Here is a 130,093-nt window from a genome sequence, read left to right on the forward strand (position 1 = left end):
TTGCAGGATACCAATACACCCACCAACTCACACAAACATGGAAACGAGGGACACATAAACAAGCCCAAGGCAAAACCACCAAATAAAAACCAGTACCCAAACACACGTAGGGCATCATCTTTCACTCGTGTGTTTTTTATTGAATTCTCGCATATACTCCACAACATAACAGGAAATTTCCTTTCAGAATCAGAATCGTGTTTATTGGCCAAGTATATGTGCAGACACATACAAGGAATTTGGTACCGGTAGATAGTGGCTCTCAAGCACAGCAATGTAAATCTCACACACACACACACGTGTCTATATATACACATTACACATACGTACACATACATACATACACAAAGCTGTGTAAACCAACTATAAATAACTAATCTAAACTTATATACATAAAATACAGAAATGAAATGAGGTGGAATGAATACTACAGAATGTACATAAGGTGCAGCTGCAGTCTGGCAGTGGGAGCAGTGTGACAGGTCAACTGTTTAGAAGGGAGATGGCGAGGGGAAAGAAACTGTTCCTGTGTCAGGGGGTCCTGGTCTGCAGGCTTCTGTACCGTCTGCCAGAGGGCAGCAGATCAAAAAGTCTGTGTCCAGGGTGTGAGGGGTCTGTGATGATTTTCCCTGCCCGTTTCCTGGTTCTTGAGAGGTACAGGTCCTGGATGGAGGGCAGGGGGGCGCCGATGATCCTTTCTGCTGCCCGTACAGTCCACTGCAGTCTGCGCGTCCTGTTTAGTGGCTGCACCATACCAGACTGTGATGGAGGAGCACAGGACAGACTCAATGACTGCAGTGTAGAACTGGATCAGCAGCTCCTGTGGAAGACTGTACTTCCCCAGTTGTCTCAGGAAGTACATCCTCTGCTGGGTCTTTGTGAGGATGGAGTTGATGTTGGTCTCCCACTTCAGGTCCTGGGAGATGGTGGTACCCAGGAACTTGAAGATCTTCACAGTCGACACAGGGCTGTCTGATATGGTGAGGGGGAGCAGAGTTGAGGGATGTCTCCTGAAGTCCACTGTCATCTCTACAGTTTTAAGAGTGTTCAGCTCCAGATTGTGCTGACTGCACCAGAGTACCAGCCGCTCAACTTCCTGCCGGTATGCAGACTCATCACCATCCTGAATGAGGCCAATGACAGTGGTGTCATCTGCAAACTTTAGGAGTTTAACAGCCGAGTTCTTGGAGGTGCAGTCGTTAGTGTAGAGGGAGAACAGTAGTGGTGAGAGGACACATCCTTGAGGGGCACCAATACTGAGGGACCGAGTTTCAAAGGTGATCTCCCTCAGCCTCACTTGTTCAATTCAATTCAATTCAATTTTATTTATATAGCGCCAAATCACAACAAAAGTCGCCTCAAGGCGCTTCATAGATACAGAGAAAAACCCAACAATCATATGACCCCCTATGAGCAGCACTTTGGCGACAGTGGGAAGTAAAAACTCCCTTTTAACAGGAAGAAACCTCCAGCAGAACCAGGCTCAGGGAGGGGCGGGGCCATCTGCTGCGACTGGTTGGGGTGAGAGAAGGACGACAGGATAAAGACATGCTGTGGAAGAGAGACAGAGGTTAATAACAGATATGATTCAATGCAGAGAAGTCTATTAATAGATATTGAGTGAGAAAGGTGACTGGAAAGGAAAAACTCAATGCATCATGGGAATCCCCCGGCAGCCTACGTCTATTGCAGCATAACTAAGGGAGGATTCAGGATCACCTGGTCCAGCCCTAACTATATGCTTTAGCAAAAAGGAAAGTTTGAAGCCTAATCTTGAAAGTAGAGATAGTGTCTGTCTCCTGAATCCAAACTGGAAGCTGGTTCCACAGAAGAGGGGCCTGAAAACTGAAGGCTCTGCCTCCCATTCTACGTTTAAATACTCTAAGAACAACAAGTAGGCCTGCAGAGCGAGAGCAAAGAGCTCTAATAGGGTGATATGGTACTACAAGGTCATTAAGATAAGATGGGGCCTGATTATTTAAGACCTTGTATGTGAGGAGCAGGATTTTGAATTCTGGATTTAACAGGAAGCCAATACAGGAGAAATCTGCTCTCTCTTTCTAGTCCCTGTCAGGACTCTTGCTGCAGCATTTTGGATCAGCTGAAGGCTTTTCAGGGAGTTTTTAGGACTTCCTGATAATAATGAATTACAGTCGTCCAGCCTGGAAGTAATAAATGCATGAACTAGCTTTTCAGCGTCACTCTGAGACAGGATATTTCTAACTTTAGAGATGTTGCACAAATGGAAGAAAGGAGTCTTACATATTTGTTTAATATGTGCATTGAAGGACATGTCCTGGTCAAAAATGACTCCAAGGTTCCTCACAGTGTTACTGGAGGCCAAGGTAATGCCATCCAGAGTAAGAATCTGCTTAGATACCATATTTCTAAGATTTTCAGGGCCGAGTACAATAACCTCAGTTTTATCTGAATTAAGAAGCAGAAAGTTAGCGGCCATCCAGGTCTTTATGTCTTTAAGACATTCCTGCAGTTTAACTCATTGGTGTGTGTTATCTGGCTTCATGGACAGATAGAGCTGGGTGTCATCAGCATAGCAGTGTAAATGTATGCTATGTCTTCTAATGATGCTGCCTAAGGGAAGCATGTATAATGTAAACAGAATTGGTCCTAGCACTGAACCCTGTGGAACTCCATAATTAACCTCAGTGTGTGAAGAGGACTCTCCATTTCCATGAACAAACTGGAGTCTGTTAGATAGATATGATAGAAACCACTGCAGTGCAGTACCTGTAATACCTACAGCATGTTCTAATTGCTCTAATAGGATATTATGGTCAACAGTATCGAATGCTGCACTGAGGTCTAGCAGGACAAGCACAGAGATGAGTCCACTGTCAGAGGCCATAAGAAGATCATTTGTAACTGTCAGGGACCAAGCAGTAAAGCATAAAGGACACAGGTGGTTTTAATTCAAAAAAGGAGTTTTATTGACCCAAAAATATATTTAACAAAGCCAAAACTTAAACAGGCAGACCAATAAAAGAGGTCAACTCAATAGACTAAACTCAAGATAATAATTAACAAAACCTCAAACAAACATATAACAAACTGACCTGCTGAAATGACACACGGGGGAAACTTAAATACTGGTTTAGCTAAACCAAATGACACACACGGGGGAAAACAAGATGGCTGCCATATAACCAACTAATACAAAACAATGAAACAAACATGAAACACCCCCCAGGCAATGAAGCATGTGGTGCAATCCAATTAGGCTGTCAGTGGTACTTCAGGTCTCGCAGCCCTTTGCCACACCTTTTGCCAGACAGGAGAAGCCAACCCCCAGGTAACTCAAACAAAGATAGATGTATTAATATAACATAAAACAGAACTTTGACCTTGCAAGGTTAATATGTGTGCACGCCATATAAACATTGGAAGGTGTGATGGAAAAATAAATACATTTAATAAAGAAACGATATTGAACAATAAATAGAATATTTTAAAGTAGTGACTGTAAATTAAACTAAGGTGAATCAACTGGTGGTGAGGTGTGGAGCTTACCATGTGTGGCATGCCATCACACACCTCCCCTCTTCAGAGCTCTCGCTGGAACAGCGAGAGAGATAGTCAGCAGTAAGGTTCTCCTTGCCTGATACGTGGTGGACAGTGAATCGGAATGGCTGTAAGGCCAGGTACCAGCGGGTAATTCGCCCATTTGTGTCCTTCATCTGCTCAAGCCACTGGAGTGCTTTGTGATCAGTTTCCAAGGTGAAGTCTCTTCCCAGTAGATAGTAGCGGAAGGAGTCCAGGGCCCACTTGATCGCTAAGGTCTCCTTCTCTACTGTGGAATACCGAACTTCCCGTGGAAACAGTTTCCGGCTGATGTAAGCCACTGGATGGCGGCCTTCCATGGTTTCCTGAAGGAGGACAGCTCCCAGGCCCCGATCTGAAGCATCAGTCTGTAATATGAACGGTTCATCAAAGTTGGGACTGTACAAAACCGGTTGCTTACTTAGTGACTGTTGGATGTCATGAAATGCTGCCACTGCCTCCTCTGTCCACTGGATGTAATTGGGAGAGCGTGATCCCGTCAGGTCTGTGAGCAGAGCTGCCCTGTTGGAGAACTGAGGGATGAAACGACGATAGAAACCTGCCATGCCCAAAAAGGATCTCAGCTGCTTCCTTGTTTGGGGCAGGGGGGATGATTCCATGGCCTCGATTTTGCTGACCTGTGGCCTGATAACCCCCTTGCCGATGACATGGCCCAGGTATTCTGTCTCAGCAGCGGCGAAAACACACTTTGACGGATTCAAACTAATACAAAACAAATTAAATTAAACTAAGGTGAATCAACTGGTGGTGAGGTGTGGAGCTTACCATGTGTGGCATGCCATCACAGTAACCTTCACTAAAGCTGTTTCTGTGCTGTGATGAGCTCTGAAACCTGACTGAAACTCTTCAAATAAACCATTCCTCTGCAGATGATCTGTTAGCTGTTTGACAACTACTCTTTCAAGGATGTTTGATATAAAGGAAGGTTGGAGATTGGCCTATAATTAGCTAAGACTGCTGGGTCTAGAGATGCTTTTTGAGTAAAGGTTTAACTACAGCCAGCTTGAAGGCCTGTGGTACATAGCCGATCATTAGAGATAGGTTGATCATATTTAAGATCGAAGAATTAATTAATGGCAGGACTTCTTTGAGCAGTTTTGTAGGAATGGGGTCTAAAAGACACGTTGATGGTTTGGAGGAAGTAATTATTGAAGTTAACTCAGAAAGATCAATTAGAGAAAAAGAGTCTAACTTAACATCAATGGTACTAAGAGTAGCTGTAGATAATATTACATCTGTGGGATGATTACTGGTAATTTTTTCTCTAATGATAAAAATTTTATTTGTGAAGAAGTTCATGAAGTCATTACTAGTTAACGTTAAAGGGATGGTTGGCTCAACAGAGCTCTGACTGTTTGCCTGGCTACAGAGCTGAAGAGAAACCTGGGGTTGTTCTTATTTTCTTCAATCAGTGATGAATAGTAAGATGTTCTGGCTTTGCGGAGGGCTTTCTTATAAAGCAGCAAACTATTTCTCCAGGCTAAATGATGATCCTCTAAATTTGTGACACGCCATTTCCTCTCCAGCTTACGAGTCATCTGCTTTAGGCTACGTGTTTGAGAATTATACCATGGAGTCAGGTACTTCTGATTAGAGACCTTAGTTTTCAAGGAGCTACAGTATCCAGAGTCGTACGTAGTGAGGAGGTGAAATTATTAACAAGATAATCGACCTCTGTTGGAGTAGCGTTCAGATAGCTGCTCTGCTCTATGTTGGTACAGGGCATTGAAGATGATAACAGTGGGTGGATTATATTCTTAAACTTAGTTACAGCGCTTTCAGAAAGACATCTGCTGTGATAAAGTCTACTCTCCACTGCTGTGTAATCAATTATTGTAAATGTAAATGTTATCAGGAAATGATCAGACAGGAGAGGGTTTTCAGGAAACACTGTTAAATGTTCAGTTTCTATGCCATATGTTAAAACAAGATCTAGAGTGTGATTAAAGTGGGGTGGCTGTAGCTCAGGTGGCAGAGCAGGTCAGCCACTAATCAGAAGGTCGGTGGTTCAATCCCAGGCTGTCTCCTGGCTGCATGCCAAATATCCTTGGGCAAGATACTAACCCCGTGTTGGCCTGCTGGTGGTGGTCAGAGGGCCCGGTGGCGCCAGTGTCCGGCAGCCTCGCCTCTGTCAGTGCGCCCCAGGGTAACTGTGGCTACAATGTAGCTTGCCATTACCAATGTGTGTGTGAATGGCTGAATGTAGTGTAAAGTGCTTTGGGGTCCTTAGGGACTGAGTAAAGCGCTATACAAATGCAGGCCATTTACCATTAAAGTGGTGGGTGGGTTCTTTTACATTTTGAGAGAAGCCAATTGAGTCTAATAACAGATTCAATGCCATGTTGAGGCTGTCATTTTTAGCATCTACATGGATGTTAAAATCACCCACAATAATTATCTTATCTGAGCTCAGAACTAAATCAGATAAAAAGTCCGAGAAATCAGACAGAAACTCTGTGTAAGGCCCAGGTGGACGATAGATGATAACAAGTAAGACTGGTTTCTGAGTTTTACAGCTGGGGTGGACGAGGCTAAGCATCAGGCTTTCAAATGAATTAAAAGTCTGTCTGGGTCTTTGGTTGATTAATAGGCTGGTGTGAAAAAATTTCCTTTATAAATCCTTTGTAAGGTATACCTGGTCGTTGCTTTAGTTAAGGTCACACAAAGTACGTAACAATTAGTGGATGGTATGTACATAGCCCTGGTGTATGAAGATAGGAACACAGACTGTAAGCTGTGTTCAAGGTCATGAACCACTTTGTGTCCCTTCATTATCAGACTGGTGTCTATGTGACCGAGTAACTGTGGGAATGTTTTTCTTGGAAGTAAAGATGAGCAGGGATTTATCAGTCTGCAAGAAAACTGCATCTAGAAATTGTGAAACAATTTCAGTAACATATTCCTCAATCTAAAATTGCCAAGACAATATCTTATCGGGTACATCACATAATATCATTTCTGAGAATCTGGTGAAATATCTGTGTGCAAGGACCAAGAACTGCACTGCACAGCCTCAGGAACACTTTTGGAAATAAAATGTCTGGGAACACAGTTCACCGTGACATCCACCAATCCAAGCTGAAGCTCTATCATGCAAAGCTCCTTATATGTAAACATGATGCAGACACACCACAGTCTTCCCTGAAAAAGACATCATCTGTATTAAAGCATTTTACACTGTGTCCAAACCCTTTTCGGACTAGGACTGTTTGTTTTTTGTTAGTTTTTTTATTTGGGGCCTGATTTTGACCTTGTATTTTGTGATGGCCAAACCCATGGCTACACTCTAAAGTCGCTAGCTCTTGTGTATTTTCATTCCTTTATTTGAACACAATAACACACTTTACTTTCCAATAAGTTTTATGACTGGTTTGGATACATTTGTTCTATTTGTAAGCGTGCACATTTAGTTTACTTATGTATTCATACTATTTCATTAACTTGATTTTTGACTAACCTTTGTTTCTTTTACTTCTTACCTGCCATGATCCCTGGAAGTTGCCAGACAAAAGGTGGTCGACAGGTTTTGAAGCTGTTAAATACAAAAAGGGATAACTGGACCGCACTACCACTTCCTGTTGAATGGGAGAATGTGTGTTTTCTTTAATTAACAACAAAGTATTTGTACTTAATTAAATATTTGAGATTAGGGTTCAGTAGTTTTGATTTTTTTTCTTTGGTGTTTAGTTTATTAACAAACCAGACTATACTGCATTGTTTGTTGTTTACAATTGTGTTTTGTTTAGTTACCCCTCGTGTGTCATAGTGGTCTGATCAGCCTTGTGTGTCATTTCATGTTTAATAATAATAATAATAATAATACATTTTATTTGAGGGCGCCTTTCAGAAACCCAAGGTCACCTTACAAAAAACACAATTAATAAAAGGAACAGTAGTCATAAAATACATAAAATAAGTTAAAATTACAAAACAGAGCGTGACAACAGATAAAATCAGCATTAAAGCGAATAAGGCAGTTTAAACAGATGTGTTTTGAGCTGTGTCTTAAATACGGAGAGGGAGTCAATATTTCTGAGTGCAGGAGGAAGAGAGTTCCAGAGCCAAGGAGCAGAGCGACTGAAAGCTCTGTTCCTCACAGTGATGAGGTGTGAGGACGGAACAGTAAGATGAATAGCAGATGATGATCTGAGAGGGCGGGAAACAGTGGTGATATGGAGCAGGTCACACAAATATGAAGGAGCAGATTTATGGATACACTTGTATGTAAGAAGTAAGATTTTAAAATTTATCCTGGCTTCTACGGGCAACCAGTGAAGCTGCTGAAGAACTGGGGTAATATGAGCACTTAACGGAGTGCAAGTTATGACCCGAGCTGCAGAATTTTGAAGAAGTTGGAGTTTATGAAGGGACCTTTTAGGGAGACCAAATAGGAGGGAATTACAGTAATCAATACGGGACGTAATAAGACTATGGACAAGGATGGCAGCAGCATGGGGGGTAAGGAAGGGGCGGAGTTGGTGAATATTACGTAAATGGAAGTAAGCAGACCGTGTTATGTAATTAATGTGAGACTGGAATGAAAGAGTATTATCAAGTATGACACCCAAACTCTTAACCTGAGGGGAGGGAAGGGTGGGAGAACTTTCAATGTTAATGGAAAAGCTGTGGGATTTGGTTAAGATAGATGGTGAACCAACAAGTAAAACTTCAGTTTTATTACTGTTTAGTTTGAGGAAATTGGAGGAGAACCAGGATCTAATCTCCATAAGACAGTCCGAGAGGGAGGAAGGTGGGAGGGATGAATTGGGTTTAGAAAGAATGTAGAGCTGGGTGTCATCGGCATAACAGTGAAAATTTATATTATATTTTCGGAATATATGACCAAGAGGAAGCATATAAATAATGAATAAAAGAGGCCCCAATACTGAACCCTGGGGCACACCAGCAGAAACAGGAAAGAGAGCTGAAGAATGGGATTTAAGTTGGATAAACTGAGTGCGGTCTGAGAGATAGGAGGTAAACCAGGCAAGGGGGGTATGACTAATGCCAATGGAAGCTCACCGGTTCAGGAGAATATTGTGAGAAATGGTATCAAACGCCGCACTAAGATCAAGAAGGATGAGGATGGATAGGAGACCAGAATCAGCTGCCATCAGAAGGTCATTGGTAATCCTTAACAGAGCAGTTTCTGTGCTATGATTGGGGCAGAAACCAGATTGAAATTGTTCATAGAGATTATGGTCATTGAGATGTAAATGAAGCTGGGCGGCGACAACTTTTTCAAGAATTTTTGAAATAAAGGGGAGATTTGATATAGGGCGAAGATGATCAAAGTTATTGGGGTCTGCACCAGGCTTTTTGAGATTTGGGAAAACAGAAGCCTTTTTCGGTGCTTCAGGAACAATCCCAGTGTTCAGGGAGGAATGAATAATATTGGTTATGAGAGGAGCTAACGAGGGAAGACAGGCTTTAACTAACACAGTAGGGAGAGGGTCAAGTTGACAGGTGGATGACTTAGATTAAGTCATCCACCTGTCAGGTGAGTTATGTTTGTTTGGGCAGTCATTTGGTTTGTTAAGTTTGCAGTTCAGTTTTGTTTCCTTGACCTCTTTTATGAGCTCAAATTTATTAGTTTTGTAAATATAATTTTTGTAATAATTCCTGTGACGACTCCTGCTCTTGCAGGTCCATCACATATTTGAAGAAAAAGATTTTAAATTCAATATTAGATGTGTCAGCAGTGCAGCAGAATCACAAAACTATGGCCATTTGTTTATGTATTTATTATTATTTATTTTGTATTTCAGCAAAGTATTCAAAGGAAGAGGTTAGCAAACAAATGTGGGGGAGTCAGGGAGATGAAAAAAGTGGACAGGAGTGTTGTAATGCTGGGTGTACAGCAAAGGAGAAGGCTTATAGTGAGTAATGAGCACTACAGATGCAATGTTTGTTTTGAGTAGTGGCAGTTATGGTAGATGAGTTTAAATTCCTGGTCTCCCATCCAAAGCAAGGGACTGTGCCCAAGAGTGGTGAAGGAGAGACGCAGGCATGCAGGGTTGAGTGGGTGGAGATGACATCAGGGGCATTCAGGACCTGCTACAATGTATGGTTTGGAGATTGTGACACTGACCAAAGGAGGTGCTGGAGGTGGAATAATAATAATAAATAATAAACTTTATTTATAAAGCACACTTAAAAACCCAGGGTATGCCAAGGTGCTTAACAAGTAAAATAGAGTATAGAAGAGCTGAAGATGTTAAAATTTTCGTTGAGAGTGATCAGGAGGACAAAATCAGTATATCAAATGGACAGCTCAGGTTGAGGGGTTTGGTGACAAAGTAAGAGAAGCAAAACTGAGATTGTCTGGATATGTTCAGAGGAGGGATAGTGGATATATTGGACAAAAGATTCATGCAGGAAGCAAAGAGAAAGCCTTCATAGGAGGTTAGGGATGTAGTGGATGTAGGAGGACAGGCAAAGGGTTTGTGTGACAGAAAAGTATGCTAGGGATCGGGTGGCATAAAGGGAGATGATCTACTGCGTCAACCCTGTGGAGCAGGGAAATTATTTTACTGCTATTGTTAAATAATTGTCATCATTACCATTGCATTAATAATATAATCTGGAGTTTATATTGCATTCAGGGGTTGAACAGTGTGTGTCTTTCAGAAAAGCTAAAAGTCACAGGCTGACAGGAAACAGGTTTGGAGAGTTTTGCAGAAGTGGAAGTTATTTTGAGCAGCAGGCTAAGACGAGGCTTTAACAATGTAACAGATAGCTTTAAGAAGGCCTTAAGCAGTTATGACTATTTTATACACAATGCATATCTGTGCTTATTAAAGAGTTGGAGCTCGGTCAATTAATTGGGGGTCGGAAGCTTTGTTCGGCGCGATGTTCGGACAATCTATTGTGCAAGTGACTTGGAGCCATAGAAGGAATTGCAATACATGCTTACAAAACACTTATATATCAGATCATTTTATATTAAGCTTTTAAGTAGAGGTTCTTGGTTAAAACATTTATTTAATAGAAGACATACACATAGTCTCAGTGAGCCTCTGGTCTAGTGAAAGCTCAGAAGTGCAACAGGTGAATTGAGAAAGAGCATTTGAGGACGAGACACAGACAGTTAAGAGGTGACACAAAGAGCATGTGAGGTCAACACATACACACACATTAGTCAGATTTATTTAGAGGAGAGATTAGTTATGTCTCGACAAGAAAGAGGAACAATTCACTTTAAGATAACGGAAAGTACCAGCCATGAAAATAGAAGATGATCTTCTAGGTGAAAAGTCATTCTGGTGTTGATCTGATCTATGTATAAAATGTATCTGTGACGCATGAAGGGGCGTCAGTAAGTCAAACCCTGATGCTATAAAATATCTGTTCATGCTTTGATTAAGTTGAGGACTACTGGCTGTCTGCGTACAGAGTGTCTTCCCACACGTGTGTTCATTAAAATCATTGTTTGACCAAGAGCTTCTGGACCAAGAGTGGTTTGTACTCTCCTTCCTCAATTTTGAACCTTAACAACCCCTAAAGGGAATAGCCAAAAAAAGACGAAGAAAGAAAAAAGACATGACAGCATTGTATGTTTATACACTCGTCTTTGAGTACAGCTAATCTAAGATACTTCATGTGCCTTTTAGAATTCAAGCAATACTTCATCTGTTAGGATGCAAGCCTTCTATAAATGGATCAGATGCTGCAGTTCTGCATGTGTACTAACTGTAATGATTTCTACAGTATTATAGAATGATACAGAAAATGCTTTCATTTTATAAGCTTACATTACACAATTTCCACATTCAATAACACATATTGAAAAAACTATATTTTTACAAAGCTGCTAACAGGGTTACTATAAAATAGTAAAATACAAAGTAACATGGGAAACAAATTCAGCTCACTCGCCATCTAGTGACTGATACCCTTCACTTTATGGATTATCTCTCTTTAACAATGATCTTCAACACAGATATGTGCAGTGTTGGGGAGTGCTGGGGAGTAATGGAATACATGTACCGGCGTTACGTATTTAAAATACAAAATATGAGTAACTGTATTCCATTACAGTTACCGTTTAAAAGGTGATAATTAGAATGCAGTTCCTTTGTTGAAATAAATGGATTACATGGCAGTCTTTTCCTGTTTAATATGTTAGGCTATCCCCTCTCTAATTCTCCAACAAAACACACAATTAGAGGCTCTAATGTAAGTGTCCTGTTAATGTTGGTGGCCTCAGTTACACAATGGACCCGGAGCCAGCGCAATCACCAATTTACATTTAGAGAAGAAAGGGATGGGTGAAATCTGAGCGTGCAATGCAAACTTTGTTTGCCAGCAACCAATCTGCTCTCAGCGTCAAAAGACTCCAACCTAAAGAAATATCTGGAAGTAGGGCTGCCACGATTAGTCGACTAGTCACGATTATGTCGACTATCAAAATCGTCGACGACTGATTTAATAGTCGACGCGTCGTTTGAAGTTTTGTAAGATCACAAAAGACGCAGGAATAAGTAGTAGGATTTAAGAGTGTAATAACGGACAAACAGAAGATGGCAGCACTGCATGTACAAGGATGCCAGCTGCCGTTAAACCCCGAAGAAGAAGAAGCTGTGTCCCAGAATTCATAGCGCAGCCCAGCTCAGTTTCCAACAATGGCGGCAGCTAGTTAGTTTTAATATTACTCTTATTATTCGTTCTGGGTCACAAAATAAACGTTTAACATATTTCAGGCGAGAATGTAGCTGTGTAAACCTCAAATATCTGCTCAGTTTATCAAGACACCACGTATTTTCAAAAGCGCTCCGACGTTTTCGGAGACGCCTGTTACCCACTAGCTCGATAGCTAGCCGAGGGCTAGGCTAACTAGAGCCGCGAGAACACCGGACTCCCGGCTAATAGTTTTCAAACCCACCGCCAGCTTTCTCTCTCAGGTTAAACATGACATATGAGTCACTGAGATAACTTAAAATGTTATCGTTTGGCTTTTTTTAGTATTTTATTTGTTCCTGAGTAAATCGGTTTGGCTGAGACTAAAGTTATAGCAGACAGCTGATTATCAGAAGTGTGAGATGCTCGAGAATTTACTCCGGTGTCCTGTTATATTTTAGATAGCAAGGAGATTATTAAACTTCACCGAAACAATCTGCAAATTTCAATAAAATTTAATAAACTATCATCTTGTCTTTATTTTTAGTTTGCACATACCTTAAACACTTAAAGCTGTAAGCTAATGATAGTTATATAAGAGCAGATGCTGCTGGTACGTTTTACGTCCAATGGATGATGATCTGATTGGTCGACTAATCGCAAAAATAATCGGTGACTAGTCGACTATCAAAATAATTGTTTGTGGCAACCCTATCTGGAAGTAAGTTGTTTTTTTTAAAAAAACTAACATTAGCCTACTGCAGCTAGCTTGTTTTAGTTCTGGTAGCTACCTGGATTATGTGTGATTTACTACTATTACTGAAGGCTACTCGTCACCAAGCTAACATTGTTAGCTGGCGTTAGCTGAGGTTAGTTCATAGACAGTTAGACTTGCTGGATAGCATTAACAACCTGCTAGCTGCAAATGTGCACTTCTGAATGCAGTCTATGAACTAACCCCAGCTAATGCCAGCTAGCAATGTTAGCGCGTTTGCGAGTAGCCTTCAGTAATAGTATATTTACGTAGTTGTAAAAAGCATGACAATATTATGTAATCCAAAGTACTTAGAATACATTACTCACACTGAGTAACTTAATAGAATACATTGCAAACAACATTTTGGGGCATGTATCCTGTAATCTGTAGTGGAGTACATTTCAAAAGTAACCTTCCCAACACTGGATATACGTGTGTTAGCATCTCTGCCTCGCTCTTTGTTTACATCATCCTATTCCATCTGACTGTCTTTGCCCCCCTCTGGCATGAGATTCAATTCTTCCTCTTCCTCTTCTTCCAGCGTGCAGTCACTCATTTGGCCCCAAAGTGGAGCCAGTCTGCCCTCTGCTGTCACACCCATTGGCTGAATGATTTGTTCACTGAGTAAGAAACAGCATATACATCATTATAAATGAAAGCTTCTCTTTAACCATACTGTGTGTTCTGCATTATTAACACACTCACCGTGACAGTCTGTTGATCATACTGATGAGGTGACGTGCCTCCTCTTCTTTCTCTTCGTCCGTCATGCCCTCCATTGGATCAGGCTGGTCTGCTTCTACCCGGCCAGTCACCAGGTTAATCTTGGCTTTGGCCTCTCGGTACTCTTCTGTGTCTGAGTCTGAGTCGCTGGAGTACTGGCTGTTACTAGAACTCATTCTACCATTAAGCAGTCCCCGAGCTGCCAACAGCCCTGCAGCATTGCCATATCCAGTATATTTGACAAATCGGCTGACTGTGAAGGGAACACAGAAGAAAGTGTTTCCATATGAAATAATTTCCTACTGTGCATTGAGTGTTTCCATGTAAGTTTCTGAAATGTGTTTTATCTTTTGTCATATTTATTTATTTATTTTTAATTCACTTTCAATTCTAAAGTGTTCCCTTGTTTTGTGTGTTTGTGTTTGCATTCCTGGCTCCTTTCCAGCCTTGTTAGTATTTCTATTGGTTTTACCTGTGAGTGCCAACAATAAAGCTGCCCTTTGAGCTACTTCCTTTATATTCAGTCCTAAACCTGCCCGTCAGTATGCTTTAATAGGTGTTAATAGGTATTAACAGAAGAGTGGAAGTGATTGAAAAATTAAAGTTATTACAGTTTTCATGGTTTGTTTGTTTGTTTGTTTGTTTGTTTGTTTGTTTGTTTGTTTGTTTGTTTGTTTGTTTGGATCAGGATATCAGGGACAAGATTATAGATCTGCACAAGGCTGGAATCGGATACAAGACCATTAGCAAGAAGCTTGGTGAGGAGGTAACAACTGCTGGTGCAATTAAATGGAAATGGGAGAAATATTAAAGACCATCAATTACCCTCAGTCTGGTGCAAGAGCTTGCTCCATGAGAAAGTTGGTGGATTAGACCAAAAGTACAGGGTGGACCATTTATATGGATACACCGTAATAAAATGGGAATGGTTGGTGATATTAAAGTCCTGTTTGTGGCACATTAGTATATATGAGGGGCAAACTCCTCAAGATGGGTGGTGACCATGGTGGCCATTTAGAAGCCGGCCATCTTGGATACAACTTTTGTTTTTTCAATAGGAAGAGGGCCATGTGACACATCAAACTTATTGGTAATGTCACAAGAAAAACAATGGTGTGCTTGGTTTCAACGTAACTTTATTCTTTCATGAGTTATTTACAAGTTTCTGACCACTTATAAAATGTGTTCAATGTGCTGCCCATTGTGTTGGATTGTCAATGCAACCCTCTTCTCCCACTCTTCACACACTGATAGCAACACCGCAGGAGAAATGCCAGCACAGGCATCCAGTATCTGTAGTTTCAGGTGCTGCACATCTCGTATCTTCACACCATAGACAATTGCCTTCAGATGACCCCAAAGATAAAAGTCTAAGGGGGTCAGATTGGGAGACCTTGGGGGCGATTCAACTGGCCCACGACGACCAATCCACTTTCCAGGAAACTGTTCATCTAGGAATGCTCGGACCTGGCAACCATAATGTGGTGGTGCACCATCTTGCTGGAAAACCTCAGGGAACGTGCCAGCTTCAGTGCATAAAGAGGGAAACACATCATCATGTAGCAATTTCAAATATCCAGTGGCCTTGAGGTTTCCATTGATGAAGAATGGACCCACTATCGTTGTGCCCCATATACCACACCAAACCATCACTTTTGTTGTTCCCACAGTCTTGGAGGGATCCATCCAATGTGGGTTAGTGTCAGACCAACAGCGGTGGTTTTGTTTGTTAACTTCACCATTCACATAAAAGTTTGCCTCATCACTGAACAAAATCTTCTGCGTGAACTGAGGGTCCTGTTCCAATTTTTGTTTTGCCCATTCTGCAAACTCTGTGCGCCGATCTGGGTCATCCTCGCTGAGATGCTGCAGTAGCTGGAGTTTGTAAGGGTGCCATTTGTGAGTAGCTAATATCTGCCGAAGGGATGTTTGACTGATGCCACTCTCCAGTGACATGCAGCGAGTGCTACGCTGTGGGCTCTTGCTGAATGAAGCTAGGACAGACACTGATGTTTCTTCATTAGTGACAGTTTTCTTGCGTCCACATTTTGGCAAATCCAACACTGAACCAGTTTCACGAAACTTAGCAAGCAGTTTGCTGACTGTAGCATGGGAGATGGGTGGTCTCGTAGGGTGTCTTGCACTGAAATCTGCTGCAATGACCCGGTTACTGCATTCACCAGATATCAACACAATTTCGCGTTCAAGTTCCTCACGTGTTAACCTCTTCGACATGTCAATGGCTGTGAACAAAGAGAAACTTGTAAATAACTCATGAAAGAATAAAGTTACGTTGAAACCAAGCACACCATTGTTTTTCTTGTGACATTACCAATAAGTTTGATGTGTCACATGGCCCTCTTCCTATTGAAAAAACAAAAGTTGTATCCAAGATGGATGACTTCTAAATGGCCACCATGGTCACCACCCATCTTGAGGAAAATGGCCCACCCTGTACTTAAGAGGAGCACCAAGGTCTTAGAGAAGACCTCAAGAAGATGTGGAGGGTGAAGGTAACAGTGGTCCCAGTGGTAATCGGAGCACTTGGAGCTAGGTGAGCGGATCCAGCAGATCCCAGGAACAAGTTTGGAGATCTCTGTCCAGAAGAGCGCAGTCCTAGGAACAGCTAACCTACTGCACAGGACCCTCGGCCTCCCAGGCTTCTGGTAGAGGACACAAGCTTGAAGGATAGACTGCCCGCAGGGGCGAGACAGGAATTAAAGAAAGAAAATATATATATATCACAGTGATAGGCATCCAAGAACAGGTCTCCAGTAAAAAGAGTTAGACATAACCAGGCCCCAGATGTTCAGGTACTCCATGAGCATCTGGCAGCACAAATGACCCAGCTGCTAATGGATGAGACACCCAGAATGGCTAACTGAAGGCCACAGTTCTGTTACCCAAGGACCTCCAGAAGCGACCAGAAGGGACCAAATACCAATAGCCTGCCTCAGTACCACATGGAAGCTCCTGTCGGGCACCATAGAGGCTAAGATGAACAGGCACATGGCTCTCAATACATAAGCATGGCATAGAAAGGGATAGGCAGAAACACCAGAGGGGCCAAACATGAGCTGCTGGTAGACCGAGCAGTCGTCCTAGACTGCAGTACCAGACTGAAATGTGCACTGCCTGGACCGACTACAAGACAGCCTATGACTCAATGGCCCACACATGAATCCCCGCATTTCAACTTTATTTAGTTATTTATTTAATTTTGTACTTTTCCGAGTGTTTTGATATTATTAGGATGATTTAAGTTTAACGAGTTAGTTCTGAGTTCATTCTTGCCACGTCTCTGAGTTTGCCCGTCAGACAATCCAGCACATAACAGCAGGGTGCAAGAAGCTAGCAGGCAGGGCATACATGGAACGCCATAACCAAGTGGCCGGCATAGTGTACAGAAACATCTGTGCCGAATATGGCCTGGAAGTCCTGAGGACAAAAGGGTGGTGGAGAATGGTCGAGCTAAGATCCTGTTGGACTTCCAGAAACAGACAGAAAAAAATGGTGATGGCTAACCAACCATAGTGGTGGAAGACAGAAGAAAATGGCCGTAGTGATGGATGTAGCGGTTCAGAATGACAGCAATATCAGGAAGAAGAAACACAAGAAGCTGGAGAAATACCAGGGGCTCTTTTTTTTTTTCCAGAGAAGACACTTTCACCTGCCAACCATTCCATACATAACTGCTTACATCTAATAGTATTGTCTGCTGTTATTGTACTGCTAATTTTAACATTTAACATGTTAACTGAGGCCTGTAAGATCTGAGATGTAGCTCCTCGGTTTTTCTGGAATTTCTCAAAGCTTGTCTGACCTTGGGGTAAATTGGATAGAATGTCAGCTCTTGGGAAGAATAATTCAATTCAATTCAATTTTATTTATATAGCGCCAAATCACAACAACAGTCGCCTCAAGGCGCTTTATATTGTACAGTAGATTGTACAATAAATAATAATAATAATAATCTGCTCTAAGATTACTGCTGATGTTTGTTCTTCTTGGCACTGTGTTAACTCGCACCTGACTGTATAGAGTCCTTTGAAAACTTGACTTTTCCCATCACTACAGTTAGTCTTGCAAACTGCAACTATACCATTTTCTTTGCAGAGCACAAACAGCAGTTCAGCAGCACAATCCTTCACATCTGTGTCAACGTGGGTCATTAGGCGGACCAGCTGGCCTCTGAGGGAGCTGTCCTGCTCAGGTCTGATGGCAACATCCCTCAGTGGAGGTAGGATCTATTCCAAATGTTGAGGTTAGATAAAAAATTGCTGATACAGTTTCCATTTTGTACTTTTTTTTTCTTTTTTTTTTTACCTTTTGCCGTATGTAGTGACGCGTCTCCCTGTGTACCCGAGAACTCTCAGTCAGTAGATTCAGTACAGGTGTTAGTTTCTCCTTCAGCTTTTGGCCCTGTGTACAATTAAACAGCTTACATATGTCACTAAAGATGAATAAAAACTGGGTAACACTATATAATAATATAGTGTTAATAGTGTGATAACACTATTAAGCAATAGTAAGGAATTAGTAAGTAGGGATGGGTATCAAAAACCGGTTCTTGTTGAGAACCGGTTCCCACTGTTTCAATTCCTTGGAATCGTTTGCCATTTTTGCAAACGATTCCCTTATCGATTCCAGTCGCCCCGAATGACGTCACCACGTTGCGGAGCGTCATTTACCTGGCAGGAAACATGGCGGCTCAAAAGTTTGGTTATACTTTACGAGAACGGATGACAACAGGGCAACTTGCAATACTTGCAAAGTAGATGTTTCATTTAAGGGAGGAAACACGACGAATATGCAAAAGCATTTGCTCACAAAACACGCGATGACCTGAAATGAATGTCGTGTTTTTAATTCCGCTCCGGACTCGTGAATCTCAACCCAGCAGCAGCGGTAACGTTTGCACGTCCTCTCCCGTTAATGCGGCAGGTAAATAATCAACAACAGTGCATATTATGTTAGCGTGATCTGCCTTATTACAAAACCTGCCATCACTGTGCATTTAGGTGACCATGATGAGACAGAGTCTGGCTCAGATGCTGGCAGTTCTCGCTGCAGTCTACCGGTAGCGTCTCCTTTCAGGCCGGGATAGACGAATGTCACCGAGCAGTGACTCAGTTTGTGGTCAAAGGCTTGCACACATTTGTCACAGCAGATGATTTTCGGTAAGTGAATGCGTTTAATTGTAGGCAGGGACATTACTGGATATTCTTGTGTAATTGCTACAGAATCATTTATGTTATACTTTGTTATTGCTACAGAAGAATATTTATTTTATTATTTTACATTTACAATTTTTGTTTCCTGGGGACCCTGTGACACCCCACTGACGAGCCGTAGGCTGGATCTCTTAAGATCTCCCTGTTGGGTTTGTAAGGCCATGTAACTCCTAAATTTCTATCTTGTTCAAAGAGAAGATATAAAACAAAGTTCTAAGCTAATCGACCTTAGTGTCCTCCTTTTTTAAAAAAAAGAATCGATAAGAGAATCGAAAAAGAATCGAATCGTTAAACAGAATCGAAACTGGAATCGGAATCGTAAAAATCTTATCAATACCCATCCCTACTAGTAAGTGCTTATCATCACCTCATCATCATTACCTTTATTTATAAAGCACTTTTAAACAACCACAGCTGACACAAAGTGCTGTACAGTGAGAGCAACGACTGACTGACCCCCACATAGAGTGAGTTACAGTCGTCCAGGCAGGAAGAAATAAAAGCATGTATCACCGTTTCAAAGTGCTGCCTCGAAAGAAAGGATTTTACTCCTGCCATTTGCCTTAAATGATAAAAACTGGACTTTACCACTGCTCTGATTTGGTTGTCCAATTTAAAATCACTGTCCAACTTAAAACCAAGGTCGATAACAACAGGTTTAAAATAGACTTCCAGGGGTCCCAAATCAACAGAGGAGGACTCGCAGGAACCACTGGGTCCAAACACCAACACTTCTGTTTTCTTTTCATTTAAATTCATCCTTTATAAAGCATTAGTCCTTCTCAGTGTATCATTTATAAACAGATATAAATGTTTTTTCTTGATTAATAAGCTCATATATAACATGTTCATGTTCAAGTAAATAATTAACAGAGGCACATTTATATATATACAATGATTAATGACATGAGCTCATTGTTGTTCAGTGTGTTAATAGATGTTTTATAAATATTATCTATAAAAAAATATGTAGTTGTTAGGTTAGTATTTTGTGTGACCTCATGTAAAGTGAGGACTATTTTTGGCTTATTTTTAAATGAAAATGAAAGTACCTCAAGATTCAAACAAGTCTCAGCTGTCTTCACAACACAAAATGACACAGACAAAGCACAAAGAGATACAAATTATACAAATATATATTGCCAGATGCAAACGTGACCCACCTGAGGTTTGCAGAATACTGAAATGTAGAAAGGACCAGAGTCTGAATCAGTTTGTAAGAGGTGTTTAAGAGAGAAAGCTACACTGAGCTGGAGCCGCAGCAGTGAAACTTAAATATACTACAACTTGTTCATTTAAGCTAAAATAGGAATAAGGTTATTACAAATCAGTAGTGAAAATTTGACAGAGTTTCACAAACAGGTGTAAAAACCATAAACAAAGCGTTCATCTTATTAAACTGATAATGCAGGAAAATGTCTCTGGGATGTTTAAGAGTTCATTCCTGAGGTTCAACGTTCCTCTGGTTCGTGTTTTGTTAGCTAGTTTTAGTCAAGTCAGCGTCAGGTTCAGTTCCAAAGTGCTCCTGAATTAAGCAGAATAGTTAGGGTGTCTGAGCTCAGCTTAAATGAAAGAAGTAGTGGATGGTCTCTGTCTCGTTCTTCTCGGGGTAAGGATGTGATCAAGTTAAGAGGTGGTTCTCCATCATCAAGGAGAATTATCTGTGTCATGAGAATGTAATGGAAACTACTTTAATGACATTTGGACTTGTTTGTGAAGCTCTGTCAGTTACTCACTACTGATTTTGATAACTTTATTCATATTTTATTTTAAATGAATAAACTTCAGTATATTGAAGTTAAGCTACTTCTAGCTACGTCGCTTCAACTGCTTAGTGTATCTTTGTCACTTAAACCACTCTTAAAAACTCTGGTTCAGCTGTATTACCTCAGATTATAGTGGATTATGTTTGAATCTGCAAATAAATATTTGTTTATTCTTTATCTCTTCATTTTTCTGTTATGAAGATGAGCTGATACTTATTCAAGTCTTGAGTTACTTTTATTTTATTTATAAATGCTTTATAAGGCAAAAGCATTCCTCACTTTAGATGAGGTCACACCAAATATCTACCTAACAGCTACTAACTGTCTGAAGTAACTGTGAAGTACACTATAGAGATGTCCAAATTCATAGTTTCATGGTCCCCATGTCTCTCTGGCTGGCTCACGCTGGCTACGGGTTTTGTTGTTGTTTTTTATGCCTTTTCTCCTCCTCTCTGCCTGGGTGGAGCTCGTTACGGGCTCTCGTTCTTTGCCCACGCACCTGTGTGATTGTCTCCACCTGCTGCTGATCTGGCTGATTTCCCCAGCTGCTATTTAAGGCAGTGGCACAGAGCAGCTCACCGCTGGAACGTTGAACCTCCTGAGTTCGTGCTCTCGGCATTCTCAAAAGATTTCCCTGTGTGTATGTTGCTGTGTAACTAACAGTGAATTCTGTGTGTAGATATCCCCCTTCTGGACCAAATCACGGACCCTTCCTGGGTGTGGCGGCGTGAGTGGAGTTTTGGAGCGAGTGCGGCTGAAGAGGAGTGAGTGTGTGCGGAGGAGCTGTGGCGGTGACTGTGCAGAAGAGGAAACGTGTGTGTGGATTACCCCCTCTCTCCCCTGGAGCCCTGGTCCCCCCTCCCAGCTCACTGTGTATGTGTATATATATATATATATATATATATATATATATATATATATATATATATATATATATATATATATATATATATATATGGTAGGCCGGAAATGTGAAATTAGACGGTCTAGCCTTCAGATCTGCGTCACCAGCTGTCTCGTTGGAGTTTAATAAACTCGGACGTCTGCTCCTTGCTATCTAAAATATAACAGGACACTGGAGTAAACTCTCGACCATTTCACACTTCTGTTTAATCAGTTTTCTGTTTGACGTTTATTCAGCTGTGTGAAAACTACAACTTTAATCTCAGCCAAACTGATTTACTCAGGAACAAATAAAACACTGAAAAAAGCCAAACAATAACATTTTTAAGTTATCTGAGTGACTTACAGCGGCTTGCAAAAGTATTTTGCCCCCTTGAACTTTCCCACATTTTATCACATTACAGCCACAAACATGAATCAATGTTATTGGAATTCCAGGTGAAAGACCAACACAAAGTGGTGCACACGTGAGAAGTGGAACGAAAATCAGACATGATTCCAAACATTTTTACAAATAAATAACTGCAAAGTGGGGTGTGCGTAATTATTCAGCCCCCTGAGTCAATACTTTGTAGAACCACCTTTTGCTGCAGTTCCAGCTGCCAGACTTTTAGGGTCTGTCTCTACCAGCTTTGTACATCTACAGACTGAAATCTTTGCCCATTCTTCTTTGCAAAACAGCTCCAGCTCAGTCAGATTAGATGGGCAGCGTTTGTGAACAGCAGTTTTCAGATCTTGCCACAGATTCTGGATTGGATTCAGATCTGGACTTTGACTGGGCCAGTCTAACACATGGATATGTTTTGTTTTAAACCATCCCATTGTTGCCCTGGCTTTATGTTTAGGGTCGTCGTCCTGCTGGAAGGTGAACCTCCGCCTCAGTCTCAAGTCTCCAAGAGGTTTTCTTCCAAGACTGCTCTGTATTTGGCTCCATCCATCTTCCCATCAACTCTGACCAGCTTCCCTGTCCCTGCTGAACAGAAGCCCCCCCCCCAGAGCATGATGCTGCCACCACCACATTTGACAGTGGGGATGGTGTGTTCAGAGTGATATGCAGTGTTAGTTTTCCGCCACACATAGCGTTTTGCATTTTGGCCAAAAAGTTCCATTTTGGTCTCGTCTGACCAGAGCAGCTTCTTCCACATGTTTGCTGTGTCCCCCACATGGCTTGTGGCAAACTGCAAACGGGACTTCTTATGGTTTTCTGTTAACAATGGCTTTCTTCTTGCCACTCTTCCATTAAGGCCAACTTTGTGCAGTGCACGACTAATAGTTGTCCTATGGACAGATTCCCCCACCTGAGCTGTAGATCTCTGCAGCTCGTCCAGAGTCACCATGGGCCTCTTGGCTGCATTTCTGATCAGCGCTCTCCTTGTTCGGCCTGAGTTTAGGTGGACGGCCTTGTCTTGGTAGGTTTACAGTTGTGCCATACTCCTTCCATTTCTGAATGATGGCTTGAACAGTGCTCCGTGGGATGTTCAAGGCTTGGGAAATCTTTTTGTAGCCTAAGCCTGCTTTAAATGTCTCAATAACTTTATCCCTGACCTGTCTGCTTTGTTCTTTGGACTTCATGGTGTTGTTGCTCCCAATATTCTCTTAGACAACCTCTGAGGCGTCACAGAGCAGCTGTATTTGTACTGACATTAGATCACACACAGGTGCACTCTGTTTAGTCATTAGCACTCATCTATGTGCAACTGACTGCACTCAGACCAAAGGGGGCTGAATAATTACACACATCCCACTTTGCAGCTATTTATTTGTAAAAAATGTTTGGAGTCATGTCTGATTTTCGTTCCACTTCTCACGTGTGCACCACTTTGTGTTGGTCTTTCATGTGGAATTCCAATAAAACTGATTCATGTTTGTGGCTGTAATGTGACAAAATGTGGGAAAGTTCAAGGGGGCAAAATACTTTTGCAAGTCACTGTAAATATCATTTTTAACCTGAGTAGCGAAAGACCAGGGGGGCTTTTAAAACGATGTGCAGGGAGTTCGCTGTTCTCACCCCAGCTAGCTATCGAGCTGGTGGGTAACAGACGTCTCCGAAAATGTGGGAGCACTTTTGCAAATATGTGATATCTTGATAAACCGAGCAGATATTTGAAGTTTACACGGCTGCTTTCTCACCTGAAAATATCTTTAAAGTTTATTTTGTGACCCAGAAAGATTAATAACAGTAATATTAAAACTTAGTAGTGGCCTCCATTGTTGGAAACCGGAATTGGCTGGGCCACGCTATGAATTCTGGGATATGGTGGGACACGAAGGACACACCCGACCCATCCTTCAAATTCGGGGAATAGGAGGGCACATTAGTCGGCTGCATTCGGAGGAGTCTACGAATTTTGGACAGCCTTCGTCGTGTCGCTGTGACATGCGGCCTCAGGAGGATGCGGCCCATGAATTTGGACACCCACTATGAAAGGAGTATTTATAAAACTCAAAAGCACTGAGGTCATATCTTAGTCATTCTATATATATATATATTTGCATTTAAATACTTTAATTATTTACTTAGACTTTATAAATGATGGCATTAACATGTTATATGTTAATGCCATCATCGCTTACTTTATTTGGTAAAGTAAGAGATCCAATTTGGATCGGTTAGTTACTTTTTATTATCTATTAAATAAATAAGCAATATAATCTGTCAATAACCACTGTAACCATAACCATGCTATAGGGATGACATCATTCTGATGAAATAATGAAAATCCTTCACTGTCAAGCTGTTGTAGGCAAACAAAAGATTCCTTGCAGGTGTAATACAAGGAGATAAAGCTTCTGCTTTTCAGAATCATTTTATTTTAAAGTCAGTGAAGTAGATATTTTGTGTATCACGAAAAATACCTACTTTGCATAATGGTTCAACCATTCTGTATTTAGGTTTTAGTAGATGATAAGAATTCTGGTAAGCCATCGTTTCTATAATCCTCGGTTATAGAAAAGAAGGCTTTCCTGGTATGGTTTAGTTAAGGTTTAATTATTTGTTACTTCAGGAAATCTTAAAGTTGATCCTGATTTTTCATTTTCATCTGTAAAGCTCATCAGACAAAACATACCAGCACTGATATCCGTATCAGTCATGTTGTCAAACTAACCTATGCAGTCACAACATGTGTTTCCTTCACCACATATTCACTTGCCCTGTTTAGCCGTCGGTTCATAAAGAGCAACAATTTGTGGACACAGTCCATGTTGACCCCTTCGCACTTATGGGATGCTTGGTCCACCTGGACAGACACCAGGACATCCAGACATGTCAGTGGCAATGCTGACAGGACATTCACCGTGTGCCTGTGGACAGAAGTCATAACACTTTTTAGATCAACTGTAAGAATGTCATCTAGGTTATCAATAATCACTCCAGTATCTATTATTTTAGCCAAAACCATCTAAAGCTTCAGAAATACTAGTCTGACCCTTGGAGTTCTTCTAATGTGTCTTCTCCTTCACATGACAGGAGCAGGCAATGGCGCAGCACAGCCACTAGGTGTCGATACAGGGCAGCATCTTCCTAAAACAGTTAAACATGTATAAGATGCAAAGTTTATAACAACTGGGCATTGGTCACACCTCCTCCTCTCTGAACCTGAAGCATGTGCATCATTTTTTCTGTGTGCTAATCTAATGTTTTTTAATTGGAAAAAAAATGTTTCCTGCAATGAATTTGTTAATATACTTTTATCATATCTTCCTTTTCCACTGGATTTACAGATAATATAGGACTGAAAATATTTATTTTGTTTTGTTTTTAGCAGGATTTATGTTTTTTCTGATTTTCCCTTCTGATGACTAAACCAGGGGTAACAGACCTAGAGCAGCAAGGCTTACTGCTAAATGGCACAGATGTCAAAATGCCCAAAGTTACAGTGAGATCGTTTGGGGAACATTCTCAAATTTACTTTCACATTTGCTCTTAATATTTATATACTTTATTTATTTCAGACAGGTTTAGTCTATGTGATAAACAAGAAGAAAAATGTATATTGAATTTGTAAAGGCCAACAGTTTCAAAGGGAACCATAGAGGCAGAGTAGCAACACCTTTGTATTTTCTGTTTGTCAGATATAGACGGCTTAAACAGAGTTTACTTGCCATAGTTAACACACTGTATGCTTTTGTTGCCTCTGCAAGAACTTTGAATAAACAACCCTGATAATGTGAAAGTGGCATCATCAGGCTTCAGCGTAGGACAAGAAATTTCTATCTAAAGCCTGTTATAAGTTTTTTCGATGGCTGAAGCACAAATCACACAGCAGAAACGTAATTCTCACCACTCTAAATGCAGTTCTCAAATCAGTAACACATTTCCACACACGCTTCACTACCAAAGACATTTTCACTGTGTTGATGCACCTCTCACTTAAATCTCACAACACATTAAAACTGCAGTGTGAGATATGTAACTGAAGCCATACCGGCTTAACAAGGTCGGCGTCAGGTGTTGAAGGACCAGAACACTCTGACTATATTCTCAGATTGTGCATATTTCTCTGTTTCCTGATCCATATAGTTTCACAAGCATCAATTTTGTAAAGTTTTAAATAAATCCTTCACATTTCTTTTTTTCTGAACAATTTTTAACCCACATTAGCACTATTTTCAAAGTCAGTGAGGCTTTAATAAAAGGAAAAAGCAACTCAGTATCAACGTCCTGAAATGGTGGTAAAAAGTTTTACACAAGGTTGAAATGATTGACTGACTTTACACATTTTGACATATGTGAAAAAGATCTTGATTTTTTTGGTTGTCTTTGCACAGATGAGTCTGCATTAGGAAAAATGCCTGAACTGTTGTAAAATTTGTATAAAGAGTGGTGAGAATTACATTCCTGCTGAGGACAAATCGATCAAGAACAACTGCAAAGAGTAGATGTGTAATACTCCGGAAATATATATAAATAAGCTCAATGAAAGATTACTGAATACATTACAGGAAGGCAGAGTTGAGGCAGAGTTGACAGACTGAGGAACAAGGCTGGAGATTTGGGGCGTGTCCTGCCTGGGCTCAACTTATGTTGAACTGCTGATCAGTTAAATATGATTCAGTTCCAGCCTGTTGCCTTGGTCTACCTCCCTGACCAAACTGAAGCTCTGCTACTGGACGTTCAAAGCTTATTTATCAGTGACGGCAAAAGAAAAGGATACAACACGTGCCCCTGCCCAACTTATTTTTTTGGCATGGCTTTCAATTAAAGCTCTGAGTGATTTGCAAATCAACTAACAGCAACGTAAATGGCAGCAATAATAATGTATTACACATTTTTTAAAATCCCATTAAGAGACAAAACCTAGACATTGGTCACCTCTGAAAAAAAATATAGGATTATCTTAAAGTGGACACGGTATTGTAAACAAAATAATTTAGTGATAATACCTGAACAAACATTCAGATGTTAGCAATATGATGTTAGTTTCTTTGATTTAGTTATTAAGCTCCAGCTAAATTGGAGGAATCCCCCAGCTAATCACCTCATCAGGCTCCTGCCTGTGGAACATGTGAGTGATGTTGAAGAGTGTCTTGAGGATCTCAATGACCTTCTGGGACACCTCCATGGAAATGGGAGGTTGTTTACTGTCGGTAAGCACCTCATATTCCACACCCCAGCTCACAGCCAGGCACTGCTCCAAGGCTTTGGTCAGCAGTGACACTCCCCGCTCCTGACAAGAACAAACAAACCACTGAGCTTTAAGGCAGATGTGAAGCACGGTTCTTTGACACTCTTGATTTCAGGAGACCAGAAAACATGCATGTTTGTCCTGATCAGCATATACAGTGGGGCAAAAAAGTATTTAGTCAGCCACCGATTGTGCAAGTTCCCCCACCTAAAATGATGACAGAGGTCAGTAATTTGCACCAGAGGTACACTTCAACTGTGAGAGACAGAATGTGAAAAAAAATCCATGAATCCACATGGTAGGATTTGTAAAGAATTTATTCGTAAATCAGGGTGGAAAATAAGTATTTGGTCAATAACAAAAATACAACTCAATACTTTGTAACATAACCTTTGTTGGCAATAACAGAGGTCAAACGTTTACTATAGGTCTTTACCAGGTTTGCACACACAGTAGCTGGTATTTCGGCCCATTCCTCCATGCAGATCTTCTCGAGAGCAGTGATGTTTTGGGGCTGTCGCCGAGCAACACGGACTTTCAACTCCCGCCACAGATTTTCTATGGGGTTGAGGTCTGGAGACTGGCTAGGCCACTCCAGGACTTTCAAATGCTTCTTACGGAGCCACTCCTTTGTTGCCCGGGCGGTGTGTTTTGGATCATTGTCATGTTGGAAGACCCAGCCTCGTTTCATCTTCAAAGTTCTCACTGATGGAAGGAGGTTTTGGCTCAAAATCTCACGATACATGGCCCCATTCATTCTGTCCTTAACACGGATCAGTCGTCCTGTCCCCTTGGCAGAAAAACAGCCCCATAGCATGATGTTTCCACCCCCATGCTTCACAGTAGGTATGGTGTTCTTGGGATGCAACTCAGTATTCTTCTTCCTCCAAACACGACGAGTTGAGTTTATACCAAAAAGTTCTACTTTGGTTTCAACTGACCACATGACATTCTCCCAATCCTCTGCTGTATCATCCATGTGCTCTCTGGCAAACTTCAGACGGGCCTGGACATGCACTGGCTTCAGCAGCGGAACACGTCTGGCACTGCGGGATTTGATTCCCTGCCGTTGTAGTGTGTTACTGATGGTGACCTTTGTTACTTTGGTCCCAGCTCTCTGCAGGTCATTCACCAGGTCCCCCCGTGTGGTTCTGGGATCTTTGCTCACCGTTCTCATGATCATTTTGACCCCACGGGATGAGATCTTGCGTGGAGCCCCAGATCGAGGGAGATTATCAGTGGTCTTGTATGTCTTCCATTTTCTGATGATTGCTCCCACAGTTGATTTCTTCACACCGAGCTGCTTGCCTATTGTAGATTCACTCTTCCCAGTCTGGTGCAAGTCTACAATACTTTTCCTGGTGTCCTTCGAAAGCTCTTTGGTCTTGGCCATGGCGGAGTTTGGAGTCTGACTGTTTGAGGCTGTGGACAGGTGTCTTTTATACAGATGATGAGTTCAAACAGGTGCCATTCATACAGGTAACGAGTGGGGGACAGAAAAGCTTCTTACAGAAGACGTTACAGGTCTGTGAGAGCCAGAGATTTTCCTTGTTTGAGGTGACCAAATACTTATTTTCCACCCTGATTTACGAATAAATTCTTTACAAATCCTACCATGTGGATTCATGGATTTTTTTTTCACATTCTGTCTCTCACAGTTGAAGTGTACCTCTGGTGCAAATTACTGACCTCTGTCATCATTTTAAGTGGGGGAACTTGCACAATCGGTGGCTGACTAAATACTTTTTTGCCCCACTGTAAGGCCTATAAGGGCTTGGAGGTGGTGTGACTGTCTGTTTGTCTAATAGGCTTTGTAGGTTTAGTTATGATGAAGAAATACTTAATCAAATCTTAATTTTATTATTCCTAAGATTTTAATGTGACAACAATCTACAGTCAGCTGACATCCACTGCTCTGTCACTCTATTGTGAAATGATTTCTAAATAAAATGCTAAAGTTTTGGTCCACTTTCAGTATAACTGGAATATTAAATGGCTCCTGTAAATAACAGTATCATATCTAACAATGTCAAAGGACATTTTGAGAGACTTCATGTGTTTGAAGCAATCATGGTCACTTTAGATTGTCCAACATGAAAAGCCTGTCACAGATGTCCTTTGTCAACTCATAGCTTGTTGCTCATAAATGAATACCATACACACCCAGGATAAAGAAAGTGTGACTGCATTTAGTTTCTCAAGATCACCTTTTTTATTGCTAGAAAGCAATGATACCATGTAATTCCATCCTTGATAGGTTAGAAATCATTTACCTGTTGCAGCTGCAGCCTGAGTTCAGGTCTCAGGGCTGTGAGTAAGAAGAGTAGCCTCAGCTTGTAAAAGTGGCAGCTGAGTGGCACTTTACTCCAGATCTCCTCCTTCAGACTCTCCCACAAACCTTGCAATAGCCTTTCATGAATATAGGAATCACATTTTCAGGCAAGCAGTTGAGCTGATTAGCGTCACATCCTTGTATATAAAGAATAAACAGTATTTGAATATAACTAGAAAAAATAGTTGCAAAGATTGTAAATGATTTAGGAGAAAATAAGTGACAGCCAAGAATGGTTTTCATATGAGTATTTTGACATTGCATCCTGTAAGATGTCTCAAATGTATCATTCTGATGTTTTTGTTTGCCTTCATTTGACATTTTTATTGAGACTTTATTGCCAATCGTTTTCTTAGCAGAGAATGAAACTTGTAGCTTGGAAGGCAACTTTACGACCAAGTCGACACATTTTTAAAAATGTCACCTTAGTGCACTGGCTCTCTCCTGTGCCCGGGGGCTGTTGTAGATGACATTACACAAGACTTTCAAGGCTTCCTTCCTGCACACCTCTCCATCCTCCTCTTGTTCCTCACTGTTATCTTGTTGGGTGTCTTTTTTGCCACGGGAGAGCGCCACATGCACTCCATCATGTTTCTGCTGATAGCAGTGATTCACTGAACCACGTGTGGCTGGAGAGACAGCTCCTTCAGCAAGAACAGAAAATGAAACCACAAAGCACCCAGACGGGGCAGTGCCGGCTTCTGCACCCTGCTCACAACTACTCACAGCTCTAATATGGGTTGTGCTGCATGATCTGCCCACGTCACCTTCAGCTTCCTGATTTTCTTGCTGTAGGCATGTCTGTGGTATGGCGATGCCTCCCATGTGTGCTAATGTGAGAAGGGCACTATCAGTGACCATGTGCCCCAGGGCCCTACGGTCACGGGACAGGATACGCAGTGTATGCAGGCAAACCCGTAAAACCGCCGGCTGTAGCTGACTACCAATGAAGCACAACAGGGCTGCAGACAGATCCTGAAAAAGTAGTCGGGGGGGAGATGTTACAGTGAAGAAGGTTTAGAATGATGAACTGCAAGGAGAAAAGACAAAGAATGCAAAATGTGCAAATACAGGGATGAGTGTGGCAGACTTGTGTTAGCATACACAGGGACATGTAGCCATAAGAGTAGACACACAGGGGTATATAATCACTGGCCTACCTGCCGGAGCAGAAGCTCTGCATTCTCATCATCTGAGTCAATGTCAGAGTCGGAAGCAGGAGCACAGTCCCTGAATTTTTTCTTCCTGAACTAATTACCCAAGAGAGAGAGAGATAGCACGAATCACTGCAAAGTCTGTTTAATGCAACACAAGAAGCTCAGCATGTTTATAGTTTGAACATTCATTCAGGCTTCATCTGAGATTCACTGCTGAGGGAGCAGTGCTGACTGAGTGATGATTATGACATGGCTGCATGATAATAAAGACAAGTACACATGACCACTTTTTTAGTCATGCTGTATTTGGATATTTACATCCTCTTCACTTTATATCCTGCAGCACTTGCACTACAGTACTACACTAAAGTTATAATACCAAAAAGCACTGAAGTACTTAAGACAAATACCACATCCTTTTATTGTGGTAGTTGTATGTAAGTTTAGTGGTTTCACTGAAAACTACAAGATCATTTAAGCAAATATCTCGATGACATTAATTCGCAGCGTACAGAGAGTGTAGAGGAAAAAGAATAGTTTGTGTAGCTCTAGCATGTCTGCACAGTGAAGGTCAGCGCTGCTAATGCTTAGTCATGAGGTGTTCAAGCAGCTTTGAGAACATGCTGCTCTAAATATAATTAGCAATCGCTTTTGGAGCTCACATGCACACACTGGTATTATTTTGGATTACTGTTATACTGAGTCAGCACTCGCTCACTCACTCTCTCTGTCTCTCTATCTAATTATAATTAACTTTAAAGGTGCTTTATTCGCACAAGAGTTCCTAAAAACAATATTGTCAAAACGTCAAAATATAATTTTTTTAATAAATGTTAAAGGTATGTTGATATATACTCGTGTGGTAGTAGTATACTAGTGATGTATAATACAGTGCTGTTCTAAGCTTGATCGGGTGTGTTTGAAAGGAGCCAGTTAGTGTCGGCACCAGCTGATATACAGGACGCCTTTGGGGGAAAGCAAGGAGGCTGGATTTAAGGTGATTTTAAAAAATGAAGTGCTTTCTTTTGAACTATCATTATCAGTAGGTATATGCCTGGTTGGTGGTTTGCACTGTGCATACTGCATGTAGAGGGAACCCCATGATCGGCTACCATACAGTGCAATGGCCAATATATTTTAATTGGAATTTGGAAGTCAGAAACTCCTTGTATCTAGATAAAGAAATCAGTTTGTTTGCGTCCAGTTTTAAGATCACACCAACATGCATATCCTATCAATTTTCTATCTAGTGTACATGTTTGCTAATTAAAAAAAATCAATGCCCCAAACCTCTTCCAGTTGTTGCTGCTGCAGCCAGATAGTCCATGAACAGTGACAGAAATACATGTAAAAAGTAGAATTGATATTTAAGCATTAGAAACAGATGAAGACTGAGGTGGAGGAGGACAGCAGAATCAGCACAGATGAGCTGGAAAGAAATTCATTTGAGATGGGACTGTTAATCATTCAGGTTCAAATTTTACCTTTATTAACTGCAGTTCATAAAAATTGAGGGCTGCTAAAACGTGAGGATGAAAAACAAAATGAAAATAATAAAGAGGAACTTTGTCAAAGGGTACACAACAGACCAGAATTCCCAGCAGTTAATAGTCTGGTTTTTTGCCCTTTTCTTGTTTTTTAGTTTGGCAGCAGAACCCCTCACAGAAGCAGCAAGAGAAATTCAAGCAAACTGAAAATCAGCAGAAATAATCCAAGAAGACTTTTTTTGTCTATTCCAGATCATCTAACGTATTCCTGAGCCTCTGTTTGTTGGTGGGTTGGGATAATCACTGAGCACTTGGAAAATCATGTGCTATGAAGATAGGAAAACTTTTCTAAAAACAAATAGCAAAGAATCAGAATACTCCAGTGACTGCTATAAGCATGCTTTATAATATACATTTAGAGATCACGCTAAGAGTCAAAACACAACTGACAGGGTGCTGACATGAGAGTGGCTGAAGGCTATGGCAAAGGAAATATAGACGAAAAGAATGAAACTACTGGAGAGAAGCACACAGAGCTGACCTTTTGCCTCTCCTGTGCCTCAGTGTTGAAAAAGAAGCACTCTGCATACTGTGGAGAAATGAAAGAACACAAGCAGTTAGGAAAACGGAGAAAAGCCAGATCACAGATTTGCACTGACAAAGTGTCCTAGAATATAGGAACATCAGTCAAACTGCGATTTGATAATGGCAGTGCCAATTTAATTTCAGAAAAACAATATTTTAAGGATACTCGTTTTTCATATCATTTCTTATTCATTCATATTCATTTTTTTCTTTCTTTTTTCAGAGAATAGCAGGTTCACAACATAGATATATATATAGATAATACATATTTTTAATAATGACATACACTCTTAAAAGAGCAACTGGAAAAACTGTTTTTTGTCAAAGGTTGAATGATTGAACCAGAATTCCTTCAGCAATGCAGCATCATACAGGTGGATCCTGCTGGAGGCAGAGCAAAAATAGGGACTAAGGTGTTGGCTCTGGCTCAAAGACCGGAGCTGGCGAGGCCACTCAGACCAACACGGGCACCATGACAGGAACTAGAGGGGTCAGCTCTGGTTCTGGACTAGCCAGGCCAAGAAAACTAGCTGCTGTGACAATCAACACTGACTCAGTCTCTGGGAAAACCGCTAGAAGCCACCAGATTCTAAATTTGTGCAACGTCCAATTTATAATGCTAATTAATTGTGTCTAATATATTAATGCAAAGTCACTTTTAAATAAGAAGAAACCTGATTTTTTTGCTGAAGTGCTGTAATGATTATATGATGATAAGTAATATTTAAAATTTTTAGCTTACAGTGTCGAAGGTACAGAAAAACTGTTTCCATTGTTGCATAAATAAATACTTCTATAGCAACACAGTAATTGTAACAGAGAATAGTGACCTGTGTGTTGTAGCTGTTGAGCAGAAGCTGCACGCTGTCCTGGTCTCTGCGGACGATGCTCTCAATAATTCTCTCTATGTCTGGAACCATGCTTCAAGCCTCAGCACAAAACAGGATGAAATCAAAGCCAAATGCAAATACAACTAAAAGACGATCAGACAGGACAGAAATTTATCACCAAAAATAAGTTTCAAATAAAAAGTTTTAACTAAGTATTTTAATGAACTTTGATAATGAACTAACTTCATTCAAATATGATCTGAGATAAAGTACAATCATTAAAGCACATGTCAAATTTGACAGAACAATATCTAATAAAAAATTCAGTGCTTGTATAAATACATTTGCACGATAACCATATACTGGATTTTTTTTGTTGTTGTTGTTGTATCTATGAAGTGCTGAACGACACTGAAGTTTCCTCTGAGTTTTACAACAGTAACCCAGACATCTTTCACTCACCTGCTGGTGTAATAAAGAGAAGGACACACAACCACTGGCAGCTTCTTATCACCGAAGAAACCTTTGAAGCAGCTAATCTTCTTTCTCTTCTCTCTGTCCTAGCCCCACCCCTAATTTCTATAAGCTTTGGATTTACAGCACTACAACCACACAGCACACTGATGAACTGTGTCATTCTCTCTCTACTGCACACTTACACCCCACAGTTCGGTCTTCCCATGAGTGCTTGATTCGGTCGGTGTTCCCAAAAAGGTTTGCCATATCCTTTTCTCTCACTGACCTGGAGCTTTGTCAGTATTCATTTGCATATTGTGGACTGCTTAGGTTTAATGTCCTTGTGTATCATGTTTAGAGAAACAGATTACAAAATAATCCTTACTAGGACTCTATGCTGAATTGGATTTGCATCACACGATTCCTGCTTGAGATACAAAGTTCCTGAGAGGAAGATAAATAAACTGTACTCCACCCCATGCTTTCGAATGTCTGATGGATGAACTATTCTGTTGTTAGAGCTCTCAACAAAGAGAAAGGCTAAATTACAGAAAAAGAAGGAACACTGCTGCCTTGTACAGCACAACTGAACAGTTGTTTTAAAGTGATGCTATCTACAGTAAACTTAAATACATCAATTCAAACGTTTGGGCAGTGCCTTTGCATTAGCTAAAATCCACTTAGCTATGATGCAAACATTCTTGAAAAGACTTCAGCTCAAGGCTATTGATTCATTGGGGCATTTGTTATTTTCAGAGTTTTAATGCAGTATGTCCAATACAGCAATTGCATGTACTGAAGAGCCACTGGAAACTAGAGGATGAAGTAGCTGTACAATATTTACAAATCAGACTCTGCAAGAATATCCTCAGAGAGTTCAACTTATAGGAAAACTCAGCAGCAAACAGAAAAAAAATATGACATTAAATACTGATATTAAGGGTTTATCATCATTTTAACTCATACTTCCTTTAAGAAAGCAGTACTTCATTCTTTTTGTATTCTTCTTCATTAAGGGAATTAATCCCAATCATTCATTATCTCCTGAAGAACAAACAGAAACATCATGATTTGGTTTTAAATATATTATCGTCCTGCTTTTTTCTGATGCAGATAGAAAGAAAAGACATTCACACTGTCTTTTTAAACCTCACTTTCATCTCACTAAACCATTCGTTTTAGCTTAGCTTTGCATACGGGCCATTTGGTTTTACACCTATAAAACATTTTTCAAAAATGTGAACTGCAAACAATTCCATCTGAGAAAAGTACATTTAAAAAATGGATTTGTGTAAATTATACAAACCACATTAAATACATATTTTACTTACATACTTACATAAAAGACAGCTTGCACATATATATCCATGCTGTGTAAGTCCTGACAAAAGTCAGCTTTGTAGTTCTAATCAAATAATCTTTCATTGACTTTTGGGGAAATCCATTGCTTTCCAATAGTTCACTAGCCTTCATAAATTGGTACAATAGTTGGACACAGCAATAAAGCAAATACTTACAATGGTAACCTTCCCTTTAAAAAAAAATAGGGGCCACTCTCGTTGCATTTCTGGCGTCCAGTTTCTGATTGCTTTGTTTCACACATTCTGAACACCTCCACCTACTTAATGCTGCAGGTGGATGTTTGTTTTTGGAGGCAGAGGTTGTGATCGTCCTTTAGGTCTTTGCACTAAGAGTAAGCAGTTCCATGAAAGAACTGAAGAGGCTCTCAAGCCAGCCTTGGTTCGCCATACACTGCTGCACCACCTCCTCCTGGCCAGGGTCCTCCGCTGCCTGCTCTATATTGTCTGTCTAGTCAGAAAACAACAGTTATGTTACAGTATCATGGCTAATGATAATGTCTATACAGTGTGTGTGTTCACACTTATACATCAGTGTTGTCACTCTGTAGTTCCAAAGAAGCTACAAAGGACTGGGGAGCTTTTAAATTTATGCGGTTAGTAAGTAAGTCAAATTTATTTATATAGCACTTTTCACAGATAAAGATCACAAAGTGCTCAACAGTCAAATCAGAAATACAAATAATAATATAACACAATGATCAAATTAAATAAACGTTTGTTTGTATAGAAATGTCTTCAGCTGCTTTTTAAGAGTCAACGGAGTCTGGACAGTGTAAAGACAATGGAAGAGAGCTTGGTGCCTGAAAGCCCCGATCCCCATGTGCACGTGGGACCAACAGGAACTTCAGTAACTTTGTTAAACCAGCCATATAGGTGGTTTATGTTATATCATTTATTGTATCCCTAATATAATACACACTGGGTATTATAGCAAAAGTGCAGCAAAATCCTTACCTCCTTCTTGCAATGCAGGAAGGTGTGATATTTGTAGTGGTGAAGAGAATGATACAGACTGTATATCCGGCAAATGTCAATCGAAAGTTTCATATCCTGAAAATGGTGATAGAAAAAGAATTGAGTTTCTTTCTACTAAAGTCTTTCATCTTAGTAATTACAGTATTATTTGAAAAAGTACAACTAATGATCAAAGCAACACAAGATTATTATTAGATATTATTATTAGACTCAATTGGCTTCTCTCAAAATGTAAAAGAACCCACCCACCACTTTAATCACACTCTAGATCTTGTTTTAACATATGGCATAGAAACTGAACATTTAACAGTGTTTCCTGAAAACCCTCTCCTGTCTGATCATTTCCTGATAACATTTACATTTACAATAATTGATTACACAGCGGTGGAGAGTAGACTTTATCACAGTAGATGTCTTTCTGAAAGCGCTGTAACTAAGTTTAAGAATATAATCCACCCACTGTTATCATCTTCAATGCCCTGTACCAACACAGAGCAGAGCAGCTACCTGAACGCTACCCCAACAGAGGTCGATTATCTTGTTAATAATTTCACCTCCTCACTACGTACGACTCTGGATACTGTAGCTCCTGTGAAAACTAAGGTCTCTAATCAGAAGTACCTGACTCCCTAAAAACTCCCTGAAAAGCCTTCAGTTAATCCAAAATGCTGCAGCAAGAGTCCTGACAGGGACTAGAAAGAGAGAGCAGATTTCTCCTGTTTTGGCTTCCTGTTAAATCCAGGATTCAAAATCCTGCTCCTCACATACAAGGTCTTAAATAATCAGGCCCCATCTTATCTTAATGACCTTGTAGTACCATATCACCCTATTAGAGCACTTCGCTCTCGCTCTGCAGGCCTACTTGTTGTTCCTAGAGTATTTAAAAGTAGAATGGGAGGCAGAGCCTTCAGTTTTCAGGCTCCTCTTCTGTGGAACCAGCTTCCAGTTTGGATTCAGGAGACAGACACTATCTCTACTTTCAAGATTAGGCTTCAAACTTTCCTTTTTGCTAAAGCATATAGTTAGGGCTGGACCAGGTGACCCTGAATCCTCCCTTAGTTATGCTGCAATAGACGTAGGCTGCCGGGGGATTCCCATGATGCATTGGGTTTTTCCCTTCCAGTCACCTTTCTCACTCACTATGTGTTAACAGACCTCTCTGCATTGAATCATATCTGTTATTAACCTCTGTCTCTCTTCCACAGCATGTCTTTATCCTGTCTTCCTTCTCTCACCCCAACCAATCACAGCAGATGGCCCCGCCCCTCCCTGAGCCTGGTTCTGCTGGAGGTTTCTTCCTGTTAAAAGGGAGTTTTTCCTTCCCACTGTCGCCAAAGTGCTTGCTCATAGGGGGTCATATGATTGTTGGGTTTTTCTCTGTATGTATGCTTGTAGGGTCTACCAGAGGTGGGACCAAGTCATTGTTTTGCAAGTCTCAAGTAAGTCTCAAGTCTTTATCCTCAAGTCTCAAGTCAAGTCTCAAGTAATGTCAGGCAAGTCAGAGTCGAGTCTCAAGTCACTGGTGTAAAAGTCCGAGTCAAGTCACAAGTCTGAAACTTTGAATTTCAAGTCCTTTCGAGTCTTTAAAAAAAAAACAACGAAAAAATAATGTTGCAGTTATGCTAAATGTAAATATTAGACCATGTAATTTTTTAATCTGTGTTTTTCTCAACACATGACAAAATAGTGAACTTAGAAAATATACACAAATTGTGAAATTGCACCTCTTTAGAATGCAGCTCAATTAAACCTAGCTCCAAGAATAATTTTCACCGACAGTTCTGAGATAAGCTGCATGTTATTCTTGGATGCGGTTGTAGGACCGGCTTTAAAATCGCATGACAAAAATATCATACATATTAAAAAAAACTGAATCACCAACGTAGCCTGGAAAACATTTGCTAGTTAGATGAAGTCAGCTATCTCATCTTAGCATATTTATATGCATATTTATAATCATACGGTTCTTGGAGTGAGTGCACACACTCATGAAGTTTAGTAACTTCTGGTCACTGCAACAAGCCCAGGTACAGTTTACCGACGGATGGGTGCAGGACCTTGAAATGCACCGTGTAGAACGAAAGACCATCGTACGTATCATAAGTTTACCAGTCTCACAAATCGTCCTCATAAATACACATTCCTTAACCGTTTATTAATAGGACCTTTGAGCTCAAGGGTAATTAATTAGTAGTGGAAATAATTTCTGGTAGCATCACAGAAATGTAGCAGTGACAATAATACTGTATGCTGTAATCGTACTGGGCAATTAGTGATACAAAAAACCTGTTTTATCCTGTGAATAAAAGTATATGTTTTTGTCAATGTACCATAATAACAGAAGCGAAACGCAATATTGTGTCAGGACAATTCACTATTTATGCACAATAAACAAAGGAGCATAGCGCGACAATTTCTGTTCAGCGCCAGACTTGCTTGTAACCTATATCACCAATTATGTTATGAAAATGACGTATTAAGTACTAAAAGACACTGACCTTTGTGTAAATGCTTGGAGCAGACTAACCTGTGAGCTGGAGAGTTCTGGGACGTTATATTTGATCTTTGAATGGCTGCAATCCAGACCATCCGTCGCGTCTTTGTTACTTTGGAAACACGGCTCGAACAATTTCTCTTCAACGACGTAATCCGATAACAACCGATCTCTTTACCCGTCGGCTTCCTGTGGCTGTCATGCGACCGGCTATTGCAGTTAATAATACAACGGCTTCTTGACATTTTTGTGTTTCTTTTTATCGCTGTATAACTGATTTTAATTGAAAGCCTGCGTGCGCTAGTACCACTTGCCACGAGTTCCCAGAATCCTTTGCGGTTCTACCCGTGAATGACGTCACATTTTCAATCTCTATATAATATGCATGTTAAATTTTATATTTGGGGTGAAATATCAAGTCTTTTCAAGTAAACCGGTTCAAGTCCAATTCAAGTCCCAAGTCATTGGTGTAAAAGTCCAAGTCAAGTCACAAGTCTTAGAACATTTTTTCAAGTCAAGTCTAAAGTCATAAAATTAATGACTCGAGTCTGACTCGAGTCCAAGTCATGTGACTCGAGTCCACACCTCTGGGGTCTACTGTACAATATAAAGCGCCTTGAGGCGACTATTGTTTTGATTTGGAGCTGTATAAATAAAATTGAATTGAACTGAACTGAATTAAAGAAAGTTGTACACATAGTAGGTAACCTAAGTATTTAACAAAACTGTGATGTTTCTTAACCCTTGAGGTGATGTTGTGTTTAATTCAATTCAATTCAGTTTTATTTATATTGCACCAAAGAAATAAAACTCAAGGTGAAACTCAAGGTGCTTTATAATGTAAGGTAAACAGCCCATAATACCACAGACAAAACCCCAACAATTGTATGAACTCCTGTAGACAAGCACTTTGGTGACAGTGGGAAGAAAAATCCCTTTTAGCAGAAAGAAACCTCCGGCAAAACCAGGCTCAGGGAGGGAGAGCTACCGCTACCAGCTGAGGGTGAGGGGAGGAAGACAGGACACAAGATTCATGTTTCCTTTTTACAAAAAATGTAACAGTTTCTTTCATTAAAATTAAAAAAAGGTCCCTCTGGTGATGGTGAAGGGTTTTATAGTTAACAAAAACTAAACCTAAACGTGTTAAACTATTTATTTAGTTAAAATAAAAATAAAACCTATAATTTTTAAAATAGATTTAAACTAACAAAAAATGTTTGTGAAAAAGTCAATAGAAATATCCTTAGTGTCTACAAAAGGTTATATGCTTTTCTTTTACTGATTGTAATTGTACTGACTGTACTGAACTGTGTGGATTTTTCTAAATCTTGCCTCTGACATATGCCCTGCACATAATAATTATTAAAAAGATTCAGACTAACTGGTGTGATGATGTACTCATGTAGTGTGCAAAAGTTTTGAGTCCATTATTTCTTTATCGTTAGGAAAATGGGAAATGCATTATATAAGGTAAAACCAGAGTTTGTACAATTCTAAAGAGCTTGACAGTCTGTAAATATTTGGTTATGACCACCTTTATTCTTCAACACAGCCTCACAACACAACTCTCTCAGGCAAGCTACCCTGTATTTCTTTTAAGTCGTCTTCAGGAATGATTCTCCAGGCTTCTTGAAGGACCTTCAAAGTTCTTCTTTGGATGTTGGTTGCGTTTTGTTCAGGTCTCTTTCAAGACCATTACACACTGCCTCAGTAATGTTGAAGTCACTGTCATGCTGAAAAATAAAGCTGTTGCCAATAAGTTGCATTCCAGATGGTAATGTATGGTGGATGAAAATCTGACTGTAGGTTTATGGTTTCATTATTTCGTCAATTTTGACAAGATCCCCCAAACCACTGGCTTAAATCCCTTTTTATACTTGAATGATCCATAGGTCAGTGTTCCACAACCAAAAAAATATTTCCTCTAAAAATGGACTAAAAATTAGTGAAAAAGCAGCCAAGGTCAAAAGAAAAACTTTGAAAAACCTTCAGAGCGATTAGACAGCTGTTGGATAACAACAAATTGCCTTTCAGCTTGTAACACCAGGCACAGGGTATTGACTACATAAATGTGCAGCGTCATAGCTTTTTCTCACCTGCTGCTTAGGAATGCTCCTCTTGATTTGGTTGAGAGTCTTGCGGTTGTAGCCCTCCCCACCAAGGTGAACTTTGACAACTCCAGATTCCACAGGATCTGCTGTCATTTTGGGGAATATATGTAAAGCCTCCTGGATGATGAAAGTAAATTGGCGTCATGAGACAAAGGTCACGTTTAGCTTAAGGCCACAAAGAATCAGATTTCTGCAAAGAAATGTTTTCAGTTAACAAAAATGTATCTGGTTTAACACTTAGACTATGGGGAATCATCTTCAACAAATCTCTGAAACAAAGTGATTTAAGAAGTGCCAAACAAAACCAAAACAGAAGAATATGAAGCTTTACCTGGTGCTGAGCACTCATGTTGACTCTCCTCAACAACTTCTTCTTCTGTTCACTGAGCATACTATCAATTTTCCTCATGGGCGGGAGGTATAATTCATCTGATGTGTTAAAGTAGTAGAACACTCATTTACTTTTAAACCTTACATTTTAATTCATGTCACTGCAATTTTCAAAAGACTCTTGAAATGATGCCAAGTAATTTAATTAGTAGTTTTCCATACTGGGTACACTAAAAATAACAATAAAGATGGAGCATGCTGTCTTTGTCTTAGCAACTTATTTGCACCATTTTATCTTTAATTATTAAAAGGTCTTAAAATTCTTGAAATCATTTGCATGGGTCAGCAGTTCATCCCTATCATAACCACCAAGACCTCGGACAGTCTGAGGACGTGGTTAAATAGAGTCATTCCATCTATTTAAGGGAAACAAAACTGAACATAATGCATACGAGATGAAGGCCTATCAAAATAAAACAGGAAGTAACTAACACTAGGACTAGGACTAAGATATACTGACTTGACATAATTAAACATGGAAACCAGATGAAAATGGAGAAAGGACAAAGGAGACCACACAGACACGGGGACATAAATGGGACATAAATGGGACATAATGGGGAGACAGAAAGGAATCACAAAACAAGATAATTTAGAATACAAAAAGAGAATAATACATCACAATGGAAAATAACAACCTACTAACATTACCAAATAAAAAGGCTTAACACAAGAGTTCTGAAAAAAGGAGCCAAACCCCACAAAAAACTCAAAATACCCAGGACAATGACGGGTTATTGTTTGTTTTACTCTATCCCTCATTTCAGTTATGCACTGTAAAATATAATATTGTGTTTAATTAAAAATATCAAGTAGACTGAGCTCAATTTTTATCAATTTGTTATTAGAACTCAGTTTAAACTCCTAGGACCTGCGTCCACATATGTGGACATCACATTTTCGGTTGTCTAGACCAAAATACTACATTTTGCTCTACAAGGGCCTGATCCACTTACGAGGACATTATACTGCCACTGTTCTATCGAAATTTTAAACAAATATCCTCATATGTCAATCTCATTTTTCTCAGGAACAAAAATTAGGTAAAAAAAAAAATCTGGTAATTCTTTGTTTTTACATTCATCAGGTGCCAATCAGCCCAAATAGCAAAGAAAGCATGCTGTGGAAGAGTTCGGGTCTTAGGAGGTTAAGTAAGTTACCAGTACTTTTTATTCAAAAAGCTGATAAACTAAGTTTATTTGAGTTGTCTTAAATTAGGAAAACTAAGTAAGCAGGAAATGTTGCTTCTCAGTGAGGAAGAATAAAACGATATGGTTTGAAAATGCCATGTCGTCCCTCACACAGCTCAGTCCACATGTTCATGATGCCTGCTTTTTTTCTGGAATATGTTGAGCAAACCTGGAGAAGCTTCAGCTCAAGAGATCATTGTTGTCATTGCTGTGATTCTTTACGTGATACTCTGACTTGGTGAGTAAATGTTTACTCTTATTCAAACTGTTTTTGTGGCTTCTCTCAGTTTAGCACCAGGTTTATGAACTTGCTAGCTAACTGGTGTTAGCCTAGCATTGCTGCTGCCTCTGGGCTCATGTTACTTAAAAATTAACCCCACAGCTTTAAAAATGTTATATGAAAAGCTCTCTGTGAAATTTTCTGTTGACTGTTTGAAACAGAAACGTGAGCAGCTACTTGATAAGATAGGGTGACCATATTTTTTTAATGGTGAAATTAAAAAATGTGATATAGGCTTTTACAAGTCAACAGGGGCAAAAAAATAACATAAAAACCTCTGGAATTAAATAATGGTACAGAAATAAGGCCTCATCTGTATAAGAAAGATTACCAGTACCGGGACGGTACGAGGGAAAGTTTTTTGCAGTTTGTCTGCAAAGCTGCAGTTGTGCTTTGGCATCTTTTAAACACCACTAGGCACTGCTGCATGCTGTCTCTCCCGTCTGTGAGCACAGAACAACAACTCACAAAGCAGCAGCTCAGGGATGGAGTCACACATATGGGTCCTCTGTAGGAAAAGCCGGACATTTTCATTCATCTTGAAAATCCCCCTGAATGCCCCAGACAGAACATGATCTTTTCCTGTCTTCTCTTATTAGACTTGAGATATGACTGCACTATGCTGTTGCTGACGACCCCAGTAAATTCTACAAGACATGCTGTGTAAGTAAATACAAACACTGAGAGTTTGGTCTGCATTTATTCAAAGATCATATCCCATAGACTTAGTTTAGAGGGACCACACTGTCTGCACTGTATATAGTGAAGTCTGCAAGTTTTTGAACAGTGCAATTTGTTTTGTGCCCAAATTATTTTCCAGATCATCAGAATGAAAGTTATTGGCCATGTTTGCAGAGCCCTTTTTAAAAATATGCTTTCATAACATTAATGTGTGTGGGGTGGTGGTCACGGCTATCCAGACTGACAGGTGGGACACTGAATGCCAGCTCTCCGGTGGGGACGGAGCCTGAGGTTGTCTAAATTGGGGTCTATTCTATAGTAAATGAAGAAAAAATGTTTTAAGAAAGCAAATATGTTGGTGTTCTAAAAAATATGTTTGTTTGCTTGCAGGACACCAGGAGAGATGAGTCCTCCGTCAAAGATTGTCAGTGAAGATGGTCGCCTGCAGGTTCAAGCTCATTGCATCTCCAACCCACATCCACTGCCACTGTACTGAAGGGAAGTTAAAGACTTTCTTCTGCACCTACATTTGGATCACCTCGATCCATGATAGTCATTCAGGCAGTGATGCCTGGACTGGAAACAAGCCATCCTTAAAATATTAGAATATACCAGCTCCTGTGTTGGAATGAAAAACAAATGTGTTGTTTAAACTACAGACAATAAATACATTTTATATTGATTATATCAGTAAGGTAACTTTCAAAACAAAGTTGTGGTAGGCCTAAACTTAGTTTCAGAATAATTAAATCTGAGACTTTGTTTCATTGTAAGATTATAACAATGATGGTAATATAACTGTTTGTTGTTCAGCAGAACAGTGTCCAGCATGCTGGCTCATATACCTTTTTACATTTGAAAATAAAAGTTGGGCTGATTTTAACACCATCACAAGAAGTGATGTTAAATGTTAATTATTCTTTTGAATCATACTTGCATTCAGCGTTATATTAATATAAGTGTTGTACTAGAGATGTCAAATATGATAAAACATAATGCAGGGCTCTAGAGTGCGACCAATTTGTTCGCAAATGCGACCAAATTTTTCAATGGTGCGACTAAAAAAAACCCTAGGTCACACCGGTGCGACCAACTGTTTGAGTAAAAAAAGAAAAGTCTCCATGTGGTCAACAACAGACACACATTATGCCTCTATCGTGATCTAAACCAATCAGAGATAGTCAGGAACGGGACCTCTCTGATTGGCTGTGGTCCTGTTGAAAGTGCAGGTGGATAGAGAGAGGTGGGTAGCTTAAATAAAGCAGTAAAGCTCAAAAACTATTTCAACAACCACCAAACAGTAAATGAGAGCAGGTAAACGGATTCCACACAAAGACGTAAACACAGAGCGGACCTGACGCATCAGAGTCAGTGAGCTGTCGGCTTTCTCACCCGACGGCCCGTACACGGACACGCCGTCGGGGCTGAAAGCCGACAGCTCACTGATTCTGATGCGTTGGCGGGTCCGTGGTTTGTGTTTACGCCTTTTTTTGTGCTGGATTCTGAGCTGCAGGTTTTATCTCTCTCCAACCAAAATTCACTGAACCAGCAGCAAAACAAGATCCAAACTACAATTCACATTTGATAAATGTCGTCAGGAATTCCCTCCGACTTTTGCTGTTTTGCTTCCACCACAATAAAAATCACACTTCATGCACAGCTCTCTCTCTCTCTGTACTTCAAGAACAGTTTCCCGTCTCAAATCTCAATTTTTGCATTATTCATTCACTTATTACCCTACCAGTCTACCGTCGTTTACAGCACAGTCTGCTGCTGTCTTTCTTTTTTCTTTTTTTTTTAGCTTAAATGACCTCAGACAAGAATATACTGAAGAAATGTATACTTTTTAAAATTGTGCAAAATTGCAGAATATTTTTAGGGTTATCTGCTACAAAAAGGCAAGCCAGTAAAATCTGCTTCATGTTTTTCTGTTTATCCTCAGTTACTTTGACACAAAGGCCTCTGCTGTGATGCTCACACCTCTGATAAAGTCTCACATGTATAAGTACTGATAAATGATCAGAAGCAAAATTGAATCAAACCGGGACCTTGTGAATCGGAATCAGATGGATTATAGAAATCAGTGATGATACCAAGCCCTAGTGAGTAGCCTAGGCCTGACAGAATGGATGTAGCTGTGGGTAATGAGAAAAGATGAAAAGAACGATTGATAACTTTTTTGTTAAGTTAAGGCCTGATCCGTCAGAAATTCATAGCCAGCTCTGATACAGAGCCATCAATCTCTGAGCGCTGAAAAAGCAGCAGTGTATCCAGAAAACACAATATATGCTGCGATAAATGCACTGCTCAAGAGTCCCCTCTAACACTGCCTTTCTGTGGCAGGCAGCAGCAAACAGGTCGTCAGAGGAGGTCAAGATGATGATTAAGTTTAGCATTGTCTCGCTCTGCGGTAGAGTATCACTTCCTGATCTGCCATGGCTGACGGCCTGGGGGTCAAGGTCCACCGAAACACAGCATTCCACCCGCAAGCTAATGGGATGTGCGAGCGGTTTCACCGGTCACTCAAGGCCACACTCCGGCTTCCTTAACAGGTGACGACTGGGTCGACCGTCTTCCTTGGGTTTTGCTGGGATTGCGTAGCGCGGTTAACGAAGACCTCGGGGAATTCTTAACTGAGACATTTTGGACTTTGGCAGGAGGTTGTCTCTGTTGACAGACTTAAGCCAGCACATGTTCTGCAAGATGATCAGGTGGTCCCGGCCCAGGCCCCTCTCCACGGCCGCCCACCTGCCACCGGGCTGATGGATTCTGCCTTTTCCCCTAGGAGCGCCCCACAACCAATGGAGCCCGAGTTGTCTGCAGCTTTTTCTGACCGCCAGTGCCAGCCTTGCTCCCGGGCTGGGTTTCCCTCAGCCAGTTCCCCACCCCCCCGGTTCAGCCGTTCAGGCCGTTTGCTTAAAGGGACTAGTTCTGCTGGTTGTTAGGGCATGTGTGGTGGACCACTAGAGGGCTCCACTCACACCCAGTGTTGAGGAAGTGTGTGTTGCTGTGTTTTGTGGCGCGATGTGTTCAGTTGATGTTGGAGAGGAATAAAGAAGGAGTGAGAATTAAGAGCTCTGTGTCGTATATGCTTACCTCCACAACATGACTTAATAATTGATCAACAAATCGATTTACTCTGCCTTACAGAAACCTGGTTGCAGCAGGATGATTATGTTAGTTTAAATGAATCAACACCCCCGAGTCATTCTAACTACCAGAAACCTCGAAGCACAGGCCGGGGGGGAGGTGTGGCAGCAATTTTTCACACCAGCCTATTAATTAACCAAAGACCCAGACAGACTTTTAATTCATTTGAAAGCCTGATGCTTAGCCTTGTCCACCCCAGCTGTGAAAATCAGAAACCAGTCTTACTTGTTATCATCTATCGTCCACCTGGGCCTTACACAGAGTTTCTGTCTGATTTCTCAGACTTTTTATCTGATTTAGTTCTGAGCTCAGATAAAATAATTATTGTGGGTGATTTTAACATCCATGTAGATGCTAAAAATGACAGCCTCAACATGGCATTTAATCTGTTATTAGACTCAATTGGCTTCTCTCAAAATGTAAAAGAACCCACCCACCACTTTAATCACACTCTAGATCTTGTTTTAACATATGGCATAGAAACTGAACATTTAACAGTGTTTCCTGAAAACCCTCTCCTGTCTGATCATTTCCTGATAACATTTACATTTACAATAATTGATTACACAGCGGTGGAGAGTAGACTTTATCACAGTAGATGTCTTTCTGAAAGCGCTGTAACTAAGTTTAAGAATATAATCCACCCACTGTTATCATCTTCAATGCCCTGTACCAACACAGAGCAGAGCAGCTATCTGAACGCTACTCCAACAGAGGTCAATTATCTTGTTAATAATTTCACCTCCTCACTACGTACGACTCTGGACACTGTAGCTCCTGTGAAAGCAGATGACTCGTAAGCTGGAGAGGATCATCAATTTAGCCTGGAGAAATAGTTTGTTGCGTTATAAGAAAGCCCTCCACAAAGCCAGAACATCTTACTATTCATCACTGATTGAAGAAAATAAGAACAACCCCAGGTTTCTCTTCAGCTCTGTAGCCAGGCTGACAAACAGTCAGAGCTCTGTTGAGCCAACCATCCCTTTAACGTTAACTAGTAATGACTTCATGAACTTCTTCACAAATAACATTTTAATCATTAGAGAAAAAAATTACCAGTAATCATCCCACAGATGTAATATTATCTACAGCTACTCTTAGTACCATTGATGTTAAGTTAGACTCTTTTTCTCCAATTGATCTTTCTGAGTTTTGGAATGGTTAAAAAGCTATGTAGGGAATAGGCAACAATATGTACAATCAGAATCAGAATCAGAATCAGAAACTTTATTGTCATTGTCATGAGAACAACGAAAATAAATGAATATAAATCTAATTTGATGGATATAGCTTGTGGAGTACCTCAAGGTTCAGTACTGGGTCCAAAAATGTTTATTATGTACTTAAATGATATCTGCAGAGTATCGGAGATTTTAAAGTTTGTAATATTTGCAGATGTTCAGGTGTGGAGTTGCCACAGGTTTTGGGGATGATCACACAGGAATTAACGATATTAAAGAAGTGGTTTGATATAAATAAATTATCATTGAATCTAGATAAAACCAAATTTATGTTGTTTGGAAACCAAAAGAAAAACATCCAAGTAGAAATATGTGTTGACAATGTATATTTAGAAAGAGTAAATGAAATAAAATTTCTTGGGGTGATCATTGACCACAAGCTCTGTTGGAAGCCACACATTACTTATGTTCGGGGGAAATTGGCACGGGGCATTGCCGTCCTGGGGAAAGCAAAGCATATGTTGGATCAGAAAGCACTGCACATTTTATACTGTGCTTTACTACTGCCATATATGAGCTACTGTGTAGAGGTCTGGGGAAACACATACAAAAGTAACACACAAACAATAACTATAATACAGAAAAGGGCCATTAGATTAATAAATAATGTAGGGTACAGGGACCATACAAATGCACTCTTTGTCAAAATGCAAGCTATTAAATTCCAAGACTTGGTGAAGCTTAAAACAGCACAAATAATGTATAAAGTAAGAAATAAATTGCTTCCCAAAGAAATCTGTAAATTGTTCATAGAAAGAGAAGGTGGGTATAACTTAAGAGGGAAATGGAATTTAAAAATACAAAGTGCTAGAACAACTTTAAGAACTATGTCTATCTCAATTGCAGGAGTTAAATTATGGAACAGTCTAACAGAAGAAATAAAAGACAGTCAAAACATAAAACAGTTTAAAGTAAAATATAAAATCCTAATTTTAAATAAGTATAAGAATGAAGAAAACGGGGTTAACCCAGGACGGTAATGTTGCTGGTAATGGTGTTGCGGTTCTTTTTTGTTTTTTTGTTTTGTTTTGGTTTGTTGTTTTTCCATAACTTGTGTATCTGCAAATATACACATTCTGTATTTTTCATATGAAAGAAACTATACTGTGGTGGGGCTTGCTAATTTCTTGTTTTTGATTTATGTATGTTATGTTTTGTTTTACTTCATATGTTTCATATGTTGTTTGTTTAATTTAAGACAAAAAAAAATTTAATGAATGAGAGGTAAAACTTGAGGGGGTAGGGACAAATAAGTAAATACTTCAGCCTACTCCTTTTCAAACAAATAATGGAATGATATTTTGTAATGATTGTGAAGGCACATGTTTGAAATGTTTGAAATAAAAATGAACTGAACTGAACTGAACTGAACTGAGTTAACTTCAATAATTACTTCCTCCAAACCATCAACATGTCTTTTAGACCCCATTCCTACAAAACTGCTCAAAGAAGTCCTGCCATTAATTAATTCTTCGATCTTAAATATGATCAACCTATCTCTAATGATCGGCTATGTACCACAGGCCTTCAAGCTAGCTGTAGTTAAACCTTTACTCAAAAAGCATCTCTAGACCCAGCAGTCTTAGCTAATTATAGGCCAATCTCCAACCTTCCTTTATATCAAACATCCTTGAAAGAGTAGTTGTCAAACAGCTAACAGATCATCTGCAGAGGTTTATTTGAAGAGTTTCAGTCAGGTTTCAGAGCTCATCACAGCACAGAAACAGCTTTAGTGAAGGTTACAAATGATCTTCTTATGGCCTCTGACAGTGGACTCATCTCTGTGCTTGTCCTGCTAGACCTCAGTGCAGCGTTCGATACTGTCGACCATAATATCCTATTAGAGCGATTAGAACATGCTGTAGGTATTACAGGTACTGTGCTGCAGTGGTTTGTATCATATCTATCTAATAGACTCCAGTTTGTGCATGGAAATGGAGAGTCCTCTTCACACACTGAGGTTAATTATGGAGTTCCACAGGGTTCAGTGCTAGGACCAATTCTGTTTACATTATACATGCTTCCCTTAGGCAGCATCATTAGAAGACATAGCATACATTTTCACTGCTATGCAGATGACACCCAGCTCTATCTGTCCATGAAGCCAGATAACACACACCAATGAGTTAAAGTGCAGGAATGTCTTAAAGACATAAAGACCTGGATGGCCGCTAACTTTCTGCTTCTTAACTCAGATCAAACTGAGGTTATTGTACTCGGCCCTGAAAATCTTAGAAATATGGTATCCAGGGGCGGATCTAGAAGGGTGGCATGGGGTAGCAAGTACCACCCTAAAATGATCCCTTGCCACCCCAGTTTTGCATATGACAGTGTTGTTTATTAAAATAAGATAGCATTAAGAGTTTGAGCGTAGTTACTGTCAACAGTGAATATAAATACTAAAACTGAATATATTGGATAGTGTCTCCCCCTCCACCATTAACAAATGGTTCAGCCCATAGCAGGACCGGCTTTTTTCTTATTTTCAGTAGCAAGCGATGCTTATGATTGTGCCAGAGCACATTCTGAACAACACCATGGGAATTTCGCTTTTTACACAGGTGGGTGGATGTTACACTCTGGAAATGGAAGGAAGGTGAGTGCTATTAACCCTCTGTGGTCCACAGACACGCTGCACCTCCAAATCACATGACTGATGTAAGCTGATACAGCAACAAGCTGCAGCCACGCTGAGTCTCTGTTTCAGCCACATTGAAAATTCAGACTTCAAAGTTTTTAAATTTTAATTACAGGCCAGTAAATCCAGAGTTATGATCATATATATAAGCCACACTTTTTTCTAAATACTGTCGTCACGTTTTTGTGTGGGTGTGTTTTAAGCGTTTTCTAAGGACAGCGCGAAAACAGTAAAGAAAGAAAAAAAGCCACCTCTTTCCTATCGGTGGAAAAATGCACCATGTCGACCAATTAAAAAAAAACAGTCAACACGTAGGATTTGGTTGTTTAGGAAGAGGGAAAAGGACGGTAACGGCAGTGAGAGAGAGCGAGCGAGTGAGAGAGAGAGAGTTTAGATGTGGGAGATTTGTGACGTTTAGTGTGGAGTGTTTACTTAGTGTTTTGTGTTGTTGTTCTGTTGTGTATTCGTTTTGTTTTGTGTGTCAGTGAGGGCACTAATGAATGTCACAGAGGCACATTTGTAAGCACTGTCACTAAGTAGAAAACCAGTGATACACCTGCTGTTGTCAGGCCTGCAGGTTTGTCCCTGTGCTCTTCTGTCTGTTGGTGGACAAACTTGTTTTTTTACTGGCACACATCATTTGTAGGGCATCTTATTGCAACACCTGATTGTTCTCTTATTTTAATTTTCGTAATATGTTTAAATGGTTGTAGAAAATGAAAGAAACGGCAGGTGTATTGGCTGCATTTTTAGATAAATAGTTGTTTATGTTTACAAAATGTACAATTTATATTTGCATTTCAAGTTATAAAAATTTACTGTTTTTTTTTTTTTTTTACAGTAAAAAAATACTAGTAGGATTTTAAGTTCTTTGTGTGGTTTCAGATCAGTAACACTAATGCAGTATGTCAGTGAAAAAACAACTAAATTCAGTTGAGCTGAAAAGATACCAAACAAGGCAACGGGGGAAAAAATAAAATGAAACAATCTGAGGGTGAAATACAAACGTAAACTCAAAAGGAGTCAAAAGTGGCCGGTTGTATTTCAGACCTCAGAGGGTTAATCCAACAAATCATGAAAAATTAGGTTTAAATTTTTGTTCATGACAGTGCAGATTTCTGACATTTTGTGTAATTTAAGCTGTAACAATGTGATTGTTTTCTAACAGTGTGAAACATAAGTTAGACTTGTGTTTGTAAATGAACCGCCCCATGTTGTGTAGCTTTCTGGATTTTATAATTGTTGTGCTAAATATTTATTTATTATACAGGCTATACAGTACATAACATCAAAACTCACATGTTTTATGTAACTAAAGTGTGTAATTATGTGGGCTACAGACAATAATTAAGTTCTAGACTATATTTATATGAAAAACGTGTATACTTACTGCATTTGAATTATTCTAACCATATGTAACCACCTGCATATGTGTTTGGAAAAAAAAAGGCTTCGATTTTGCCACCCCATTTGATTTCTTTGCCACCCTCATGCCACCCTAAGAAAATTTCTCTAGATCCGCCCCTGATGGTATCTAAGCAGATTCTTACTCTGGATGGCATTACCTTGGCCTCCAGTAACGCTGTGAGGAACCTTGGAGTCATTTTTGACCAGGACATGTCCTTCAACGCACATATTAAACAAATATGTAAGACTGCGTTCTTCCATTTGCGCAACATCTCTAAAGTTAGAAATATCCTGTCTCAGAGTGACGCTGAAAAACTAGTTCATGCATTTATTACTTCCAGGCTGGACGACTGTAATTCATTATTATCAGGAAGTCCTAAAAACTCCCTGAAAAGCCTTCAGCTGATCCAAAATGCTGCAGCAAGAGTCCTGACAGGGACTAGAAAGAGAGAGCAGATTTCTCCTGTTTTGGCTTCCTGTTAAATCCAGAATTCAAAATCTTGCTCCTCACATACAAGGTCTTAAATAATCAGGCCCCATCTTATCTTAATGACCTTGTAGTACCATATCACCCTATTAGAGCACTTCGCTCTCGCTCTGCAGGCCTACTTGTTGTTCCTAGAGTATTTAAAAGTAGAATGGGAGGCAGAGCCTTCAGTTTTCAGGCCCCTCTTCTGTGGAACCAGCTTCCAGTTTGGATTCAGGAGACAGACACTATCTCTACTTTTAAGATTAGGCTTCAAACTTTCCTTTTTGCTAAAGCATATAGTTAGGGCTGGACCAGGTGACCCTGAATCCTCCCTTAGTTATGCTGCAATAGACATAGGCTGCCGGGGGATTCCCATGATGCACTGAGTTTCTCCTTTCTAGTCTTGTTAGATTGTTAGTTAATCATTTACAAATGAATATTGTCTGTATGGACAGCAATTTTGCCCCCTTAAAAGTGCACATGTGAAACTGGTTTTAAGCGATGCTGTTGAAACATTTGGGTGCGCCTAACTTTTGTGCTGGTGCACCTAAGAAAAAAAGTTAGGCGCACCAGTGCAACTGTGGCAAAAAGTTAGTCTAGAGCCCTGTAATGTGATTTTTTTTTAAGTTACCACAAATTGTTATTTAATTTAGTTGAACTTGAAATGTTTGTCAGTGGGTAAACAATTAGTACTGCACAGTCAGAAACATCAAGTTATTCTTAGTACTGCATACTTGCAATGAATGAGTGGTCCTAACAGTCATAAGTAAGCTTTACTTAGTGTTTTTAAGGCAACGAGTTTGCATAGTTTTTTTGATTTCTGGGAACTAATTAGATTTTACAGGGTGATGCTGCCCTGTGTTCCCCATGCCTTGTTAAGTTTTCACATGTTAGTGTATCCATTCTTTCTTACTTCCTGTTTTATCAGTTAGTCTTGAGTGCACTGTCTTGTTGCAGCTCTGCTCCCCAGGTGATTCATCTCTGCTCCAGTCACCCTTCTGTATATTTATAGTTGCTGTCTTTCTCTTAGTCTTTGTCACATATTGTCAGCCCTGTGTTTTATGCTTTTTTTCCACCTTCTGTAGTTTCTCCAGGCTCTTGGATTTAGTTGCCCTTTTAATTGTTTTCCTTGGACTGTTCTGCACATACAACTTATAGGTACTCTTTAAGATTTATTTGAATTAATTTGATTGGGGATTGGTTAATTGGTAACTCTAAATTGCCCATAGGTGCAAATGTGAGTGTGAATGGTTGTCTGTCTCTATGTGTTAGCGCTGCAACAGACTGGCAACCTGTCCAAGGTGTACCCCGCCTCTTGCCCTAAGACAGCTGGGATAGGCTCCAACCCCAACCCCACCCCCGCGACCCTGACAAGGATAAGTGGAAGAGAATGGATGGGTGGATGGGTGGACAACACCGAAGAGAATGGGTCAACGTTCTTCTGTCAATAATATAGCAACTCCATCTACTTAGTTCAACGACTGTTTTTGCCATCAAATGCAAAATGAGCTAATATATTTCACCAAATACTAAAATGGCTCAGTTTAAACATTTGATTTGTGTTGAAATGCTGAATAAAAATGTGAAATTTCCAAATACTGCATTCTGTTTTTCTTTGCATATTACAAAAATTCTTGGAATCATACAGACAGACATGCATGCATTCTCCATTTTCTTGGAGAATGCTTTTCTCTGACTTAAGACTACAGTGTAGTTTGAACTGAGTGCTCACCATCTGTGTCCTCTAGGGCTTGAATCATATCAGGGTCAAGTGCTGTGCTGACCAACATCTCCACATAGCTCCTGAACATGTCCCTCATGGCTCGACTGTTCACTCCACCCCGTGCAGGCCCTAAAACACAAAACCAGCTGCACAGAGGCCTGGACACAGTAATCGTTGGTTGAAGGCAATGGGTTAAAAATAAATGTGTGCATCATATGCACTCAAAGAACAGCTGACCTTCATCATCACTGAGTAAGGAGTAGTCGGACTCAGATGAAGAGGACAGCACCGCCTTCAACCATTTCTTCCTTTTCTTGGGTGGAGGCTCAGCCTTGTCCTTTGAAGTCTTGGCTCTTCCCTGAAATGCCATCTTTATGTCTCCTCGGTTCTTCTCTTCTTTTGATGCCATTGTATAATCTCTGTTGACTTGCTCCATGTTCTCCTTTCTTTCTTTTTCCTGAGCTTTCTCCTTTTCTTTCGGCTCACCATGAGTCTCCATGTCCCTCTGCTGTCTGTCCTTCTGGTCTCTGTGCCTCTCTCCCCATTCCCTCTCCCTAAGTTTTTGTTCTCTCTCTCTCTCCTGTTTCTCCTTTTCTATCCTCTCCCTCTCTTTTTGTTCTCTCAGTGATCTTTCCTTTTCTTTCCATCCTCTCTCTTGGTTCATCCTTTCCCTCTGCTCCCTATCCTGTTTTTCCTTTTTCCTTTGCTGCCTCTCTTTAAGTTCCCTTTCTTTTTTCTCCTTCTCCCTTCTTTCACTCTCACTTTCCATTTTCACATCTCTGTGACCCCTCTCATTTTGTTCTCCACCATCTTTTTCTTTCTTGTGCCTCTCTTCTTCTTGTTCTTTGCGATCTCTCTCCTCCTTCCTTTCTCTTTCCTTATGTTCCGTTTCTACTTTTTTCCTTGTTTCTCTCTCTCTTCTTTCTCTTTCTCTCTGCTCCATTAGCTCTCTTTCATTCCGTCTCTCCTTGTGTCGACTATCTATTCGAGGTTGGCTCTGATTGTGAATGGTCAGCAGCTGTTTAGGTAGAGGCTGGCGTCTGTCAGTCAGTAGACATGAGGAGAGACACTAACTTAATTGGTGTTTGTCTTAAGCACAGGCACATGAAACATAGATTAATTAAAATGTTGAAATTAGTCACTGAATTGTTTTTGTGTGGTACAGTCTATGTGTGTTGAGAGTTCATCAACAAGTTTTATGGGAGGGGGGAGTTTGGGCCTGGTAATCCAGGGTAACCTTGATGCAGGCCAGTTCTGGTTACACTTTCCACTCAGTGTCTTTCTCTCGCCTTACCTCAGAGTCAGGCCAGCTCTGTGCCATGGCTTTCGTGAACACACTCTGACGTAATCTTTTTTGTTGACATTCTCCAAGAACTTCACATATAAACGCTGATAGTGCACTTTGGCATCACCAAAGTAACCCAAATACTGAGAGAACAGACAACAATTAATATGTCATAAAGAGATATATTTGTAAAAATTCTAATGTTGCAAAGAATATAATGATCCATTCTACAGAAAACTGCTTTAATGTTACGTTTTAATAGGCTGAGAAGAGAAAAACGTCAAGCATCAAAGAGACTGGCTCTGGGAACAATACCAGGTCTGTGTTGAACTGTTTTGAACCCAGAGCTGTCCACCAACAGTTCATGTCCTTAAACATAAACTACGTCTTTTTGAAAAACTCACGTTACTTGTTGCACAGAACTGCCTTTGACCATCTTTGATCTCTGGGCTGAATTTCTGGAGCAAAGCTTTTTGCACCCTCCAGATAGGTGGAGGCTCTCGGCCTGTCTGCAAGGCCATCTAGTGATACAGACAGACAGTCAGCATATATTATGGCTGGTAAGTTATCTATTCAGAACACATACTTCCTGAGGCCTGTGGCATGACTCACCTTAAGAGTACCAATGTCCTCAGTTCGCACCACAAACTCATCCCGCTCACGGAAGATTCCCTCACCTCCACTCTCACTGTCTTCTTCTTCACTCTCCCCAGCGATGGCAGCATCAGCCTGCTTCTTTGCCAGGTGAAGGGAGGTAAGACGCTGGGATTGTGGGGCCTCCTCTGGCGTTGGAGGTGATGGTGGGTGAGAGGACAATGAAGAGGGTGAGGAGGATAAAGTGGAAAAGTAAGGCAACCCAGCTTCAGGTTCCTGATCCTGATCAGAGGATGATGGGGGAGGTGTGGTGGATGGGGGCGGGGTCGATTGGCCGAAGGGAAGGTTGAACAGCGGTGACGATGGGATGACTGGTGGCGAGGTGGAGGGGGGTGGGGAGGTGGCTGCAGTTGAAGCCTGCTGGTAGGAGGATTGCTGCATATGCTGATCAGAAGAAAGATCACTTAGACTGACTTCTTCCTCATTCTGTTGGACTGGTGGTGGAGAAGGTACAGAGATTGACGGGGGAGGGAGAGGCGATGGTGATGAGTATGTGAGCGGTGAGGAGGAGATGAATGGTGATGGAGGTGCAGGAGCAGGCACACGTCCTGATGGTGAATCTGAAAGAAAAGGCACAGGGTGAGTTTATAATATTACTTGAAAAGACTTCGGGCATACCGGGCATTTGCTCGGTGGCCCGGTGACTTTTTTTTTTCTTTGTAACGGCATAAACAATGAAAGGTGGTGGATTGGCCAGATGCTGGTCGGTGTGTAAAAATAACTCAGTTGTTTGGTGGTGGCTGTGGCGGTGCTCAATAATAATAATAATGATGATGGATTGCATTTATATAGCGCTTTTCGGGGCCCTCAAAGCACTGTACAAATGCCACTATTCATTCACTCTCACATTCACACACTGGTAGAAGCAGCTACAGTTGTAGCCACAGCTGCCCTGGGGCAGACTGACAGAAGCGAGGCTGCCATATCAGATTCACTTCCTCAGATTCAGTAACATTAGCAAGTGGTGGAGGCCAGCAGGTGGATGAGAGAAAGGGGAGGCAGGAGGACAGACCCGAGGTGGCCAAGATGTCAGGTGAACTGAACTTCAGGTAAGAAGTTATGACCTGCAGTCTATCAGGTTCAGATATAAACCAAGTTTAGGTGGAGTTTATTTTTGTTGTGCTGACTTTTTACAGTCAGTTACAATAACTCGTACTGCGTGCTAGCTAGCATGACGGAGTTTCTATATAGCTGGGTGGGTGCTATGATGTTACTGATAGTGAACTTTATTTAATTAATAAGGTTAGTTAGTAGAGTTGCCAACCGTCCTGTAAAAAGACGGAATCGTCTCGTATTCAGAGAAAATATTACGCGTTTCGTGTTGAGGTGAAAAGGAACAGTTTGTCCCAGACTTCAGCTACAATGAAAAAGACACAAAGCTGGAGTTATTCTGTGTCTTTGCTGCACAGCTGCCTCTTCTTCTCTCATTCTCTCCCCCTCCCTCTCCTGTTTCTACTTCAATCATGAAACTGATCAATGATCAGCTGATCGTCTCTCTTGTTTGTTTATCGCCCACTTTGCGCCAGAAAGAGGAAACCAGCGGTTGTCGCACTAAACAACAGCAGCACGTTTAAGCTTGATCAGCTGTTGTTAGAATTTATTTAATATTAATTTCTAGTATCAGCTGATGTTTGCTGGAGCCACAGCTGTAAAGCTGCTGGTCATGATATCGGTTTAGATATGTGGTGAGAGGGAAACATGAGGATGAAACCAGGAGATGTCCTTACTGAATCATCAGAGCTGAGCAGGTGATGGAGAAACAGGTTTACCTTTTAGGTCACATGAATGAGTTGAAGTTATGAACTGTTTCTGAGAGACAAATAACACCAGGATCCTTTTCTAAGCAGCTGACAGCTGGTAACTGTGCAGGGGCGGGTCTAGCAAAGTGTTGCCAGGGGGGCAGGTAGGGCATTGACAGGGAGAGGGGGCACAAAGAAATACTTTTCTTTCTTATTCTCATTTAAAATGTCTCGCTTTTATTAAATAATTATCTAAATCTTACAACCAAAGTTTTTATCTGATGTAAAATGTATAGAAATCATACATATAACATCGAAGCAGCTGGAATCCACAGCTGTGCGTGTTCATGGAGCTGCATGTTCACCTGCTGGACGTCACTACCTGACAAGTTTAACTGTCTTCAGAACATTGCAGAGGCCTTATTGACAGTGTTTGGCTCTACATGTCTGTGTGAGCAGATTCTCTCATATGAGTCCTCAGGTAGCCTCTGAATGCTGAACACTGGGAGACCTGTGTCTCTGAGTGGGAGACCAGAGATCACATTAACATATGTCTCTGTATTAACAAACATGCCATATTGGCCCAGTTTATTATTCTTATCATTGTTGTGAGGAGACCATAAATAGCATTTACATTTTCTGTTGTACAGTTCATTTGCTGTTATGGATAAAAAGTGTCTTTTTCTTTGTTTCAAAATAGCTGATAACTATTCGCTGACAGCTGCCAACATCTGTCAACAAATATAATTCTATAAAGTTGTTCTATATAGTGTGTAACTGTTAATACAGAGCGTTATTACATTTATTGCTAATGCAATCATATGGCACACTGACTTCTGAGGAAATTTTAAATGGCACTCATTATCAGAAAGATTGCCGACCCCGGATCTAGAGAATTTTGTCGTGTCCAAATTCATGGGCTGCATCCTCCTGAGGACCCGGCCTTCGCGGTCTATGTGGGCCGGGTCCTCAGAAGGTCGGGTAGACCGGAAGCCTTCAGATTAGCGTCACCGCTGTCTCGGTGGACTTTAATAAGCTCAGCCGTCTGCTCCTTGCTATCTAAAATATAACAGGACACTGGAGTAAACTATCGACCATCTCACACTTCTGTTTCAGTTTTCTGTGTGACGTTTATTCAGCTGTGTGAAAACTATAACTTTAGTCTCAGCCAAACGGATTTACTCAGGAACAAATAAAACACGAAAAAGCCAAAAAATAACATTTTAGGTTATATAAGTGACTTACGTTTAACCTCATTAGTGAAAGACCGCGGTGATCTGAAAATGATGTGCAGGGAGTGTGCCATTCTCGGCAGCTGTAGTGACCCTCGACCTCCTGGTCAGCTATCGAGCTGGTGGGTAGCAGACGTCTCCGAAAACGTCGGAGCACTTTTGCAAATATGTGATGTCTTGATAAACCGAGCAGATATTTGGAGTTTACACGGCTACATGCTCGCCTGAAAATATCTTTAAAGTTTATTTTGTGACCCAGAAAGAATAATAAGAGTAATTTTAAAACTTAGTAGCGGCCGCCATTGTTGAAAACTGGAATTGGCTGAGCAGTGCTATGAATTCTGGGATATGGTGGGCCACGAAGGACACACCCGACCCATCCTTCAAATTCGGGGAAAAGGAGGACACATTAGTCGGCTGTATTTGGAAGAGTCTATGAATTTGGACGGCCTTGTGACATAATTGGTCTACAAATGCGGCCTCAGGAGGATGCAGCCCATGAATTTGGACACGACACATTTTTAGAAATTTGACAGTGGAGACAATGTTTTAACAGCGAGACACTAACATCTACAACCAAGCTGAAGTTACACATGTGTTAAATGGAGGCCATCTCACAGATGAGCACCACAGAACGTAACTACAAACTGAAGCTGTTAAAGAGGAAATAAGAGGACAAATATAAATACCATCATGGCCCTCCATAATCTGCGTGTCAGTTGCTGTATCCTCCCTCTCCTGCTTTTCCGCTGGTCCCTGCAACATATTGTGTGAATGCCTGATGTTTTCTTCTTTGCTTGCCATCTCCTCGCCTTCCTCCTTCTTGCTGTTTTCTTCTTCTCTTTCATGCTGAGATCCTACCCCCTCCATGTCCGACAGTGTGGAAATCATTTTTTGTTCCTCACGTGTGTTTTGTTTACTTTGTGTGTTATGCTGAGTGTGTGCAAGTGCCCCATCTTTTATGCTCTCCATACTAGGAATGAGGGGAGAATTGGTCTTGAGAGGCGGGCTGAGCGACGGCTCCTGTGGCGTGGGTGGAGAAAGCATGGGTTGTGCTTTGACTACTGCAGAAGCCACTGCAGCAGCCAGTGAGTGTGGAGTGTCATAGAGGGCAGAGATTGCAGATGAGATGCTCTTCTGCAAGTCCTGGTTCTTATTTACTGAATCCTCCTCATCAGAGGAGAAAGAGGGGAGAGTCTCCAGGTTTCTTTTCAGTTCATCATCCAGAGGTTTGCAGGGACTTTGGCAGCTATTGAGGGTTAGGTCTGGCCCTTCACCCGGGCTGCCATCGCTGAACTGTCCTGGAGGCTGCTGGGGAGAAGTTGGTGGTAGGGGAGGAGATGGTGAGGATAAGCATTTAATTCCTCCCCTCATAGAGGAACAGGTTTCTTGGTTGCCTCCATCATGTCTTGGTTCAAGGGCTGGCTGTACTTTACCTGTCTTCAGAAAATCCAAAAAAGAGGCCATGAAGCTTGGTTTGAAGTCCAAGACCTTCTCGTCAATCTGTAAAAAAGCAGAAGCTAATAACTGATGGTGTTATGACATAATAATTGCCAGCATTCACTTAGAAAGACTACAGTGGACATCTATTCAAAGGCTGTTTTCTTGTATTTGTGTCAGTGTGGATGGTATACTTGCACATAAACCACTACTTTGGACACTGATGTGTCCCTCCATACACATCAGTTGTTCACCTAAGTGGCTGCATTTTCAACTTGAGAGATTCTGCAGATCTTTGCTCCCCACTGCTGTCAGACTCCAGAACAAAGACTTTGCAGATGACCAAACACACACATCCACACATGTGAAATACAGTGCAATTTTACTTTTTTCTGACAACCTACTATTTAATTCAGTTGTATATAGTGTTTAATGCAGTTGTTTAAAATGTTTAATGCAGTTGTATATAGTATCCTATTCTTATTATCTTATCCAATTCCATTATTTTTCTTAATTTTTGCTACTGTAACTTTGCACTGTCCACTTTCTGCTGTGACACAACAAATTTCCCACGTGTGGGACTAATAAAGGTTATCTTATCTTATTTTAAGGTAAATGACAGATTTGTAATTTGATCCATAAAGTCCAAACCCTCCAAGTTTGCTATGATGTCATAAAACAGAGTATTTTGTGTCAAAGTTTACTTTCATGGGCAGAGCTGCGTAGGCCTCAGTGAGTGACTTTTACACAATATGCCCTTCAGCAAACAGTGAACCCACTCTGCAACTTCATATGCTTATCAAATATCTAGAAGAACATTTTACAAGCTAAGCTGTTGCAGGTGTGGCATCCCATTACTGTAGCACACTGCACTCTTTCGAACAATTCATTCTTTCACAACTGAAACAAACTGGCCAGGTAACTGACAACAGCTGAATTCAAATCATTGTATTGACCCGATACGTTTGTCCATGTATTGCGTATATAGCTCATAGCAAATAAAGAGACACCCTTTGTGCTGAATTTTTTACATGTGGACTAAACAACAATCTAACTTTTCCATTATAATAAAGTTTGTAAGAGCTGTGAAGGAGTTTTCCACTTTAGCAGTAAATACAGATCTTGGTAGTACAGCTTAACAGCCAGCAGATGGCACTAAGGTCTTGTGCTGAAAAATGCAGTAACTGGCAACAGCTGCCTTGGTGGCAGGCATCGCTCTCCTCTTCGTTTTGTAAGCCAGAAAAAGCTGGCTGTCAATCAGCCTCATCCACTTTCTTTCCAAATTATACAAATTAAAATAGAGTTGATGTTGTTGTTCTTTTGTTCCACTGCAGACTCTACCAGGGATCAGTGCCACATTATTTCACAGGTATTGTCTAAATGCCTATAACTACCTGATTTATGAAGAAATGCTTCTTCCAGAGGCTTGAATTTGAATAGATGACATATGAATTATATATGAAGCTCCTGGCTTTCCTCATTTATGCAATGGACTAAAGGAACTTACTGAATTTGAGAGTTTCTGCATAGCAGTCCAGGCTTCAGGATTCAGTGAATTGTCAGTTTCTTTCTTCCAACCATCCACCACCAGCTGTTTTACAGTTAAAACCGTAATGACAAGGGTAAATAAATATATAACAAAGGATAGGTCAAACCATTACAGAGAAAGGTTAAACTTGATACCCAGTTTAGCTATAATGAGTATTGTTATTGAACCAATACTTATTGTCTCAGGAAATTAAACACGAGAAAAACAGCAATGTTTTTGCTGTACTGTCCTGCAACGTCGTTGTCTTTCACCCATTTTGAAGGTGGAGTCCTACAGACGCCAAGTCGGCACTTTAACACTTAGTCTGTTTTTTTACTTGCAGTGCTAACAACATTTACTAAATAATAAGAGTGTTGCTTAAATGTGCAATTACTTTCATTTTGGGGGAGATTTCAGGCGTCCCTTATACTGAGAATATTGATTGTACATACAGAGCATCTTCCCGTTGCCATGGCAACTAGCTTTCGTTTCACTCTAGCATGAAACTCAAAGTTGAAACTGCCATGTAAAATCAGTCAGCTTCCACTCATGGTGACAGTTGTTTCTCCCACACATTCACAGACAACACTGAAACCTCAGCACAAATGATATTACATGACTACAAGGATAAATCTGTTTCTGCTCATTGTTTATTCTGAACTTCACTTTATAACATGGCTCATAACTGAAGGTCTCATTCCCCCATCTTAAAGTAGTTTTTAATGTGTTTTTAAAAAAAACATTTTTAATGTAGGCCATTTAATTTACCTGCAAAGACTTACTAATGGGCATACTAGAATAAAGAGTTACAATTCCAGTTTTTATATGAATGTCACGGACCCGGCTCTGGAGGACTCGGGGGTCCGTGACCAGTTTTGACTGTTGTTATTGTTGTTAGTATTATTATTATTTGGTGATGTGTGTTTTCTCCACAATGCTGTGTTAGTCTGTGTCCCACTCGTATGTATAGGCAGGGTGTGGGTGTATACGTGTGTATGTCTGCGGGTGTGGCTGGAGGATGGAGCACAGCCACCTGCAGGCCTGATAGGTGTGGCCCTGCGATGGACTGGCCACACCTGAAGTTCCTGCCACACCTGTTGGTGATCAGGGCTCGTCGGGGGAGCTACTTAGGAGAGTGTTGGAGCTCCCACCGGCGCGGGATCATTGAGTTATCGTACCAAGTTAGTGTGTCAGCATATGTCTGTGTTGTTCGTATATGCCCGCCGAGGGTTAGTGTTGACGGCTGCCTCTATGGTTTCCCTGCAGGAGGAAGAGTGGTCCAGAAAGGCAGCACGCACGGGGTGTGCGGAAACACAACAGCGGGGAGCACGAGCACGAGCACAGACGTCGGAGGGAAGCACGCACACGGGGTTCAAGGGAGCAACGGGGAGTTATTGTGTTTACAGTTTTTCACTGTGAATAAAGAGCACTGTTTGCATCGCAGAGTCTGCGTTTTGGGTCCTCCTTTCCCCACATCCCCACGGTCTGCCAGCCAGACCGTGACAATGAATGAAGAAAGAAATTATACTGTCAGTAATTATAAGTAGTGTTTGATTTCCATGCATTTTAGCAGAATAATGAGCAACATTGTTGAGAAGAGCCAGAGAATTTTCTCCCTCAGATTCATTTTCATGACAAAAAGAAACAAAGAAGAAAAGAATGGGTATAAAAAAGAAAAGCAAAGAAGCAGACAATAACATAAATGTACAAATAAAGAGAAATATAAATAAAAGTACTGTTTATTATTATGTTAATCAGTTTTGTTTTTTTATTTAAATAAAAAAATTCTTCTATTGAAGTCTTTCTTCATTCACAAACGTTCGGTTTTTGTAGTTTTCTTATGGTGCTTTTGAAAGTTGAAGTTGAACAATATTTATTTAAAAAATTAATTTTGCTCTATTGTTCTCACTCTCTCTGTCTCTCATTAGACAGGCAAAGGCCTTCATCACATTTTTATATATAAAACATATATGTTGTATTATAAAAGGATAGTGGAATAGTCAAACAGCCGTCAGCACACAAAGAAAATGAATATTAAATAAAGCTGTGAAAACATTAAATGACTCAATAACAAATTGATATATAAAAATGTACACACATAAGGTCGTTTGTATCTACAAATACAGCATATTTACAGTGTAAGATGGAGAAAGTTAGACACTAATTAAAATTACTTACAGTGTTATGAATGTCTCATTTCTGTAAAACACCTCAAAGTTACCCACTACTTCATTTCTTTAAAAATATTGTTACCTGCTTATTCTACTAAACCTATCAGTAAGTATTTATGGACCAATTAAACGACAAAAAAATCACAAAAGGTTCATACTGGTTATGTGATTATTTTTTTAAAGCAGAGGATGGCAGATTTTATTCTCCCTATGTCTCTGAGCTCTTTTTTTTAAACTATTTTCTTGTTCACTAAAACAAAATCCACTCTTCAGATAATTATGTTTTCACTTAAACAGTAATTTCTTTTGTTTACAGAATTAGTCATCTGGCTTTCCCATAAAAAAAAAGTCCCCCCGTTCTTAAAATATAATCTGACTCAGGGGAGAAAACGTTCACCTCCGGCCTGCCTCGCACTGCGAACTTCCATTCAAATTTGCAGAATGACACCTTTAGACATCTGTTTCCAAAATGTTATAGTGTAGCAGATAAAATACACTTTTATCAGACATTTCTATTGCAGCTTTTATGAGAAGCCTCTTTTCTTCTTAGTTTTCTTTACCTCCTTAGCTCTCTGCTGATGTATCATCATCTCGTCTTTTGTCTGATTCCCCTCATTTCTGTTGTAGTCAACAGTGGTAGTGGGACCAGGACTCAAGCCCAGAGATGGTGCCGACCCCACCGATCCCTCAGAGAGAACAGGCTCACTGCTGGATAGCGAGTCTGTCCTCAACAAGGACTCTGGTGGAGACATAGTGGCAAGGGGCAGTTTGATCTGAGAAAAAGATAGGTTATTAAGAAGAATCCAAGCTAAGGCAGGTTTTACCCTGCTTAGGATCATGATTCCAGATTTACATACCAGATTTTCTGCATTACCTTAAAAGTTCTGACTGGATCTTGCTGTGGCTGGTGAGATGTATGCTGTTGTTGCTGATGATGCAGTTGAGGGTGGGGACAGGAAACATGTTCTTGCTGGTGATGGTGGTGATGTTGTTGGAGCTGCTGATGGAGATCCGCCTGCTGCCTGTGATGTTGCTGTTGATGATGTTGGCTGCACTGTTGCTGTTGGTACTGTTGCTGGTGATTATATGAAAGGGTTTGTGTTTTGTTCATATCCCGATGCATTTGCACTTTTCCTTCTTCCCGTCTGCCTCGCCCTCGACCTCGGCTACGCCCCCTCCTATTTTCTCCAGCCGCAGAGCCCATCAGGCACCTACAGTAAGGAGGTTCTGGAAGAGGACGTATACGTGGGCGACCTCGTGGCCGAGGAGGTCCTTCACGTTTTGGTTTAGTTGGTTTCCTGCCCCTTTTCTTAGGACCATCGTGAGGGGGGGGTTGCGAAGGGTGTCCAAGAGAAGAGTAGCTGGAGGGGTGGCAAAAGGCCATATCACCTATTTGTGGGCTTAGTCCACTTATTCCAGAAACCCCACCAGGTTTTCTACAACTGGACACCAAGTCAGGCAGCAAGTCAGGAAGCCGGCGATTGTTAAGGCGAATATCTGCTGGAACATCAGCTTTATCTTCGTCATCCCAAAATTCATACTCCTGCGCATAGTTTTTCTTTGTTTGAGGTTGTGGCTCACGTCGCTGTTTAAGCAAGTGAAATGAGCTGGTCCTCAGCAGTTTTTTGGGTCGAGAGGAACAGAAGATAGGAGAGGTTACACCAGTGCTGTTGGAATTTTCATCCACTCCCACAGTTGCTATCATCTTGTTGACTAAGCTATCCTCTTGAACTGCTGAATTCAATCCCATAATGGGAGTTTGGGATTGGATGAGGCCAAGCTGGTCAGTATTCACAGTGGAAGGAAGCTCATGAGTCTTCAGACAGTCATGGTCTAAGTGCAGATCACCATTTCCTGTTCTTGAAAGTCTTTGGCAGTACTGTCCAAATCCTTGATTGCTTTGATGACCAACCATATTATAGCCCTCTGCAGCATCTCCTGATTTTAAAGCCTCCATATCCTCTTGTGTCGGTCCGTGACCCTGGCTGAGGTTTTCTTGAGCACTGTGTCCTGCCCCCGCACAGCTTGATTTGTATTCAGATGAACAAAACAGATCCTCCATCTCAGGAAAAACACAGTCTGGAAAGCAGATTGAGGTCAAAGGTGCACATTGCTGCAGTTGAGCTTGAGTCTGTCCTACTTTATCTGTCTGGCTTACTGTCTCAAATTGATGCTGTTTGAGCTGCTCTAACTGTGAGTGTGAGAGTTGTGTTTCAGGATCTGTGACCTGGGATTGCTGTTGTTGGGGTGTTGCTAAATGTATTGTCATCTGTTGCAAGTGTGAATGAGTTATCTGAGTGGTAACAGACAGTTGATGATGAGTGTGCTGAGTGTGTTGCAGAGCATGGGTGTGGGGGTGGGTCTGAGGTTGGTTGAGATGGCTCAAGTGTGAAGGGGTGTATAAGTCCAAATCTTGTTCAGAAAGGAAGTCATGAAGATCCGATTTTGTTTGTTGAGGATGCTGGTGGGTGTTAAGTCTGTGCTGTTGTGTATGTCTGTCTCCTCTATCTCTTTCCTGTCCTGTCACAGTCATATCAGCTCCACTTCTGTCCAGAGATTTTCCACTGTCTGTACCATTGGCCTGAGAAAGTGATTGATCTAGCATCTGTAGTGGAGATACTGAACTCTGACTGGCTCGTGTTTGATATGTTGGATGGGTTCCACTGTAGTGGGTATCTAGACTCTGTGAGGACCGGTTCTGTACATGGGATTCCAACCCAGCAGACCCTGCTCTTCTAACTGAACCCATCATAGCTTGCTGGTGTTGCTGCTGTTGGTGGTGGTGCTTCTGTTGCTGCTGTGGGGCTTGTTGGGAATCCAGCTTGTTTTGGATAGTGTGAGAAGGGACAGACTGTAACATGTGAGTTTGCTTGGGATGGTCTGGTGACATATTCATCAGAGTGACAGAGACATGGCTTTGTCGAGTTTGCTGTACATCTGGTGCATAGTAGGCATTGTCATTTGCATCTGAAGGCTTCTTAATCTCTATATGAGAATGGCTTTGTGGGAGGGAATTACGATGACTATGCTGAGAATGTTGAGAGTGATGTGTATGCTGAGTGTGCAGAGAGTGCTGGGAGATTTGAGAGTGCTGAGTGTAGTGCTGAGAGTGTGTGGACACATGTGAAGTGCTATGAGGATGCTGGGAGTTTGGGTGCTGTATGTAGGGATCACCTCTTCCATAATGGACCGCAGAACCCATTAACTCATTTTGCTGATGATGCGAGTGGATGGCATGAGAATGAGAATCAGATATTCTTCGCACCCCTGAAGTATTTGACTTTGACATGATCGTGTCTGACCTGGCCTGCTGTTTCTTCTGTGATATTTCTAATGGTCTGTCTAAGCTCACTGTATCATTAATTGCCATTCCAAGACCAGAATTGCTGGTAATGTTATTGGTACAAATGACACTCTGAAGCTGGTAGAGCTCTTCTGATGTCTTGTTAAGATCGTGTGTCATTCCCTTGCTCTCCCCATGAAGGATTGGTTGAGACAGTTGCTCAGAATGTGGGTGATGTTGGGAAAAATGGGAATTTGAGCTTTGGGGACGTAGTAAGTGGTGGATAAGGAAATCTTCACTGTTTCCTTCGTCTTGGGATTCCTCAGCCCCCAGCATGTTTGTGGCCTCTGTTTTGGTGTTCGGGGGTGTTGACTGGTACAACTGGTTCCGAGCTTGTCGGTTATCAGGGAAACCTTGTGGTGAGGACATAAAAGTAGGAGCTGGGATCGAAGAAAAGTATTTATTTGCCCCTGAGCCTCCAGGGGACTGTACAGGTCGAGCAGCTACAGGAGAGTGCAATCCTGAATAACTGATAGTAGAATTGGTTGAAGGTGATGTACTAGACTCAGTCAGGTGATAGGCGCTACTGCCTTCATTACCAGCAGCCCCGTTCCCAGTTACCGCAGAGCCTACTACACTGTGAATACCAGGTCCACTCCCAGCTGATCCACTCCCATATTCAGTGGATGGAGTGTGTGGTTTTCTGAGAGATGTTGAGACAAAACTTGAGTCTTGAGCAATTATCTCTGCAGAGAAGGAGCGTTCACCAGAGCCTACACCCATGAAGTCTTTCCCCCCACTGCTCCTTGCTCCAGTGCTCAAATCCCGGACATGGGGTGAGTTGAAGCCATCATAATGCACATTCATGTGTGTAGATGGTGGCAGGTTGGGGGAATACGACTGAATGTGTTTCTGGGGAGGGGTCTGGTTTGGCAAGCTCGTGCTAGGTTTGGTCACAGATTGAGAGCCATAGGTGGACAGATATTGACTGGCTGCTGCTTGTTGTACAAGGGATGATGACACCACTGGGAGAAGAGGTGGTACTAGTGCTGACTGAGGTGTGGGTTGCTGAAGAGAGGGAGCAGACAGAGAAATAGTTCTGGTCTTTGAGCTAGAAGAGGATAAGGAGGTGGTGGAGGAGGTTGGTGGTGGAGTTTGTGGGGTATAGGAAGAAGACGAATAGTTACTTGTGGAGCAGGAACTTTTGGCACCTTTAGTAGTAGCTGAAGAGGAGGAGGGAGTTGAGGAGCTGGATAATGATGAGGTATAGGCTGTTTGGATGACAGGTTGATATATCTGGGATTCCATCTGTGGTGAGGTCTTGGGGTCAGAGGATAGGCTCAGTTTCCCCAGTGGACTGCAGGACACACCAGAATGCTGATAATGGCTGACTAGCTGGTGGTAGCCAGATGAACCACCAGAGCTGGCATAGGATTGTGATTGTAGGGTTGTGGTGTGGGCTGAAGATGAGCGAGGGTAATGCTTGATCACACTATCATGGCGGGAAATTGCTGTCTGTGGAAGTGGCTGAGGTTCAGGAAGAACTGCAGGTGGCAGGGCTGCCATCGATGAGGACATCGATGAGGACATCGAAGCATTATATAGTTGAGAGGATGAGTTATGAAGCTGAGAGGGCAACAGATTAAAGTGGGGAGGGGACAGGTGGCAATTGGAGGAAGTGGAAGGGTCTTGGGTCTGGGGAGTTGCAGATTCCTGGGAGCCCCGGAAGGCAGTGCTCTGGGAAGACAGCAAGTGATCAAAGCCCAAGCTGGACTGAGAGGATCTTTTGATATGTACCAAGGGATCATGTGGGGATATCAAGCCGTTAGAAGTTCGGCTAAATGTAGTTGTATCCTGCAGGGATAATGAGGGAGTGAATGATCGTCCAGAAAAAATGCTAGGATTCTGGTATGCAGAAAGGGCTGAGGAGGAGGGAAAGGAGCTTGAACCTGGAAGTGCCCCTGAAATAAAGAGGTCCGTTGGGGCCGGTGTATGCATGGCTACAGGACACAATATTACATAGAAAGTGTTGGTCAGTCTAAGTCATTGAAAAAATGAACTTCTTTCAAAAGTTCATTTTTGAAAAATTGTCATTTGTTTTACTTTTATTTTGAGACTACAGAAATTTTACTTTTTGCTTATAGAATCAGAGAAAATACTTTTAGGACTGAAATTTGACTTCGTTTTATTTTAAGTTTAAGAACTGGGACTGACAATAGTTTGTTTTTATTTTTTTTTTAAATGTTGTTCCTACAACAGGCTGACACTCACCAGTCTGCCAAGAGGATGTGCGGAACTGAGAGAGAAGGGAGGAAGCAGAGGGTGAGGGCTGTGGAGGCCGTGAATCCAGAACTGAAATCAGATTCATGACAGAGGGGTCGGGACCTGAGGGGCTGGCATGATGGAGACTGGAGTCAAACAGCCCTGACAGACCTTGCAACAAAATACAAACCTCAGTTACTTGATATCATAGATGATATAAACAGTTTAGAAAATCTTCAGACTTTGAGCTACCAACGTATCGCACAAGAGCAAACTGGGTTTTGGCATAAAAAAATAAAAATAAAAATACTGATGGTATTTACAAAAACCCACACAGAAAGCAGGTCTGGCCCGGATCTGGTGTCAAGTCGGCACTGCTGGCTGACTTCTGGCATGTAAAGACATATGTCATCCAGATATGGGCCAGGCCTGGCAATGATGCCACTGTCTATGTGATGGCTTGCCACATCTGTCTTGATTGTGGTTTGGTTTATGTGGCCAAGGCTTATAGAAAACAGGTCTGGCCCAGATCTGGCGTCACACTGGCACTTCTGACTGACTGATGTCATGGTAGGGTGTATGTCAACCAGATGTGGGCCAGGTCTGGCAATGATGGCACTATTTATGTTCCTATTTTCCCATTTTAGTTAGAAGACCCAAATGCCTTGTTGCAATACTATACTGCTACGGTAGCCAATGTTTCAAATGCAGGTTTGACAGGTTTGTGAGTGTACACTTTATCCAAAACCTAGTGAGGGTTGACTCATGTTTACCACTGGGTGGCTGTAGCTCAGGAGGCAGAGCAGGTCACCTACTGATCGGAAGGTTAGTGGTTTGATCCCTGGCTCCTCCAGTCTGCAAGTCAAGACTATGAATAAAGTTAGGAAGCACTCAGTTTAGATAAAGTGTGTGGTTGGGTGAATGTGGCATTTTGTATAGAGCACTTTGAGTAATCTGGGAGAGTAGAAAAGTGCTATAGAAGAATCAGTCCATTCACTGTCTGAGCAGAGTTTCGTCATGTTACTTTTGCACTATTATGTTCCAGCACATGTTGTTATTACATGGCTTGATTAAGGTACACATTAGGCTGACATCTGGGGCCAGAGCTGAAACTGTTCTGCAACTGGCCTTGTGCTGGCTCATGTGTGGGCCACCTCTGGCAGACCAGATCTGGGCGACCAAAGGACCATCATTCTTTGCGGTATGTGGGCCATGTGTAAGCACATTGTGTGGGTCAGATCCGGGCCATACCAATTATGCTATGTTTGAAGATGTGAGAACTCTGCAGAAAACTGTCTTTCTCAAGGCCCAAAATACAAGGAGGAGACTGATAGGTTTTGTATTGTTGATTGTCATTTATGCTTAGAAATATTTAACCATGTATGCTTAGAGGTTTATAATCAGTTGTGTAGTGGTAGGCTGTGTGATCTTTAACAGACTACAAAGCCTTGGTGTGTATTCCATACTAGAATGCACACCCACAGCCTGGAAACATGGGAGAGATCCTATCTTCTCTTTATTGATTTATGGTATAGCAAACACACGTATATTTCTTTAAGTAGAAGAGCCTTTTGTTTAGATGGACCCATTGGACTCCTGGCACCAGCTTTGGGGAGTCTTCACAGGGTCACATCTTGACCTCACACAAATCACACACACACACACACAGTATTCTTTGTTCACATGTGTACCTATGTAAGATGTTATATGTTAATGACCCTATGCATATTCATGTAACCACAATAAAAGGAGTGCTATGGGGAGCCTGGCTGAGAGTCTGACAGAGGTCAAGTGGTGGAACGACACTTGGCTCCAGGCAGGTCTCCCTCATGTATGAGTAACAGAAAGAACTTTGGTGCCTTGGGTCTTGCTTTTTGCTGCGTAGCAGATTGTCCTTAACGTTCCAGCGAATAGGTTCAAGCTACAAACCTATCAGAGACTATTTAAACACCCAAACTGATTTGAATTTCTTGTGTTTGTGACACAAGCATACAGTGTTTGTGAGATACAATTTACGGCTAATTGCAGCGAGATTTAAAACCGAAAAATATCAAAAACAGTGTACTGATTACTGATTTTTGTGGGATATACAACATAGGCCATGGAGCTTAGCTGTTGTAAAATAAAACTGAGAAGCATTACACAGATATGGTTATGAATTTGTATTTCCATACATAGCCTGCTTTTCTTCACCTTTTAGAAAATAATACTACTTCTCTATCTCCATCTTTTGCCCTTGAGTTTTGTTTTTTATTCCAAAGAAAGAAAACAGTTTGATTTTTTTCTCCTTTTCCGTTTGGCATGTACATTTGTACTCCTTTGTTCCTTATAGTCCTAGTCCAATCTGTCTAGTAGTCTACCTTCTTAGTGCCTACCATCTGTGTGCTGAAAAAAAAACACTATACCCTATGGACGGAATCAAAACAATAAATCCAATATGGTAGTCAAAATATAGGAGTCATATCAAAACTGTAACATACCATAAAATACTAAGATTTATTTATATAAACCACTCTGCATTTGTACGTTATGGTTTGCATATCAGTTCAATATATTTCAATTTTCAATTCAATTTTATTTATATAGTGCAAAATCACAACAATGGTCACCTCAATGCATGTTATATTATAAGGTAAAGATCCTACAATACACACTTCCCTCCTACAATATCCTATAATTACTTCCCCTCCCTTTCCAGTTCAGACATTTATTTCACATTTCTTTTTGTGTGGGTTATTTCTATTTACAGTTTTGTTCATATGATGATAGAAATAACACTGTATAGTTCACTCGAATATAATATTTAAAACTTGCATTTATACAATGCACAACCAAATCCTTACCTAGTGTTCGTCCACCCCAAGCTCCACCCCGTCTTGAGCTCCCTGGGTGATGACTTGCTGCATAGCCTTGAAGTGGGTGTGGGGTGCCATAGGTTTGACGGTGGAGTAGTTCTGACTCTGGGTGGTATGAGCGGCTCCCATACACGAGGCTGGGGAGCACATGGTTACTGAATTTGACTTAAAACTTAAACACAATTGCTTAAGTACAACTATATTCCATCAGAAGAAATTAAAAGTAAGTACCAATTAGCATGGCAAACAGAGTGCTTTAAATATCTTGGAGTCATAATACCTAAGGATCTTGCAGAACTATTAGAACGAAATTACTCACCAATACAAAAGACAATTAAGGAAGATATAGCGAGATGGAATCTAATTCCATATTTAAGTTTATATTCGAGAATAGATTCAATTAAAATTAATATACTTCCTAAATTGTTATATTTATTTCAAACATTACCAACAGAAATTAACCAGAAACAATTTAATTAAATCCCCGGAGAGCAGCCATTTGGCTTTTCTACCTTTAAAACCCGGAGAGCAGCCAAATGGCTTTTAGCTAAGCTTTAGCTTCAGCCAAGTGGAAGCTAAATTGGCTAGTCATTCATATGTATATTAGGTTGTTACCTGGGAATTCTGGAGGGAGGGGAGTGTGTCAATGAGGGGGTGGGGGAGCTGCTAAAAGCTGTGAACTTCCTTTTGTGTTCGTCTGATGCATTCTAAATCATCCAGGGAAATAAATCTCCAAAAGTCACCAACTTGGAGTGTTTCAGTTTGCCATCTTAGGGAGAAATCAACACACATGGGTGTATGTCCTCTGTTGCTGAGATTTATTGATAAAAACAGTACAAAAAACCAACCATTTGTACACATATTTACAAATGGCCTGCTGAGTGGTGCACGGAGCATGTTCATTGGTTTATGGACCTCCCTGAACTAATGGCATTTATTGCAATTGTCATCTTGCGGGGGGTTAACAGGGTTCCATCTCTAAATGACTGCTGGTCAGCAAACCTGGGAAACCCACAGATAATTGGAACTATGGCACGAAACCGCTTCCAAGACATCATGCAACACCTACGCTTTGATGACAAGTCCACCCGCAGTGATCGAGCAAAGACTGATAAGTTCGCTGCAATTTCCAGTGTGTGGGGATCATTTGTCACCAACTGCATCACGTGCTACAACCCTGGTCTACATATCACCGTTGATGAACAGCTTTTCCCATCAAAGACTCGGTGCTGTTTCCTGCAGTATATTGCAAGTAAACCTGACAAGTTTGGGATCAAGTTTTGGGTGGCTTGCGACCTAAAATCCAAGTACATTTGCAATGTCTTCCCATATCTTGGCAAGGACCCCAATCGTCCTACTGGGGAGAGACTTTCTGAAAATGTAGTAATGAGGCTGATGGAACCATTCCTAGACAAGGGCAGAAATGTTACCACGGACAATTTTTTCACATCGCTTTCACTTGCGCAAAAACTTCTTAGACGGAAAACCACCATCCTCCAAATGTACTTGGATTTTAGGTCGCAAGCCACCCAAAACTTGATCCCAAACTTGTCAGGTTTACTTGCAATATACTGCAGGAAACAGCACCGAGTCTTTGATGGGAAAAGCTGTTCATCAACGGTGATATGTAGACCAGGGTTGTAGCACGTGATGCAGTTGGTGACAAATGATCCCCACACACTGGAAATTGCAGCGAACTTATCAGTCTTTGCTCGATCACTGCGGGTGGACTTGTCATCAAAGCGTAGGTGTTGCATGATGTCTTGGAAGCGGTTTCGTGCCATAGTTCCAATTATCTGTGGGTTTCCCAGGTTTGCTGACCAGCAGTCATTTAGAGATGGAACCCTGTTAACCCCCCGCAAGATGACAATTGCAATAAATGCCATTAGTTCAGGGAGGTCCATGAACCAATGAACATGCTCCGTGCACCACTCAGCAGGCCATTTGTAAATATGTGTACAAATGGTTGGTTTTTTGTACTGTTTTTATCAATAAATCTCAGCAACAAAGGACCTACACCCATGTGTGTTGATTTCTCCCTAAGATGGCAAACTGAAACACTCCAAGTTGGTGACTTTTGGAGATTTATTTCCCTGGATGATTGAGAATGCATCAGACGAACACAAAAGGAAGTTCACAGCTTTTAGCAGCTCCCCCACCCCCTCATTGACACACCCCCACTCCCCTCCCTCCAGAATTCCCAGGTAACAACCTAATATACATATGAATGACTAGCCAATTTAGCTTCCACTTGGCTGAAGCTAAAGCTTAGCTAAAAGCCTACCAGCCATTTGGCTGCTCTCGGGTTTTAAAGGTAGAAAGGTAGAAGCCTGGCAGTGCTACTGGTTAATGAATGGGATAAAACTTTGTCAAGATACATATGGCAAGGAAAAAGGCCCCGAATTAGATTCAAAACCTTACAACTTAACAAAGGAAAAGGGGGGTGGGGCTTACCTTCTCTTAGGGATTATTATTGGGCAGCACAATTAAGGCCTATGATATGCTGATGTAATCCTTCATATGACGCTCAATGGAAAGTTATTGAGGAGAATCTGACCTCCATCCCCATATAAGCTATTATAGCAGACAGAAGCTTGCAAAATTTAATAAAAACTATTGAAAATCCATGGATCAAGTTGACTTTTAAAATTTGGGAAACAGTAATAAAAAAATAGAAACTAGAAGAGGATATAGCAGTTCTTAAGTGGTGTGCATATGACACACATTTCGCTCCAAATAAATTGGACACCAGATTCAAAGATTGGACAAATAAAGGATTAACAGCTTTATGTATGGTAATGGAGGAAGGCAGACTAATTAGTTTTGATCAAATGAAAGATAAATATTCATTAGAAACACAGGATTTTTATAGATGTCTACAGATGAGGCATTTTGTGAACAAAAAGATAAAAGCTAAGGCTGAACTAAGTAAACAGCTGCTAGACGTATTTAAAAGGGCAGTTCAAATAAAAACAGAGGTATTATAGGTGACCTCTATAAAGGATTGACAAATATGAAATTACACTTGACTTTATATATTAAAACAAAATGGGAAATGAAGGGAGGAATAGAGATAAAGGAGGAAGAGTGGACAACAATATGGGCATATCAATGGAAATGTAGCAGCTCACAGAGCTGGCGGGAATTTGGGTGGAAATGCCTGATAAGATATTTTATTACACCTCACCAAAAATCTCACTATGAAGGCAACCCTCCCGCTTGCTGGAGAAATTGTGGAAATACAAATGCAAATCACTATCATATTTTCTGGGACTGTCATGTTATTAAAACTTATTGGAAGGGAATACATGCAGCGATACACGAGACATTTGGAAGATATTTACTTTTGGAAAGTAAAACTATGTTTTGGACTTATGCCAGCAGGATGGACAAAGAACGATAAATACTTGTTTAATATTTTACTGGCAGCAGGAAAAAAAGCCATCACAAAAAATGGCTTTCTTCAGAGAGCCCAACTATGAACACGTGGATGAACATCACACTGGACATTTACAGAATGGAGAAAATGACAGCAGATGTGAACTACAAGAGCGACCTGTTTGTATCATGATGGAAGAAATGGATGGACTACATTAGAAAACGCAGGCCAGTTTTTGATTTTGACGGTGTTAACTACTAGAACACTAGAGGAAATATTAGTTATATTAATGGAAACAAAAACACACTCCCTACTTGCTTTTTGCTTTGCTTCTTTCTTTCTTTCTTTCTTTCTTTCTTTCTTTCTTTCTTTCTTTCATTCCTTTTGTATGGATATTTTAGTTGTTTAAATACAGAAAAAAGAAAAATACATGTAGTGACAAATTGTTGAAGTTGATGGTATGGTACAGTGATTCCTAAATGTCAATTTAAAAAAATAATAATAAAAAAAATACGCATTTTATTTCAAGTTAATCATTTCAGCTGAGTGCACTCTCTGTGTTGCTGTTTATTTCAAAGTGATCAAACAGCTCTGAAACTTTAAGTTGGATTTGTTTAAACACTAAATATTATGCACTTTAGTATGTTGGCAGATTTCAGTGAATAATTTTTATTGACTGATAGATAGTGATGTGTGCTCTGTTTTCCAGTGGCTGCAATTCCAGCAGTGTAAAAGAGACTTTGTCCCGGTCCTGACCCAGAGTTTTATATAAGACCCAAAATATCCTTCCTTCTGAGGAATTCAGTTTCCTTCCTCCTGGGACACTTGTGGACATGCTCTACCTTGTTATTTCATTATGAATGGTAAAAATAAAAGTCCATCAGACGTGAAGTCGTTTTATGTCATTTATTTTGGCACGTTTCATTACAACACTTCGTGGACTAGTACAGCAGCAGGTACAGGAGTTTGTAGTGTCTTTGATCTCCGCTGACAACGGTCAGAGGGAGCCACAGTGACTCTAGTGTGGCCGAGGTGTACCCAGTCATGATCACACTGCTTTGTCTAAAAAGATAAAGATGTTGTTTCCATTACCTAAGTTTAAACAGCCCTGCAGTCTGTACTGGGGTGGCAGCTGAATGTGTGCCTGAAGTACAATTATAGCATCCAGTCACTATCACATTGTTGCATTGCAATTTTTTTTTAAAGTTTATAAATGCTGTTTGATTCTAGCTATGCTGCCACATAGCTACAACTAAGATAAGCGTGAGATCCAAGTTGTGCAGTGTACCAGGAGCACTAAGACATGCAACTACAATTGTTAATGTGTCATAATTATAAGTGAATATTAGAGATGGCACGATACCACTTTTTTATGTCCGATACCGATACCGATATCATAAATTTGGATATCTGCCGATACCGATATGAATCCGATATAGTGTTTTTTAATCAACAAAACTGTTTTTTAAAATATCTTGCTGCATTTTGCAAGTCTGCAAGTTCATACTCAAGTTTAAAACAACAACTACACTAAAGCTATTCTGTTATACCTGTATACAAAAAAAATATTTCATAGTTCAGCAATACTGATCAATCTAATAAACTTAGACCTACACCATCCTCCCTATTCTGGTATTTTAAAGAGTACTTAGCGTAAATATTAAGCAACCTAACTAATAGGGTTCCAACTCCCAGCAACAACAAAATTAAATAAATAAAAAATAGGGAACCACCCCTCACGCGCCACCTCATGATGCTTAATCGACGTAATCAACCTTAATTTGATGCAGTGTGAAAAAAAATGCACAGAAATCAATTATTTTTCAAGAAATATTAAATAGATTCAACATCTTTCTTCAACAAAATTGCAGACTGCACAGATGGTACCTTCCCAAAGGAAAAAGTACTATAGCTTACTAGGGTATATATATTAGACTTAATAGTCACTATATACAGTAATTGACTTCTATTCATTTTACATCAAATTAAAACTTTGGGTGTCAGATAATTATTTATTAAAAGCTAGACATTTTAAATGAGAATAAGAAAGAAAAGTATGTCTTTGTGCCCCCTTTTCCCAGTTAATGCCCTATCGGCCCCCCTGGCTAAACTTTGCTAGATCCGCCCCTGCACAGTTACCAGCCGTCAGCTACTTAGAAAAAGATCCTGGTGTAGAAATTAATATTAAATAAATTCTAACAACAGCTTATCAAGCTTAAACGTGCTGCTGTTGTTCAGCCGCTGGTTTGCTCTTTCTGGCGCAAAGTGGACCAAAAACAAACGAGAGACAGACTCGCGACAGAAAAGCCGATCAGCTGATTTAAGCAGTTTCACGATTGAAGTAGCAGCCGGAGAGCGAGAGGCAGTCGCTTGTTAAGCTTAACGTGGGAATGCTTTACAAACATTCAGAGATGGACTTACACACTTGCTTTACTTCTCTCGGGGATAACTTTGTCGGAGATGAAATGCCAGGTTGCTAGCGAAGCTCCACATGCTATCCAGACCACCGACAGGTCCTGCATGCCACAGCTGCTCTATCACGTGATGCATACGTTCTGAGGTGAGTTACGGCGTGTTGCAAGTTTTGTGAGGTGCTTTCGTGATATTTAATGGATCGGATTACATTTTTTATTTTTCTCCGATATCCGATCCAGTAATTTAGGTCAGTATCGGACCGATACCGATACGTAATATCGGATCGGTCCATCTCTAGTGAATATCTGGACCTTGTGTATGTAAACATGCAGGATCCATACAGAGCCACTACCCTTCTCCCCACTAGGTAGATGAGATCACAACCTGGTCCTGTCAACACCTCTGTATAGCCCCTTCTTTATTAGTTCTTACTCGGATCGACTCACCACGGCTCACCACGACTCGACTTAGATCGACTGGTTTTCTATTACAGTTAAGTACCACCTAATGTACATAGTTATTGTCATAGCAACCCAGTCAAGCATCGCGTATTTAATATGCAACAATAGGTTTTCAATAGGTTTAGTACTGAACCCCCCCCCGAGTCTGCTGCTGGAAAAGGTACCAATGCTACGGAAGACATCATGTTTAGTGCTGGCACCAAAGAAAGCCATCCCTTCCGGCCTTAATAACTTCAGACTACTTGCCTTGATGTCACATGTCATGAAGCTGTGTACCCATTAACGGGTTTCGCGACCACATAGTTGCACTCCTGTAGCAGATCATACATTATTCCCAGTTCCATGTGTTTCACCACCTCCACCTTGCACAAGTGGCTTACAAAGATGACACTGACTAAGAACACAGGTTGGCAAGGTTAAAACATATCAGAGTAAAATTCTAACAATGATAGTTACAATTTACAATTAGAATGTCAGCATTACTGAGGGACACATGCATACCTACAGCTACAATGGATTGGAGACTACCTGCTTTTTTCTTCACTTTTTAATAAAATCCATCCTGAACCTGTCGGTGAGTTTATGGTGCAAAAACCAAACAGTGGCCAAAAACAGTCTGAGGTTTACACTGTAAAAGGAAAGATCACTTGGAAGAATTTAATGTGATTTATTGAGATTGAGAAATTCATTTAGACGGAATCCCAGCAATGGGGCCCGGCCGGGCACAGCCCGAAGAGGAGACATGGGCCCATCCTTCCGCAGGCCCACCACCCGCAGGAGGCGCCATAGGGGTCGGGTGCATTGTGTGCCGGGTGGCGGCCAGGAGCGGAGGCCCTGGCGGACTGACCCCCGGCTGCCAAGACTGGCAATAGGGACATGGAATGTCACCTCTCTGGTGGGGAAGGAGCCTGAGTTAGTGCGTGAGGTTGAGAGGTACCGGCTAGATATAGTCGGGCTCACCTCTACACATGGCTTGGGCTCTGGAACCAGTCTCCTGGAGAGGGGCTGGACTCTGTCTCAGTCTGGAGTTGCCCCTGGTGAGAGGCGGCGGGCTGGGGTGGGTATTCTAATATCCCCTCGGCTTGCTGCCGGTACGTTGGGGTTTTTCCCGGTGGACAAGAGGGTTTGTTCCCTGCGCCTTAGGGTCGGGGAACGGGTCCTGACTGTCATCTGCGCTTATGCGCCGAGTGGCAGTTCAGAGTACCCAGCCTTCTTAGAGTCCCTGGGGGGGGGGGGGGGGGGGGTGGTGCTGGAGGGTGCTCCACCTGGAGACTCTGTTGTCCTGCTGGGAGACTTCAATGCTCACGTGGGTAATGATGGCGAGACCTGGAGGGGCGTGATTGGGAGGAACGGCCTCCCTGATCTGAACCCGAGCGGTGCTCTGTTATTGGACTTCTGTGCTAATCACAGTTTGGCCATAACGAACACCCTGTTCGAACATAAGAGTGTCCATAAGTGCACGTGGCACCAGGACACTCTAGGCCGTAGGGCGATGATCGATTTTGTAATCGTATCAGCAGACCTGCGACCATATGTTCTGGACACTCAGGTAAAGAGAGGGGCTGAGCTGTCAACTGATCACCACCTGGTGGTGAGTTGGATCAGGTGGCGGGGGAGGACGCTGTACAGACCTGGTGCACCTAAACGCGTAGTGAGGGTGTGCTGGGAACGTCTAGCAGAGGCCCCAGTCCGCGAGATCTTCAACGCACACCTCCGGCAGAGCTTCAACAGCATTCCAAGGGAGACTGGGGACATTGAGTCCGAATGGACCATGTTCAGCGTCTCCATTGCCGAAGCTGCTGCATTGAGCTGCGGCCGCAAGGTGGTTGGTGCCTGCCGTGGTGGTAATCCCCGAACCAAATGGTGGACACCAGAGGTGAAGGGAGCCACCAGGCTGAAGAAGGAGTCCTATCGGGCTTGGTTAGCCTGTGGGACTCCGGAGGCAGCCGATAGGTATCGACAGGCCAAGCGGAATGCGGCTCGGGCAGTGGCTGAAGCAAAAACTCGGGTGTGGGAGGAGTTCGGAGAGGCCATGGAAAAAGACTTTCGGACTGCCTCGAAGAGATTCTGGCAAACCGTCAGACGTCTCAGGAGGGGAAAGCGGTGCTCTACCTGCACTGTGTATAGTGCTGGCGGAGCGCTGCTGACGTCGACTGAGAAAATTGTCAGGCGGTGGAAGGAATACTTCGAGGACCTCCTTAATCCCACTGACACGTCTTCCGAGGAGGAAGCAGAGTCTGGGGATGAGGGGAATGACCCGCCAATTTCCGGGGGCGAGGTCACTGAGGCAGTTAAACAACTCCTTGGTGGCAGAGCCCCTGGTGTTGATGAGGTCCGCCCCGAGTTCCTGAAGGCTCTGGACGTTGTAGGGCTGTCCTGGTTGACACGCCTCTGCAATGTTGCGTGGAGATCAGGGGCAGTACCTGTGGACTGGCAGACCGGGGTGGTGGTCCCCATCTTCAAGAAAGGGGACCGGAGGGTGTGTTCCAACTACAGGGGGATCACACTCCTCAGCCACCCTGGGAAAGTCTATGCCAGGGTGCTGGAAAGGAGAGTTCGTCCGTTAGTCGAACCTCGGATACAGGAGGAGCAATGCGGTTTTCGTCCTGGTCGCGGAACACTGGACCAGCTCTTTATCCTCTCCAGGATACTTGAGGGTGCATGGGAGTTTGCCCAACCAGTCTACATGTGTTTTGTGGACTTGGAGAAGGCATTCGACCGTGTCCCTCGGGGTGTCCTGTGGGAGGTGTTGCGGGAATATGGGGTGTCTGGCCCATTGCTACGGGCCATTCGATCCCTATACAACCGTTGCAAGAGCTTGGTTCGCATTGCCGGCAATAAGTCGGACTCGTTCCCGGTGGGTGATGGGCTTCGCCAGGGCTGCCCTTTGTCTCCGGTTCTGTTCATAATTTTTATGGACAGGATTTCTAGGCGCAGCCAAGTGGCGGAGGGCTTTCGCTTTGGTGGCCTCAGAATCTCATCTCTGATTTTTGCAGATGATGTGGTTCTGTTGGCTTCATCGGGTGAGGGCCTCCAGCTCGCACTGGAACGGTTCGCAGCCAAGTGTGAAGCAGCGGGAATGAGGATCAGCCCCTCCAAATCTGAGGCCATGGTTCTCAGCCGGAAAAGGGTGGAGTGCCCACTCCGGGTCGGGGATGAGTTCCTGCCCCAAGTGGAGGAGTTCAAGTATCTCGGGGTCTTGTTCGCGAGTGATGGGAGAAGGGAGCCGAAGATCGACAGACGGATTGGGGCTGCAGCTGCAGTAATGCGGACGCTGCACCGGTCCGTCGTGGTGAAGAGGGAGCTGAGTGTAAAAGCGAAGCTCTCAATTTACCGGTCGATCTACGTCCCTACCCTCACCTATGGCCACGAGCTGTGGGTAGTGACCGAAAGAACGAGATCGCGGATACAAGCGGCAGAAATGAGCTTCCTCCGAAGGGTTGCTGGCCTCTCCCTTAGAGATAGGGTGAGAAGTTCGGCCATCTGGGAGGGGCTCAGAGTAGAGCAGCTGCTGCTCCACATGGAAAGGAGCCAGCTGAGGTGGTTCGGGCATCTGACAAGGATGCCCCCTGGGCGCCTCCTGGGTGAGGTGTTCCAGGCATGTCCCACCGGGAGGAGGCCCCGGGGAAGACCCAGGACACGCTGGAGAGATTATATCTCTCGGCTGGCCTGGGAACGCCTTGGTATTCCCCCGGATAAGCTGGAGGAGGTGGCTGGGGAGAGGGAGGTCTGGGCCTCTTTGCTTAGGCTGCTGCCCCCGCGACCCGGCCCCGGACAAAGCGGATGAAGATGGATGAAGATGGATGGAATCCCAGCAGTGATTTAGTACAGGACCCTCCGGAGTCAAGAACGCTGTTGTTTGAGACGAAGAAGATAGAGGCTTGAATAGAGCTCTAGCTGAGGTGTTTGAAGGGGAGAATGAGCGGAGCCCAGATTTAAACCTTGCAAAGCGAGTTTGATTGATGATTGGACCAGAGTGATGATGTCAGTATTGAGATCGACAGTGTGGGAAAGCAGTAGAGGTGTAAACCGAAAAGCAGTCAAACACCCAGGAAAGCAGGTAGATGAGTGATTACAGATCTTCCTTATTGAACTTAATCATAAGCTTCATTATTGTTTAAAGAGGTTCATATGGTTGTGACTAACCACTAGTAATGTTTAACACTAATATTTTCACTATTGTGTGTGAAGTGTTAGAACATTCCCTCTGTGTGATCAGTAACTAAATATGAACTACATATGCCTTGTATATGTCTTCACTCTTTTGTTCTAGGACAGATTTCTGACCCTGAGATGATGGTATCTGGAACCAAATTAAGCCAGTCTGAGAAGGAACTGATTCTGTCTCATCCTGGGACTGTCCCACGTGGTTCCCCCATGACGTACCACTGTCCATCCATATGTCCAGTGACCTCATCCTGTACCACATGGCTCCACAGTTCCTAGACTTTTCTTTGATGCAGCACTTTTTCAGAGGTCCATTTTGCCCAAGTTTACATCTGTTTATGCTTCTCTACTCCCTTCAAGTTTGACTACAAATGTCCTGGGAAATTCAGAAGGGAACCAGGCAGCAGTCTGTATGTCTTGTATGGGCACGGCAACGCAAAGCATGGCTGACTTCCAGTCATTTTCAGGAGCTATGCTGTTGCCACAAGGGGTATGAGGAGCAGGATTCTGCAGTAAAGACCCCAGCTGCTGAGATGTGTGTTTTGATTTTATTTGCATGATTTGTATTTTTAATATTTGTTTTGTAGTGTTTTAATCCACTGTGGACTGGGTGGACAACGGACAAACTGGTTAACACCTGTTGAGGTGTGGGTGTGCCCTGAGGTGGCCTATCAGCTGCTGAAAGGACCTGTTAAAAAAACTGTCCGAGCACAAAAAAGGGATGAGGGCCCAGACTCTAGAAAGTAGGAGCACGTATAAGCCAGGTGAGAGAGAGAGAAGGACATGCTGCCTGATCACCAGGTGAAAAGGCTTGCGTGAAGATGGGTCCACCAACACGGCACGGCCATCGAGCAGTGGGAAACAACGATCGACACCAGGGCAGAGGTAAACCTGTACCTGTGTCTGTGAGTACTGTTTGTCATTCGCTGGCTGCAGCCCTATTGGTGGTGAGGGCTCCTATGGAGATTAGCCAGGCCAGGGGTTTTTCAGGACAATTTTATTGAGGGTTTGTGTTGGATTTTAGTTTTAAAAGAACATTTGTTTTATTGTTTAATTTTTTAAAATGGGAATAAATTTGTTTGATTAGACTTGCTCAGTGTCTTTGCCCTGGGCTCTGATTCAGACCTTCTGGTGTGACATTCAGGCCCACCAGCTTTAGCGTGTTAAATTCCTTTATAGTCGCCTCTGTTTGGGCTTGTTGAGGTGAAGAGCAGTATTTAAAACATGACGTGTCCAGGAAGCTCACGTCAACATACAGAATGGCTATGCCACTCTGTGCCATTCACACAAGGACTACTGTCATGGTTCTGGGTCTTTGACCCACTGCTTTGTGTTTAGAGCTTTTAAACCTTGTTAATTCTTTATTGTTCTGAGTTTTGAAAAAATTATTTATGTTCCTTGGTTTTAGTTTTATACCTTGGTTTCCCTGTGTTTATGAGTTATGCTTATTCCATATTGTTTTCGCTGTGTATTATGTATGTCTAGTTTAAATGTCTTACATTTATCAGTTCCCTTTAGCGCAGTGGTTCTTAACCTTGTTGGAGGTAGAGCAGGGCGATATGGCCAAAAATATTTATCACGATATATATTTGAAAATTTGCGATAACGATATAACCGACGATATAATTGATGCGAGACAAAATACAACTCCACAACATTACTAGCGCAAAAAGACAACCTTCCATTTATTTTCACTTAAACAAGAAGCTGGTTTTTATGTACATTAAAGCTTTATAAAAATGTAACAGTGCAAATGCAAATTCCTTGCTGAAAGTTTAACCAAAAGGCATTTCCAGTAGAAATGGGCTGACATATCCTGAGCATAACCATGTATAATATCCACTGAAGTTAAAAAGAGGTGCTTTGCAACATTAAACTGCAGTGTGCAGTACGTATTTTTCGCACCATAAGGTGCACGGGATTATAAGGCACATTAAGCGAAACAAAGCAGTCAGATAAATCAAACTTTATTAAACTCATTCTTCTTGCTTCCTCCACTTCTGTACCATTGATTCATTAATGTTGAATTCTCTGGCAGCTGCTCTATTCCCATGTTGTTGCAGTATATTAATGACTAACCTCGTATTGTGGATGGATTATCTCAGTTGTTCTCCTGACTGAAGTTTGGTCCGTTTACAGTATCCTGCCATGCGATTGCATTTGTCTCTAACCATGAAGAACTTTCACGTTAACTTTTATAAGTGGAAAAGTGTTAGTGTTCGTCCTCCAGCTTCACTGTTTATGTTATGCTAACATAGCTGTGTCGCTAGCGATTACGTAGCACATCATTATATAACAGCTAGCCCAACTTCAGTAACCCTACAAACGTCACTGCTGTTTAGTTTCCTGTCTTCATTTATGTTGGAAGTGATAGCAGAGCTGTACGTTTGATTTTTTTCAGAAATCTCTCCGTCAGAACATGCAATATCATGCTTAGGTAACTAGCGAAACTAGCGAGCTAACTTCCGCTAGCTTCCTGCTAACTTCTAACTCCGTTAAATGTAATAACTTTTGTTTTCATGGATGCCTGGAAGTTAAACTTTATAGTTACACCTGGTAAAGCAGCAATGCTGATCGTTTTATTAAAGATGAAAGAATTTAGACAGTTTTTAACTCTAAGTGATGCTGCAGTGTTGTTTGACCTGAAGCATACGGAGTTTAGGACCCAGATTACTCCCAGATTTAAGAGCATCTTAGTCCGACAAATATGACAATGACAACGGCCGCTTGCATGTTCTGCAAAAAAATGTGCTTTGTTGTGTATCTGACGGACAAACACCAAACCAGTTCCACATCACTGAAGTTGCACCATTTTTACAAACCAATTCTGGTTCATCTGTTTCACTCAACAATCGGCCATGTGCGTATGAAAACAAAGGCACTGCGCATGCGCGTTTTACTCCCATTCTATCGCGATATTTCATTTTCCTATCGTTGCCTAACATTATACCGGTATTACCGTGAACGGTATAATATGGCCCAGCCCTAGTTGGAGGTACTGAACCCCACCAGTTTCATGCAGCCACTGAACCCCTCTTTAGTGAAAAATAAAATATGATTTTTTTCAAATTCAAGACATTCATGCTTTTTACTGGTGCGCAAAATGAGCCGTGCATGTCACAGCGGAGGCTCTGCCGAACCCCTGAGACCGACTCACCGAACCCCTAGGGTTCGATCAAACCCAGCTTAAGAACCACTGCTTTAGTGTCTCCCTCCTGTCCTCTTACAGTGACCTCTGTATTTTGTCATTTCGTATCTTCCAAGTCCGTCATCTCTTTCTTTGTTTACCTGTTGTCTGTGTCAAGCTTATGTTTCTTAGTCTGTCAGTGTTTCTGTTTGCTGTTTTATTTTGATAGTCTCTTGTCATGTGTGCTTTATGTTCAGTTTGCTTCCCATCTGTCGTTTTGTCTAACTCCCAGCTGACTCCACTCACGTAATCACCCTCCTGTGTATATATTATGTCAGTCTGCCTTTGTCTCCAAGAGTTTGCATTTGGATCCTCTACTTGACCACTACTGGCGAGTTCAGGCCAGAATGGCAATTATAGGACTGGTATGACACAACCTTGTCACTGATACCCGAAACAAGCTTAACTGTGGAAAGAGTTTGATGAAGTATTTATTGTTGAATTGAAGGCTAACTTAGACCTGTACTATTATAACACACTCATGCATTTGTACTTTGCACTAAATTGAACTAAGCTCTTGCCTTTATAACCTCTCACCTTTTCCCATGTGGTTATTTGCTAAAGACACTACAATCAGCCATTTCAATGTTGTCCTGTTTTTGTAAATTAAAGAATGCTCGTCACTGTAAGGTCAGGGAAGAGGTTGTCTCCAGGGTGATCTCTGTGCAGTCCAACATGAACCTGACATTGGCACACCTAGAATTTCAGGGACATGGCGGGCTTGACTTTTTCCCTGCTTCTCTAGATATGAAGTGAGAATGAACACAATGCAAAGATAATTGGCCCAGGTAATGGTATTTCTCCTGACTGTGGCAATGCACAGTTTAAACATGTAAACAAGGAGTTGCTCCTTAATATCAGCAGTACCCTTCATGGAGTATATCAGAAACTCATCGGTTCATGTTATGCTTTGGGGAAGAGTTAGGGTCAGGCAGGCTTTCTCACCTACCTTCTTTGTTTTGGTCCAGTACACTAGTTGAGAAGTAGATTATGCAAAAGATCCTAAAGACACTTGGATGGAAATTTAGTGCAGAGTTTTATTTGTCCATCTGATGCATACTATTGGCTGAACAGGGCAGGAGATGGCAGAACTACGTCTTCCAACCTGGTTTCCAGGTCTTAGATTCCCAGCCTCATCCGCACCTGTGGAGATAAAGAAATTAAATACAATAAAATAATAGTCTTGGCATATTTCCACTACCTGTGAACAGACCACAGAAGAGCAATCATAACCAAAACATCTCGTTAACAACATGCCTGCAGATTCCACTCCCAGAATCCCCAACAGCTAGAAAGCAGCTGTTACAATGCAGTAAACTGATGAAACTGATAATTCACTTCAATTCAGTTTGGGTTTGTTTGTTTTTTTTCAGCTAGCGCCAAATCCCAACAGTTGCTTCAAGGCACTTTATATTGCAAGATAAAGATCCTAAAATACTACTAAGATAACATATTTACAATACTTGACAAGTGAATGTCACTGAAATATGTATGTGGATTGATTAAAATCTGTGAGTGCATGCATATTACCTAATTAACATGGAAGACTCCGAACAGGCTAGTTACAAACGTACTGCTAGATACTGCTACGTGAATTTTGTGAACAAGTTATGTAACAGATGAGTTGTTGTTTGGGCTGAGAGGCATTTAACAGTAAATTATTTAACAGTACATATAACATTACCATACACATTGAACAACCTAATATCCATGAGGCAAAAGCTTACCAGCGGATGGGTGTATCACGCAGTCATGATCCAGCTTCACAGCAGTAGCAGCCATATCGCTACCTTCACCAGGCTAAGATGACGCAGATTGACGTTTATTCGTCATTTCATATAATGACTGCTTTTCAGTGGTGGAGTAGAACTTTTTTAAGAGAAAAGGCTTGGGACAACACTGCTTTTTTGACAACTGATTGTGCAGCCACTGAAATAATCTTCTTTGCTTATTGCATTTATGTCTATTGCATAAGTGCAAATTCAGCACCTCCTGTCTTCTGATCACTTGTATCTATTTCTTCTTAACGGCTGTCCCAACCAGGAATGAATGAAAAGATAAGTAGGGCTGTTTTTGTGTACAACAAGAACAGCCTGGCATGCTGCAAAACTTTGATATTTACACGGTGCCATTTCTTCTGACCTGCAAAGAAGAAATCTACTATCTACTTATCACTACATATTAGGATGTCCTGCTGCTTGTTATGAGCAACTTCCGATAAAAAAAAAAATGTGAAAAAGGTCTATTATGTGATAATGCACTGCAGGTTATCTTACAAAATAACGTGAAAGTAATGTAATAAGTAATGTAATAAGTACACTACTTTCTCCAGTGAGAAATTCAGTAACATGCTGCATTACTTTTAGGAAAACTAACAAGTAATGTGAATGAAATTACTGTTTGTTTGTTTGTTTTAGTAAAGACCCCAATAATATTCATGACATGACAAGTATAAGTGTATTAACAGTTTAATTTGATTCTATTGTTGTACACCAAAACATTTGATTACATCAGTAAAATTCATAAAATTGCTACATTTAATCTGTATATATAATATACTTTTAAAAAAAAAGTATATTCTCGAAATATAAAATTTCTTCATTTCAAAATGTCTTCTTCAAAATACTTTTCAGGGGGCTTTTTAAATAGTTTGGTAATAACGAATTGCAAGCTTATAAGTAATTCAAGCATGGACCAGGTATTCAGAATGGCTATATGAAAGTTGTTGTACAAAGAATGTTCCCATCCCTACCTGCCCACCCATGAGGCCTACTACACAGTCAACAAATCCACACAGTGTTTATCTTTAAAAAAAATCAGAAGAACAAAAAATAATGGTAATGATAACAAAGAATAGAATAGAATAGAATAGAATAGAATAGAATAGAATAGAATAGAATAGCCCTTTAATGTGACTGTACATGTATAACAAAATTATAGGTGCTCCACACCAACGGTGCAAGAATAATATTTTTTTAAAAAGACATCAAAAATAAATAGCCAACAAAAGCAATATATACAGTCTAGAGGAATATATACAAAACAACAGAAAGGCAAATAAGATTAAAAGGGTGAGTCAACTATTCCCGTACCTTCCAGTCTACTACGAAACATGTAGCAAACTTTTCAGCCATCAACTTGTGTGGCACAGATCGGAGATCTTACTGAAGACTTCCTTTCAGCAAAGTCTTCCCTTTCAGAAGTTCTTCAAGTAAAGTAGACAAACTATCTACACTATCTTGACAAAACGTCTGAAGTCTGAGGTTGACAGGAAGCTGGATCCTCACAGGGTGCCCCAGGAGTGAAGGGGATGCTTAGGAGGCCAGTGAAAGTGGAAGCCAGACGGGACACTGGCAACAGCAGAGATGGACCCCCTCAGAAGGCTTGGCTGGCGGGCAGTGTGAAAGAGGCCAGCACCAAAGATGGGACCCCTCAGGAGGATAGACCAGAGAGGAGAGGCTGAGGTGGAACTCATCTGATGGTCGAGCAACTGCATCATAAGAGACCCTCTGGTCCAGGACCTCTGGAGACCAGGAACTATGTCAAAGAAGACCCTCTGGAGGCTTGGCTAGGGACTGACATCAGCAGAGGTGATGGGGCACCGTGCCTTAGCTGGCAGCTGATGACGGCGACAAGGAAACAGATGATTTGGAAGGAGTGTGGTGATGATGGAGGAGGCAGAACCCCTCCAGAATCTTGGTAAATGGCCTGTCATTGAGGCGCAAATCCTTGTGCTCTGGCAGTGTTGAAACCACAGGTTCTGGCAAGGTGGGCTCTGGATACTCGGGACACTCTGAGGATGCAGGATACTCAAGATACTCAAGGGTGCTGGAGCAGGACATGCAGCCAACTCAAGCAAACGGGATACTCCAAGTACACTTGGAGGTCGCTGGAGATACCAGTTGAGGTACAGTTTTTATCGAGACCCCAACACAGAGAAACAGTGTCTGATTTCGCCAGCTCAGGAGCAGAAAACAGTTTTTAACAACAAAACTCAGAATTAACACAGACTGGCTTAGAAAATAAAGCCTGAATTTTCATGTTGGACTCAAAGATACCCAGCTCGTTTTCACAGTCACCAGGCTGTGAACACAAAACACAGCTAGTTTGGAAAAACAAAGTTCATTAACAGATTGGAAAGCTTGGATCACAGAAAACTGTTTTAATTTCAAGCTCAGTCTTAGTACTTGAATACTCTTAACAGAGGACACCAGTCATGGTACCATTGTGTGGCAGGCAGGATCTGGACCCAAATGCAGGGCTTGGAAGACAAAAGATAAACTCAAAGGCTGGCAGGGCAGCTGGTGGTGATCGGACAATCAGACACTCCCTTTATCAGGAAGTCAGTGGCACAGGAGGGAAAGCCGTCCCAGGAGTTGGATAGCAGAAAAGCTGCACCAGTAATCTCACTAAAGAAAGCTCTAAATGAAACATCTCCAACTCCGCAACACTGTGTATGTGTACGTGTCCTTGTGTCGCTGAAGTAAAACTAAGCATAAGACACAGTGAACAAGAATTACCAAGATAAAAACAGGAAGACTCCACAAAGTATTACTGGAGCCCAATATAATGCCATCCAGAGTAAGCAGAGACATGGTGGGGGAAAAAATGAATGGTGGCTCAGAATTAAACACATATTTTTGAAGCTTAAAATACACCAAACAATTGACAGATAACACATCTGCATAATCATTTCCAACACTCTGAAGGCCAGCGAGGACAATTTGGATGCTCTCCAGGAATACACTGACTAGTGCTTCGATGTTAAGAAGGCACAGAGTTCCTCTTTCCAAGAACGAGACACCATGTTCAGAGAAATTGCCCAGAAGACTCCCCGAAAACAACATCACCACCCGGTGAAGACATTGGCGACATCCTCTTGTCTCTGGTCGAAATTCTACACCGGGAATTGCAATTCCCTTTGAATCGTTGGAATTTAGCCACTTGCTGCTGACCAGATCTCGCTACAGGGTCAATTCTCTAAAAGTGTCACCCAGGTCAGTGAAGAAAATCAAAACATTTTTCTTCTTTTTTCTCTATGTATTATTGTAGGGTCTACCTTGTAGTCTGATTTGTCATAACTTCTCCGTTTTGTGGTAAGCTTTTCTTTGGCTGTCACTTCTTCACCCTGACCTGTCTTATTTGGCTCAGCAGAACTGAAATATATATCCTGCTGCTTTTACACAGGCACTCACATAAGCTCAGTGATTCTCTGCGCGATCAACCTCTCACATGTTTAAGCTGCAGGAGATTTCACTTGTCATGTTTGCATAGTAAGCTAACGATTAATAAGACGATGTCAGAGGAATTGGTGCGCAAATTATCATCACTCACAGATCAGTGCTGTCGCTCTCTATACACAGTTCACGCGATTGCAAAGTGAAAGCAAAAAAACAAGCGCAAATTCAAACGCGATTTCAATGTCACATATTGACAGTGGCTCACCGATGCCAATGACATAATTACCCAGCTACATTTCCGAAAGAATGCAAAAGCATTGACATATATTTTTCCTTCCTACGATAGGCCGACGGGCAGGGAAGAGATAGATTTTGGTAGCCCGACTGGAAAAATCACTAGCCCCGGGACGTCGGGCTAGCGATATTGCAAGCCCTGTATCTGATTGAGGAATCACTCGTCTTTGGAAAAGAGAGTTTATTACAGAGAAATGTCTCTTTCCAAAATAAAAGCTATACTATCCGCTTCTTCTGGGCTATATTCTCAGCAGCATAAGGAGAATCCTGTGCTAACGGCTGTCTAAATGACTCGGCTAAAGTTAGTAGCATGCTTGTTGTTTTTGTCTTTGCACTAGGATGATGTCGGAGTAAATGTGCAGTCATATTCGTTGTGTTCCCACTAGTGCTGTCAGCGTAAATCTCGTTGAAATGACGTTAATGCCACAACACGGCAAATCTCCGTTAACGAGCTACCGCCGATCGCCCCGTGCATGGGGCTGGACGGCCAACACGTTAACGAGCTAACTGCGCTAACACACTAGTTCCCACCAAAGTAATTGAGCATTGCGTGGCACATCCAACATACTGTTTTACTTTAGTCCATGACGCGCTGGAACTCATGTGCAATTAATGACTTTGCAATGCACAGCCATGTCTTCACTTTAGACCTGTAGTCAAGACCGCCTAAACCAAGACCAGGACAATACCAAGACCAGAGGGTATCGAGACCAAGACAGAGACAAAAAAAGTCTTTAAACTGCAGCCAGCTGCTGCTTCGTTTACGGGTGTCAGGCACATTTATGTGTTTTTGCTCTCGCACAGCCCTCCTCACCGCTGTCTACTGTCTCACTCATTCACTGAGAGGACAGACGCACGCTCCACTTGACTGTCGCGTCTCTCACCCTCTCTGTTTTTCACATAATGATATTATCCTATATCCTGGCATCTGATTGGCCACAATATGGAGGGATTGGAGCGTAGCTGAGTCACTAGGTTATTCTGTTTAGATGTTGCATATTAGATTGCCCCTCGTTTCCTTACCCCCTGTGTCCCCCCTCCGTGTATCTGTGAGTTCCCATGCCTCATTTCTCCTCCTTGTGTTTTCCCCAGCCTGCTATGTCTGTGCTCTCCCTGTGTTCTCTCTTCCCTTCCTGTCTGTGTCTCTGTGTACTTCCTGTTTTACTTTGATAGTCTCCCGTCAGTGTACGTCACGTTGTGTTTGCGCCTGCCCTGTCTCATTAAGATTATCAGTGTCACCTGTGCTCCCCATGTGCTCCCACGTCCCTCGTTATCCTTCTGTGTATTTATGTCTGTGTCTCCCTCAGTTCTGTGTCACGTCCTTCCTCAAACTGTGTGACTTTCCCTGTGTCTCTCCGAGTTAGTATTTCCCAGCTCCGTGAGCTTGCATTTGGGTCCAATTCCTTTTTTTTTTTTTCTTGCCTGTCCCGTTTGGTTCTTTTGCATCAGAATTATTGTCTAAAGGCGAAGAAAGATGCCCAACGGATTTACTTTACCAAATGGACCATCCCGGCCTTGCCGTAATGGTCTATTTGATTCACCTTTTTTTTTATTCCACTTGTTAAATACAGGACAGACTTGAGTGGGGAAAACAAAGGGGAGAAAGAAAGGGAAAGAAAAACAGCGGGGAAGAGGGATGGGGATAAAGGGCAAAAAACAAAAACCAACAAAATAAGCAGACAAAAAATGCATCTATCAATCACCTGGATCACCTGTTGAGAAAGAAAGAAGAAAAAGAGAGCAATAGAATAAACAAACATCACGATGATCTATGGGAATGTAACAGTAAATACTAAATATTAAACATTATTGTGCAGCACGTAAGATCAACAGAACACAGTGTGCTTTGAGGTAGGAGCCAAAAAGGGTGTAGTTTGTGGGTGTGATCACCCGTGTGTACACCTGTGAGCATGGACGCGCTTGTTTTTTGTTTTTTAAAAGGTTCCTTCATGTAATGATCTGCTAGAGGGTGTGGGGGGGGGGGGGGGGCCACAGCCCCGTCCTCCAGGGCATGAAGCAGGTATGGAGGAGATCAAAACTCCAGACATCCAGAGGCCCCCAGAACACAAGAGACCAAGGAAGACCAACAGAGGGGCAGCCACGCCACTGTCCCAGAAAGAGCTGAGGAGAGTCCCAGATGAGGGCTCACTCAGCAGCCGCGGAGCAGAAGCCAGGGGGAGTTGCAGTGACGCGCCCGTGAGCTCCGCCGGCAGCCAGCCGTGCCTGAGTGACCGAGCCCCAGGCCGAGAGGCCGGGGGCACCCCACCTCCGAAGGTGCCCGAGCGAGCCCCAGGCTCCAGGCCCCGATAAGCAGCCACCAAGGAGTGAGCCGGTGGCAGACACAGGCATTTGGGTCCAATTCCTGCCTGGACACAGCGTATCATGGCACAAATATGCATCAGCCAAAACTGTCTGCAGAGAACATAATAATGACAGTACCAGGGCCCACTAGGATGACCGTGACTCATGTGACAAACATCAAGTCATGCACAGCTCAACACAGAAAATATTCTTGAAATGACAACTTTAGAAGGAAGGCATGTTTTGGGGGAGAAGTGGAAAGTGCTGAATATAATCACAGAGCACACAGAGAAAAGTACTAAACTGAATCAATTTCAGCTTTCATTTTTCATGATGTATATTGTATTAATAATTAAATTTCATTATCTGTGTCTTTACCAGACATTTGCCACACAGGTGTAGATACTGTAGGTTCAGTGAATGCTGAAATTGCACTGATTGGAATATACTGGACATTCAAAGCTAAGATTCAGCGCACTGTGTTGGAGGCTGGGATTGGATGACTTCATCATACAGTATATACAACCTTTGATCATCGTTTATGTCCAGTTGAGAATGAATCTGTGCACTCACATATTAAATGAACTGAAATCAGTAGTGTGATCTCCAGTCTTGATATAAGGAATGAGAGACTAAGGAGCTTGGAAAGAAAAGCGTCTGGACTTCTTTGAGTTGCTTGAAGACGTTTCACCTCTCATCCGAGAAGCTTCTTCAGTTCTAAGGGTCAAATGGTGGAGAGTCCCAGATTTAAAATTCTGCTGAAAAGAGGTGAATCAGCAGAATTTTTGCTGGAAAGAGGTTTTTGCTGAAAACAGCTGAAAAAGCTGGGATTTGTGCTGAAAATAGTTTAAAAAGTTTAACTGTGAACTGAAAGAAATGTTGCCATAAGCGGGATTTGAACTCCAGCCTCCCAGTCTCAGAACGGCTGCTCATCTCACTGAGCTAAAACACAGCTCAGCCCAATACAGACTTGCGGGGTGGGTGGCTGTAACTCAGGTGGTAGAGCAGGTCAGCTACTAACTGGAAGGTTGGTGGTTCGATCCCAGGCTCCACCAATCTGCATGTCAAGTGTCCTTGGGCAATGCATCCTTTGGAGTGTGAATGTGTATGAATGTTAGAAAAAGTTCTTGGGTGAATGAATTAGTTGTATGCTCAGAGTAAAAATGTGTCTATTATGCTCTATAAGAAGCAGTCCATTTACAGACTAGTGAAGAAACATTAGTCATGAGCTCCAGTCAACAGATGTCTTATTACGTGTCTATTATGAGTGGCAGGCAAACAAGGAGGTGCTGCATGCACCCATTTCACTCTAGTCCCAGGAGGAGACTAACACTGAGAGAGGAGTCAAATGCAGCATCTCGGGGGAATCAAGAATAAGTGCTTTTCAACGGAGAGTGATTTTTTTTAATTTCACTGAAGGGATTCACTGAAAAGACACTGGGAACAAGAGTTGTCTGATGTAATGTTTACACTGCGAGACACTGAAAGGCTGCTGTGTACATGTGTACGTTATTACATGAACATCTGACCAAGACTTTACTTCTGACTTCATGTCGTTACATTTAAAATATGAAGACAAATATTATACACATGATGGCATAAGAATCAGTCTTTGCCTTGTTTTTATAAATCTGTAACTAATCTATTGGAATCACAGTCATACTGCCAGACTTAATAAGAGCCGTTGCTAACAGAGAAGCGCTCTGAGACTGTTGTTGTTGCCAAGGCAACCACTAATGTGCAGCTAGGCTAACAGGAGCTTGCTAACTTTAATAAGACCGTGTTTTATACAACAGCACAGCCATATAAGGAATCAGCTGATCACTGCCTGCAGCGGAATTTCTTTGCTTTTTCTTATTTAAGATTGAAGTCACCGCCTTATTGGGCAGGTTGGTAATGTGACGGGGACAGGCTGTCTGCTCCGGAGAAATGTGCTGTCAGACACTGGGTAATGCTCAAGATGCCTAATGATAGCGGCTAATGTCAGCTTAATAGTAGCTGCCAGCCTGTGTGTTGTAGTCAAACAACCGCACTGGGTTCTATTGTTAATGAATTAGTTTCTCTTTTACAGAGAACTGGCAATAGTGCGTTAGTTTCACTGAATAAAGGCTCGTGTATCCATGACTGCGCTGTGTTTGGCACAGTGTTTCGTTTGCATACACGCTTTCATGTGTGGACTATGCCCGGTGACCGTGGCTGTCATGCTTGTGTTCGTGTGCAGCGGAGACAATGCAGTGATGAACACTGATGTACTCATACATGTGTGTGTATGTGGGGGGACTGTTTTGGTTTGTTCAATAACGAAACCGTCCTCTACCAACCCGCGGTTCACCCCTGTCCGTCTTCGCATCACTGTTAACCTTCCCCCCAATAAAATAACGGCTGGCTGTACCCGAGACTGGTGGCCGTGCAGCCGGGCTAAATACTCGGCGCAGTCAGCGCTATGCCACGGCATTGTCAGAGCCTCTTAAGCTTACCGGCAGTCAGAAAACAGCGCTCCCCATGCTTCGGCCACCGAAGCTTACCTTGCTTTGGCCGATCTCTCGTAACTCCATCCCGTCCCAGTCCCCAGATCTCCGAAGCCCGAAGCGGGATAATTCCTCTCCATGAAAGAAAGAGCTGGATGAAGATGCACAGATAGTGAGCGGGAGGGAGGGAGGGATATCTTCACTTCCAGCGCCAGATTCTGTTTATTCCTCTGCTTGACAAGCCTGTAGACTGAGTGGGGATCGGGGGCGGTGTGGGGAGCCGCGGCGGACAGGAGCACCTCCTCCCCCCTCCTCTCCCCGTATATTTAACTGTCTATTGTCTCTCGTGTTAAGCCGAACAGATGCTCCACGTCGCAGCTTTAGTAAGAGAAATTATATTCACGCTGCTCCGATAGCTGCAGCTTACTCGCTCTTTTTGCGTTTTGTTCACATGACGCCATTTTTAAGAAGAATGACTTGGCTGGCGTGATCGCCTTCTCTCTTACAAGCATACACGCCTTCGCAGTGTGCTGTAGACCATTGTAAACACAAAACAAAAACTAAGCTTCTACAGCAGTTTTACCTTTCTATGACAAACAGCACAAAGGCTGCAAACATGTCCAGAAGAACTTCCTCGTGATTCTAATTTAATCTACTACTTGCATGCTTATTTGCTGGCTTTGCAAGTCACAACAAGTTATACAATGACTGGAGGCATGTGAAATTGTTACATGATTTATTATATAAAATGCATCTTGGTTTTTCTTGAACACAAATGCACAAACACAGCACAAAAACGAAGTCTTAAGTGATCAGACTAGTGACAAATGATTAGCTACGGTCCACTTTGGGACTGTCTTTGAACTGCACTCCTAAGGAAAATATGTATATTTTAAAAAACAACCAGAAATTTTCCCCAAACCATCAGTGTCAAGGTTTCACACAGTGACCTGCAGGGCTTTCATTCATTGTCACCTGGATCAGCAGATACCGACGGCGCACCCCTGTGGTCAAAGACAGGAAGAAAAACTTTGTGAATAGCAGCATGATCAATGAACGTCCAGCTGTTTCCGTTCCTATGAAAAAAAAGGTTTTTAGAAAGACGGGGGTGCAGTTAGTTTGAAAGCAAATAAGAGAACTGAACTATTTGTGCAACATCTCTAAAGTTAGAAATATCCTGTCTCAGAGTGACGCTGAAAAACTAGTTCATGCATTTATTACTTCCAGGCTGGACGACTGTAATTCATTATTATCAGGAAGTCCTAAAAACTCCCTGAAAAGCCTTCAGCTAATCCAAAATGCTGCAGCAAGAGTCCTGACAGGGACTAGAAAGAGAGAGCAGATTTCTCCTGTTTTGGCTTCCTGTTAAATCCAGAATTCAAAATCCTGCTCCTCACATACAAGGTCTTAAATAATCAGGCCCCATCTTATCTTAATGACCTTGTAGTACCATATCACCCTATTAGAGCACTTCGCTCTCGCTCTGCAGGCCTACTTGTTGTTCCTAGAGTATTTAAAAGTAGAATGGGAGGCAGAGCCTTCAGTTTTCAGGCCCCTCTTCTGTGGAACCAGCTTCCAGTTTGGATTCAGGAGACAGACACTATCTCTACTTTCAAGATTAGGCTTCAAACTTTCCTTTTTGCTAAAGCATATAGTTAGGGCTGGACCAGGTGACCCTGAATCCTCCCTTAGTTATGCTGCAATAGACATAGGCTGCCGGGGATTCCCATGATGCATTGAGTTTTTCCTTTCCAGTCATCTTTCTCACTCACTATGTGTTAACAGACCTCTCTGCATTGAATCATATCTGTTATTAACCTCTGTCTCTCTTCCACAGCATGTCTTTATCCTGTCTTCCTTCTCTCACCCCAACCAATCACAGCAGATGGCCCCGCCCCTCCCTGAGCCTGGTTCTGCTGGAGGTTTCTTCCTGTTAAGAGGGAGTTTTTCCTTCCCACTGTCGCCAAAGTGCTTGCTCATAGGGGGTCATATGATTTTTGGGTTTTTCTCTATGTATTATTGTACGATCTACTGCACAATATGACTGTTGTTGTGATTTTGAGCTGTATAAATAAAACTGGATTGAATTGAATTGAATGTGTGATTGCTTTCTTCATGCCATCACACACATTTGGTATTGTTTGAAGTATCATTTCATTTTCGATGTGCACATACAACACATACCATACACTTGCAAACACCACTGCATACACCACTTTACACCACTCATATAGACTTTCTCGCATCATGATTGTCATTGATTATCATACTATAATCAGTGTAGTGCATATATGGATGGTTCCATGTTCTTCATCTTCTAGATAAGTGGACCAAAGTTATTTAGACATTGCCTGGGACACCGAGTGCCAATATCTATACAAATATTTCAAATTTGTATGCCATTTCATTTACTGCAAACATGAGTACATTTGACAGTTAAATTAAACACTCATCTGCAACCTGCTTGCTTTCCCTTCTTTGTAATTGTGTCTTTACTCAATCAGTTTCACTTGTGTTGAATTTGTTACACCTGTTTCCAATTAGTCACCTTCCCGTGTATAAATACACAACATGTGTTGTGCTTCTCTCACCAGAATGTCTTAGTACTCTTGGTAGTCAGTCTTTCCAGTGTTCCTTGTGTGTGCACGCTTTGCCTTCCACTTACCCTGAATATGGTGGTGGTGGAGCATCGTGCTGCCCACTGTGGTTCAGGGCATCGTTGTAGCTAGGCAGACCGGGTGCAGTGATCCCACCTAGGGGCACCGTCTCCGGAGCTGATGTAAGCCCATCTACTGCAATTTGTACTGGAGGTCTGGAACAGCACACAGCACAACACGCCAATTTTAAACCCCTTTAGTTGCTGTATTGCTAATAAACAAACATAAAAACGTGAAAATGTTTATACACTATATTGCCAAAAGTATTTAGTCGTCTGCCTGTATTTGGTCATGTAAACTGGGCTAAAATCCCATTTCTAATCCATGGGTTTAATATGATGTCGGCCCACCGTTAGCAGCTATAACAGCTTCAACTCTTCTGGGAAGGTTTTCCAGAGAAGGTTCAGGAGGTTTCGACCATTTTTCCTGAAGCACATCTGTGAGGTCAGACACTAAGCATGTGCCCTGCCTTAGGTGCCACCTATTCCTAATCCTTATAGGTATAACTGAGTGATTTGCATAAATTAGTGCTGTTTCTTAAATTTGTAAAATCTGTGACAAATTGTATTGTTTAATTTTTTAGTCTGTTAGTGTCTTGGAGCAACTGTAACCTACATCATTTCCTTAGTGATCAATAAAGTTTTCTGATTCTGGATGGAAGATGAACAACTTTAATAAGTGACCGACGCGTTTCAGCTTGTGACCCTGATGAAGGCCACAAGCCGAAACGCGTTGGTCAATTATTAAAGTTGTTCATCTTCCCTTAAGTGTTGCTGGAGTTCCTGCTTTGTGAATTCTTTCATCCTCTCCATGCACCTTGGAAGCAGATGAAGTTGTGCCAGAAATCTTTGCTGTGATTCTGGTACAGCTGACTCTACTCACCATTAAAGCAAAAGTACTTAGGTCCAAAAAAGGAGAGTTCTAGTCCCAGTGAGCCTTGATGGGGTGACTATGGCTCAGGCGGTAGAGCAAGTCATCTAGTAATCAGAAGGTTGGTGGTTCAAGCCCTGGTTTCTCTGGTCGACACATAGCCACATATCCTTGGACAAGATACTAACCCCAAGTTGCTCTCTGATGCATCCATGCTACGACTGTGAGTTCTGTATTTTTCTGTCATTTAAAGTTTTTTGACTTGCTTCAATTTTTAGTGAGCCATACCTGGGTTTTGTTCTTTCATTTTTTAAGGTGACAGTGGTTTGTCCGTCTCTTTTGGTTTAATTACTAATAAAAATATTAATGAACTTTAATAAACAATTCTGCCCTCATGTCTCCTTTTTTCAACCCGGACACTTTGTGTTACTTTCCCACATCCCCTGGACCTTTAAGGGAAAAATAACAATAAAGAATTATAAATTTGCACAAACTCTGGATTAAGATTAAGGGATTAATATTGTCTTCTTGTCTACTTTGTATTTTTTTTTAATGGTCTACTGGTTTTTAAAAGACTTTACTGGGAAATGTTACTGGTGTCGGTTAGGGTGTCACTTTGTTCCACATTTCTCTGTTACCAGATGATCCACATCGGAGCAAACGTACCGACCAGACCTCCGTGCACCCTTTTTCTTGGCTTTGTAGCAGTACACTCCCAGCACCGTGGCAATTACAGCAGACACTAGTACAGCCAGGATCCCTGCCACCAGACCTGACACGTCCAGTCTGTTTGCACTACCTTCAAAGACAAACATCATCACCCCACTCAAAAAAATGTTTCTTCAATAGTTCTCCTGTTACTCAGTCAGACAATCTGTAGCCAATCACTACAGCAATGACTTCAGTCGTGATACTGTTGGAGGTTTGAAGACGTAGATAAAACAGCAAAATTAGAAAATATACAAAATATACAATCGACAAAAAATAGCAATATGGAAAAAAGAAAGTGTCATCCCAACTACTACAAAAAATACATTCGTCATTAGTATGCACATTTGAACAATGAAATGAAAAGGTTAGCATAGTGATGCTAAAGTATTACCTTGATTGGTGTACGTTTTCCAAAATTTTTCCTAGAAATGGAAGCCAATGAAGATTAAATGAAGAGGTCACCTTGAATAAGTTAAGTCAAATTGTTCAAATACTAAGAGAAAAGGTTTTGTATTTTAAATATTAAAATAAAAAAAACATGTATATTTAGGTGATAAACGTGTAAATAATTGTTAAATTAAACTGATAGTTTTTCATTCTAAGACTCCAGATTAAAAACAGGTTCTACAGTCAAAGAAGAGTCACCGTCTTCGCAGTGTCCTCAAAAATCTCTCTGGCTTCCTCGTAGTTGCAAATCTCTTCCATGCACTCCCTCTCCACATCACCAGGCACAACCAGCTCAAAGTCCCAGCTGTTATAGAGCAGTGAACGGGACAGGAAGGATGCAGCTTCTGTCTCATCCACCAACACTGGATCTCCTACAGGGTGTAGTTCACTGTCACTGATAATCAAAAACATAACTCATACGGACATCAAAAGTCAAACTCTCTAGTCTGTTGTCTAAGCTCCAGATTTCCCGTAGTATCTCTGACCCCTCTTTTTATGGTTCATGTGGCGAGGGATGCATTCTCAAATGTACTCAGGGAGCTTCAGCCATCAGACCCCACCAAACACTCCTCAGACAGTGGGATACTGGGGTTTTCTGTGATTCTGTTTAAAATCACAAAGCTGGTTTTGACTGCTCCATCGCTGGATGAGTAACTTGGCAAAAAGTCCTTGTTGCTTTCGAGCTCAGATGTCCATTTCTGCTCTTCGTTAGTTTTTGTATTCCTGCGCGTGCTTAGTCTAGTAATGGTGATTCAAATTGTAATCCTTAAAAACTCTTGTGCTCTCCACAAACAAAGCTTTGACTTCAGTAAACAAGTACTTATAAGTGCATTTCAGGAGCTCCCAAATTCACATCTCTGATAATCGGTTCCAACACATTTACAGTGAAGCGGCATTTTCTTGCACACACATATGTAAATGTTAAAAAAAATAGCCGTCAACAACAACGTTGTGTTATGATTTCACACAAAATCACAAAAAACAAACTGTGAAAGCTGAGAGTGTCTGGTGGCTGAAACTGGACAAAACTGGATTATTTACATTTGAATGCTAATTTTCTGTGGAGGTCCATCATGGACCTGCTTTAATGCCAACGGGAGATTTTCAGTGTGGTAGCAGTCTCCCTATCAACTTCTAAAAATGTATATTATGAATTATAATTGTAATTATTGTTATTAATAATAACGTTGTTGTTGCTAAGTATTTCTGACACTTCTGATCTAATGAAGGTATAATTCACACACACGCTCACCAAAATTAGACCACAGAAGATTAGAAAATGCTGCCTGCTGTGATAAGTCTTGATTTCTGCTGCAACATTCAGATGGTAGCGTGGTATTAAGGTATCTGTGAAAGATCCTTTCAGGATTCTGCTTCCTGTGGTGCTCGGTGCTGTGGGACTGTTAGTTCCAGCTGACCAACGTTTAGTTTCACGCACAGCCTACCTGGAGATTCATGCTGACAACCACAGTCACTCCAGAGGAGCATCTTGGCGATGTGGGGGAATGAGACATTTGTATTGTGTATATGTGGATGAACAACTGTGTGATGCTAATGTTTCCAGTACTTTTTTCAATCTGTACCACAAACAATCCAAGTGAGCTGTGCAGGCCCAGCGTACTAGAAAGATCAACCTAACGTGGGTCATACACAGAGGTAGGATGGAGCATTAGGAGTGGTTGCCTTTCTCCTCCTCATGGCGCCCTGCTCATCACCACTGTGTTTATGTGCTTAAAGAGAAATCACTTCCTAGTAATGAAAACTGATTCTGAAGTACAACTTCACCAGCTCATCTACACAAAGCAGAATGTATATACACCATATATATATATGTTTGTAGATGGTATAGCAGCCGTGGCCGTTTGTCTTGAAACAGCTGTAATCTACACATTTCAAAATTTTGACTTTATTCTCACAACAATGTTTTGTTTTGCTTTTTTCTTAATGGCACCCTAATACTCCTTCATAGGAAAGCCAGTGGTGCTATATAGAATTTGTTTTTATTGTTATTTATTCTAAATCCTGCTACCAAGGAGCTGCTTCTAATTTCACTTAACATCTGATGTTTAATGGCAATAAACTACTCAGATTCACAGAAGAGCAGTTTGGTTTTCCTCTAGTCGTGCTGTTGTTGCAAGGCACGTTTGTGTAACTGAAGCATTACCACAAATTATAAAGCTAATTTTTATGAAGTGACAGGAGACAGGTGTGGGTTACCTGGTTGGTGTCTGTACGTGACGGAGCAGTGGGCCATCTGCACGAGGGACAGTCCGTTCATCCACAGCAACAATAACGCGGCTGTCGAAGCACAAAGCTACACAGAAAAAGTGCAAGAGCACCTGTGAGAACACTTGTAGTTAGAAGCCCGAGTATGAAGATGCTCCTCCAACACTGACCTGTCCAACACAGCTGCTCCATTTGGCTCCAGTTTGTTCCATCTGTCAAAGCTTTCTTGAAGAAAAACAAACGTATTTCTCTTGGTTTCACCAAAAACAGAGCTAATAGTTACTCCACTTCATTGCGCACTTTATTGCGCTGAGACGATCAGGAAACAATAAACCTGTCGGACAGCATTGCACCTGAAGGGAGGAACCTCCACAAACTGGTTTCACTGTTTACTCACAATATGCTGTCTATGTCAACATGTCCAATACACAAGCAACACACGTCTGCCTTGTAACTATAGAAGCGAGTGTAGAAACAGCCTTTAACCTGCCGTGCCAAGCTAGGGTATCCCCCCATCCCCTGCGTCGGGAGCGCGCACAGGGCAGGGAGCGCGGATCCACACGAAGTGTGAAGTTTTACTGAAACAGTGAAACACTAGTGTCGGTACGTCACGGCAGGAAATGATACATTTATTGTTTTCATGTGGATCATTTCAACAAACCGAGGACGGACGTCTGCGTGGACTCTCAGCGAGTAAATCCCGGTGTTCGTCTATAGAAACGCGTCTTGTTTGTCCATATTTTACATATGTGATCATCACTTAAGTTGTTAACCAACAACATGCAGCTCCAGTCATCGCTTGTAACATCAGCTCCAAAACGCCACGGCAAAAACCACAGGGTGACGTCACCTGTCTATGGGCGTTAGATTAATTAACAATTAAATACCATATAAATATTTTAAATACCAAATAATGTCAGACAATATTTTCACGGACCGGCCTTTAAGGCGGATAAATACAACAAAATGATACGACCGAGACAAAAATTCTGGTATTTTGTAAATATCATAATAGACGTGAATTCACTGTGTAACTCTGTAACTTTATTAGCAGCTTCCTCCTGAAATGCGTCAACAACACTGAGTAACGTCCTCCTCTCCGCCCCTTAATGCTCTCTGGTCGCTATGGTAACGCGTGCATATTTCTTTCAAAATAAGACGCACAACTACAACACGGAAAAAACCCAGGGGAACAGAGTTAACGATAAAAACCCTGAAAACCATACATTTCACACCAGAGCCTCAACTCTCGCGGCCCGGTACCAGTCCGTGGCCCGGGGGTTGGGCAGCGCTGGTCTAAGGAGCTTGGAGGGAAAAGCGTCTGGACTTCTTTAAGTTGCTTGAAGACATTTCACCTCTCATCCAAGAAGCTTCTTCAGTTCTAAGGTCAAATGGTGGAAAGTCCCAAATTTAAGCCCTATGAGAGTGTCCCCCCAAGAGGGACAAAGGACCCCTTAATGATCCTCTTCAGGAATCTCACTGAACCTGAAAAGAAAGTGTTAGACAAAGGACTTAATTTTGCCATTTCTCCTCAACAGTTGCCCATAGTGGACCTCATCACAGCCACAGAAACCACCACAAGGATTAATAAATGATCACAAACAGAAACAGAGCTGAAAGTTTCAGCCTCCCTCCCCAGTGCTAAAGTCCCTCCATGTAACCTCACAATACAAGAGAAGAAGGCCATCGCTTCCCTGAGCAAAGACCACAACATCACCATATTACCAGCTGGCAAGGGAAGGTGCACTGTTGTTCCAAACACAACAGATTACCACACAAAGATCACTACACTCCTCAGTGACAACAATACCTCAGACAAAAACTGGTTCACCCAAAAGACAAAACGCCAAAACACAGACTCAACAATGTGGTGTATGCTGTACAGTGCAGCGAGGAATGCCCAGACCTCTACATCAGAGAGACCAAACAGCCACTTCACAAGCGCATGGCACAACACAGAAGAGCCACCTCCACAGGACAAGACTCAGCATCCATCTGCATCTAAAGGTCAAAGGACACTCTTTCGAGGATGCCAATGTTCACATTTTGGACAGAGAGGACAGATGGTTTGAAAGAGGAGTGAAAGAAGCATCTATGTCCACTGTGAGCGACCATCTTTGAACAGAGGCGGGGTTTACAACACCAACTCTCTGCCATCTATAATCCAGTTTTGAGATCCTTCCCAGACGCCTTAACGCCCACTCACATCCTGGGCCATCTGACCTCAGGAATTCGCATGATAAGGTGGGGCCAGGTTTCACAATGAACTCACCCGAAACTCTGGCTGATTGGGACCCACACCCAGTTTCACACCTTGGCTCAGGCGATTAGAGGATCATCAGGGGTCCTTTTGTCCCTCTGTGGGGGGAAACTCCCACTAGGTTTATATCTGGGACTCTCCACCATTTGACCTTAGAACTGAAGAAGCTTCTCGGATGAGAGGTGAAACGTCTTCAAGCAACTTAAAGAAGTCCAGACGCTTTTCTTTGCAAGCTCCTTAGATTACAATGACCTGGATGAGCACCTTCACAGACACACTGCTACTGTTGTGTGTCAGCACACAGACACAACAGTTCGTAGATGGTGGTGTAAATTCTCTGAAATTCATAGACTGACAGTAAAAGGTGACACAACAAAGTTTACAGTGAGACATTTATGAGAAAAGACAAAAGAAAAATAAAGTTCAGATAAATGTTTTAATAGTTTATAAAAGTGACTTAATTCAATATATTTTCGGGTTCTGTTCAGTATCTTAACTGTTCTTAGGACATCAAGCTTCTCGCCACCTGGAGACCCACGAAGTTGTGACCACACCCTTCCAGTATATGGACAGGTTCTTCTGTAGCACTTTCTACTACACTGGAGCACTCAAAACGCTTATACTGCATTTTCACAATTACGATGATAAAGTAGAGAAATACAAAGAAAAAGTACAAAACCCCCCAAATACATAGTATAGAGTACCACGATGCAACGATGCAGCCATCGCACAACACATGGCCAATACTGTCATTTGATCAGGATCTTAAATGACATGTTATTCATGGATGTATTCAATATTGTTCGTCTTTTGAGACTGACTCCAGCTTCTGCTATGATTCTTCTTTTTGTCTTGAATAATAATACTTCTTTGGAGCTCTCCTGCCCCTTTGCAGGAGGGCATGGAAAATGGCATCGCTTTGGCCCTTACGACTTAACATACGAAGCCATGCTAAGGGGAAAATCAGCACTTGTCCATTTATGACATGCTAATTTTTGCACATAGCACATTTAATGTCATTTCTTCAGACAGTTATGGATGCCGTGGTGTTGCAGATGCTGGTATCTGGATTTGTTTAAAATAGCATCACTGAAGAGTGAATTATATACTACATTTTTTGGTGATATTTCTATTTGTGGACACAAATTATGATTTGTGTTGTAACGTTATTATTAATCTGCGTCACAAGTGCCGCCCTGCTGCTGATCACACCTCTTCCTTTCAGTTCTCTACTTAAAATTAAACCAAATTAAATGTTGCTTTTAACAAAAGTGCAAATGTAATCATCTGGAAAGAAACTGATCCACCTTCTCTCTTGCGCACATACACACTCATATGTACACACAAAAACACCTTTCTGCAGAGGAATGAGGCTTTGGTATTCGTAATAATAGTGCTTAAAGGATGACACAGGGACAGCCACGACTTTTCTCCTTCCCTGTGTGATGAGTTGGAGGAGGGCTCTCCATCTCCTGAAACTGTCTGTAAAGCAGGAGAACAGATAAAGGGATTAATCATCCTCACACTTTGCTCCTATTCACAGAGGCGATTCAGTATCAACCATATATGATGCTGGCTTGAATAATGTAAGAAAAATTCTTGGTCACAAAATCCAACGATGTATCTGTTGTCACAGGTTTTGACACAATTTGTTAGCTTTGGTTATAAAATGCCATGCCAACATTTGCCCAGTGCCAAAATATGAATACTAAACCCAAGTTGGTAATGGTGCTGTAATACAGTGTTTCTCAGGCTTTAGAGGCACAGTTCATATTTCACATTAGAAAAATCCCGCAGCACTCCACTAAACAGAAATGTCAAAAATGTTGCTTCCTTCTGACCACTACTCATGCTAGGGCCTTCATCTGGGTCGCGTTTTCTCCAGGACCAGGTCAGACTGAACACTTTTTCTTTTTAAATTTATCTATTGCTGTTATGCGCTGCATAGTCTCACAGCATGACTGTTATTTAAGTTCTTCTTTGTCCTCTTCTGTTTTACTTAGTTGGCAACACATTTATTAAAGCAGGTGGTTGTACTGCCCTCTAGTGGAAGAGAATGTCATTGCTACCCGTTACGCACGCCGGTGGCTTCGGTGTGCCGTGTTAGATTATCTGGTTCCACCTGATTAGTCCTGGGAAACACTGCTGTAATAAGAGTGACCACTACTTCCTACAGCATAGTCACCGATTATTTTTATGATTAGTCAACTAATCAGATCATCATCCATTGGACGTAAAAGTACAGCTTATTGCACCAGCAGCATCTGCTCTTATATAACTATCATTAGCTTACAGCTTTAAGTGTTTCAGGTGCTAACTAAAAATAAAGACAAGATGATAGTTTATTAAAGTTTAATGAAATCTGCAGATTGTTTCGGTGAAGTTTAATAAACTCCTTGCTATCTAAAATATAACAGGACACTGGAGTAAATTCTGGAGCATCTCACACTTCTGATAATCAGCTGTCTGCTTGACGTTTATTCAGCTGTGTAAAAACTATAACTTTAATCTCAGCCAAACCGATTTACTCAGGAACAAATAAAATACTGAAAAAAGCCAAACAATAACATTTTAAGTTATCTAAGTGACTCATATATCATGTTTAACCTGAGAGAGAAAGACGGCGGTGGGTTTGAAAACGATTTGCCGGGAGTCCGGTGTTCTCACGGCTCTAGTGACCCTAGCCCCCGGCTAGCTATCGAGCTAGTGGGTAACAGACGTCTCCGAAAACGTCGGAGCGCTTTTGAAAATATGCGGTGTCCTGATAAACTGAGCAGATATTTGAGGTTTACACAGCTACATTCTCGCCTGAAAATATGTTAAACGTTTATTTTGTTACCCAGAAAGAATAATAAGAGTAATATTAAAACTAACTAGCTGCCGCCATTGTTGGAAACTGAGCTGTACATGCAGTGCTGCCATCTTCTGTTTCAGTCCGTTATTACACTCTTAAATCCTGCTACTTATTCCTGCGTCTTTTGTGATCTTACAAAGCTTCAAACGACGCTAGTCCCAGCAGGGACGTGAACTAAAACAAACTCTCATAAATAAGGACTGTACCTAATAATATGCACAAGCTCCAAGAAGGCTTCATCAACATTGAAGCGATTCTTCGCCGAGGCCTCCATGTAGTGGATCCTGTTCTCTCTGGCAAACGCCTGTGCGTCCTCCTTGGGTATCTGCAGACACAATAAACAATATCACGTCTGAGATCCAGTGCTGTTCTTGTCATCCTGTAAAAATATGCAGAAAACTTGTCACTGTTGTCACTTTGTCCTGAAAAAAATGAAGGTAAGGAATCTCAACAAGCAGAAGACTTAAAAATCCTGTGGGACAAGACAAAAAACCCAAAACACTGGGGACACTGAGGTCAAGGTCACAGATTCTGAGATTTTTAGTAGATACACCTGTTGGAAGTATCTGAACAGAGGGGTGGGTTTTAAATCAAATCAAATCACTTTTATTGTCACATCACATGTGCAGGTACATTGGTACAGCACATGTGAGTGAAATTCTTGTGTGCGAGCTTCACAAGCAACAGAGTTGTGCAAAATACAATAATGTAAACAAGCAAAATACAAGAATGGCTACATCTGAAACTAATAAATATATGTACAATATATAATAGTGTATGCATTTCTGGATGTGTATACTAAATATTTTTCTACGTGTGTGTGTGTGTGTGTGTGTGTGTGTGTGTGTGTGTGTACACATACTTTACAAATTAAATAGAGTAAACAATAAATAAAATATATAAAAATATACAGAGTTGAGACATGTGCAAAACAGTGGCATTAAATGGTAAATGGCCTGTATTTATATAGCGCTTTACTAGTCCCTAAGGACCCCAAAGCGCTTTACATATCCAGTCATCCACCCATTCACACATACATTCACACACTGGTGATGGCAGCTACATTGTAGCCACAGCCACCCTGGGGCGCACTGACAGAGGCGAGGCTGCCGGACACTGGCGCCACCGGGCCCTCTGACCACCACCAGTAGGCAACAGGTGAAGTGTCTTGCCCAAGGACACAACGACCAAGACTGTCCAAGCCGGGGCTCGAACCAGCAACCTTCCGATTACAAGGCGAACTCCCAACTCTTGAGCCACGATCGCCCTGTACAGTATGGAGTGCATAATGTTAAAGTTCCAGTAGTGAAGCTGAGGTGTCTATGACGTGTTCAGCAGTCTGATGGCCTGATGGAAGAAGCTCTCTCTCAGTCTGCTGGTACGGGACCGGATGCTGCAGAACCTCCTTCCTGATGGAAGCAGTCTGAACAGTTTATGGCTGGGGTGACTGGAGTCCTTGATGATCCTCCCCGCTTTCCTCAGGCACCGCTTCCTGTAGATGTCTTGGAGGGAGGGAAGCTCACCTCCAATTATCCGTTCAGAGCACCGCACTACTCGCTGGAGAGCTTTGCGGTTGTAGGCGGTGCTGTTGCCATACCAGGTGGTGATGCATCCAGTGAGGATGCTCTCAATGGCACAGTGATAGAAGGTCCTGAGGATGCGGGGGCTCATGCCGAATCTTTTCAGTCTCCTGAGAAAGAAGAGGCGCTGCTGCGCCTTCTTCACTGTTTTGTTTGTGTGTACTGACCACGTAAGATCCTCAGCCAGATGTACACCAAGGAACCGGAAGCTGCTCACTCTCTCCACAGCAGCGCCGTTGATGGTGATGGGGGTGTGTACTTCTCTGCACCTCCGGAAGTCCACTATCAACTCCTTTGTCTTTGCGACGTTGAGGGTGAGATGGTTGTCTTGACACCAGTGGGTCAGGGCGCTGACCTCCTCCCTGTAAGCCGTCTCATCACCGTTGGTGATAAGACCCACCACTGTAGTGTCGTCCGCAAACTTCACAATGATGTTGGAGCTGTTAGTGGCTGTGCAGTCGTAGGTGTAGAGTGAGTACAGGAGAGGGCTCAGTACACACCCCTGTGGAGCACCAGTGTTCAGTGTGATGGGGGATGAGGTGATGCTGCCCAGTCTGACCACCTGGCGTCTGTCAGACAGGAAGCTAAGGATCCAGCTGCAGAGGGAGCTGCTCAGTCCTAGATCCTGCAGTTTCCTGTCCAGCTTCGAGGGAACGATGGTATTGAATGCTGAGCTGTAATCTACAAACAGCATTCTCACATACGTGTCTCTCTTCTCCAGGTGTGACAGGGCAGTGTGTAGTGTCAGGGCTATGGCATCATCAGTGGACCTGTTGTGGCGGTATGCAAACTGTAGAGGGTCCAGTGAGTCGGGTAGTGCAGAGCAGATGAAGTCCCTGACCAGCTTCTCGAAGCATTTGCTTACGATGGGGGTCAGGGCTACAGGTCGCCAGTCGTTCAATGAGGAGATGGTGGAGGATTTGGGTACAGGGACGATGGTGGCCATTTTGAAGCAGGCTGGGACTACAGACAGAGAGAGGGAAAGGTTGAAGATGTGTATGAACACTCCAGCCAGCTGAGCCGCGCATGACTTGAGGACGCGGCCGGGAATCCCGTCCGGACCAGTAGCTTTGCGTGCGTTCACCTTCCTGAAGCACCTCCGCACATCCTCCTCAGACACAGTGTGCGCACTGACGTCATCCGCGGCGCGCACACTGTCCGGTCTCATGGTGTTCGCTGTGTCGAATCTAGCGTAGAATACGTTTAGATCCTCACACAGAGAGGCCGTGGTCTGCGGTGTGCTGGTAATAATCGATTCATCGATTAAAATCGATTCTGGCTTGGATAACGTGATATCGATTCACATGGCGCTGTTGCCTCCTGTGAGATTCCTGACACCCCTCCCCCACCCATCACCTTCACTCAATACCAGGTTGAGATGCAAATGAGGAGACTTCACTCAGGCAAGTCTGCTGGACCAGACGGAGTGAGTCCCCTCGTCCTCAAGACCTGTGCCCCCCAGCTGTGTGGAGTCTTTCATAAACTGTTTATGCTGAGTCTGAGTCTGCAGAGGGTCCCAGTGATGTGGAAGACATCATGCCTCGTCCCTGTACCAAAGACGCCACGTCCCAGTGGCCCCCAGGATTACAGGCCCGTGGCACTGACCTCCCACATCATGAAGACCCTGGAAAGGCTCATCCTGGACCAGCTGCGACCCATAGTAAGACCACATCTGGATCCCCTTCAGTTCGCTTATCAGCCTCGTCTCGGAACTGAGAACGCCATCATCTACCTGCTCAATCGTGTCTACACCCATCTGGACCAGCCGGCGAGCACTGTGAGGGTCATGTTTTTTGACTTTTCCAGTGCTTTCAACACCATCAGGCCGACCCTCCTGGGTGATAAGTTAGCAGCGATGCAGGTGGATGCTTCTCTGGTGTCCTGGATTGTTGATTACCTGACAGGAAGACCACAATATGTACGTCTCCCACAGTGTGTGTCTGACAAGGTGATCAGCAACACAGGGGCACCACAGGGGACTGTCCTCTCCCCCTTCCTCTTCACCCTCTACACCACAGACTTCAGCCACTGCACAGAGACCTCCATCTTCAGAAGTTTTCTGATGACTCTGCGGTGGTTGGATGCATCAGCAGGGATGATGAGACAGAGTACCGGGCTGTGGTCGACTCCTTTGTCACGTGGTGTGAGCAGAATCATCTGCAGCTCAACGTGGCAAAGACCAAGGAACTGATCGTGGACTTCAGGAAGACCAGGAAACACTTGACCCCTTTTTCAATCCAGGGGGTCAGTGTTGACATTGTGGAGGACTATAAATACCTTGGAGTACACATTGACAATAAACTGGACTGGGCTAAAAACACCACAGCACTTTACAGGAAGGGCCAGAGTCGTCTCTATTTTTTGAGGCGACTGAGGTCCTTCAACATCTGCCAGAAAATGCTGAGGATTTTCTACGAGTCTGTTGTGGCCAGTGCGATCCTCTATGCTGTTGCATGCTGGGGGAGCAGGCTGAGGGTCGCAGATGCCAACAGACTTAATAAACTGATCCGTAAGGCCAGCAATGTTGTGGGGATGGAGCTGGACTCCCTCAAGGTGGTGTCGGAGAGGCAGATGCTGTCCAAGATAAAGACAATGTTGGATAACACCTCCCACCCACTCCATGACATGTTGGTCAGTCACAGGAGCTCGTTCAGTGAGAGACTGAGATTACCCATGATGCACCACTGAACAACACAGGAAATCTTTCCTGCCTGTGGCCATCTCCCTGTACAACGCATCCACTTAACACACTGTTTGCTGCTACAGCTACACATGTTTCTTTTTCAGCTATTTATTTATAAGTGACTTATGTATGTATGTATGTATATATATGTATATATTGTACTATTCTTAGTTAGTGTATTGTCTGTCTTGTCTTAATGTTGGTTTATAATGGAGCACTGTAACAAAAAATAATTTCCCCCAGGGATCAATAAAGTATTCTGATTCTGATTCTGATTAAGATCCTGAATCGATTTTTTTATATAAATGTATTTTGCCCTAAACGCCAGAATCTCAGGTGAAACCTCACAAAATTTCAACAACCACCAAACATTTAAAACAGTAAATGAGAGCAGCAACACGGCCTCTGCACAAAGATGTAAACACAAAGCGTGGACCCACCGATGGATCAGAATCAGTCAGATGTGGCTTTCTCACCCGACGGCACGGACACGGTCGGGGCTGAAAGCCGACAGCTCGCTGATTCTGAGGTTTCGGCGGCTCCACGCTTTGTGTTCACGCCCTTTTTGCGCCGATTCTACAGCTGTTAGTTTTATCTCTCTAAACAATATTGAGTAAACCAGCAGCAAAAGAAGATCCAAACTACGCTTCACGTAAACATCGTCATGAATTCACTCTGACTTTTGCTGTTTTGCTTCCAAAAAAAAAAAAAAAAAAAAAAAAAAAAAAAAAAAAAAAAAATCACACTTCACGCACAGCTCCCTCTCTCTCTCTCTCTCTCTCTCTCTCTCTCTCTCGTTTTCGGAGACGTCTGTTACCCACTAGCTTGATAGCTAGCCGGGGGCTAGGCTCACTAGCGCCGTGAGAACACCGGACTCCCGGCAAATCGTTTTCAAACCCACCGCCGTCTTTCGCTACTCAGGTTAAACATGATATATGAGTCACTTAGATAAATTAACAATGTTATTGTTTGGCTTTTTTCAGTGTTTTATTTGTTCCTGAGTAAATCGGTTTGGATGAGATTAAAGTTATAGTTTTTACACAGCTGAATAAACATCAAGCAGACAGCTGATTATCAGAAGTGTGAGATGCTCCAGAATTTACTCCAGTGTCCTGTTATATTTTAGATAGCAAGGAGTTTATTAAACTTCACTGAAACAATCTGCAAACTTCATTAAAATTTAATAAACTATCATCTTGTCTTTATTTTTAGTTAGCACAGACCTTAAACACTTAAAGCTGTAAGCTAATGATAGTTATATAAGAGCAGATGCTGCTGGTGCAATAAGCTGTAGTTTTACATCCAGTGGATGATGATCTGATTAGTCGACTATCAAAATAATTGTTTGTGGCAGCCCTAGCTCCCTGCATTTATTTTTTAAATAATTCTGTTGAAGCATGGTCTGACTTTCATTGGTTAACATTCATCGAATTTGTATTTATTTGTACTTTTGTCAGATTAACGTTATTTCTGTGAGCATTATGAGTTTTTCTTTCATTGACTGAAGGGTCCCAACAGTTTTGTCCACGTCTGTACGTTGTTGAGCTGTGGTTTTCCAGTCCTTTCAGGACCTGTCTCTGAACCAGTGGTCCAATTATTAATAGAGTAAATGGACTGGCATCTGTATTTTCCAATCTTCCTCTATATTATTTTTAGTAATTTGGGGTGCAGGTTCATCTGTCACAGGCACACTTTAACTGTCAGATTACAGGAATTGGAACCTTGGACATTTGATAAGTGGATGCCTGGAGCTCCTGAGTTACAGGAGTTGATTCTGCTTGTATAATAATTTGTGGAATAAATGAGACTAAGCCAGAAAAGTTGTTTATAAACTGCAGATATCTCCTAAACTGTTGAGATTCCAGAACTTCCCTTCTGCAGTAGATCTGGAATAGAAGAAAAATGACATTATAGAGGAGTATCGGTTGTTGTTAGTTACCACTCTTTGCTGTTCCAGGTCTGCCTTGTTTCCAACCAGCACCATGGGAAAATCATCTCTGTCTTTCACTCTCAGGATCTGGGTGTGGAACTTCTGGACTTCATGATAGCTGAGAGTTGGAAGGACAGAAATCATTACCAGTCACAGATTAAAATAGCCCTTCATATCCATTTTAATAGTTCCAGACAAAGTCTTCCTTATTCCTTATATATTAACATACTGTGTTGTTAAATAGTCTGTTTTTGTTACTGTGTAGTTGTTCCTGGTTCAACCCTCGGCTGAAGCTGAAAAAGATTCATTACCAAACAGCAGAGGCTACGGTGAGTTTCTTCTGAAGTGTTGGACTTACAGATGCAGCTTTTCACTTCTAATTAAGTACTTGAAGCACTTTCTATTACAAGTCATATAACATTCACACACACTGTGACGCACTGGCGGCAACTGTGTGCACCATCTGCTCAAAGATACTTTGACATGCAGGCTGGAGGGCTCCACGCCCCCCTGTACTGCAGTGTAGTGTGCAGGTGCTCTGAGAGTAAATGGGCAAAAGATAACACAGGACCAGATTATTACAAAAAGGTTACATTTGTGTCTTTCTTGTCCATAATTGAGTTTCAGATGAATAAAATGTGGCATCACACTCTAAAGTTGTGGTTCTCTCCTCCTCCTGAGAATGGGGACAGTCTTTTATATGAAGTAATACATTAGAAACCAAAAGCTGGATCATAAGAGTGCCCAGGAGGAAAAGCACCCAAAACAGAAGAAAAAAGATGAAGTGAAACCTGACCCAGGAACAACTTACTAATGGAAACCAGGACCTTTCTGTACACAAGAATTGGTTTCACAGAGCTGGACTTGTCATGTTATACATCCTTCTCTAAGGAAATATTACTAGAAATGAAACTGCATCTACACAGGAACCAGCCTGCTCATCGCACATCACTTTGAAGATGATGACTGGTTGAAGAGATTCCAGGTTCCAGTTGAGCCTCTAAGATATTTCCTACCAGGTCACATCTCAATCAATGGTATTCAGTGGTCTTCAGTCTGGGTCCCACAGCCCCAGACTCACTAACAGCTGCGTACCCTGGGCCATGGTCTCAGTTACCCTCATGTTTCAGGCCAACCACAGACGGACTCTATGCAGACCAAGTCTTTCCTTTGTGCTACCTCCAATCAAGCACTTTGCTCTCCAACATGTCCCTTTCTGTTGTTGGCTATATATTTCTCTAGACTGTATATACGTCTTTTTGTTGCGCTTTATTCCTGATATCTCTACTATTTTTTTTTCCACTCCCAGGCGCGTGGCCCCGGCGGGCGCGTGGCCCCGGCGGGCGCATGGCGCACCCATAATTTCTTTGTACATGTACAATGACAATAAAAGGCTATTCTATTCTTAATGCTGACTCGCAGTCACTTCAGTCACTTGCTTCCTGTGGTCTCTAGCTGCCACATCGCTACATCGTGTGTACATAGCTTTAGAGTATAACTTTATAGCACTCTATACAAGCGACATACAAACAAACATCACACACGTACCTGCCACGGTCATTGAGTGCAAACACCAGTAAAAAGCCTTCTCCAGACCGCATGTACTGCTCCCTCATCGCACCAAACTCCTCCTGACCTGCTGTATCCAAGACTGATGCACACAGAGACATGATCACATATACACATAAATACAAAACATACATAGTATTCACAGACATACACTATATTATTGCCAAAAGTATTCACTCACCCATCCAAATCATTGGTACAATCACTTCTACAGCCTCAGGTGTATAAAACCCAACATGCTGAGCACTTCTACGGACACTTTGTGAAAGGATGGGTTGCTCTCAGGAGTTCACTGAATTTCACCGTGATTTAAGCACTTTGAAGCAACTGTTGTATAGATAACTGGCGCTATAGAAAAGACATTGAACTGAACTGCAGTGGTGAAATTTTCTGGCCGCTAAATGTTCTACAGTGACGTGGTATTATAGTGTGATGGCTGCAGTTACAGCCACACGTGGGAATATCTGCCAAACAGTGTAGAGGCTTACACGTAACACTACACCTACACTTTTCTTTCTTTAAATACAGGATTTAATTTACAGGATAATAAAGAATTTGTTTTGATTTAGAACTAATGTACATACAGAACACTGCATTCTAAAACAAGTGTGCACAGTCTAGTTTACACTGTTGTGTCTTTATGATTTAATCTGTCTTTGTTTGCTCAGTTACCTCAGCTGCTCCCAGTCCCTCAGTGATGAGCTAATAGGTGGAAAATGGTAAATGGCCTGCATTTGTATAGCGCTTTTCTAGTCCCTAAGGACCCCAAAGCGCTTCACACTACATTCAGTCATTCACCCATTCACACACACACATTCACACACTGGCGATAGCAAGCTACATTGTAGCCACAGCTGCCCTGGGGCGCACTGACAGAGGCGAGGCTGCCGGACACTGGCGCCACCGGGCCCTCTGACCACCACCAGTAGGCCAACACGGGGTTAGTATCTTGCCCAAGGATATTTGACATGCAGCCAGGATGCAGCCTGGGATCGAACCACCGACCTTCTGATTAGTGGCTGACCTGCTCTGCCACCTGAGCTACAGCCACCACCAGGGGCGGAAAAGGGGCGGAGCAAGCCTATATGGAGACCTGCAAATTGGGCCATACCACAACTCTGGATCATGGGGGGGATGGGATTTGTTATGTTAGTTTCAGTTGGGTATTTGTGTGTTCTACCCCTTTTTGCGTTTTGTGGGCTGATCAGCCACTATTTAAGTTTCACCTGTGTCTCATTTAGGAAGGTCAGCAACTCACACAAAGTGGTGAGTCAGAGCAGGGTCAGCAGATGAGGCCCAACTGCTACAGACCTCCAAACTTCATGTGGCCTTCAGATTAGCTCAAGAACAGCACATACAGAGCTTCATGGAACGCATCCAAGCCTTACATCACCAAGCACATTACAAAACGTGGGATGCAGTGGTATTAAAGCACGCCACTACTGGACTCTAGAGCAGTGGAGACATGTTCTCTGCAATGACTAATCTGGCAAACGTATGAATAAGTCCTGGTTTGGTGGTTACCAGGAGAGCATTACTTAGACTGCATTGTGCCACATGCAAAGTTCGGTGGACTATAGTGTAGGGTTGTTTTTAGAAGCTGGGCTCAGCCCCTTCGTTCCAGTGATCTTAATCCTTCAGCATACCAAGACATTTTGGACAACTTCATGCTCGCAACTTTGTGGGAACAGGTGACAATGGCCCCTCCCAGGGCTGTGCGACATGACCAAAATCTCATATCCCGATATAAAACCTCCATCGTCCCGGTAACGATATAAATCACAAAAAAATAATATTTTCTGTAAATTCTGTGAATCTCGGGTAGGTGAAGTGTTTCCAGTTGGGCGCCGTGTACCCGGAGTCGATGCATGAAACGACACATTTTTAGACACAGGTTGTAACGGCCGCCGTTTTCTTTGTATTCATTACACGGCGTGCTGCGGGGAAAAGCCTGTTCTAACGTTTGAGTCTAAGGTTTACTTTTTAGCACCTGGCGGCTCTTTTTTACTTCTCATCCATAAACACTCTGCATACTTTTTCACGTGATTCCGTTTATTTTGAAAAGTCTCAACAGGATCTTGAGCTTTATTGTGAAAGGTTTATGTGGAAAATAAACAAGCGGACATGCGATGGTTTTACCGTCGTTGTTGCTAACGACAACGCATAAAAACAGGCGCTTGTCCGTCCGTAGTGTGGTTATATTAAATATAAGAGAGAGAAAATTAATAATAACTACAGTGACCATCAGAACCATGAATATTGCCGTAAACAGTTTATTTTGCGACACCACGAAACAAACGATAGCGTAAAATGAAAGGATAGATGTTTTTATATCGTCAGATATATATCGTCATATCGAACAGCCCTAGCCCCTCCCCATTCCAAGATGACTATGCACCAGTCACAAAGCAAGTTATTGCATTACACAGATGGAAGAACGTGACTGGCCTGCAAAGAGTCCTGACCTCAATGCGAGGGAACACCTTTGGGATGAATTAGCAGAGACTGTGAGCCAACATCAGTGTCTGACCTCACAAATGTGCTTCAGGAGCAACGGTCAAAGATTCCCATGAACACACTCCTAACCCTTGTGGAAAGCCTTCCTGTAGCCGCTAACGGTGAGCCGACATCATATTAAAGCCATGGATTAGGAATAGGATGTCACCCAACTTCGTACACATATGTAGACAGACTAGCAAATAATTTTGCTAATATAGTGTACACATGTCTTGATGCACGCTCAATCATCCAGGTAAATAAGTCTGAAAAGGTTGATTCTGTTCATCTGGATGTTTTCAGTGTGAGAAACGTTTCGTCATCATCCAGCTGACGGCAGGTTTCCAACCTTATAAACACCTGGATGAAAACCACCACTGAAAACGTCCAGATGAACAGAATCAACCTTTTCCAAATATAGTGTATACATGGTGACCTGTACTGCTAACAGAACATCTGTAACATTAAGCTGAAGTTTCACTTGTTCTGTGTCATAAAAATCACCCACTAAGGAAACAAGTGTTTTTCTTAGTGGTTTCACTAAAACCGATTCTCTACTGTTGCATTCACCAAAAAAAAATCACTAAACTGTATCAATTAGGGTAAGTGTGATGTTTGTGAAGGGTGAGGAAGAGTCTTACAAACAGCACCTCTGCTGCGTCTGATGATTCACAAATAAGTGGTGAAAGAACAGCGTGGCCCAGCACACCACCCTGACAGCACCAGCCCACTAACAAGTCCTAACAAGGGAAATGAAACATCCAGAGAGCAAACACACTGCCTGTATCACATCACAATGTAACACACCCTTTGTTTTCACGCAAAGCTTTTTCCAAACCCTGCAATTACTCTGACACTGTGTGAATTAGGACATGTATATCTCCAGTGTAATGTCTTACTGTCAAGCCGGGTCTCCTTTCCATCCACGGTACAGATCTTGGTGTAGGAGTCTTCAATGGTGGGGTCGTAGTCGGACACAAAGTACGACTGTGGAACACACTCCGAGTTATTAACATCAACACTACACTGTGAACAGCTTGGCTTGTTTTACACCTCTCATAACCAAGCCTAGTGCCTAACAGGCATTTATTTATATTACTTACAGCTGGCGAGAACAAAAGTGACGCAGCAAAAATGATGAAAAGTGCCCAGAGAATTATTACGTTTAGACTGAATATGTAACCACGTCAGTACTTCTCCTTCAGTGTTCTATAATCCACTATTTACTGCTACAGTGCTCAGTGACTGTACTACAGCCGTTCATTAGGCAGCCAGTTTAATGCAGACCTTTCTGTGTTAAACAGAGTGCAACAAAAGCTTGCCCGAGGTAATGAAGAAACTTACCATACAGTGTGGAAGCACCGACTCAGAACGGAACAATTCCCAGCGACACATTAACAGAACCGGGGTGGAAGGTACCCAACTTACTGAAGTGCACTGCTAACATGTTTAGAGTTTAAGTATTTAAAAATATTTCAAATGGAAATTACTGTCACACTATACTGTGTTTCATAGATAACCCCTGTTTCTTTCTCCACCTACTCTCCTGTATGATCAGGAACTGAGCAACCTAAACTTGGCACTCCTGCTCAACTTTGTCCCTGGAGGTTGTGACATCACGATGTTCCCCAGCAGTCATCTAACAGTAACCTGTCGTTTATACCCAGGAAAGTTTACATCCTTCTGTTTCCTCCCTCAGTACATCAGTTTACCAACACCAGGCTAAACACTGTTGCAGCAGTCAAGCATCATCAAGTATAGATACACAAGTTAAATATGAGCAGCTGGGCCGAGGTGGTTTCAGATGCGTAACTAAGCTCTTGACTGCTTTTATTGTGATTCTAACAATGAATGACTTCATCTGGAGGGAGAAGCCTGCTGGTGTTTGTTTTAGTTTGACTGCTGCTCAACAGCTGAATAAGACTTTAGTGGTGAACCATTAACCAACAGCTCATCTGTTCCAAATGCAGGTCACTTGTTGAACCTTGACAAGGTTGAGTTCGTGGAAATAACCGCTCAATAACGACCCACCAGTGGATCGACCACCAGTGGATCGACGCATTAACCTACAGACAGGTCCACAGTGTGTTCTACACGTGTCGTGGAGTCAGTACCTGGATGAACTGGATGGTAAGGGCGCTCTTTCCCACTCCTCCTCCCCCCACAACCACCAGTTTGAATCTTTCCTCGTCTCCACTCATTTTCAGTCCGGACCAGAACCTCTCCGAGCTCACCGCAGGACCTCAGGGGCGCGTTAAATCCCGGTCTCGCAGCAAGCCTGCTAACTGTAAGGAGACACCAACATGGACGGTTTTCAAAACTGAAGTTTGGTGTGCGAACGACGGACTCGGGGCCACACCTGTAAAGCAAAGTCCTGACGGAGTCCCACTGTCCACGCAGCACAATAACACGCACCGACGGGTCTGCTTTGAGTTGGGCCTTACAGCGGGACTGTAGCAGATCGCCGTCGCCTTTTCTTTTCTTCTTTCGCCTCTTTTCTCGTCGGCCTCCAGTCAGCTTCTGGGCGGAACTGCTTCCTCTTTTCTCTTTCCTCAAGAAACTACAGCAGCAACTACATCACACTGATGTCAGAGGCGGCGGTGACTTTCCCCACGCGAGGACAAACACACGGCAGCCTTCGCCTGCTTCAAATTAAAAACTACTCTGAAACTAATCTTTCGGGTGTCAGCTTCCTTATTCGGTCACCGGAGCATCCGTGACATCATCATTCCTACGGACGTGCCCGTGCAGCGTGAGAACTTACGACACTGATTAAACGGATGTGAAACTTTGTACAAGATGTTATTCGCCCTTTGAAACGGAACCAAACTGCTTTAATAACACAATGAAGCGTCTGAAATTCCAGCGTGGAATACTTCAGAAATCCCGAAGGTGTGTTACGGCAAAGTAAACACGCAGTGAAGTGATACTGCTGCAGCCTCACAATGAAAACGGCCTGAAACAAAGCAGCAACACAACTAAATAGGACATGCTCAATGGTTGCAGTGTTGTTAAAGATGCACAAAGAAGCAACAGCTGAGGTAAAGACCTGGCAGGAAACGGATTTGCACTATGTTAGTTCGCCCAGTTATTTGTGAGCCTCTCAAAGTGGGAACTTGTATAAAAGTGGATGCAGTTCCTGTTCACACTACACTTTTGTTAAAGCCCTCGAATGCAAGCTGAAAGTCTGCCCTTTATCCACATACTTGCTTTTAAACCCACTGTGGTCCGATCTGCTTTGACACGAATATTTGTCCAAATAGTTTTTTAGCAAACCTCCAGTCTTGGCTCACTGTGGCACTTCAAAGCACTGCATGCTTGTGTTTCTATGCAACCCTCTGCTTACTGTGTGGAGAGGCTGGCGAGTCCCTTCACACTGAGAAACAGGCAAACACACATGGTTAAAATGTCCTCTTTATTCGTCAGTAAATACATTACAAACCATTGTGGCAAAAGCCTTTCAACAACTACATTTAAAAACAACAGAAACAGGGATCGCTGTGCAATGATAAACAACAATATGATAAACAACAATATGATAAACACAACAATATGATAAACAACAATATGATAAACACAACAATATGATAAACGGGTGCTTTTTGTCTTTTCAGCTCATTTAGATTCAACTCTGCAACAAATAAATAAATAAATAGACATTGGTTCTTTCACTACACGTGCACATCAGCTGTGTAGTTTGGTTTCTTCTGACAAACATGCACAGATAACTCCTTCCACCTGCTTCCTTGTATCCTCAGCACCTGTAAGGCAGTGCGGGCTGTCCCATCTGCACAGGGTGCACAAAAACACCTCCTAGCAGTATCCTTTCCCCCCAACCCAGCAGCTTGTTGAGAGTGACGCTGAAAGGTGAGAGCAGGCCCTTTTCCTTGACCTCAGCTCTGCTGTGCTGGCTGACAGAGAGACGCTGCTTCCTGTGGATAGCCTCTGCCTGCCTGTAGGAGCCAGGGTAACTCTTCACCTCGGCGCGCTCGCCAGTCTTCCTGCTCTCGACCATTTTTTCTTGTTGCCTCTCGTTTGCTGTGGAGGAAGGGCATATTCCCAAAGGGGTCAAAGAGAGGGTAAGGCTTTTACGTTTCTCTAAGAGAGAAGCAGAGCCTGATGGGAGTTGTAGTTGGGTGGCCTTTAGCGTTGGGTTGATGGGCTCACAGGGACGGCAAGCTGAAACCTCCGATGGTTTCTGCACAGGCTGCAGGTCACGACGGGGAGGCAACTCAGGAGTCCGCAGTTGCTGCTGCTTGTTGTCAGCGCTCTCTGACAGCCAGCGTCTCTGCTGGGCTTTGTCTTTGTGCTGAGCTGAGTCTGCGGTGACGCTCTTAGCTTGACAGTTACTGTTCTGACTGCTGTGAGAGAGGTTCACACTGTCGTTAGCAGGTGGCAGGCAACTGGCCAGCTGCTGGATGAGGAGGTCGTGGCCACGCGACTTTTGGCTCAGAGCACCCTGCAAGTGCTGCAGCTGACCCAGGAAGTTGAAGTTTGGGGAAATGGAGGGCCGACGCTCTTTCACAAACCTTATAAGGGGACAGAAAGGATGTGGGTTATTGTTGCTAGTATTTCACACGTCACACTGAGTCTAGGTAGTACTCTGCAATGAGCTACAGGGACAGTTACCACAGTATTACAGGCTGTACGACAATAAACAGGAATAACAGGTGAATAGATGCTCATTGGAGTGTACTGAATGTCTCGATAATGCTTATATAGAGTGCATACATACACTAACTGAGAGGTTTAGCAAGTGTTCAAGCTGCTATAATGTCTTGTAACTTCACAAAGCCTTCTTGTTATTGATCAGGACTGACTACATCTGCTCGTTTCCTCTGACAAGCCTAATGCATCGAGACTCAGAACAGTGGGACAAAGGAGATCTGTCAAGATTAAGACAGGTGCAGATTTACACAGCTGGGAAGGAAACAACTGCAGCCTGCAAGATAAACCTTTCCAACAACTGCATGTAAATACTTTGTTAAGGCAGGAATATCTGGATCCTCTGATGTATATCAAAATATAGGTCTTTGAGAGGAGAAGTCCTAAAACATGACTTATGTATACTGGTTCCTTTACAAAGGTGTGCATCCATTGTTCTCTGGAGTTGTTGACTGTTGTAGAGAAAAGTGTGAATACCATGTGCTGTGGACTGTTTAGAGAAAGTCTTTCATGGGTAAAAGTCTCCAACTGTCAAGACCACAAATACTTAAACTCATAAGCAGAGTTAACTTCATTTCACCAGAGTGGTGAAAGTGCCAGAAAACCTCTGATAGCTGTAAGTTAAACAACTCATGCTCAGCTTTAGAAAGGAAATCAATAAGGCTTCTTCAGTGTTCTTATGTTATTTGACAAAGTCGAGCTCAGTCCCCTCTGCAGGATGAATTTGTGCTACTAGCCATACCTGTAAGCATGGTCCAGGTCCATTTCCAGACTGTACATGACATAGGCAACAGCCAGAGCTGGGGAGCGGGAGATTCCTGCTGCACAGTGCACCAGCACCGAAGCCCCCGACGACATGGCTACGTCTGAACACACAGTGCATAGTGACAGTCAGCCGAGCGGGACACAGAGCTGCTGTATTGGCTAAAGCTAACCACACTGCAAATTACATTTTTGAAAACAAAAATTCAATAATAAATATTTAAAAATTGAAAATAAATCTAAAAAACAACGTCATGACTTGTGCATGAGGGTTCATAGCCTGCAGCTTCTATCGTATTGCCACTGCTAACTCAACCGACTGCATAGAGCCGTGAATGCAAACGTCTTGCACTGTCACAGAAGTAAAGCATTGTTCAAACACAATGATGACAACATGGTGAGTGTTTAGTGATCATGTGCATTAGAAATCTGAGGTAATCTTGTTCTATTGCTGTAATGTGAGAGTGAGGCCTTACCAATGAAATGCAGAGCCTGTGGGATCCAGGGCAGCAGGTTATCCCACAGAGAGTCATCAATAGGAATGCGGAGATACCTGGAACCAGGCAGGAAGGAGGGCTGGGGGCTACAGCGACTCACACTCAGCACATAGGAGATACCCAGCGAGGCCAGCTGGTCCTACACACACACACACACACACACACACACACACACACACGCTTTGTTTCTGCTGTACAAGAGTTCACAGTGAAACTTGGCTGTCTGTGCTCTACCTCACATATAAACTGTGATCGTCTCTGTGTACATATTAATGTTGGTAATTGTTTAGAGCACTTTTAACTTTATACTTCACTATTTTTTTATTTGTTACAAATTAAAGAATCACTCAAAGTGCTCAAGAAAAATATTTCACACGTAATTTGTGAAATATTTGAATTGTTTAAAAATAAGGTAATATAATAATATTGCACATGAAGTAATGATCTGCTCAGTAGGCAACAGATTTACGTGAGCATGCGCAGCTGTAAGTTCATGTTATTTAATGTCCACATCAGCCACGCGTGTGCTGCTGTGCTGTGTGAGAGCATTGCACAGGAGCTGTTATTGCGACATTATTATGTCTTTGATAGCGACAGCACGGGTCCTCTTCCTACCTGCGTCACGTCGCTCTCTGCTCCGAGGTAGAGCTGCGGTAGGATGACGGACAGCGGGGGCCGCTCCATCTCTCTGTCCCGAGACAAGACCATACCTGCAGCACCACAGGCGACACCCGTAGGAAAGAATTCCGCTGCGTGAAACGTCCTGTGACCAGTTCTTAGAAGACAAACATTCAAACAGTGTGCGTTTCCTCTTTTGCACGACGGTGCATCCGTGCTGTATCCACGCCGTACTTACTGAGGTGTCAGCTGCTGCGCTGCAGCGAGGTCCTCCTTCCTCCTCACTGTGTTCCTCACACTGGATTCTCAACGATGAGCTCATCAACTTTCCAACAATAGATCTGGACTGGATGATGTCATTTTCAGCCAATCACTGCGCCGCCGCACTTTCACACGCGCAGACGCAGCTGTCCGTGGGGCCGCCTCAGCAGTACAGACACCAGTGTGAGTGCTGCAGCACATGACGTTCACTCCAGTCACATCTGGCCTGTGTACTTACTGCAGTAGCGGCTTTAACCTCCTGTTTGTGTTACTGCTGCTGTAGTGGAGCAACCGTGACCCACATGATGTCCCTGAGGATGAACAAAGTATCCTGACAGTGCAACATCTCACTGCACATGAGACTGAGAGGCTTTGATGGCGGATAACCAGCCGAGGTTTGCCTGTCCGCATGCTGCTAACTGCTCCCCCTCTGGTGTTAACCTGCATTCTTCTACTCTTTACCACCTTTCTATGCTAATTTAAACCATGCGGATTGGTTTGCAGCATTTGATGGTTCTGCACAGCATCTTAGCTGTTCCTGGTCTGCACTCTGTGCCCTGAAGATGTGCAGGTTCCTAATACTACTAAGACCTAAGATCTCCTCACGTTGTGAAAGGTATCCCAGCTTGCATCCTATTACTACACTGAACCGTCTCTGGAGCATCCTTTGCACAACCAGCCTGAAACGTGGATCCTGTTGACAGCCTCCGTGCTGTAGATCTACCTTTTCTAGCTACTGATAAGATTTCTTGATGTCAGGCACTTCTCCCGTCTGTCATCATCTTCATCGTGATTGCCCTGCAAGATACTCGGGTACTTGTAGCTGTCCTGTATACCCACTTACTTTTGCTTCTGGCAACTCTAATCCTCCAGCCTGGATCCCATTTCCTTGCTTTGCCGAACATTTCTGCACGTAGACCCAGGGTAAGTAAGTTACTGCTGTTAATGAGCTCGATGTCAAACATGTACAGAGTAGGTTTATCAGCTCTTTGGGGTGACCTCTCAGTAACCAGGAAACGGGCAGACCATCACAGACCCCTCACACCCTGGACACAGACTCTTTGACCTGCTGGCAGACGGTGCAGAAGCCTGCAGACCAGGACCCCCCGACACAGGAAGTTTCTTTCCCCTCACCATCTCCCTCCTAAACAGTTAAACTGTCACACTGCTAGACTGCAACTGCACTTAATGCAGACTCCGTGGTATTCATTTCTGTAATCCTGTATATTTGCGTGTGTGTACCGTGTCGTTTACATATTGTTTTACATTGTTGTGCTTGAGAGACACCATCGATCAGAACCAAACTCCTTGTGTTTGCGCATACACCTGGCCAATAATCGTGATTGTGTGATGAGGGGACTGACACCTTTGCAGAATAGCAGTTACGGGTGACTTGTGGAACTTTCTACCATCGACAGGAGAGGTTCAAGGTGAAAATCACTGCTGACCAAAATCGATGCAAAAGCTTCTCTCACATCTGCCAAAAAATAAAAAGAATAAATATGTTGATCCCCAAGAATTTAGGCAAAACATTCCTGAGGACTGAGACAATCACACAAATGCCCTGGTTCCTTCTCCATGGCTTGGGTATGGCTTCAGTCTCAGGGATGAGTCTGGCTACAAAGCCCACTGCCTTCTCACTCAGAAATCCCTCTACCTCCATATGGATTTGGACCAGTTGGCTTTCCACCCAGACTTCTTGCTTACTCTGGACGTCCATTCATGAGCTGCTCCTCATGAACGGAGGAAGATGATGGAAGTAATCCCCAAAAGTTGATTCTGTTCATCTGGACGCTTTCAGTGGAGAAACGTTTCATCATCATCATCATCATCATCAGGTGGCTTCTTCAGTCTCAGCTGACTGCAGGTTTCAACCTTAGAAACGGGACATTTGCACAATGACTGAAACCAGCCCACTGAACAATGTGAGCTCAGTTCCTTTGCATGTTAATGATCAAGGAACTGAGCTCACAGCCAGAATCAGCTGTTGGGGATTTACTTAGCTGGATGAATGAGCATGAAGAAGATGAAGTAATCCTTCCGTTTTCTTGACATTTCCATCATGTCTGCAATCAGTGTATAAAGATACGTCCTTCTCTCCCACCTCAGTGTCCAGTCTCATACAGCCGTCAGTACTTTGTCCCATCTCTGCATGTGCACTGTTGGCCAGCAGCACCACAGGTGATTGTTGATTGGCTGCAGCTCAGGCAGGTAGATCAGGTGATCTCATCATCACTTTAATCCCACTCCAGTCTGAATCCCAGGTTGCTTTCTGATGCAGAGTGTGAATGCTAGAGAGCGTTCAGGCGTTTAAAAAACAAAACAAGCTGATCTGCATGTTACATCAGGACCCTCCCCATTTATCCGGGCATGTGCAGACACTAGCAGTGCACTGGCTTGTGGCCCCCTGTGCCTGGCTGCCATTCATATAGGAAGACTGTGTCAGTGTGACGAGACAGGAAGCATCAGTTTGGATATATATGGCATAATTTTACTTCACATTTTTTCATTACAGAGTAAATCTTGTAATCTAACACAGGTATTGGACAGGTTCCTAACACCAATATATGAGGCTGCATTAGCTAGTGGATACTGCATAGACACGCACACAAACTCATGTACACACACGCACAGAATGACAAAATCACTACGTTTTCCACTACAAAGTTCTATGTCCTGTGATTGCTGCGCAGCCACAGAAGATTATGTGACCATGTATTAGAAATGTCTGCAGGCTCTTTTTCTTACCTGGTTACACACACACACACGCACGCACACACACACACGCGCACGCACACACGCGCACACACACACACACACGCACGCACACACGCGCGCACACACACACACACACACACGCACGCACACACGCACGCACACGCGCGCACACAGACACACGCACACAGACACACGCACACACACACGCACACACACACACGCACGCACACGCGCGCACACACGCGCGCACACACACACGCACACACACACGCACACACACACACGCGCACACACACGCACACGCACCAGTTGTGTTGGACATCTGGGTGTCTAACATTCTGTACTCCGGGAACATCAGTGCTGATTATGACACAACAGCCAGGACGAGTTGTGGATAAATTTCAGATCCACAGCTGGATATGAGCAACTTCTGAATATCAGCTGTTTGTGTAAACACCAGATTTATTCTGTAACGTTAGGCTGACCAGACTGAAATCTGTGTCACAGCTGGGATGTTGCTAGGTGTGTAGAGAGCTTCTCTGTCCCAGCACAAACTTTGGGATCCACGAGGTAAATTTGATGCAACCATGTATGTTTACTTCAATCCCAATTAAGGCGGTGCATTTCTCTGGAGAATAAAACAAAAGAAAGCCAAAGCGGCACGGCTGCAGCAGCCCACACCACAGTCCCTGTTTGGACTGGTCTTATCCATAAGCCCACCGTTGCACGGTGCTTCTTCAGCGGTGGGGAGACAGGTAGCCAGTTCTGTCTTGGAAAACTAAAGCGTGGTGTTCAAACACCTTTTGAAAAAGATTTGGTCTCATCTGTGGGGGCGTGATTTTACTTTGAGACGAGCTTTGAAAAAACAAGCTTCAGTCGTACAGGAGTCAAATGAAAACTGTGCACACCTGGCAGGCTGCTGGCCTCCCCAAGCTTTCAATCAAAACCTGAACCACGTTCAAGGCGATGGATGGGTCGCTGCTGGTCTGGTCACCGATTATCTGCAGTCTTCACTTTGTTCACGATGGATGAAATGATCAGCATCTAAACAAGCTGATGGGAATGTCTGGGAAGCATTCAATTCATTTACCGACACATAAGTTCAATGAGAACATTGTGTGTGGAAAACGAACGGGGGAGGAATCGGAGGGGAGGAGCCTGTGCCTCAAAGGCCATCCCCAACACTTCAAGTGCTTCTTCAGGGGGAATGCAAGACCAGCTCACTGCCAGGTCCCACAGGCTCAAGCAGAGGTTGGCAGGTGAGCCATTAGCAGGGTCTTCAAGGAATGTCCTATAAACGAATCGATGTCTCACACACAGCATTACTACGTCACACAGTCTGTATGGAGCAGAATGAGACCCCAGCCACAACCGTGGGACACACACACACACACACACACACACACACACACACACACACACACACACACACACACACACACACACACACACACACACACACACACACACACACACACAGGTAAACCAACAAAAACAATAATGTAGCATTATGTTAATAAACAAGTAGAGGATGAACTAGAATCAGAATGTGGAACAGGAAGAATGACATTAATATTGCTGCTGCTGGCAGCGGCTGCTTTTCCCTTATGTAGGTTACACTCTTGGTTTTTTACTCTGATTCTCTGTTGGAGGAAGGAGGGCAGGTGCGGTGGGTCTGAGGGAGAGGTCGCTGGTGGGGATGGTAGGAGTACTGGTCACATGGAGGCGTGGACTCTAGAACTGTTGGGCCAGCAGCTCACAGAGACGCTTTGACACAGTGTCTTTGCTGCAGCGCAGAGTCAGACGGTACATCTGCACACAGG

The 130,093-nt window shown here is 42.4% G+C and overlaps 6 protein-coding genes across 14 annotated transcripts in view; all 6 read right to left on the bottom strand.

The window, feature by feature from the left end:
* Nucleotides 1-7,436: 7,436 nt before the first annotated feature.
* On the bottom strand, nt 7,437-34,186 carry LOC146575233 (chaperone Ric-8A). Its single transcript, XM_085269856.1, has 14 exons — nt 34,062-34,186; nt 33,600-33,742; nt 32,726-32,773; nt 31,988-32,005; nt 30,701-30,790; nt 29,965-30,515; nt 29,482-29,617; nt 27,062-27,250; nt 25,010-25,104; nt 24,734-24,884; nt 18,005-18,100; nt 17,781-17,925; nt 13,661-13,931; nt 7,437-13,575 (listed from the first exon to the last, which is right to left on the bottom strand). Exons 2-14 carry the CDS (start codon nt 33,687-33,689, stop codon nt 13,428-13,430), a joined length of 2,028 nt encoding a protein of 675 aa, XP_085125982.1. The 5' UTR covers nt 33,690-33,742; nt 34,062-34,186; the 3' UTR covers nt 7,437-13,427.
* Nucleotides 34,187-34,535: 349 nt separating this feature from the next.
* On the bottom strand, nt 34,536-96,917 carry prr12b (proline rich 12b). 6 transcript variants are annotated; one of them, XM_085269852.1, is made up of 16 exons: nt 96,524-96,917; nt 72,603-72,751; nt 69,769-69,930; nt 65,089-69,497; nt 64,775-64,987; nt 62,023-62,106; nt 59,765-60,578; nt 56,063-56,664; nt 55,855-55,971; nt 55,460-55,593; nt 54,403-55,205; nt 54,175-54,294; nt 41,328-41,425; nt 40,982-41,113; nt 36,371-36,466; nt 34,536-35,864 (listed from the first exon to the last, which is right to left on the bottom strand). In XM_085269852.1, the coding sequence occupies exons 1-16, from the start codon at nt 96,604-96,606 to the stop codon at nt 35,730-35,732; spliced, it is 8,151 nt and encodes a 2,716-aa protein (XP_085125978.1). In that variant the 5' UTR covers nt 96,607-96,917; the 3' UTR covers nt 34,536-35,729. The 6 variants fall into 6 exon arrangements, with proteins under 6 accessions (XP_085125978.1, XP_085125974.1, XP_085125975.1 ...); XM_085269848.1 differs by lacking the exon at nt 62,023-62,106 and having other exon boundaries at nt 65,089-69,458; XM_085269849.1 differs by lacking the exon at nt 62,023-62,106 and having other exon boundaries at nt 34,536-35,860.
* A 270-nt stretch (nt 96,918-97,187) lies between these two features.
* On the bottom strand, nt 97,188-103,929 carry prrg2 (proline rich Gla (G-carboxyglutamic acid) 2). Of its 2 annotated transcripts, none has more exons than XM_085269854.1 (7): nt 103,548-103,929; nt 103,369-103,465; nt 101,350-101,545; nt 101,096-101,126; nt 100,660-100,792; nt 99,132-99,278; nt 97,188-97,470 (listed from the first exon to the last, which is right to left on the bottom strand). In XM_085269854.1, the coding sequence occupies exons 1-7, from the start codon at nt 103,567-103,569 to the stop codon at nt 97,428-97,430; spliced, it is 669 nt and encodes a 222-aa protein (XP_085125980.1). In that variant the 5' UTR covers nt 103,570-103,929; the 3' UTR covers nt 97,188-97,427. The 2 variants fall into 2 exon arrangements, with proteins under 2 accessions (XP_085125980.1, XP_085125979.1); XM_085269853.1 differs by having other exon boundaries at nt 101,350-101,522; nt 103,548-103,923.
* Nucleotides 103,930-106,054: 2,125 nt separating this feature from the next.
* On the bottom strand, nt 106,055-121,483 carry rras (RAS related). Of its 2 annotated transcripts, XM_085269862.1 has the most exons (7): nt 121,109-121,483; nt 120,864-121,034; nt 119,649-119,736; nt 116,233-116,335; nt 114,694-114,802; nt 108,698-108,816; nt 106,055-107,119 (listed from the first exon to the last, which is right to left on the bottom strand). In XM_085269862.1, the coding sequence occupies exons 2-7, from the start codon at nt 120,948-120,950 to the stop codon at nt 107,035-107,037; spliced, it is 591 nt and encodes a 196-aa protein (XP_085125988.1). In that variant the 5' UTR covers nt 120,951-121,034; nt 121,109-121,483; the 3' UTR covers nt 106,055-107,034. The 2 variants fall into 2 exon arrangements, with proteins under 2 accessions (XP_085125988.1, XP_085125989.1); XM_085269863.1 differs by lacking the exons at nt 120,864-121,034; nt 121,109-121,483 and adding an exon at nt 120,094-120,817.
* Nucleotides 121,484-122,145: 662 nt separating this feature from the next.
* On the bottom strand, nt 122,146-125,641 carry LOC146575237 (uncharacterized). The gene is made up of 5 exons (XM_085269861.1): nt 125,530-125,641; nt 125,289-125,448; nt 124,653-124,812; nt 124,157-124,280; nt 122,146-123,278 (listed from the first exon to the last, which is right to left on the bottom strand). The coding sequence occupies exons 2-5, from the start codon at nt 125,379-125,381 to the stop codon at nt 122,504-122,506; spliced, it is 1,152 nt and encodes a 383-aa protein (XP_085125987.1). The 5' UTR covers nt 125,382-125,448; nt 125,530-125,641; the 3' UTR covers nt 122,146-122,503.
* Nucleotides 125,642-128,021: 2,380 nt separating this feature from the next.
* The window catches only part of ap2a1 (adaptor related protein complex 2 subunit alpha 1), a 39,150-nt gene continuing 37,078 nt past the window's right edge, over nt 128,022-130,093 (bottom strand). For both annotated transcript variants that reach the window (XM_085269858.1, XM_085269859.1), the window contains one exon: nt 128,022-130,082. In XM_085269858.1, the coding sequence (XP_085125984.1) occupies nt 130,005-130,082 (78 nt within the window). In that variant the 3' untranslated portion in view covers nt 128,022-130,004. The remainder of the gene's footprint in view (nt 130,083-130,093) is intronic.

The sequence above is a fragment of the Mchenga conophoros genome, linkage group LG4 (genome assembly GCF_057382185.1).
Source record: "Mchenga conophoros isolate Kocher_MC1m ecotype Shallow Benthic linkage group LG4, M_conophoros_male_GT1.1, whole genome shotgun sequence".
NCBI lineage: Eukaryota > Metazoa > Chordata > Actinopteri > Cichliformes > Cichlidae > Mchenga > Mchenga conophoros.

Bases quoted from the DNA above. Each gene is read 5' to 3' on its own strand.
- LOC146575233 (XM_085269856.1), bottom strand. From the start codon at position 33,689: ATGGTTCCAGACATAGAGAGAATTATTGAGAGCATCGTCCGCAGAGAC. The intron at 32,774-33,599 runs GTCACTATTCTC...ATTTCTCCACAG, and splicing joins TCAACAGCTACAACACACAG to TATGCAGAGTGCTTCTTTTT. The intron at 25,105-27,061 runs GTGATTAGCTGG...TAACTGTTTTAG, and splicing joins ACAGGCAGGAGCCTGATGAG to GAAGATGCTGCCCTGTATCG.
- prr12b (XM_085269852.1), bottom strand. From the start codon at position 96,606: ATGGAGAGGAATTATCCCGCTTCGGGCTTCGGAGATCTGGGGACTGGG. The intron at 64,988-65,088 runs GTAATGCAGAAA...TCTTTTTCTCAG, and splicing joins ATCCAGTCAGAACTTTTAAG to ATCAAACTGCCCCTTGCCAC. The intron at 41,114-41,327 runs GTAAAGCTTCAT...TTCATCATCCAG, and splicing joins ACATGAGTGCTCAGCACCAG to GAGGCTTTACATATATTCCC.
- prrg2 (XM_085269854.1), bottom strand. From the start codon at position 103,569: ATGGAGCAGCTGTGTTGGACAG. The intron at 103,466-103,547 runs GTCAGTGTTGGA...TTTTCTGTGTAG, and splicing joins GGAGCAGCTGTGTTGGACAG to CTTTGTGCTTCGACAGCCGC. The intron at 97,471-99,131 runs GTAAGTGGAAGG...CTTTGACCACAG, and splicing joins CCACCACCACCATATTCAGG to GGGTGCGCCGTCGGTATCTG.
- rras (XM_085269862.1), bottom strand. From the start codon at position 120,950: ATGAGTGGAGACGAGGAAAGATTCAAACTGGTGGTTGTGGGGGGAGGA. The intron at 116,336-119,648 runs GTAAGACATTAC...TGTGTGCATCAG, and splicing joins AAAGGAGACCCGGCTTGACA to TCTTGGATACAGCAGGTCAG. The intron at 108,817-114,693 runs GTAACTAACAAC...TTGTGTCTGCAG, and splicing joins ACCTGGAACAGCAAAGAGTG to ATACCCAAGGAGGACGCACA.
- LOC146575237 (XM_085269861.1), bottom strand. From the start codon at position 125,381: ATGGTCTTGTCTCGGGACAGAGAGATGGAGCGGCCCCCGCTGTCCGTC. The intron at 124,813-125,288 runs GTAGGAAGAGGA...GTGTGTGTGTAG, and splicing joins CAGAGAGCGACGTGACGCAG to GACCAGCTGGCCTCGCTGGG. The intron at 123,279-124,156 runs GTATGGCTAGTA...TCCCCTTATAAG, and splicing joins GACCTGGACCATGCTTACAG to GTTTGTGAAAGAGCGTCGGC.